Genomic DNA, 144179 nt, shown 5'->3' with positions numbered 1-144179 from the left:
CCACATAAAAAACACTAGCTAAGTCAGTACAAACAAAAATTTCATACGACTTGCTTATACTGCTCTATATATACACTGAAATGTAATGATAGTATTTATATTCCAATTGATTTATTTTATAATTATATGGTAAAAATGAGAAATGAAGCAGGTTTTCAGTGGTAGCGTGCTGTGTCGCTTTTGTACTGTACCCCTTACCCCTTTCGGGAGTCTGATTTGTCTTGCATACCCCAAGTTTCACCTCACTTAAAAACTACTTGCTTACAAAATCAGACATAAAAATACAAGTGTCACAACACACTAGTACTGGAAAACTGCTTACTGTCTCATTTTTACCATAATTATAAATCAATTTGAATATAAATATTGTACTTACACTTCAGTGTATAGTGTATACAGAGCAGTATAAACAACTCGTATGAAATTTTAGTTTGTTCTGACTTCGCTAGTGCTTTTTATGTGGCCTGTTGTAAAACTAGGCAAATATCTAGCTCAGCTGACATACCCCAGGAAGACCTCTGCGTACCGCCACGGTCTAGAACCAGTGGTCTGGAGGACCCAACTGACATCAGGGCCCCATTGTGCTAGGTATTGTACAAACAGTCCCTACTCTGGATAACCTACAGTCTAAATAGATGAGAGAGAGGGTGGAAGGGGAAACAGAGGCATGGGAAGGTAAAGTGACTAGCCTCAGGTCATGTGGCAGACCCAGGCGTGGAGCCTAGATCCAGCTGCGCCAAGGTGCCTTCCCCAGAGTGAAATTCACCTCCATTCAGAGAATGAGCACGAGGCCCTGCTCTTCTTCCACAATGCCTATGAAAAGGCAGTCCACAACAGATCATTAATATTAGTATTGACTATTTTTTAAATCAAACACTCTAGAACCTGCCTAAACAGCATGACTGCATTATGGCTTAAATTAAGGGGCAGAGATAGCAATGCTGCAGCTCTCCCAATCTCCACCATCTGAGACTCCAAAATAAGATGCCCCTCAAACCAGAGCATGCAGACATTCAAAATCTGATCATGTCCTCCTTGAGGTTTGGCTACACCCCTGGGCGGGGCCTGATTAAGGGACTGGCACAGTATGCACATGCCTATGGTCCTGGATCCCAGAGTCATGTGATCACATCAGAATGACAGCTATCATTTCAACCCCCCCTCCCCAAGCCCACCTGTTTCTAGTCCTCATGGTTGAGACGAAAAGCTTGAAAACATGAATTGAGTATAACCAAAGCAGCGATGTCTGCCTGAATCTGCAGACAGCCCCAGCAAAGGGAGGAACAGTACTCACTAGAACCAGGACCCCTGCTGCTCCCGAGATAGGGCAGGCTTGGTTGGGAGGCCTCCTATGCAAGGTGGGATTAGCCTTCCATTGGTAGTGCTCACATTCACCTCCAGGCTCTGTTTCTTCCTCCTACGGTGACACGTCATATGGGGAAGAAAAGGGGGGTAGTCCCAGCCCAATCTTGGCGCACCAAACAGATGCCACACACAGTAGATTATACACATTTTTGACACTCCCTCTCCTCTCTTACACACTGATCAGCAGTGAAATAGTTAAGGGTCATTAAATTCCTCATCAGTGGGCATCTGAGTTAGCCCCATTTCGATTAACAGGGCAGTTCACAGCTCTCAAAGCTATTGTTTCAGGCTCTCCGCAGATACAGGCAGGCTTCTCTGCATTGGTTACACTCGGGTCAAGCTTTCAACTTTTTCTCTGCAACCATAAGGGCTAGAGAGACTCCTTTTTTCCCCTTTCAGTAAAAATGTAGCCTCTGCAGAACTAGCCGCCAGCGTCAGGTTGCCAATCCAGCCCAGAACCACATGACCTTATTGCTGCAAACCCTGTCCTTCTTCCTCCATAGACTACCTGCTCTTTGGTATCACCACTCGTTGTGTCATGTTTAGAGTTAGATTGCAAGCTCTTTGTCTTTTGGCTTGTCCTGTAGAGAAGCTAGGACACTGTAAACATTTAAAAAATTGCAATAAGAGCTTATGGAGCTCTGAAACACCACATTAAGGACTGAAGTGAGGATGAAGTGCACGGGGCCACTGGTTCAAGTTTCACCCCCAGTGTGTAGCAGGAAGAAAGGGCTCAGTCTATGCCGCACATAGGGGCTAAGCCAAAGCCCACCGAAGTGAATGGAAAGACTCCATTGGAGTTAAGATTGAATAGGCTTTGAAGAAGGGTCACAGTGCTTGCACAGTACAGCAGCAGAGGAGATAGCAAAATGGGACAGTGAAAGGAAAAATGTGTCTATCATATGTGACTTTCACCACATGCAACATGCAGAGGGAGACAATTTAAGTTAAACTGGTGCCAACTCCTCCTCCCAGATTTTACGGGAATGCTTGTTGGGAGTTTCAGAGGATGTGTATTGTTAGCTCTCAGACCTCAGTAATAGGTGAGCAGGTGCTAAGCCTTCCAAAAAAGACTTCCTTCCTCCAATTGTTAGGCTGTTATAGACTTGAAAATCAGTGTTAACAAAAAGAAAGGAAAAACAAAATGAAGAGTTGAAAAAAATTTGGACTAAAACCCCCTTCCCCTCTGAGGCGTCATCTGTGCTGCGGATTTAACTCAGATGATTGGCAAGCAGGTTAGCCTGGCCCTGGTGTGGCCAGCCACCCTACAAAGCCCTACCCAAGTTACTGTGTCCTCACCGATGCTGCACTCACCTGTGTGTCTTCGGGGGTCGCAGCCCATGGTTCTTTGTGCCACAGTAACCCGAGCCACACTAAGTTGCTTTCCCAGTGAATTGGGGTATAGGAGAACTTGTCTGTCCTTCTGGGCACACAGGGGAACTGTGGAAAGGCATTGGAGGACTATTGGCACTGGAGTGCGTTTGCCTGTGACCTCACTGCAATGCGGGTTACCAGCCCAAGTGGGAAGCAGCACCTGCTTGGCTTTAGCCTGTCGCCCCTGCTGGGCCTGCTAGCCTGGGTATAAAGCACCCACACACTCAGGAGGGGTGTTTCTGGCTGGACAGAAGGGGGCTTGGGGCAACACCTGAGTTAACTCTGCAGTGAAGATAGACCCTCATTTGCTTCACTTTCGCCATGCCACTATCTCACTCACCATTGTGGGCTCCATCGACTGGAGCCCATTTTACTAGTGTGTTAAGTACAGGGGTACTGGTACCATTGTAAGCTGCAGTGTATGTGGGATGCACATGTCACTAATGCTAATACTGTGTTAGCCAGTTCTAAGCAAGACCTAGGCTAGCTGACACAGTATTAAAATCCCTAGCACCCAGCCTACAGTACAGCTTCAAATATCAGTAATACTGTGACAGCTGCACCCTGGCTACATATGGCTAAATGCCATTGCAGAATCTGCAAGTGTGGACAAGATCATAGAGTCTTCCAGGTTAGTACAGACCTGAATCTCTAGTGTATAAAATGAGTAGAAAGATCTTTCTGAAGAAAAAAGACCTGCAGGTCTTTATACATCACAAAAAAGACAAGACTAAATTCTCTCCTTTGCAGGTCACTTTTAAGGTGCAACATTACATCCTGTAAGATGACATATTGTTAAACAAGATGTGATATCACATTTTGTGCCCATCTCCTTTTTTAAAGGGAATTTTTTTATTTGCTATACTTCAGCAAAATGCCCTTGAAAGTACACAGATTTGCTATTCTGTCTGAAGGACAGAGACGAACAAACAAACAGAAATACACAGAAGAGGAGAGGAAGTGATGACTACTTACTAATGGAAGAAATCTTTAACATTTGAGCCTCAACCTGCAAACATTTATGCACGAGTACATCTATGCACATAAATAGTCCCAGTGACGTCAGGGGAACAACTCACTCACATATAGTAAAAGCTTTTGCAGCATTGAGCGTTGATGTCTCTGCTCTTTGTTGGCATGTGACTTTTGGAGATAGTTACTCCTGAGGGAATTCTGCACCACTGTGCATGCTCAGAATTTATGTCCCCCACAGATTTCTTTGCTTCCCCACAGAAAAATGAGTGTCTGACGGGGAAGCAAAGGGAAGCCACAAGAGCAGTTGTGTGACCCTTCTCAGCAGTATGTTTCGGGTGCCCAGGGAAGCTGGCAGAGAAGTAAATCACTGTGGGGCAGGGAGCAGGACTGGGGAAGACCCGGCTGGTGGCTCCTAGCCTGTGCCGGGCTTAGCTGTTAGTCCCGGCTGGGCAGGACGGGACTTACTCTTCCCTTGCATGGCATCCAGGGCCAGGTCAGACCCACCCCCAGATTTCTCCCCCAGCTGCAGGAAGCTCTGCAAATTCTCCCCCCACCCCCACTTCCTGTACCCATTTCTCCTCAGCTGCAGGGGGAGGGATCTCTGTACAGGGAGCTGCTCCTCCATCCACCCAACCCCTGTTCATCCAGACGTCCTCATACCCAGACCCTCCCACCAAGCCTCACCCTCCTGCACTCAGAACCCCTCCCAATGAGCCGCACTCCACCTGCACCACCCTGACAAGCCACCCGTACCCAGATCCCCACCGCACCAAGCCCCAACAAGTTGCAACTGGATCCCCACCCTACTGAGCCCCACTCCCCCAGAATCTGGACCCTCCCACTGAGCCCCCCACACCCAGACTCCCCAGCCTGATTCTACCCCCCAAACCCAGACCTGCCTGTTGAGCCTCAACCACCTTCAGCTGCAGAGTCCCATTACCATTGCACCCAGAACCCCCCCCGCACAAGTCTTTGTGCATCCAGATCCCCCCACACCCAGATCCTCCACTGAGCCACCTGCACCCAGATTGCCACATACAAAACCCTCTCAACCTACACCTGAATCACCCCACACTAAGCCCCTCCACACTTGGATCCTGCCTTGCTGAGCCTGCCTGCCCACACCTGGCACAGAGGGGCAGGACCCCTGGGTGTTTCTGGGGCAGGCCCGGTCCTTGCGCTGTGTCAGGGTTGGGTGCAGCCTCATCGCTGAGTCCGTGTCCCAGGGTGAGCTGCAGGGTGATTTCCCACCTCTTTGCAGCCAGTGTTAGCCAGATCCTCATATAGGAAACCCGTTACAAAGCAGGGAATTAGACCTGGGTCTCCCAAGATCTTAACCACTGAACCATCCTTCACATCAACTTCCTACCATTCACTGGAATTTTGTTGAAGCCTGCTCATCTGCAGCTAGCAGCGTGTGTATTTGGGGTGACATGCAGCGTTCACTAGAGGTCTGATCCTGCTCCCTCTGGAGTCGAGGGGCTCTCTGCCATTGACTTCAACTGAAGCAGAACTGGGCCCTATGCCCAGACAGTGGTGCTCCATGCCCCTTTGACAGATAGTCATGAAAATGCTGTGAAATCCAGAGTAATTAAGGCTCCAGCTGAGGCCCCCCTTGTTGACCAGCCCCTTGCTGGGTTCAGTCAAAGTGCATGTCTCACTCTAGCTACCTCCCAATGCTGTCACATGTCCTGTTTGTGCCCCAGTGCTTGCCATTTGCTCATCAACCAGCCTTGCTTTTCCAGGCAGGTTGTGGGCTCAGTGTGGCTGACTGAAGTTTTGGGCGGACTAGCCCCTGTTGTCACCAGCATCCACCAGTAAAACTGCACATCAGTTGCTTCTACGTTGTCAGACAAAGTGCACCCAGGATGTGGGGCCTGACATTTGGGCACGGCTCCTCTATCAGTCAGGTGTACATGTGTGAGTGCACATGCTCGTGGGGCCACGTTTACTTGCCTCTGCAGAAGTGTGCTCGACACAGGAGATGGCCCCATCCAGGCAGCCAGCCACATGCTTGCTGCCTGTGCAGGAGAATACACGTGGAGGTAAGGATTAATGGTCCATGGATGGCTAACAGCGTAAGAGATGGAACATCTGGATGGGGCACTGGCCTTTACCCCTTCTTAACACAGCATGGCTTGGGTGACACATCTCCTCTCTCCCCTTTGCACAGCCCTGCCTCCGAAGAGCAGTGATTTAGGCCATGACGGCACACATTATTCCTTAGAAGATGAAAGCACATAAGGACTTGTCTGCTCGGTACCTTTTTAACTATATCTGTTTGAAACCCGTGTAGTTAAAGCAATACTGGCCCCTGAACGTGGATGCTGCTAGAACAACAGAAAAAGGCACCTCTAACATATTGCTTAAATTTATGGGAGGAAGCTATACAGATATCAGACATCTTTACACCAGTATATCCATGTCCACATTAGCTGTTATACTGGTATAACAATATTGGTTAAAATAAAACAATCACCCCTCTCACAAAACTGTGTGTAGAGCAGGACTGAGAGAAGCCTTCAGAAGTAAGGTGAATGGTAGGAAGGAGTCCAGGGATGCAGTATCTGACGTATCTCTGTGCACCAAGCAAAGAACCCTACCTTCAAATCCATGCCTTTCACGGGCTGCATCTATACAAGGAAGCTTCACAGGTTTAACTGAAGTCAGATTGGAAACCAGTTTAGTTAACACCACAAACCCAGCAGCAAAGCCCCACCAGGACTCATTTATGTAAATACTAGAAAAGAAGATAGTTTTAGAAGGGACAGAAAACTTCATGCTTCAGCATCTAAGCCAATATTTACAGGGTTAGGAAGAGATACCTCCCTGCCCCCAAGGAGCAGATTATCCCACAGCTGGCTAACATAGGCCTTCTTGAGCCTTCCTCAGAAGCCTCTGGTGTCAGCTACTGTCAGACACAGGACACTGGGCTAGGTGAACCATGGGTCTGGCCATTCCTGTGTTCCTAGAACTAGCACTGTTGGTTCAGCTGGCACCTGCACCTTTAGCTGGGAATAAGCTATACTGGTATAAAGCACCTTTGTACCCACTATGACAGGTTTATATTGAATTAAGTGTCTCCACAGAGGATTATGCACTAGTTTAACTCAAGTTTTGTGTACACTAAAAAGGGTTTACGGCGATAACCTTATTGGTATCGCTACACCAGCAAACCCTCCGAGTGGAAACACAGCTTATATGGGCAAGAGTTCTTTAGTTAGTATAACTTGTACCAATTTTACAAAAGAAACAGGTCATGGCAGCATAACTGCATCAACACGCAAGCCTGTTGTGGTCTGCACGCTCTGCTTTGAGTGGCATCTTATTTTGGTGTCTCAGATGGGGGAGATTGGGAGAGCAGCAGTCTGAGATGGGATTCCTCCCCCACAACTGATATAGCTATTCCAACATAACTTTAAATGTAGACTATGCCTAAGCCCTGGTCTACGCTAGGAGTTGAGTTCGAATTTAGCAGCGTTAAATCAATTTAACCCTGCACCCGTCCACACGACGAAGCCCTTTTTTCGACTTAAAGGGCTCTTAAAATCGATTTCCTTACTCCACCCCCGACAAGGGGATTAGCGCTGAAATCGGCCTTGCTGGGTCGAATTTGGGGTACTGTGGACACAATCAGATGGTATTGGCCTCTGTGAGCTATCCCAGAGTACTCCATTGTGACCGCTCTGGATAGCACTCTCAACTCAGATGCACTGGCCAGGTAGACAGGAAAAGGCCCGCGAACTTTTGAATTTCAATTTCCTGTTTGGCCAGCGTGGCAAGCTGCAGGTAACCATGCAGAGCTCATCAGCAGAGGTAACCATGATGGAGTCCCAGAATCGCAAAAGAGCTCCAGCATGGACCAAACAGGAGGTACGGGATCTGATCGCTGTATGGGGAGAGGAATCCATGCTATCAGAAGTACGTTCCAGTTTTCGAAATGCCAAAACATTTGTCAAAATCTCCCAGGGCATGAAGGACAGAGGCCATAACAGGGACCCGAAGCAGTGCCGCATGAAACTTAAGGAGCTGAGGCAAGCCTACCAGAAAACCAGAGAGGCGAACGGAGCCCAAAACATGCCGCTTCTATGATGAGCTGCATGCCATTTTAGGGGGTTCAGCCACCACTACCCCAGCCGTGTTGTTTGACTCCTTCAATGGAGATGGAGGCAACACGGAAGCAAGTTTTGGGGACGAGGAAGATGATGATGATGAGGTTGTAGATAACTCACAGCAAGCAAGCGGAGAAACCGGTTTTCCCGACAGCTAGGAACTGTTTCTCACCCTGGACCTGGAGCCAGTACCCCCCGAACCCACCCAAGGCTGCCTCCCAGACCCGCCAGGTGGAGAAGGGACCTCTGGTGAGTGTACCTTTTAAAATACTATACATGGTTTAAAAGCAAGCATGTTTATGATTAATTTGCCCTGGCATTCGCGGCTCTCCTGGATGTACTCTCAAAGCCTTTGCAAAATGTTTCTGGGGAGGGCAGCCTTATTCCATCCACCACGGTAGGACACTTTACCTACCGTGGTGGATGGATTTAACTGGGACTTGGTCCTGCTTTGAGCAGGGGGTTGGACTAGATGACCTTCTGGGGTCCCTTCCAACCCTGATATTCTATGATTCTATGATTCTATGATTCTACCACGCCAGGCCAGTAGCACGTACTCGGGAATCATTGTAGAACAAAGCATTGCAGTGTATGTTTGCTGGCGTTCAAACAACATCGGTTCTTTATCTCCCTGTGTTATCCTCAGGAGAGTGATATTATTCATGGTCACCAGGTTGAAATAGGGTGCTTTTCTTAAGGGGACATTCAGAGGTGCCCGTTCCTGCTGGGCTGTTTGGTTGTGGCTGAACAGAAATGTTTCCCGCTGTTAGCCACGGGGAGGGGGGAGGGAGGAGGGGCTAGCCACGCGCTGTGGGGAGGCAAAATGCAACCTTGGAACGAAAGCACATGTGCTATGTATGTAATGTTAACAGCAAGGTTTACCGTGAAAGAGTGTACCCATTGTTCCATAAAATGCGTCTTTTTAAATACCACTGTCCCTTTTTTTTTCTCCACCAGCTGCATGTGTTTCAAGGATCACAGGATTTTCTCCTTCCCAGAGGCTAGCGAAGATTTGAAGGAAAGAAAAACGCACTCGTGATTAAATGTTCTCTGAGTTCATGCTGTCCTCCCACACTGACAGAGCACAGATGAATGCGTGGAGGCAGACAATGTCAGAGTGCAGGAAAGCACAAAATGACCGGGAGGAGAGGTGGCGGGCTGAAGAGAGTAAGTGGTGGGCTGAAGAGAGGGCTGAAGCTGAAAGGTGGCAGCAGCGTGATAAGAGGAGGCAGGATTCAATGCTGAGGCTGCTGGAGGATCAAACTAATATGCTCCAGTGTATGGTTGAGCTGCAGGAAAGGCAGCAGGAGCACAGACTGCTGCTACAGCCCGTGTAACCAACCGCCCTCCTCCCCAAGTTCCATAGCCTCCTCACCCAGACGCCCAAGAACGCGGTGGGGGGGCCTCCAGCCACCCAGCCACTCCACTCCACCCCAGAGGATTGGCCAAGCAACAGAAGGCTGGCATTCAATAAGTTTTAAAGTTTTAAAGTTTTAAAGTGCTGTGTGGCCTTGTCCTTCCCTCCTCCACCACCCCTCCTGGTGCTTCTCTCCTCCATCACCCCTCCTGGGCTACCTTGGTAGTTATCCCCCTATTTGTGTGATGAATTAATAAAGAATGCATGAATGTGAAGCAACAATGATTATATTGCCTCTGCAAGCGGTGATCGAAGGGAGGAGGGGAGGGTGGTTAGCTTACAGGGAAGTAGAGTGAACCAAGGGGTGGGGGGTTTCATCAAGGAGAAAAAAACAGAACTTTCACACCGTAGCCTGGCCAGTCATGAAACTGGTTTTCAAAGCTTCTCTGATGCGCACCGCGCCCTCCTGTGCTCTTCTAACCGCCCTGGTGTCTGGCTGTGCGTAACCAGCAGCCAGGCGATTTGCCTCAAGCTCCCACCCCGCCATAAACGTCTCCTCCTTACTCTCACAGATATTGTGGAGCGCACAGCAAGCAGTAATAACAGTGGGAATATTCGCAAAAAGAAAAGGAGTACTTGTGGCACCTTAGAGACTAACCAATTTATTTGAGCATAAGCTTTCGTGAGCTACAGCTCACTTCATCGGATGCAAATGTAGCTCACGAAAGCTTATGCTCAAATAAATTGGTTAGTCTCTAAGGTGCCACAAGTACTCCTTTTCTTTTTGCGAATACAGACTAACACGGCTGTTACTCTGAAACCTGTCATTATGCAAGTGCGAATATTGGTTTCGCTGAGGTCTAACTGAGTCAGTAAACTGCACCAGCGCACTTTTAAACGTCCAAATGCACATTCTACCACCTTTCTGCACTTGCTCAGCCTATAGTTGAACAGCTCCTGACTACTGTCCAGGCTGCCTGTGTATGGCTTCATGAGCCATGGCATTAAGGGGTAGGCTGGGTCCCCAAGGATAACCATAGGGATTTCAACATCCCCAACAGTTATTTTCTGGTCTGGGAATAAAGTCCCTTCCTGCAGCTTCTGAAACAGACCAGAGTTCCTGAAGATGCAAGCGTCATGTACCTTTCCCGGCCATCCCACGTTGATGTTGGTGAAACGTCCCTTGTGATCCACCTGTGCTTGCAGCACTATTGAAAAGTACCCCTTGTGGTTTATGTACTTGCTGGCTTGGTGCTCCGGTGCCAAGATAGGGAGATGGGTTCTGTCTATCGCCCCACCACAGTTAGGAAATCCCATTGCAGCAAAGCCATCCACTATGACCTGCACATTTCCCAGGGTCACTACCCTTGATATCAGCAGATCTTTGATTGCGTTGGCTACTTGCATCACAGCAGCCCCCACAGTAGATTTGCCCACTCCAAATTGATTCCCGACTGACAGGCTGTCTGGCATTACAAGCTTCCACAGGGCTATTGCCACTCGCTTCTCAACTGTGAAGGCTGCTCTCATCTTGGTATTCTTGCGCCTCAGGGCAGGGGAAAGCAAGTCACAAAGTTCCATGAAAGTGCCCTTATGCATGCAAAAGTTTCGCAGCCACTGGGAATCGTCCCAGACCTGCAACACTATGCGGTCCCACCAGTCTGTGCTTGTTTCCCGAGTCCAGAATTGGCGTTCCACCGCATGAACCTGCCCCATTAGCACCATGATGCCCACATTGCCAGGGCCCGTGCTTTGAGAGAAGTCTGTGTCCATGTCCTCATCACTCTCATCACCGCGCTGACGTCGCCTACTCGCCCGGTTTCGCTCTGCCAGGTTCTGGTGCTGCATATAGTGCTGGATAATGCGTGTGGTGTTTAATGTGCTCCTAATTGCCAAAGTGATCTGAGCGGGCTCCATGCTTGCCGTGGTATGGCGTCTGCACAGAAAAAAGGTGCGGAACGATTGTCTGCCATTGCCCTGATGGAGGGAGGGGCAACTGACAATATGGTTTACAAGGAATTAAAATCAACAAAGGGGGTGGCTTTGTGAGAAACTGAATGGCCCCCTCAAGGATACAGCTCAAAACCTCAAGGATATAACTCAAAACTGGGTTTAGCAGGCCGTTGATTTCACAGAGGGAGGGAGGAGAAAATGAATACAAAACAAATGTGGTCTATTTCTTGTTTTGAGCCACTTCATCTATCTTTATACATCTTGCTGGCAGCAGACTGTGCAGTACGACCGCTAGCCATCGTCATCTCCTGGGTGCTCGGCAGAAGACGGTGCAGTATGACTGCTGGCCATCATCTTCTGCTGGCTGCTGATTAAAAGACAGTGCACTGCCGGTCGGACTGAATCGCCATGAGACGAAACTTAAAAGGGAAATGACCTGGGTGAGTCACTCCCATGTTTGCCCAGGCGCCCCTGACCTCATCGAGGTCAGTTAAAAGAGCACCCAGGACTACGTCGATGACAGCTACCAGTCATACTGCACTGTCTGCTGCCAAAAGGCAATAAACTGTTGCTGTGTAGCAATGCAGTACCGCGTCTGCCAGCACCCAGGAGACATACGGTGACGGTTAGCTGAGCGGGCTCCATGCTTGCCGTGGTATAGCGCCTGCACAGGTAACTCAAGAAAAAAGGCCCAAAACGATTGTCTGCCCTTGCTTTCACGGAAGGAGGGAGGGAAGCGGGGCCTGACGATATGTACCCAGAACCACCTGCGACAATGTTTTAGCTCCATCAGGCACTGGAATTTCCACCCAGAATTCAAATGGGCGGTGGAGACTGCGGGAACTGTGGGATAGCTACCCACAGTGCAACGCTCTGGAAGTCAACGGTTGCCTTGGTACTGTGGACACACTCCACCGACTACATGCACTTAGAGCATTTGTGTGGGGACACACACAATCGACTGTATAAAAACGCTTTCTACAAAACTGACTTCTATAAATTTGACCTAATTTCATAGTATAGACATACCCTAAATCAGTTTACAATCAGACCTTCTGCGTCTGTAGCAGGCCTCAGAGCAGCTCTGGCTTTGGGAAGGGTTTAAAGACACTGTAATAAAATAAAAGCAATAGTAAGAATTTTTTTTATTATGGCTCATCATTTTTCATTTGTAGATCTCAAAACACTTCACCCTCTTAGTGTGTTTAGCCTCCCAGCAGGGTTGGGGAGCATTATCATTTTATAGACAGGGACCAGAGGCACAGATACACAAAGTGACTTTCTCAAGGTCATACAGAAGCCATGGTAGAGCAGGGAATTGAACCTGGGTCTCCCACATCCTAAGGCAGTTCCCTGTAGTGGAGTGAACTCTCAGCTGGCATGTAGCTGGGTGTGGTGTATCAGGCTTCCTTTGTCTAGCATCCCTTGTCAACAGCTGCTTTGGCCCTGCATTGGTCAACCTCTTCTCATGACTCAGCCCTCCAGCCAGATCACATTTTAATGTCATCCCTTACAGGCGAACACAACATCCAATGAAAAAATTCCATTGTACTTACATCTGGTCCTCAGCACCATGATCCATACAACCTTCTTTCAGGACTTTAAACTATCCTCATGTCCAGGGACTTCATGCTACCCTCCCAAGGGCTGGCAGGGGAACTCAGGCCCATCTTCTACACTGCATTCCAGTCCAGGAATTCTAGGATGAACAGCCAAGATCTTCTCCATCAGATACCTTGCCACTGCCTCCCTCAACTCCTACCGACTATTAGCCTTTCTTCAGGCCTTCTCCTCAGCCCCTCCCAAGGCTCTTCATAACAATCAACACCTCCCAGGGCTTCTCCCCAGAGATCTGGTTAGTGCCCTTGTGTCAGGGTCAGCCAGAGGAGCATGTTCTAATACAGTGTTTTTCTCTACCACCACTCCAGACTTTCTCAATCTATAGGAGGCTTCCAGTTCCCCACGTCACTCTACAACCAAACCAGTGTTTGCAGAGTTCCTCCATCTCTCCCTAGAGCCCCTTCTGTTCCAGACTTACTTTCTTTCTAGCAACACCCAGCTCCTCCCCAGCGGGGCTTCATCTTTAATTAGGCTTGGCCCACCCTCCAATTAACCAGGAGAGTTAATTGGGCTCTGAAGGCCACATTATCCCTTTCACCACCTGTGTGTGGGTAGACACCCCACCGCAGACCCAGGGTCAGTTTTAACCTCTAGCCAGTGGGGGACTGAATTTTGCCATTAGAATTTTGCCATCAAATCTACAAATGAGATTTTTGTTCAGAAGGTGAACAACAGAGCGGGTCCCAAACCCTCGTTTTCTCCAGAGGAAAGTCTTGAAGATAACGTTTTAATTCAAAAATTTTCACTGGAAAATTTCAAAATGAAGAACAAGTTTTCATTTCATATTGAAATTTTCATTTTGTTTTGGTCTTCAAAAATAAAATCGTGTTTGAAATGGCAAATTTTAACACACACCCCCTTTTTTTTTTTTTGGCCACTGAGTGCAATATATTGGAGAAAATCTGAGTGGGCAGAGCTACACAGTTTAATTTTTCCTTTTGCTCCTCTGTCATTTTTCCAAAATAGAAGAAATTTTGAAAATGTACAAAGTGAAAAAAGAAAGTCGTCCACCCTAGACAGCCTTCTTTTTATTGCACTGAGGGGCCAAAAAAAAAAAAAAAGAGGAAAAGAGAACAAACAAAAATTCAAAGTCTCAGAATTTTGAAAAAATGTTCAGTTTTCAAAAAACAAAGTGAACAAAAAAATTCAGTTTCACAGAAAACAAACGTGTTTCTTTCACTTCATTTAGAAACTTCCTTTGAAAAAAAATGATCAAAAACCATTTTCTACTGAAAAATTTCATTTTCAACAAACTCCACTGTTTGACAGGAAAAATATTTTGGTCAAAAAATTTCAGCCACCTGTAGTGAAACAAGTGAGAAGCTGATAGGCTGGAGTGTTTCAAGAGCAGTTGCTGATTCGCATGTGTTGTTTATTTATGTTATGTTTTTTCACAGTACCCTAAGTTTGTTAAATCTTCAGGTGCACTGAAAGGTCCAGCTCTCCTCTCTGCTTTGTAAAGAGGTGAGTAGTGAATCTGGCAGGGAAGAAGCATGTGGGGGGACTTTTGAAGGGATTCTGTTGGGGAAAGTTCAACTAAATTTGTTCTTATGTATGTTACTCCCAGGATCCAAGGGTAATTGACAGTCTGTTTACTTTAATAGTGTATCTTTAACCGATTGACAAGACCCATATGGAGTCTGGGCTGGACGTTTTTATTATGGAGTAGAACAAGCCTAAAAAAAATAATAATAATCATATACTTTTGGTCTAAGTGGTTTTTATTTTAGATTAAGGAAAATAGCAAAACAAGAATGAACAAAGGTAACGTTTCCATGAGAGAGAGCACCATGTGTGACTCCCATGTAATATAAGTTCCTGCCTAGACTAGACTATGACCAGCTAGAGTTGAGTTCAGGGCGTTAACCTTTTTCCTAATGCAGATGCAGAACAGGTGGAGGTCGAGTTTCGCTAGAGTGCATTAGCTAATCCCAACATAAACCTCATCATTTTTCCTTGTCAAGACAAATCCTGGGAGACCTAGGCCTGGTTTACACGAAGAATTTAGGTTGGGAGAACCCCTCCCATTGACACAGGTAGTGGTGCAGCTGCGCCACTGCAGCATTTGAAGTGTAGACAAGCCCTTAGGGTTTGATCCAGCATTGGAGTTATGCTATGGACTTCCAAGGGAACAGGCGGGAGCTCTTAAATGTAAAGCTCTTACATTTCAATCATATGCAAACAGAGGCACCGACTTCCTAAAGTGCTGGGGGGTGCTCGACCCCTGCTCCCCCCAGGTCCCGCCCCCACTCCACTCCTTCCCCTAACGCCCCACCCCTGCCCTGCCTCTACCTGCCCCCGCCTGCCCCGTGGGTGGAAGGCAGTGGGAGGGAGGGTGAGGAGCTGATTGGGGGGCTGCCAGTGGGGGCTCAGCACCTACGGTTTTTTTCCCCCATGGGTGCTCCAGCCCTGGGGCACCTGTGGAGCTGGCACCTATGCCTGGAAACACATTTTCTAAATGCATTCACAGAAGTAGCCACGTATGTGAGAGGGAACTGTCCAGTCTTCACTGCTTTTGAAGAAGGCAAATTCAGTCTTTTCCTACTAGTTTTGCGTCCCTTCCGAACTGTGTTTTCACAATAGTTGCTGCGGGTGGGAAAAGGAGCTGGGGGACAAAGAGGGAGCATATTTCTGTAGCACTTCTCTCTGTGTCCTGATCCAATGCCTACAGCAGTCAGTACAAGTCTGTCCACTAACCTTAATAGGAGTTGGTTCAGACCCCTAGTGTTTTTCCTCTTGGAGATAATTTACATCCAGATTTGTCTGTTTCCCCCCGACCCACATCCCCTATGTTATCCTCACCCCAAGTGCTGTTCTGAGGAAAGGATCTGGAGCATCCAGGGATTTCTCAGAGGTTTGTGTCTGCCCTTTATCAGCTGATGTCTGCAAGCTGTGAAAAAAAAAATCACTGTTTCTTAACTCCCTTCAAAGAGAGCCTTTTACTTTGTCGCTGAGAAGAATGGCACCTGACCTCCCATTCTGACCTTGTACAGTAAACAAGATCTGAAATGGAGCACACAGTGGTCTCAGCTATAGTCCCAAGCCAATATTCAGTGAGACAGAGAAGACGCAGACTCTCTTTTAAAGGGGATTGGATGGAACAACGCAATGAGAAAGAATGCCTTTGTTTAATCTGCAACGTCTACACCCTCCCTCTCGTACAATTCAGTGAGCGATGCTACACTGCGAATTCTTTTGCCACATTGAACGACGATCCTATTTAAAAGAGGTCGATTAAAAACAAATCCTTGGCATATTCAGAACACTGAAAAATTCAGTAATTAAGGAATTATGTATTTTCATAGGAAAAGAATTCAGCCTTTTTATTACAGTTTACAATGAACATTTTCCTAGTTGATTAAAATTACATCTTGAAATGAGTCGGTATTTTCGCTTATGTAAAAATGTAACATGTAGATTAAAGTTGGTCTCAGGGGGCCAAATCTGTGCTCTGTAGGTTCTTATTCTCCCCACCCCATCACCACAGTATCTGAGCCCCTTCGTGCAGTGCATTAATCAAGGCGACTAACACTGGGTGGTTTTGGTTTGGTTTTATTTAAATGTACATGCTCCTCCATGTTTGTTAGAGAAGGCCGGTCAAAGAAATGCACCTTGCACCAGGACTGGGAGGATTGTGATGATCCTGAGTTCCTGGGGGAATTCATTCCACAGACTGTAGCCCCGAGTAAGTGAACTATTTGTGCTACATTGCATCCTTCCAGCAAGAATATCTGATGATTTTAATCTAACTTCTCTGTGAGCATAACAGAGTCCACAATACAAAGGGCACAAAGGTGACTGAAAACTGTCTTTCCCCCAACCCATGCATGCCGTGCTCGCAAGCTGCAGCTCACTATGGGGGCTGGGGTATCCAGACATTTGTTAGAGAGCAGGTGATATAAAATTTGCTATTTCCAAAACATTCCACTCTCCTCTTTCCTTTTCAGACACAGAAAGGCTGATTCCGAGATCAGCAGAAGGAAAGTGGGAATTCCCAATGTCCTGCTGTTTCCTCCTCTAGTTGGCTGCCCTCCAAAGCTAAACCAAAATGATCTCTGCACAGGAGTAGACACCCTGCCATAGTGTGAGAACAGGAAGGAAAGAAACATAAGGAGGATACAATTTTCTCCCCTCTTTGCGGATGAGTTAAAGACAGTTATTATAAAACATGTCAGGAACGTGGAAATCAATTAATTAAAATTCACAGAACATGCCCAATTTTGGGGGCTCATCCATTTTATTTCCAGACCTGCATTTATGCCTTAAAGCAGCATAGTCTAATGGGACAAAGCACTGGCAGGAGAGTAGGATGCTACTCTCAGTTCTGTCCCTGACGAGTTGTGACTTTGGCTAGGATTTTGAATGGAATAGAAGGGCTTTAAGCTCCCATCTCCCAGATTTAATGTCGTTCTGTGTCTCCATTTATCCCACCTATAACTCTGGCCTGCTTCCCAGGGGCTCTCCCGTCTGTATTTTTACATGCCTGCGCGCGCGTGCATGTGTGTGTGTATTGTTGTGTCTGCCAGCTGGTGGCCAGACATTGGCATGGACTTGTCTAATTAGTAGTAAGGCTTGATTTATGAGGGTGAAATGCTCCCTTCCTGTGAAGAAGCCACACAGTGGGGGTGGGGAGGAGTGCTCTGGAAACTCTGCGAGGTAAAGCTGGTGGCATTTCAGAGGCTTTCTGCCTCCAGGATAAGAAAGGGCTTTGCAGACAGCATGTAGGGTGCAGCCTTCAAACTGTGTGGCACCTCAGCATCCATGAGGCAACCTGGGTGTGCGCCTGTGGACCTCTGCACGGACAGGCAGGCTTTCAATTCCATTTGTTAGCCCCTCCAGCAGCATGATTCATCAGGAGCCATATGGCTGCAGGCTCTTTCCCCATAGCCACAGGTTGGGAAGATGTGCAGACAGAGGGGGAATTCATGGAAGCGACTACGAGTGGGTTTCCGTGTTGAAATCTGCCAGCTCTGGAGGGAAGTACATCAGACAGAGAATTCAATTCCCTAATCTGCTTCCCCTCCCCCACCCCGCCCCCGCAAAAAGCCTTGCTGAGTCTCAGGCCCAGGCACCTCCATCCCTTGGAGAATCTAACTTCCATTGAAATCACCTCTTTGAGGGTCTGAGCCCCAGCACATGGTCTGTGCACAGAAGGGCATCTACAACGCTCTAGGGCCAGGGCCTGCTCTCGGATTTTTGCCGCCCCAAGCAAAAAAAAATTTTTGGCCGCCCCCGCTTTTTTTCCTGCACCCTGCCCCCAGCTCCGCCCTAACTCTGCCCCTTCCCAACCCCTTCCCCAAATCCCCAGCCCCGCCTCCCCCACTGGGTGTGCCACATTCCCCCCCCCATTGCTTCCTGTGGCTCCCCCCGCATCGCTCACCTCCGCTCCGCCTGCTCCCCTGAACACGCCGCTGCTCCGCGTCTCCCCCCTCCCTCTCCGGCGAGGGAGAGGCAGCGCGTTCAGGGGAGCAGCGGAGCAGAGGTGAGCGATGGGGGGGGGAGCGCAGGAAGTAACGGGGGGGGGTAGAGGAACCGCTCCCCGCCCTGCCCTGTTTCGCACGCGGCCAGCCTGGGAGGGAGAGGGGAGAAGTGGAGCAGCGGCGGTGCGCTCGGGAACAGGCAGAGGCGAGCTGGGGCGCCGGGGGCACATTTCTAGGGGTGGCATGGCTGGCGCCGGAATGCCACCCCTAGAAATGCACCACCCCAAACACCTGCTTGTTTTGCTGGTGCCCAGAGCTGGCCCTGTCTAGGGCAGAGGTTTGGAGCCCTTTGCCCCTTTTCATTGATCCTTGTCTGCCAGCCACATCCAGCAGTGCTTGGGAGCACAGCAAGCTCTCGGCAGACATAGGGCTTTGGTTTTTTAAGAGGGGGAATGGTCCCACTATTGTGGGGAACTTTCCTGGCTTACACACTACCCTGGTGGAATGGGCTAGTGAAAGGATCTGAGTCCTCACTCCCACTTCCTTTACCCAGAGGCCTGCCTGACCTCAAGGGCTCCCCTTCCACCCTCCTGTGTGGCAGAGGCTGGGCCCAGGATTCCTCAGGGGTTCGACCCCCAATCTTGTTGTGGCCACTTAGGGCAGGAGCTAGGGTGTCCCCACTCCGGGGTGCTCTCTCTGTTCTGGACGCTTCCCTGACCCCCTGATCATCGCATATAGTTCAAAGCAAATACAATTTATTAAACAGCAATCAATTTTAAAAACTAAGGAAAAAATGGGAAAGGTTAAAGGAAAACGCGTCTCCCCGCTCTGTGGCACGGGGACATCACAACCAGCGTCTCTGGAATGTCAGGGCTCAGGGCTGGGGGTTGAGGTGCAGGAGAGGTTACGGGCTCTGGGCTGGGGGTGCAGGCTCTGGGGTGGGGCTGGGGATGAGCGGTTTGAGATACAGGAGGAGGCTCCAGGCTGGGGGATGGGGCCGAGGGATTTGGAATGTGGGAGGGAGCTGCGGGTTGAGGCAGGGGGTTGGGGTGTGGGAGGGGTGAGGACTCTGGGCTGGGGATGAGGGCTTTGGGGTAGGGCAGGGGATGAGGGGTTGCGGGGTGCAGGAGGGGACTCCAGGCTGGGGGCGTGGGGCTGAAGGATTTGGAGTGTGGGAGGGGACTGTGGGTTGAGGCACGAGGTTGGGGTGTAGGAAGGGGTGTGGGCTCTGGGCTGGGGCTGGGGATGAGGGGTTTGGAGTGCAGCATGGGGTTATGGATACGGGGGGGCTTAGGGCTGGGACAGAGCGTTGGGGCTCGGGGTTGAGGTGCGGGCTTACCTCAGGCAGTTCCCAGTCAGTGGCACAGCGGGGGGGCTAAGATAGGCTGCCTGCGTGTCCTGGGGCACTGCACTGCGCTGAGCCCCGGAAGCAGCCAGCAGGTCCAGCTCCTAGGCAAGGGGGGGCACCAAGGGGCTCCACGGTGCACGCTGCTCTTGTCTGCTGGCACTGCCCCCCCAGCTCCCATTGGCCGGGAACCGGCTAATGGGAGTGCAGAGCCGGTGCTCGGGGCAGGGGCAGCGTGCGGAGCCCCGTGGCCCCCACACCTAGAAGCCGGACCTGCTGGCCGCTTCCAGGGCGCAGCACGGTGCCAGGACAGGTAGGGACTAGCTTGCCTTCAGTCCACAGCGCCGCCGACCGGACTTTTAATGGCCCGGTCGGTGGTGCTGACTGGAGCGGGCAGGGTCCCTTTTCAACTGGGTGATCCAGGCGAAAACCGGACACCTGATAACCCTACAGAGGACAGGACCCCCCCGGCCTCCTGACTCCCTCATTAGCCTGCCTGCCCTGTCAATCAGGCTGACCTGGAGCACTGTCGTCTTGCCATTGCTCCTGCGGACTGTCAGTTTCAGGGTCCTGATTTCCCATCAAGCCTTCCCCTTTCTTTTGGTAGTGGGAGCTAGCCAACCAAAACCCGCCCACTGAGTTTTAGTAAGAGGCCAACAGACCCCTTACATTCGTTTTTCTAGGCCGTGCTTTACAGTGTTTTAATGATTTTGATAGCGGCGACTGTATGTGATTGTCCATCATTTGTCCCGAGGGCTTGGACAGGCTGGCTTTATTAACAAGAGAGTAATTTTATAATGCAGCTGCACCCCACCCCAAGGCAATACTGCCTGTAATAGTGTGAGAGGCACTGGAAACCAGCGGCATGATGTCAGCCCACTGCTGTTCTCCCTCCTTCTCATGCAATTGTAAAAAATTCCATTTATTTTCTACCTATTTTTTAAAGGGAGCATGAAAACGCAATGTGTGATAAAAGTGGGAAAGGGAATACACCCAGAGATGTGTGAACTGACACATCAAGGACTGTGCTGCCTCTGTTGTGTGTGCTTCATCCCCAGTGCTATTAACAGGCCCAGAGTGACAGCTCCAGTGTACGTAGTCTTTGTACTCGATAAAACCCCACCACCACCCAACAGCCACAAAGCAGCGTTTGCTCCTAGACATGGGAAAGAAATTACTAAAAGAAAACACTTTTCAATGTTAAGTTTCCATAAAGTCACTATGAGCAATAGCGAGAAAGAAGTTACTCACCTTGCAGAGTAACGATGGTTCTTCAAGATGTGTGTCCCTGTGGGTGCTCCACTTTAGGTGTTGGTGCGTCCCTGTGCCAGAGATTGGAGATTTTAGGTAGCGGTGCTCGGTCGGGGTGCACGTGTGCAGCAGCTGTCTCACAGTGCCGTTAGCGCCTCATGTAGAGCGCGCACGACCCAACCCTTTCAGTTCCTTCTCTACCACGGAGCCTGGTAGCATGAACTCCAAAGTAGAGGGGAGGAGGGTGGGTAGTGGAGCACCCACAGGGACACACATCTTGAAGAACCATCATTACTGCACAAGGTGATTAACTTCTTCTTTGAGTAGTGTCCCGGGGGTGCGCCACTTTAGGTGTCTGTAGAGCAGTGCCCCACTGTGGATGGTAGGGGCTTCGGAGTTATACGTGAAGTGGTTGAGAGAACGGTAAGGCTAACTACATAGTTCGTCTGACAGTGCTTTGGGTGATGGCATAGTGTTTAGCAAAGGTGTGCTCTGATGCCCAGGTGGCAGCTCTACATATATCTATGAAAGGGAGATTGTTTAGGAAGGCTATTGATGTTGGCATAGCTCGTGTAGAATGGGATCTGATGCCGGAGGGAGGCTCTTATTGTGTAGGAAGGTCCAGCCATCAGTGCCCCTATTTCATGGACCCTTCTGGCTGACGTGATCGCCACCAAGAATGCGACCTTCACTGACGTATGTAGGAGAGAGCAGGAAGCTAATGGCTTGAAGTGTGGTCTGGTCAGGCATTTGAGTACATGATTCAAGTCCCATGGTGGTGTAGGTTGTCGAACTTCCGGATACATGTCCTATATACCCACTAGGAAATGTCTTGTGACTGGGTGAGCGAAGACTGATGTCTTCTCTACCTTATGGTGAAAGGCCAAAAAGGCCGCTAGATGTACTTTGACTGAGCTTATGGTTAAGCCAGATTCTTTCAGTTCTAGTAGCTCATCTAATATAGTTAGAGTATGGTAGAGGCACCGTGACTTCATCTGTTTGTTTTTGTTGGCACCATAGCGAGAATCTCTTCCACTTCTGGAGGTAAGTATTTCTAGTGGTAGATCATCTGCAGTTTAATAATACCTGTTTCACTCTTTCTGAACAGTCTAGTTCTCCATTCTGGAACCACATAGGAAGCATGCTTTGAGGAAGAGCTTCTCCGGATTCAGATGGAGTGTTCGGCCCCTGTTCTGTGAAAGAAGATCCATCTGCAAGGGAAGCATTTGTGGAGCACACACTGCTAGGCGTGACAGGTAAGGGAACCAAGTCTGTCTGGGCCAGGTGGGGACAATCAGAATGATGTGTGCTTTGTCGGCTGGTATCTTGTGAATGACTCGCAAGTTTAGGGGTATTGGCGGCAATGCATACAGGAGTGATGTGTCCCACGATATGAGGAAGGCATCCCCTAGTGATTTGGGTGTTAGGCCCGCTCTGGAGCAGAAGAGTGGGCACTTGCAGTTTGTTGCTGATGCAAATAGATCGATTGATGGGTAGCCCCATTTCTTGAATATCATTTTGAGGACACTGTCATGTACTTCCCATTCATGTTCCTCTGAGAAGTGTCCACTGTTGTGTTCTGGCACCCCAACAGGTAAGATGCTGTGATGTTTATGTTATTGCGGATGCACCAATTCCATAATTTCAGGGCTTCTGCGCATACATAGTGAGAGCACTCTTCTCCTTGTCGATTAATATAGAACATGCATGCCATGTTGTCGGTTAGTATGCAAATTGATTTGTTCTGTATGATTGGAAGGAAGTGACAGCCTGTGTTGTGTACTGCTTGGAGCTCTAGGAGGTTGATGTAAAGTTGAGTTTCCATCCCTGACCACTTGCCCTGTATGGTATGGTGATCCAAATGAGCACCCCAACCTATCAGGGATGCCTCTGTTGTGATAATGAGTGATGGAGGGTCCTGTTGAAAGGGGATCCCTGTGCAGACATTTTCTGGTTTTGTCCACCAGTGTAGTGACATGATGGCCTTTGGGGCAATGTCGCTCTTTTGCTTAAGCTGTGTTTGCTGGGCGTATACACAGTGCTCAGCCAGCCCTGAAGACAGCGCATATGGAGTCTTGCGTGCCTTATGACAAATGTCTTGGCTGCCATATGTCCCAGGAGCTGAAGGCAAGTGCTCACTGAGGTTTGTGGACTGGTGGTGACCATCGACATGAGTGTGTTCATTGTCACAAACCTGGGGTTTGGTAGTATTGCCTTGGCCTGTACAGAGCCAAGGTAGGCTCCAATGAACTCCAGGTGTTGTGTCGGGTTTGGAGTAGATTTCTTTGTATTTACCTGCAACCCTAACTTGTGGAATAGTCCTGTGGTTGTTTGTACCATGTGCGTTGCTTCTTCCTGGTTCGTACCTTTCAGTAGGCAGTCGTCTAAGTATGGGAAGATCATCACCCCTCTTCGTCGTAAGTTTGCTGCTATTACCGCAAGTGTTTTTGAAAAAAACTCAAGGGGCCAGTGGAGAGGCCAAGACGTCGTACTTGGTTTTGGTAGTGGTTGGGTCCTACCATGAATCTCAAGAATTGTCTGTGGACCGGATGTATCGTAATATGAAAATATGTATCTTGAAGGTCGAGGGCTGAAAATCAGTCCCCCCTGTCTAGCGCAGGGATGATTATGGCCATTTTGAATCTGTGGTTGCGTACGAATTTGTTGAGCTTTCAAAGATCTAAGATGGGTCTTCATCTACCGTTTTTCTTTTTGGTGAGGAAATAGTTTGAGGATTTGTTTTGATTTGGAACTCGTTCCATGGCACCCAGCTGTAGGAGGTGGGCCACTTCCTGTTGTAGGAGGTGCTCGTGAGAAGGGTCCCAGAAGAGGGATGGGGAAGGGTGGGTGGGATGGAGAGGAAGGGGATGGCATAACCCGACCTTATGATCTCCAGCACCCACTGGTCCATTGTTATAGCTGCCCAAGCGTGGTAGAATGGGCGTAAGCGGTGGCCAAAAGTTTGGGTAGGAGTGTCCGAGAGCTATAGTCTGGGGGAGGTTGTTCAGACCCTCGACCAAGACTTCAAAATTGAGGCTTGGTTGTTGATGGTTGAGAAGACAAGGCCTGATTTTGCGGGGCTCTATGTCTTTGAGAGCGTTGTTTATTCCGGTTAGGGTCAAAATGCCGCTGTTGTTGGCAGTGTAAAGATGTGTCTCTTGTTCTTTGATATGATGTGTATTGGTGTCGTTTATTAGGCAGGGTGTATATGCCTAAGGTATGTAATGTGGCCTTCAGCTGCAGTTCTTTCGGGATTCCCAACGCCTGCAGCCAGGATGCTCTCTGCATCACCGCTGCTGTGGCTGTTGTTCATGGAGCTGTGTCTGCCACATCCATTGAGGCCTGTAAAGCAGTGCGGGCTATTATCTTTCTCTCGTCCATGATGGCCTTGAGCTGGGGACGTTTCTCTTCTGGAAGATACTCTATGAGTTCCTGCAGTTTGCCATAGTTATAGAAAAGTTATAATTTGCCAAGAGGGCGGAATAGTTGGTAACCCTGAATTTGGAGTGTGGCTGAGGAGTATCTTTTATGACTGAAGAGGTCTAACCTTTTATGTTCCTTGCCTTGTGGTGTTGAGTGGACCTGGGGTTGCTTGCTGTGGTGATTGGCAGCTTCCACCACTAGGGAGTTGGGCTGTGGATGGGAGAAAAGAAAGTCCATCTCTTTAGCTGGGATGAAGTATTTTCTGTCAGCCCTTTTACTGGTAGGAGGTGCTGATGCAGGTCTCTGCCATATGGTCTCTGCAGGCTCCCTTATGGCTTCATTGATGGAAAGAGCAATCTTGGCTGAGGTAGATGTTTGGAGGATTTGAAGCAGCTTGTGCTGTTTCTCTTGCACCTCCTCTAGTGTGATCTCCTGGCTGGCCGCCTGTAGCGGGGTGGTCACCCACTCCAGCCCTGACAGAGTTAAAGCCAGCTCTGGGAGAGGGCTAGCGGCTGGGAGAAAAGCCCAGGCTGAGTAAGGGAGCAGCCGCACTGTGGCCAGCTCAATCAGTTGGCCCTTATAAGAGGGCAGTGGGCCAGGAGCAGGCAGTCTCTCTCTCTGACTGCAGAGAGGGAAGGACCTTGCTGCCTGGGAGCTAAATAGGAACCTGAGGTGGGGCAGCGCTGGGGGAAGGCAAGAGGCGCTGGGGAGCTCCCGCCTGGAAACCCCCGAGGCTGCAGGGCCTTGTGCAGGGCCTAAACAGGTTCTGGGGCTGCAAAGGGGCAGCCCGGGGTTGGGTAGAGGCAGTAGGTCTGACCCCCACCCCCCTTGCCTATGATGACTGGCTTATACAGACTGCAGTCGGCCGCAGTGAAAGGGGGCTAGGTGGTGACTGGCAGTAGCCCATAGGCTGAGGCAAGGTGGGATTAGGGGGGTTGGGGGTTCCCCAGGGAGGGGAGACCCAGAGACTGGGGGGGATACTGCTGAGGCAGAATCCCAGATAAAGGGGCACCGGTGCCAGCGACAGGCGAGACACCAGCCGGTAGGGGGCGCTCCGGAGGCTGGTGAGCTAATTCCCTGGACGACCCAGCAGGAGGCGCCGCAGGGGTGAGTCTCGCAACGCTACACCGCCACTCTTTTCAAGAGTTCTTGAAACTGCTTCAGGTCATCAGATGTCGTTGGAGTTTGTGGTATAACAGCTTCATCCGGTGAGGAGGATGAGTTGTGGGCAGGTGACGTGTCTTCCTGCTCAATCTCTGAAATCACCTCTTCCTCCTCTATCCCTCCCTTGGGAACTTCAGATGTTTCCCTGCTTGGTGAAAGTGGAGGTGATCTGACTTCCCGTCTGGCTGGGGTGAGAGATCGGGTGTAGTGGGCCCTATATGCAGCCCATGGATCCCAGGGAGGCCACTGCATTGGGAAGGGTAGTGGTGGACAGGGCCAGGGTTGCCCATACCATCGATACATCTGTCCAGAGTGGTGAGGCTTGGTACTGGCAGCCTCCCATGGAGGTCTCCTCTCTGTCGGTGAGGAGTGTTGAGAGGAGAAATGACTGCCCTGTGCATCCCCTTCCTCATCACTGTATATGCACTGAGGGGTGGGAGATGCAGGGGGCTGCTCCATTCTTTGGCCCGGAGATTGTTCGCTGCTGAGTAGCGGCGACTGCGGTACCGAGGAGACCGCTATGTCCCTCTGGCGCAAAAATTGTGCCAGTGCCTTTGTATTGCGGTCAGCTTTTGTGGCGGCAGTTGGTGCTGTTTGGGGTCTGACTGTCGGTGCCAACGAACGAGTCGGTGCCGGTGGTGGCGGCATGGGTGTCGGAAGTGCTTTCGGCGCTGGGTTCCGCACCGGGGTCATTGGTGCCGTGGAGGAGACCCAGCGTCTTGATTCCGAGTTGGTGCATCAGGCTCGGCAGAGGTCTGTGAGGGGACGGTGCAGGAGGTTCCCAGGGCCTCGTAGGTGCTCTCTCTGGATGAGCTCGCCACCGAGGGCAAAGACCTCGCTGGGGAACTCCTCTTTCTCTGAGTATCCCATTTCGGGAAGGTCGTGGCTCGCTTTGGAAGGCTGAGCATTGACATTGTTAGAAGTTTTGCTGCTCTGTGACTCAGTTGCTCTTTTCTTCTGAGGAGGCTGGATAGACTTTTCCATCAAAATTGTTTTAAGGCGGAGATCTGTCTCGCCGTGCCCTCGCCTTTAAATTGCTACAGTGAGCACATTTCTGGGGGATATGAGTTTCCCCCAGGCAATAGACAAAAGATGCGTGGCCGTCAGAGGCAAGAGTTGCATCCCTTAAAACTGGGTGAGCCCGGCATTACGTTTGTTAATTTTTCCCAACTGAAAAGGGAGACGAAAAAAAGATATAGAAATTGGTTAAAGGAAACTCTATTTCTACCACTAAGCTAAGGAACCAAAACCAAAAGGAAAAAAAAATTTTTTTTTAAAATAACTGGCTAAGGAAAGTCTAATTAAAACCACCGAAGAGCTCTAACACTAAAGCCAGGATGTAAACGATTTTCTTTTCTAAAGATTTTCGAGAGGCAGCATTCCCATTGGGCTCCATCTGCAGCCGAGGACGGCTGAGAAGGAACTGAGGGGGTCAGGTCGTGTGGGCGCTACATGAGGAGCCAACAGCACTGCGAGACGGCTGCTGCGCACACGTGCCCTGACCCAGCACTGCTACCTAAACTCTCCGCTCTCCGGTGCAGGGACGCACCAACACCTAAACTGGAGCACCCACAGGGACACTACTCGAAGAAGGAAAAGAGGTTTTGCAAACAATGAAAAATCCCTTGACAGTGTCATAATCTATCTGGGAAATCTCTCAAAAGTAAGACACAAACAAACCTTTAAAAAAAAGTGAATTAAGGCTATGACAGTCTCCTTAACTCTGCCTTCTCATTGCACAAGACACAGTTCAGGACAGATAGCTCGAGCCTTGATAGGCAGACACAAAGTCTAGCAGGACAATGAACTTACATGGTACGCATCATCACTGGGAAAATGCTTTCTGTACTTTACAGTAAATTACCATTATGGAATAAGCATGCTCTGTAGACAGATGTGATTGTACAGTTGTTAGAGGGTGGCCTCCTGTGCAAGGTGCAGCACAACAGGTGCACTTTCCTCAGTTTCCCTTCTCAGGGAACTCAAGGACTCTCTTGACTCAGTAATACCCCTCCTTGGGGCTGGTTTATTACCAAGACAGTCCAAAACAAGAGTCCCCAAACCTTTATCACCCCAGTGCAAGTAGTCACTAGAATCCCAAGACATCTCATCCCTCAATTCCCGACATACCACATGCCAGCACCTTCTGCCACACCCAGACTCTGTCAGTCCTCTTCTGTCCTTCTGCCAAGACAGCCGCCCGCAGCTCTTCCAGCTGGAGTGCAACCCCACTCTTCCCAGCCGGAACCCCCACAGCCTCTCCGCTGGGAGGTCATCGTCACCAGGCGAGCATCCCTCACCCCACCCCAGCCCTCTCACTATGCCCCGTCAGGTAAGCCACTCCGCAGCTCCCTGCCTTCAGCCCTCTCCCATCCCTCATCCAGCTTAGAGCCAGCAGACAACTCCCTCGGCTGCTTCTCCTGCCTTCAGCCCTGGCTTGGGAAAGTCAGCCAGCAGACCCCTCTGGCTTCTGTCCTTGCCTTCAGCCTTCCCCCAGAAAACACCATCTGTCTCTGGCAGCTCTCATCTGCCCCTTCTGACTGACCAGGCAGCTCTTCTCTGCCTTTTCCTGACTCACTCTGGCAGCCCCGACTCACCAAGTCTCTCCCTTCCTCTGCCCACACCTGGTGCCCTGATCCTTTATAGACCCAGGGGCCACCCTGCCCTCTTCACTGGCCAGAATGGGAGCACCTGATGTGGCCCAGGGGCACTGGACCTACTTCATTTACAGGGGCCAGCCACCCTGTGCCAGTGCTACACCAATTTTACTGTATTATAATAATCTAGAATCTGCATGAAAGTTCCAGCTATAACAACTGCCAGCCACCATTTCCTCTACACTGTGTTTTTTGGATGTGTGACCCTGTTCAGGTAAATATCCCTATTCAGGAAAGCACTTATGCTAAGCATGTGTTTAAGTGCTTTTTGAATAGGGGCCTCAAACTCGAAAGCTGTTTGGAACAGGGAAGCTATTCTGTGCTTCACATGTTTCATTGTATGACGCCACACACACATCCTGCACTGTATAAATGGTAGGAGTAAAAATGTAGGTCAAAATTTTCAAACCTGGTTGCCTAAAGTTAGACTCCAAAGCCCATATTTTAAAACCTAGATAAGCATCTTAATTTTCAAAGATGCTGAGTATCCATAGTCCCTGTTCACTTCGAGACTCTGGTAGGTGACTAACACTTTTGAAAATGAAACTTTATTTAGATGCCAAAATGTGGCTTTAGGAGCTTAATTTTAGACAAGTAGGTTAGAAAATCTTTGTTTCTGGGCCTTGTTCAGCACAATGTATTTGCTCAGAACAGCGATCCAGCCTTCTACTGGAGACAAATTTATACAAATACAATAAAGCTATATATGGGGCACCTACACGACTGTCTAGGAGGAAAGATCTCCTACATGCTGCTACCCGCCAATGCTCAGAGGCCGGTGAGTCTTTCCATTCATTCCACTGAGCACTGGAGAAGCCCTATTTTCTACATTGCTGATTGTGCAGAAGCAGGAGTAAGGGGGAGGATCTTCGTCCCAGGAGCATGAAGAGTAGGGGTGGACAATTAACTAGCCAACAACAACCTGTGGGGAGGGGGAGGGGGAATGGAAAAGGAGATCGGGGAGTAGGTTTCTCACCCACAATCTGAGCATTGCAATGGGATTCTGGATTTCACCTCCCACTTTTCCATCACTAACTGCCAGCTAGTCCCAGGCCATGTCCCTTGATATTAAGGAATATCACCCACTGTCAGCGAGACAACACCAAACATGTCTCAGGATTGTGCACGTAGACTGATTGGCACAACTCTCTCAAGTTAATACCTTCAAGCACCGAAGTCTTTTTGGCTACGTTTACCCCACACACCACTGGGATACATGTAGCTACATGCCACAGTGAAAAGCAGGCTGCGTCCACACTGCCGTGTGTAGCTACATGTGTCAGTGAAAGGCTCTGGCAGAGGGGAAGCAGTGGGAAAAGGCTTCGGGAGCTCCCTGCTGCTGGAGTCTTTCCCTGCTGTAGGGACAGGCTCCAGCAATGGGGAGCTACCAGAGCCTTTCCCTGCTGCCTCCCCCTGCCAGAGCCTTTCCCTGCTCCTAGAGCAGGAGTAGGCAAACTTTTTGTCCCGAGGGCCACATCTGGGTATGGAAATTGCATGCAGGGCCATGAATGTAGGGCTGGGGCAGGGGGGTTGGGGTGTGAAAAGAAGTGCGGGGTGTGGGAGGGGGTGTGGTGTGCAGGAAGGTGCTCAGGGCAAGGGGGTTGGAGTGCAGGAGGGGTGAAAGTGCAGCAGGGGGCTCAGGGCAGGGGGTTGGGGTGCAGGAGGGGGTGCAGAGTGCAGGAGGGGGCTCAGAGCAGGGGCTTGGGGTGCAGGGTACAGGATAGGTTCGGGGTGCGGGCTCAGGCCTGGCACCACTTACTTGGAGTGCTTCTGGGGTGGCAGTGGCGTGCAGCAGGGCAAAGGCAGGCTCCCTGCCTGCCCTGGCCCCGCGTCGCTCCCGGAAGCAGCTGGCACCACGTCCCTGCGGTCCCTGGGGGAGGAGGGGCAGAGGGCTCCATGCGCTGCCCTCGCCTGCGGGTACCTCCCCCGAAGCTCCCATTGGCCGCGGTTCCCCGGATCCAGCCCGAGGGCCATAGTCTGCCCACCCCTTCTCCTAGAGTCTTTCACTGCAACAGGGAAGGGCTCCAGCAGTGGAAGGCTGAGGGACACTACGTGACTAAAAATAGCAGCATAGACGGGGAGGAGGGGCTTAGGCGAGTAGAGAGCATGCGTGGTATGTACTCGCACACATATCCACCCCCTTCAGGCATGTCTTTAACTCCACTCACCTAAGCCATGCCAAAGGGTCTACACTGCTATTTATACCTGAGTTGGGAGGGGGTTTACACACCCATGGACACTACCTGCCGCTGAAAGAAGCATGCTCTGTAGATGTAGTCTTGGAGTATGAGAGGGTTATCAAGTGCTCAGGTCAGGTGACACGGAGCTACATCTCTTTCCCTACTAGTTGGCTTGGACTCCTCCAGTTTGTTCACATACTAACTGAAGGGAGACAAAACTAAGAGAGGAGACACAGGTGCACTGACTGTCAGTTCAGGTTGGGGCGTGGATGGCTCTGGGGGCTGATAATGAAACAGGCAGCCTTTCACCTCTAGGGCACTGAATCCAGTCCAGATTGGCGGACTTACCATCTGGCAGCTGTTCAGTGACCTGTGTGACATTAACATGTAGCCTCAGGCCCTGAGCCTGCGTCACTGAAGTAATGATAGCTTTGCTATAGGCTTCCACGGGCAGGAGGAGACCTTAGGTCCAGTTCTTAGTGGACCAGGATCCACATCCCAGTTTCCATCATCGTCTGTACGCTAGCTGACCGTTGCATTAGAAAGCCATCTAGGCAGGCAAAGGTTCATTTCATAGGTCTTTTAAGGGGTTGGAATCCACACCCAAAAAAAGGCCTATAAAACTTCTTTACATTGAACCATGTCAATAAATGACAAACTTGTCATAAAATAATCCCATGTAATTTAAGAAATGCTTTCTATCCCAGTCAACCTGTTTAACAGAATTAACAGCCAAATGGTTCAAATTAAACATATGCTCTGGTAACAGGAATACTCCTACCGTGCTGTACTGTACATCTCTGCAGTGAAATGTCATTACATGCCACTGGAAGGCATTGTCACAAATTTGCATTATTTTTATCTTCCCTATAAATTATAACAATACTTTCCGGCTCTAAAATTAAATATTTTTAATTACTACCCAGAATTTATGTTAATCTGTAGACAGGCCCTGATGTTTTAAAGATATTCCTCTCTGGTGAAAAGGGCAACTTGCGGTAATTTCACACTCGTATAAAACTCTCTCATTATGAGGTTTGGATAATTTTAATTAATAATAAACTATCACCATTTTTAAATAAATTTCATGAGGTCATTCTTTATAATCCTCCATATTTCCTTTCACTGTAAAGGACTATGCACTATAGCTGACTACTACAGGAATTAAAGTACTAAATAATAACAGCAATACAGTTTCAGAAGGGATATTAGCTGTTATAGATATTAGCTTCAGTGCCTAAAATGATCTCTATTAGAGACCAGGATGAGACCTAGTGTGGGGGGCAGATTATCCCGCACCTTCCCACTGCAGGATTCTTACACCTTCCTTTGAAGCAGCCAGTGCTGGCTACTGCCAGAAACAGGCTACTGGGTTAGATGAACCTTGGGGCTGAGCCAACCTGGCAATTCCTATAGTCCTGTGTACCGATGTCCTCCAACAACTGGGGCCTGCTTCCCATGAAAAGCAGCATCTGCAGCTGCTAATCTCTATCTCCTGGCACACCTGAACTCTAAGGGCAAAGGTCTGTGCGGGAAACAGAGCTTTCTTAGGGGACAGTCTGGGACTATGGAAAAAACTCCTCCAGGAACCAAGTATCATCCCAAACCTCATCATCTTCCACTCCAAGTGCCAGGCTAATTTCTTTCACCTTGCCATCTCCAACATTAATACACAGCAACACGTGTATATTAAAAATAATAACCATCATAGTGAAAAAGAGCCCCACCAAAACACATGACACTCCACTGCACACACATCCCATCCTGGAGAGGGATGTGAGAACACGTGTGACAGATATTAGTCGTATCACTTAATGCACTGCTGGAAGGCGCTTAGATATTCCCGTGATGGGTGCGGTGTAAGAACCTAAGCAGAATAGAACAGAATAAGCCAGATAGGCTTCGCAGTATCCTGATGCCCTTGCCAGCGACTGCATAATGCCTCTTTTGATTGTGAGTTCTTTGGGGCAGAGACTCTTTGTTACATGCCTATACAGCACCTGGAAACATGGGATCCTGCTCTCTGATTGGGGCCTCTGGTGCTACCTCAGTACAAATAATAAAGAGCTAGATTGTTACTTTAGGCACTTCTGTGTGCAAGGAGTGATGCGTAAGCGGCACCACCCCAGGAGCAGCTCCCGGAGGCAGTGTGACACATAGACACCTCTCTGAGTTACAGTCCCCCTGCTCGGGGGTGGGGTGTGGGGGCGATTGACGTCTCCAGCAACAAATTACTGTGCTCCTGCCCAGGCTGGCTCAGAGGCTGTAATTAGCAAGCGGGGAGTAGAGCCAAGGCATCTCCCCCAATCCCTGCACACTGTATCACTTATTCCTGCATGCCCGGGCCCAAGATCCGGGTAGTCCACGCAGGAGGATAAGGAGGGGCCTTACTGTCTCACATTGTCCTGCATAGAGGGCATAGTCCAAGTCACAAAGGTGACCCGATATGGCTGCCTGTAGCTTCCCCTTCCTAGCAGGGGAGTCACAGATGTTGCCTAGCCCATTTTCAATACATGGGAGTCAAAGGACTCCACTGAGCTTGTCAGAGCGCTCCGGGTCCTAACACCAGGGTGATTTCTTTGCTGATGGATGCCCATCATCTGAGGAAGAATTTTAAAGAGGCTGCAGCTCTGAACACTCCATCTGGGGGCTCAGCAAGGGGCTGTGGAGTCTCTGGAACTACTGAGCCTGAACCATCCCAAAAAACCATCCCAAAATATCCCTATAACCATCCCAAAAAACTGCAGCTGGAGCAAAAAGGCCCTACAGCAGGATTCCAGTCCTGGGGACCGATCTGCCCCCTTCATTCAACTCCCTGTAAATAGACCCCACTGCATGGAAGGGCTGGTGATCTTTGGTGGGCACTGGAAGAAGCAACGTTTCTTCTGGCTGGGGTAATCCAGAGTAGTCGGAGCACTCCTCTGCGGTTAGCACAGAGCAAGCTACGCTCTGGCTGTCACTGCGTTGGCAGTATCCCTCGTACGTACAGCTGGCAAAAAGTACTGGCAGGGCACATCAGGGAGCCCAGCTCACTTTAGGCCCTCGCTGATTATATGGCACAGCATGAGGGTGGCTGTCCAAGTCTCTGAAGCCAGCAGAACTTCGACACTTTGCAACCACAGAAGCCTGATTTTGGAAGAACAAATTAAGCCAGAGTTTGGGATCGTTGCCTAATATTTTGGAAGACAAAAAAGCTTCAGTATTTGCTTTCATGAGTAGGAAAAACAATAGTTTCTTATAGTTTATGAAGTTATTATTTGATTCAAATCAGTGGAGAATAAGTACTTCTCTCAGTTCTTTCTGGTCTCTGCATATCAGCAGGCCAGTAGATTCATAGATTCATAGATACTAAGGTCAGAAGGGACCATTATGATCGTCTAGTCTGACCTCCTGCACAACGCAGGCCACAGAATCTCACCCACCGACTCCTGCTTTTTTGACAAACCTCTCACCTATGTCTGAGATATTGAAGTCCTCAAATCGTGGTTTAAAGACTTCAAGGAGCTGAGAATCCTCCAGCAAGTCACCCGTGTCCCATGCTACAGAGGAAGGCGAAAAACCTCCAGGGCCTCTTCCAATCTGCCCTGGAGGAAAATTCCTTCCCGACCCCAAATATGGCGATCAGCTAAACCCTGAGCACATGGGCAAGATTCACCAGCCAGATACTACAGAAAATTCTTTCCTGGGTAACTCAGATCCCACCCCATCTAACATCTCATACTGATCTCTCTTCTCCCACCCTAGACCCTAGGATCCGTCTACATTGCAATCAGGACAGCACGTGTAGAGGTATTGGAGCTAGCTCGTTAAAGAGAGTGGTGTAGCCACAGTGGCCCAGCCTAGCTGCCGGAGTACCTCAGGTCCTGGGCAGGATCGTCATCAGGTGGTGAGACAGTCCCACTGCCTGCATCTCTGTCAGACCCATGGTGATATGGCAGCGTAGGGCTAGAAGCAGGCCATGTCTGCAACCGCTTGATGCTGACTCAGCCATCTCTGTGCCAGATCATTTCATCTGCAACGTTTAACGCTTTGCACCAGGGGCTGACAAAAACCAAGCACGCAAACCAGACAAACAAAATGCAACAAGAACGGCACCGTCAGCCTCGGTGGGAGGGAGGGAGGGAAAAGGCATTAACAGCAAAACGTTCCCATGGAGAGTGCAACACTGGAGTACACCCCATCCAGCTTCTATTTTCATACAGGAACAGTACATGGCTCCCCCATTTCAACAGGATTCCATTCCACCTAGTCATCACCCTCTGTGCAGGTATCTGTCTTACCTCTTCACTTACACCTTTGTCCATCTCGTTCTGATCTCTCCAAGGACCTCAAGCATCGAGCACACTTCTACAGTAACTGCCTGCTAATTTAAATACTTCATTCATGAGAATTCTTAATTGGCTTCTCTCAAGAAGAAATAAGCCCAATTTTATCGTTTTCCATCAGATCTAAGCCCCTTGATTCCATGTATTATCCTAGTTACTCTGGATTGTGCTCTCTGCAACTTGAGTGATATCATACAGCAACCAAAAGGGGACACTTTCTCCTTTTTGTTCTGCCAATGCCCTCCTTGCTGTCCTTCTCTTTCTTATTATAATTCTCTCCCAAAGCTCCCTGTAATTTTTCTGTTTTTACTCACAATTAACTTTAACAACCTATTACTTATTCCTACAAATATGGATACGTATCTTCCACATGATGTTCTGGATTGCTAGCGATTGCTCTCTGACCTTCCATTAACTCATTTGCTGTATGTGTACATATGGGTACAGGACACACTGTCCACCTTTTCCCTGCTGGCTCGGCTTCGCTGTAGCTGTTTCATAGCAGCTCTTTGTCCTCAGAATACCTTGTGTGCCTGACAGCATGACACAGCCTGCTATTTGGCCACATTTAGGATGGGAAAATATGGAATTGGTATACACTGAAGCAAAACTGTTCTTTTTAGATCAAGTCACCTTGTCTTTTTAAAAACAAAACAAACCACTGTCCCCGATGTGTATATGGCACAGATCCCGGTTTGGAGCATGGAAGTTTTGAGAGGACAGGTTTTGCATTGAACACAGGAGCAAGGAGACGAAACATTGAACAAAGCAATAGGGTTGAACAGATTCACTGGGATGCAACCTGGCAACAATATTTTTAAATGATGTTTTCTTTGTGTAATGCCCATTAATAGCTAGTAACAAATACCCAAACTTTACAGACAACTGGACACTCTATGGACTCTCAGACTGGCATCCAAATTTGATTTGTTGCTATACCAGTTTCACTTGGAACTCTTGCCACACTATCGTTTACTGCAAATGGACTTTTGGCCCATAATTCGAAGGACAATAGTGTGCTTATAATGCAATAATAATACAAAATGCTCCATGAATGCATTTCCTTTCAAGTGAACCACAAAGTACACCGTAACTCACAGAAAGAGTCTTCCCTGACAGACAGTGAATAACTGGTTTCTACACCTTAGCTAATAGCTTTCTCCTTTCCACATGTACATTGAAAAATTGCTAGGAGCTGTTTCCAAAGCTGCCTCCATAATATGCATGTGCATGAAGGAGACTCAGAGAGCACTGTGGTGCAGAGGGAACATGGGAATGTAGTGAAAGCATCTCTCTAATGGTCCTTTAGCCCATCGCCCACTACCACCCATCCATAAGGCAACTGGAAAGCTAGCTCTATGCTTCTTAGAGCTACATCTGCCCAATGCAATCATCTGGTTCCTCCTAGCTGGGCTTCTGACCAAGACAGCAAATGGGAAGGTTGCTGGCTACACTGACAGAGGACCTCCTGCTGCAGGTGAACAGGTGCAGAATGTCCATACGCGGGTTATGGGCCCGCCCACCAGATCTGATAGTTAGTATGCTACTATCCTGCCTCAGAGACACCGTAGGCTGAAATGGCTGCCTTCCCAGAAAGTAGGGATAGACAACTGCTTCTCTGCCTCCAGGGAGTTTTCAGGAGGATCTACTTCATTCCTTTTCCCCATCCGCGTTCTCACAAAGCTCTTTGTCAAGAACCAGACCCTCCAGGTCAGGGCAAGACATGTGGAGAGACCTATGGGAAGCATTCACTGACCACTACAGCCTTTCTCTGCCTGTTCTGTGAACAGGAGCGCAGAGTTCAGAAGTCATTGTTCTTCTGAAATCAGCAGTTACTCAGGATCTTCTAGTGTAGCAGCAAGCTTCATTCCTTGCTCTGTAAATATAAAACCTTTCATAAGCACCGAGGACCTGATCCAGCTTGCATTAAAGTAATTAAAAAGAATCCCATTGACTTTAATGGCAGCTGAATGAGGCCCAAAATTCACCCCTTCCCATTAAAATGGACATAAAGTACTGTGTCCTATGCAAGTGGTTAGAGTGAAGGGCACAGAGGAGATGCAATTTCAATGGGCAGCTCTGTGCAGCACCTTTTGGGACCGACTGGAGTGACTGCAAAGGGGCTTTCAGAAAAGCACCATAGATAACATTGCACTAATCAAGGCATGAGATCAACGTGTGGGCCAGGAATTGGCTGTATCCAAAGTAATACACACGAGGAGGTTAGAAAATGCAAGATACAACCACCTGAGAAATAAAGTTTCTGGTTAAAAACAACATCAAGGTTCTGGGGACAAATGAAATGATGAGAACCTTGCTGATGGGGAGAAATGCAGGAAGTGGAAAAGAGAAGAATCAGTGGGTGAAACCTGGGCCCCACTGAAGTCAATGGGAATTTTGCCACTGATTTCCGTGAAGCCAGGATTTCACGCACTGAATTTTCACTCTTGGCTCTGTCTAATTTAAATTAATTATCCAAATGAAAATATGAAACAGGTCAGGACACACAGTGAAAAGGAAGGAAAGGAGGAAAACAAGTGAGCGTGATCACTGTACAAGAGATAATTTAGGCGATGAGAAGAGACAACCTCACCCAATGAGAGAGGGCCAGAGAGACAAAGATTATTGTAGCAGTCTACCCTGAAAGATTGATCAAATAAGTCAGAAGACAGGCAAAGAAGTACAGGGTCTGAGAAAGCAGACATGCTGAGACAATGAAGAACAGAGTGATCCACAGTGTCAGAACAGCTGCTAACTCAACAAGGATCAGAACAGAAATGAGACATTTGGATTTAGCTACAAGCAAGTCATTAATAGCTCCAGTGAGGCTGCTTTAGTAGAATGACTAGAACAAAAGCTGGGTTGCAAGGATCAAGGAGAGAATGCTGAGTAGGGGAATGTGCGAATAAGCAGAGCTGTTCTTAGGTTTCAGAAAGGAATGGGAGGAGAACAATAGGGTTGTAATTGGCATAGAGGATGTAATCCAGAGGAGGGTTTTAAGGCTAGGAGAAAGGCCAGCTTTTTGAAAGAAGGAAGGGACAGAGCTGGAAACAAGGGAAGAAATGACAAATGTTGTGACAGAAGGGAGAAGAGCTGGTAGTAAGGAGGAATTCTGAACTAGTGTAAATCAGTATAGCTCTATTGCCTTCAATGGCGCTCTCGTGATTTACAAGAGTCATAAGCCTTAGGATATGGCCAGGACTATAAGGTGTGAGATGTCACCTGGCAGCAAGGGCATGAAAACAGAAAGAAGCAGCAGTAGGGAAGGTGGCAATGGTGGTTGAGGATGGTGAAAGAAGAGGAGGAGGAGGAGGAGGTTGGAGTTTGAGAATCAGAAACTTCCACTGAATGCATCCGATGAAGTGAGCTGTAGCTCACGAAAGCTTATGCTCAAATAAATGTGTTAGTCTCTAAGGTGCCACAAGTCCTCCTTATCTTTTTGTTGGCAAAGTTTCCATCAGGAGAAGTTGGATAGTCAGTGAGACAAAGGAGAGAATCAAGCATAGGGACTATCTTATATATGTGAGGAATAAACTTGGCAAGTCCGTCAATCGACCATCTATTATTTGACCATGGTCAAATATTGTCAAACATTCCAGTAAGAATGCCCTGATACAGATGGCAGCTTACCTTTCTGATTGCATCATGGTGCCACTTTTTCACTTTTTAGAATTTCATCTCAATGTGTTTCGCATTTTTCTGACTTAAATTACTTTCAGTTAAGTAACTTGTTTTTTTCTATAATTAGGCTTGAGTATCTAAGACTAAGCCCATTGGAGACCATAAACTGTTCCTCATTTGTCCTGTTGTTCCTGTTCTAATATATTAGTACTTTAAAACATTTGACCCTTTTTCACATTATTTCACAATATTGGACCAATGTTTGACCAACATTTTACCAATTGACCAATTATTTTTGTACAGGTCAAATGCCCAACTCTAATTATGAATGAGATAAAATGGACTTGATACAAACACTGCTTTGCTGCAAAGAGCACAGTGTGAACTGGGGAGAAGGCAAATACAAAGCCATAAAGGAAGTTATGCTGGATTCTTTGCCAGCTGTGCTCTGTTCCATGAAGATGGGTGCGCTGGATTTAAAGGGCCGTGTGGCATGGAGGGGGAGGAGGGGCAGCAGAAGGAAGAACATAGGCCAACACGCAGCTAGTGAGGCTGGCAGTGCCCAACCTGAGACCATGTTCGGGGGTGGGTGCTAGAGACCTTCTGAAAAACAGGCAGCTTTATGGTGTCTCGAGTTGGGCACTCAAAATCACTAGTGACTTCTGAGAACCTTGGCCTCCCTCCGATTTAAGATGAGCAATGGAAACAAGGGAAGAGGTCATGGCAGAATAAAAGGAAAGGGTAAAGGATTCTGGGATATTTCAAGTAACCACATATAATCAGGACCATAGTTTTAAGTCTCATCGAAGATGGCCCTTTTTACACAAAAAGAAAAGGAGTACTTGTGGCACCTTAGAGACTAACCAATTTATTTGAGCATAAGCTTTCGTGAGCTACAGCTCACTTCATCGGATGCATACTGTGGAAAGTGTAGAAGATCTTTTTATACACACAAAGCATGAAAAAATACCTCCCCCCACCCCATTCTTCTGCTGGTAATAGCTTATCTAAAGTGATCACTCTCCTTACAATGTGTATGATAATCAAGTTGGGCCATTTCCAGCACAAATCCAGGTTTTCTCACCCCACCCCACCCCCCCACACAAACCCACTCTCCTGCTGGTAATAGCTTATCTAAAGTGACCACTCTCCTTACAATGTGTATGATAATCAAGGTGGGCCATTTCCAGCACAAATCCAGGGTTTAACAAGAACGTCTGGGGGGGGTGGTAGGAAAAAACAAGGGGAAATAGGTTACCTTGCATAATGACTTAGCCACTCCCAGTCTCTATTCAAGCCTAAGTTAATTGTATCCAATTTGCAAATTAATTCCAATTCAACAGTTTCTCGCTGGAGTCTGGATTTGAAGTTTTTTTGTTGTAATATCGCAACTTTCATGTCTGTAATCGCGTGACCAGAGAGATTGAAGTGTTCTCCGACTGGTTTATGAATGTTATAATTCTTGACGTCTGATTTGTGTCCATTTATTCTTTTACGTAGAGACTGTCCAGTTTGACCAATGTACATGGCAGAGGGGCATTGCTGGCACATGATGGCATATATCACATTGGTGGATGTGCAGGTGAACGAGCCTCTGATAGTGTGGCTGATGTTATTAGGCCCTGTGATGGTGTCCCCTGAATAGATATGTGGGCACAGTTGGCAACGGGCTTTGTTGCAAGGATAGGTTCCTGGGTTAGTGGTTCTGTTGTGTGGTATGTGGTTGCTGGTGAGTATTTGCTTTAGGTTGGGGGGCTGTCTGTAGGCAAGGACTGGTCTGTCTCCCAAGATTTGTGAGAGTGTTGGGTCATCCTTCGGGATAGGTTGTAGATCCTTAATAATGCGTTGGAGGGGTTTTAGTTGGGGGCTGAAGGTGACGGCTACTGGCGTTCTGTTATTTTCTTTGTTAGGCCTGTCCTGTAGTAGGTGACTTCTGGGAACTCTTCTGGCTCTATCAATCTGTTTCTTCACTTCCGCAGGTGGGTATTGTAGTTGTAAGAATGCTTGATAGAGATCTTGTAGGTGTTTGTCTCTGTCTCAGGGGTTGGAGCAAATGAGGTTGTATCGCAGAGCTTGGCTGTAGACGATGGATCGTGTGGTGTGGTCAGGGTGAAAGCTGGAGGCATGTAGGAAGGAATAGCGGTCAGTTTTTTCCTACCCCCCCCCCCCCCAGACGTTCTTGTTAAACCCTGGATTTGTGCTGGAAATGGCCCACCTTGATTATCATACACATTGTAAGGAGAGTGGTCACTTTAGATAAGCTATTACCAGCAGGAGAGTGGGTTTGTGTGGGGGGTGGGGGGGTGAGAAAATCTGGATTGGTGCTGGAAATGGCCCAACTTGATTATCATACACATTGTAAGGAGAGTGATCACTTTAGATAAGCTATTACCAGCAGGAGAGTGGGGTGGGGGGAGGTATTTTTTCATGCTTTGTGTGTATAAAAAGATCTTCTACACTTTCCACAGTATGCATCCGATGAAGTGAGCTGTAGCTCACGAAAGCTTATGCTCAAATAAATTGGTTAGTCTCTAAGGTGCCACAAGTCCTCCTTTTCTTTTTGCGAATACAGACTAACACGGCTGCTACTCTGAAACCTTTTTACACAGTGCCATATTTAGCTTATCGCTTCAATGTTGACTTACAGGGAAGAATATGCCCACTGAACCAGCAGCAACACGTTCTGTGATAATACAAAACCCTAGATCTTATCAGCAGATCTCAAAGTGCTGGACAAAGGAGGTCAGCATCGTTATCCCCATTGTTACAGATGGGGAAATGGAGGCACAGAGTAGTGAAATAATTTGCTCTAGGTCACCCAGCAGGCCTGTGACAAAACCAGGAACAGAACTCAAGTCTCCTGAGCCTCAGTTCACTGCTCTAACCACTACGATATCCTGCCTGCCTGCAGCTCCTTGATGTCTCTAAGTGCAGTTCTCAAAGTTGTGCATACAGCACCTACCACAGTGGGTCCTAATCCCTGCAGTTTTAATGCAGTACACATAATGAATAAATAGTAATTTTTGCAACATGGACCACACGTGCATCACATCAGATAGACTATTCCCCATCGTACGCCAACCCCATAGCAGCTACAGCAATTGCTTTCATGGAAGAGTCACAACTGGAAAGTATTTAGAGTGTCCTTGGTTGCATTCTAACTGGAAACAAAAAGGAGAGCCAGCACCATGGGCCCAGCCAGCTCATCAGAGCCAACCACAGTGGTGAACAAACCGTTGCCCTGCTCTGTCTGACAACCGCGGATTGGACTGGAGCAGTTCTATCAGCTGCATGGGGGAGAGGAAGAGAGAGCTGCAGCAGGCATGCATGTGTATGACTTATTGTTGAATAGGTAAGGTGGGGCGGTTAAGCAGGTGGAAAAGCAACCTCCCTATCTCCTTTGAAAGTTAGCACCATGCTACAAAGCATCACAGATGTACAAGGGGCTGGAGTAGGGCTATGTTAGAGTCATAAGTTTGAATGTCCTTTTTTCGGGGCAGAAGGGGGCTAAAATCTCAACTATAGTGTTACATCACACACACACACACACACACACACTTTTGTTTGTACTAGGTTGTGCTGAACTGCAGTCTTACCCCATTCTGGGTTCCTCTTGACAGGAAGGTTAGGACACGTTGGAGGGCTGTTTACAAAAACCTAAAATGCCGTCTGCACAGTCTCCATGCTAAACACAAGACTTCCATTTCCAGCATTGTCCGTCAGGAGTTTTTAGCAGCACTAATGTCACAGAGGGAGAAATTCACCCCGTGCAGAGGGTCAGCATGAGGCTTATGCACTCTTTCAGTCCCACTTAAAACCCGCTTAGGCTTTCACCCTTTAAAAATAAGTCCGTTTAATTTTACACTCAGTTAAATGAATAATCTTTTAAAATGTGGAAGGAACAGTGGTGACAATGGGTTCCCTGTGCAATCCACCCCATCTTTAGTCTAAAAACGCAACATACAAAGATCACACATTCAAATGGTCTTCTTAGGAAAAGTACTCAGGGGAAATATTCTCCCTCTGTAAGACTCTGATTTCAGTCTTTTCAAAGATATTTGACTCTCTCTTGTCTTTATCATCTATCCTTCTATCAGTTAAACCCTTCGAGAGCAAAATGATCCTATCTGACTCCAGCAGGCTTGTGGTGGTGCCAGATTTAACTTTCTAATGTCACAGTTACGACTGCCAATTAAAAATGAATCAGTATTTATGCTATACATCACATTTGATTAGAGCTTGCCCTTTCCCATTACAAACATTACTACAATTGATGGTCCAAATATTGAAACAGTGCATCCCCTAATATTTTTAATATAGTGTGCGCCTGCTGGTAGGTCACATGATGTCTCAGTGTTCTGGGACACTATGACACACAATACAGCTGAATTTACCTCGGTAATCTCAGAATTATTATCACTATATAACACTACATTTAAGTGCATGTGCTTTTAGAATATTTATCATAACAGACACAAGGTGCCTCTTCACAAGAATATACGCCACTCCTGGATAAGGTTCACGGAGCGGTTCCAGGCAGCAAGAATCAGGACTATATGGTTGCCAGCTTTATAAATGGAGGGAAGGAGACGGGGAGCTTTCTCCCACTGGACTCCCGCGGTCAGGTTTTTAAAGAGGGGTAAAACAGGAGCACCCGCAGAAGCAGCGGGGTAGCCACTGCACCACTGTTCCCTCTAATTTTTTCCATCCGTGTGCAGAATGAATTTTATTTGCACCAATATCATAGAATCATAGAATATCAGGGTTGGAAGGGACCTCAGGAGGTCATCTAGTCCAACCCCCTGCTCAAAGCAGGACCAATCCCCAATCAAATCATCCCAGCCAGGGCTTTGTCAAGCCTGACCTTAAAAACTTCCAAGGAAGGAGATTCTACCACCTCTCTAGGTAACGCATTCCAGTGTTTCACCACCCTCCTAGTGAAAAAGTTTTTTCTAATATCCAACCTAAACCTCCCCCACTGCAACTTGAGACCATTACTCCTTGTCCTGTCCTCTTCTACCACTGAGAATATTCTAGAACCATCCTCTCTGGAACCACCTCTCAGGTAGTTGAAAGCAGCTATCAAATCCCCCCTCATTCTTCTCTTCTGCAGACTAAACAATCCCAGTTCCCTCAGCCTCTCCTCATAGGTCATGTGTTCCAGACCCCTAATCATTTTTGTTGCCCTTCGCTGGACTCTCTCCAATTTATCCACGTCCTTCTTGTAGTGTGGGGCCCAAAACTGGACACAGTACTCCAGATGAGGCCTCACCAATGTCGAATAGAGGGGAACGATCACGTCCCTCGATCTGCTCGCTATGCCCCTACTTATACATCCCAAAATGCCATTGGCCTTCTTGGCAACAAGGGCACACTGCTGACTCATATCCAGCTTCTCGTCCACTGTCACCCCTAGGTCCTTTTCCGCAGAACTGCTGCCGAGCCATTCGGTCCCTAGTCTGTAGCTGTGCATTGGGTTCTTCCGTCCTAAGTGCAGGACCCTGCACTTATCCTTATTGAACCTCATCAGGTTTCTTTTGGCCCAATCCTCCAATTTGTCTAGGTCCCTTTGTATCCTATCCCTGCCCTCCAGCGTATCTACCACTCCTCCCAGTTTAGTATCATCTGCAAATTTGCTGAGAGTGCAATCCACACCTTCCTCCAGATCATTTATGAAGATATTGAACAAAACCGGCCCCAGGACCGACCCCTGGGGCACTCCACTTGACACCGGCTGCCAACTAGACATGGAGACATTGATCACTACCCGTTGAGCCCGACAATCTAGCCAACTTTCTACCCACCTTATAGTGCATTCATCCAGCCCATACTTCTTTAACTTGCTGACAAGAATACTGTGGGAGACCGTGTCAAAAGCTTTGCTAAAGTCAAGAAACAACACGTCCACTGCTTTCCCTTCATCCACAGAATCAGTAATCTCATCATAGAAGGCGATTAGATTAGTCAGGCAGTTCCACCTCCACATCCACACATATCGAGGTATGTGTGGATGTGCACCACCAGTAGAAACAAAAATCCTAGGTATGATATATATTTTTTAAAAGTTACCATACGGATAATTACTCCAGCCAAGATAGGTTAGGCATTTTAGAACTCATTACTCAAAGAATGAAATTTAAGCATAAGAGAGAAATAAAATTATGAAATGCATAGACCAGTCAAAAAACCGAAATAAAAGCACTTTGAAAAAATAAAATTACAGAGTATATTATATGTGCATTGCAGGAAGTACGAAGAAGTAACAACAAGAACAACACAAGTATGTGTTGGTAAGTGAGTGTGTCAGAGACACAGACAGAGTGTGTGTGTGTGTGTGAGAGAGAGAGAGACAGAGACAGTGTGTGTATGTGTGTGAGACAGAGACAGTGTGTGTGTGTGTGTGACAAGACAATATATATGTGTATGTGTGAGAGAGACACACAGTGTGTGTGTATGTGTGTGAGACAGACAGTGTGTGTGTATGTGTGTGTGAGAGAGGCACAAAGACTGTATATGTATGTGTGTGTGAGATAGAGACTGTGTGTCTGTGTGTGTGACACAGCCAGTGTGTGTGTGAGAGAGACAGAGATAGATGTGTGTGTGTGTGTGTGTGTGTGACAGACAGACTGAGTGGTGGGTGTGAGAGAGAGAAACACACAGAGACAGTCTGTGTGTGTGTGTGTGTGTGTGTGTGTGTGAGAGAGAGAGAGAGAGAGACAGACAGTGCGTATGTGTGTGTGTGAGAGAGAGAGAGACAAAGACAGTGTGTGTGTGTGTGTGTGTGTGTGAAAGAGAGAGAGACAATGTGTGTGTGTGTGAGAGAGACAGAAACAGCATGGGTATATGTGTGAGATAGAGACAGTCTGTGTATGTGTCACAGATAGTGTGTGTATGTGTGAGACAGAGTGTGTGTGTGTATGTGTGAGAGAGAGAGAGACAGAGATAGAGTGTATGTGAGACAGGTGTGTGTGTGTATGATAGACCGAGACAGTGTGTGTGTGAGAGACAGAGACTGTGTGTGTGTATGTATGTGTGTGTGTGTGAGAGAGAGAGACACAGACACTATGTGTATGTGTGTGAGACAGACAGTGTGTGTTTGTGTGCATGTGAGAGGCACAGACTATGCGTGTGTATATGTGTGTGAGACAGAGACAGTGTGTGTGTGTGTAACACAGACAGTGTGTATGTGTGTGAGAGAGACAGAGATAGATGTATCTGTGTGTGTGTGTGTGAGAGAGAGAGAGAGACAGTGTGTGTGTGTGTGCATAGGCACTAGCTTCCTCCAGGCCCGGGAGGTGCTCAAACCCCTGCTCTGCTCCAGGTCTCGCCCCTACCTGGTCCCTTCCCCCAAGACCCAATCCCCATCCCACTGCTTCGCGCGCCCGCTCTTCCCCATGCCCTGCCCCCACCCCACCCCTTCTCCCAAGAATCCACCCCCACCCCGCCTCTTCCTGCCCAGTTCCACCCCCTCCCCAGAGCATGCCTCATCCCTGCTCCTCCCCCTTCCTCCCAGAGCCTCCTGCACGCCCTGACACAGCTGATTGCTGGGAGGCAGAAGGCGCGGGGAGGGAGGGGGAGTTGACCGGCAGGGCCACCAGCGGGTGGGAGGTGCTGGCAGGGAGTGGGGGAGCTGGCTGCCAGTGGGTACTAAGCACCCGCTGTTTTTTTTCTGTGGGTGCTCCAGGGCTGGAGCACCCACGGAGTCGGGGCGTATGCTAACATGTCTCACTTTTAGCAATCTCATGATTTTTACATCATTCTCATGAATACTGGGGGCCTGAGTCATGATTTGTGACTGCCCAGGGTTGACTGTGCTGCCCACACTATTCCAGTCGTGCTGGCAGGTTAGGAGCGTATTTTAACATGGGCTGCAGTGTGTGGATTCCCCAGGTCATGCGACCTCCCCATTCTGTTTGTTTATACTCATTAACTGCAGTAAAATAAAGACACGGTTAATTTGTTCTTTCAAGTATAATCATTTTTAGATGGTGCAGTGCACAAATTATCCGGTCTTAGTGTGCATGATCTCATCTAGTTCAGTTTCCATGCATGTATCTAGTAATGTTGTCTGCTATATGTCCTCTACATTTTGCTTATTTAATTTTTCAAATCTGGCTACGAGCTGATCCATCTCATGGGCCATATGTTCCTGTAATACTCCCACCTTCTCCTCCAGCTACGTATTACATGGCAGTGCCACTACATCTGTTTTTCTCTCTGTCCTTTTCTCCTGCCTCACACACTAATGTCTTGTAGTCTGACGAAATGCCCTTATTGCCAGGTTTTATGTTAAATTGTTCTTACTGGGCTTCTTTACACTCTGCTCCCAGCTTTATACTTCTGACCTGAATCAGACTCTGTCTATACTGCCCGGAAAGGTCTTTTATTACTTGGCCTGATGCTCCACACCACTGGTTCTGACAAGTTACAAATTCCTGCCATTTGCCCATCGAAAAATATACTAGCCAAGTCCATTCCCTCAGGCTGTTTTCTATGCCACTCTTTTTATTCCATAGGTAACATCAGACAGCTACAGCGGCACAGGAGCCAGCAAACAGAGCTGCAAACAGGGGAGTTTGAAAGGGGAGTTTGTCTTGTGGTGCTTGTTCTTTGCTGTGGGGGGTGGTGTTTTGTTGTGGTTTGTGTTTCCCAGATTAACAGGATTGAGGTGGGAAGGCTGTGACAGATACAGAGGCAGCAGTGGGAATGACCCATGTAGCAGAAGATACACTGAGGATGACTGGATGTGGAAGCTGCGGTATGTACATGATCCTGGAGGGGGCATCTGGTAAGAGTTTTGACTGTATGAAGTGCCCTCTGATAGAGCTGATGGAGGAAAAGATCCGAGGTTTGGAGATGCAGGTGGAAAGTCTGGCAGAGTTTAGGAAGGGGTTTGAGCAGATTATGGCGCAAAGACATGAGGTATCTGAAGGGAAAAGCTCAGACTTGCAGGTGGAATCAGGGCTGGGGAATTCTGAGGGGAGACTGGGTGAGGAAAGTGGTCAGTGGAAGCATGTGACTAAAAGAACCAGGCAGAGGAAAAGACGGGCTAGTGAAGGAGAAATAGAGCTCAGGAATAAGTTTGCAGAGTTGGAAAATGAGGAAGGGGCTCAGCAGGTAGTCACTGAAGGTGGAAGGGCAAGGAAGAAGAGAAGAGTGGTTCGTCCTATAGGAAAAGGGGAAGAGTTAATGGAGATTACACCAAATATGAGCCTCAGGAGGATACAGGATGGGTTAAAGAGGATTACAAGGGAGAATAGGCATGGAAAGAACTTGCAGCCAGAGGGAACAGGGGAAAGACTGGAGAATAGCACTGTCAATAGGAAAAGACAGGTCTATGTGACTGGGGACTCTTACTGAGAAGAATAGATAGGCCTGTAACCAGAGCTGATCCAGAGAATAGGAGGGTGTGCTGTCTTCCAGATGCTAAGATACGGGATGTAGACCTGAGGTTGAAAAGGATTCTAAAGGGAGCGGGAAAGAATCCCCTAATTATCCTTCATGTGGGAACAAATGATACGGCTAGATTCTCGCTGGAAAGTATTAAGGGAGACTATGCTAGGCTGGGGAAGACACTTAAGAAATTGAGGCTCAGGTGATCTTTAGTGGGATTCTGCCTGTACCTAGAGAAGAGCAACAAAGGTGTGACAAGATTATGACTATCTACAGATGGCTTAGGCAGTGGTGCTATAAGGAGGGCTTTGGGATGTATGATCACTGGGAGGCATTCATGGATAGAGGACAGTTCTCTCGGGATGGACTTCATCTGAGTAGGGAAGGAAATAGACTTCTAGGATGGAGGCTGGCACAACTGATTAAGAGAGCTTTAAACTAGGAATTAGGGGGAGATGGTTGGGAGATGTCCAGATAATCTCCATGCCAGAATTTAGCACTGAGAGGAAAGAAAATGCAGTAAGAGTGGATACAGCCGTGGGTAGGAGGAAGAGCAGTGTAGATACAAGTCTAATAGGTTATACTGGTAGTAAAATGACCGTGCCTAATAGGGTACAGAATGTGAGTGAGGCCAAACAGCAAAAATTAAGATGTTTGTACACTAATGCGAGGAGCCTAGGTAACAAAATGGAGGAACTAGAGCTACTGGTGCAGGAAGTGAAACCAGATATTATAGGGATAACAGAAACATGGTGGAATAGTAGTCATGACTGGACTACAGGTATTGAAGGGTATGTGCTGTGTAGGAAAGACTGAAATAAAGGTAAAGGTGGTGGAGTAGCACTGTATATCAATGATGAGATAGAATGTAAAGAAATAAGAAGCGATGAAATGGATATGACTGAGTCCGTCTGGGCAAAAATTAAATTGGGGAAGAAAACTATTAGAGACTCCCCTGGGATAGTGCTTGGGGTGTGCTACAGACCACCGGCATCTAATTCGGATATGGATAGAGCCCTTTTTAATGTTTTTAATAAAGTAAATACTAATGGAAACTGTGTGATCATGGGAGACTTTAACTTCCCAGATATAGACTGGAGGACGAGTGCTAGTAATAATAATAGGGCTCAGATTTTCCTAGATGCGATAGCTGATGGATTCCATCACCAAGTAGTTGCTGAACCAACAAGAGGGGATGCCATTTTAGATTTGGTTTTGGTGAGTAGTGAGGACCTCATAGAAGAAATGGTTGTAGGGGACAATCTTGGCTCAAGTGATCATGAGCTAATTCAGTTCAAACTGAACGGAAGGATTAATAAAAATAAATCTGCAGCTAGGGTTTTTGATTTCAAAAGGGCTGACTTTCAAAAATTAAGGAAATTAGTTAGGGAAGTGGATTGGACTGAAGAATTTATGGATCTAAAGGTAGAGGAGGCCTGGGATTATTTTAAATCAAAGCTGCAGAAGCTATTGGAAGCCTGCATCCCAAGTAAGGGGAAAAAATTCATAGGCAGGAGTTGTAGACCAAGCTGGATGAGCAAGCATCTCAGAGAGGTGATTAAGAAAAAGCAGAAAGCATCTAGGGAGTGGAAGAAGGGAGGGATCAGCAAGGAAAGCTACCTTATTGAGGTCAGAACATGTAGGGATAAAGTGAGACAGGCTAAAAGTCAAGTAGAGTTGGACCTTGCAAAGGGAATTAAAACCAATAGTAAAATGTTCTATAGTCATATAAATAAGAAGAAAACAAAGAAAGAAGAAGTGGGACCGCTAAACACTGAGGATGGAGTGGAGGTCAAGGATAATCTAGGCATGGCCCAATATCTGAACAAATACTTTGCCTCCGTCTTTAATAAGACTAAAGAGGATCTTAGGGCTAATGGTAGCATGACAAATGGGAATGAGGATATGGAGGTAGACATTACCATATTTGAGGTAGAAGCGAAACTCAAACAGCTTAATGGGACTAAATCGGGGGGCCCAGATAATCTTCATCCAAGAATATTAAAGGAATTGGCACAAGAAATTGCAAGCCCATTAGCAAGAATTTTTAATGAATCTGTAAACTCAGGGATTGTACCGTATGATTGGAGAATTGCTAACATAGTTCCTATTTTTAAGAAAGGAAAAAAAAGTGATCCGGGTAACTACAGGCCTGTTAGTTTGACATCTGTAGTATGCAAGGTCTTGGAAAAAATTTTGAAGGAGAAGGTAGTTAAGGACATTGAAGTCAATGGTAAATGAGACAAAATACAACATGGTTTTACAAAAGGTAGATCGTGCCAAACCAACCTGATCTCCTTCTTTGAGAAAGTAACAGATTTTTTAGACAAAGGAAACGCAGTGGATCTAATTTACCTAGATTTTAGTAAGGCATTTGATACTGTGCCACATGGGGAATTATTAGTTAAATTGGATAAGATGGGGATCAATAGGAAAATTGAAAGGTGGATAAGGAATTGGTTAAAGGGGAGACTACAACGGGTCCTACTGAAAGGTGAACTGTCAGGCTGGAGGGAGGTTACCAGTGGAGTTCCTCAAGGATCGGTTTTGGGACCAATCTTATTTAATCTTTTTATTACTGACCTTGGCACAAAAAGTGGGAGTATGCTAATAAAGTTTGCGGATGATACAAAGCTGGGAGGTATTGCCAATTTAGAGAAGGACAGGGATACCCTACAGGAGGATCTGGATGACCTTGTAAACTGGAGTAATAGTAATAGGATGAAATTTAATAATGAGACGTGTAAGGTCATGCATTTAGAGATTAATAACAAGAATTTTAGTTATAAGCTAGGGACGCATCAATTAGAAGTAACGGAGGAGGAAAAGGACCCTGGAGTATTGGTTGATCAAAGGATGACTATGAGCCGCCAATGTGATATGGCTGTGAAAAAAGCTAATGCGGTCTTGGGATGCATCAGGAGAGGTATTTCCAGTAGGGATAAGGAGGTTTTAGTACCATTATACAAGGCACTGGTGAGACCTCACCTGGAATACTGTGTGCAGTTCTGGTCTCCCATGTTTAAGAAGGATGAATTCAAACTGGAACAGGTACAGAGAAGGGCTACTAGGATGATCCGAGGAATGGAAAACTTGCCTTATGAAAGGAGACTCAGGGAGCTTGGCTTGTTTAGCCTAACTAAAAGAAGGTTGAGGGGAGATATGATTGCTCTCTATAAATATATCGGAGGGATAAATACCGGAGAGGGAGAGGAATTATTTAAGCTCAGTACCAGTGTGGACACAAGAACAAATGGATGTAAACTGACCACTAGGAAATTTAGACTAGAAATTAGACAAAGGTTTTTAACCATCAGAGGAGTGAAGTTTTGGAATAGCCTTCCAAGGGAAGCAGTGGGGGCAAAAGATCTATCTAGCTTTAAGATTAAACTCGATAAGTTTATGGAGGAGATGGTATGATGGGATAACATGGTTTTGGTAATTAAATATTCATGGTAAATAGGCCCAATGGCCTGTGATGGGCTATTAGATGGGGTGAGATCCGAGTTACCCAGGAAAGAATTTTCTGTAGTATCTGGCTGATGAATCTTGCCCATATGCTCAGGGTTTAGCTGATCGCCATATTTGGGGTCGGGAAGGAATTTTCCTCCAGGGCAGATTGGAAGAGGCCCTGGAGATTTTTCGCCTTCCTCTGTAGCATGGGGCACGGGTCACTTGCTGGAGGATTCTCTGCTCCTTGAAGTCTTTAAACTACGATTTGAGGACTTCAATAGCACAGATATAGGTGTGAGGGTTTTTTTGTAGGAGTGGTAGGTGAAATTCTGTGGCCTGCATTGTGCAAGAGGTCAGACTAGATGATCATAATGGTCCCTTCTGACCTAAATATCTATGAATCTATGAATCAGGGCTAGATATGTTTACAGGCCTCAAAGGTCCATGCCTGGAGCCCCAGCTGCTGGAGTAACGTGATGATATCAGATTCTCAGCTTTCAGTGAACAAAATGTTTCTAGCCCTTTGGGATGCCAAGAAATAATTGAAAAATGCCTGGCTGAGTCTGCAGAGAGCCTGAAACAATAGCCTGAAGAGGTGTAAACTGCCACATTCCACAGGCTGCCACCACAAGGAGGGTCAGGGCCCCGGCTGGAGCCACAGCCATGTGGGGTGTGCTGGATTGGATTCAGTTCTGGTTTAAATTCATCCCTGTGCAGAAGGCGGCCAAACCTTTCACACCATTCAGGTCCCACTTACATCCCTTAGGCCTCTAATTCGGTGGTTTAAGTGCTGCACAGGGGTGAATTTTCCTCCCTGTGACCAAACAGGGCAGCTTTCACAACTTGGCATCCCTTTTGCCCCTTGGAGTGGGAAGGGGTCCCCAGCCAGAGGAGCATGCTGCAATGAAACACATGTACTACAGTGACAACTTGTGACGACAGGAAAGGCGAAGCTGGAAGAGCAGCCACGGATCCACTGACCCAGAGCTGAATATTTTGAACCAGACTGAAACTAACAGCTGGCGTATTCACTGTTGCTTCACATCCTTTAACCTAGAAATAGGGGCCATTTAAAACATTCAGTCTTTTGAGCTAGGGGATCTGATATGTCCTGCTGTCCAGCTCTGGTCAAGCTCCCCTGGCTGGTTACGCTCCAGGCTACTGTGTTTGGGTCCCACACAGCTGGACCTGTGTGCTCTTAAGCTTCCCTGGACCTGGTAGGCTCCAGCTCTGTCTCTTTCTTTGGGCTCTCTGGCACACTTCCAGGCATGGACTGTCTATTACCCCTTCACAGTAGTAGGAACCTGAAGCCCAGCTACCCTCACTCTCCATCCCCAGACCAGTGCAGGACACACACCCCTTAAGTCCACCCAGTCGTGTAAGCACACCCTTGCCCGGAACACCAACTTTGTGGGTGCTTTGATTGACAAATGATGGCTCCAGGGACATGAGATAGTGGGAGCGTCTAACATACAGGCTTTGGAAAGGTGCCAAACAACAGTAACTCTTTACTTAGCACAAGAGCTACACAGATCCAGACAAAATAATAATCACCTATACACATTTCCTTGTCTCTGTTTCCTCACCATTCTGGAGCATTCTTTGGGGTTTGGGTAGAGTCCTTTAGGATATCCAGGATCCTCCTCTCCTGTTTGCAACAGAGCTTCTCCTCCAAATCATGGAATCTCTCTCTCCTGCACACAGCTTCCTTGTCTGGTCCCACAGTCAGAAAAGGTCTCCTCTGCTACAAAAGCATGTCCTTTTGTTCCTCTCTCTTTGCTCCAAGATTCCTTTGTGGCTCTCTGAATCTCTTTGAGTTTATAAATCCTAGCAAACACCTGGTTTCTTTGTTTCCCCTTTCTGGGGAAATTCCACTGCTCCAAGCTCCCTCCTTGCAGACAATCTAGGCTGAATTGGTTTCCCTAGGCTTCAGCCATCCCATTGTCTTAAAGTGCTCCTATTTGAATGGGAGCCACTCATGTTAACAACTCTCCAATGTTCCTAGTCTGGGAGAAAGGTGGCACCAGCCCTGATAGCACATGGCTGACTCCATACCACTGACGCATTCAGTGATATAGCAATTTCATAAAAATCCCTCAGAATTCATAAATTGTACACAGAGAGACAAGATGGGTGAGGTAATATCTAAAGCTCTCTGTGGCTCGAAAGCTGGTCTCGCTCACCAACAGAAGTTGGTCCAATAAAAGACATTACCTCCCCCACCTAATCTCTCTTTTATCCTGGACCAACACAACTACAACTACACTGCATACAACAAAGTACGATGTACACAGACAGTCTCCCCAAATCCTCACACCTGCTAATACACAGCCAGTGATCAAGCCAGTATTTCCCGAGCCAACACAAAAGCCCTCCCTGCTCTGCAGGAACAGGAGTACAAGTGGCAGAGTTCCCCAGGCTGTGGACCACTGATGGGGCTAGTTAGATCTCACTTTACACAGCGTTAGCCTCTTGCTGACCTGCTCTCTTTTTATCCTTCTTCCACTCTTGTTTTCATGCCTTCTTCCAGGCTGTCCCCAGGCTGTAACACAACACCCTCACATGAATCAATGGCAGTGGAGAACTGAACCCCCCAGTCTCCTGGATCTAAACGCATTGTCCTCTCCATAGCTTAGCCCTCTGCCTAAGTCGCATGAAAGTTCTCCCTCCTTCCGGGGTATCGCAAGTCCTCTGAGGCAAACTGTCCAGACAGTCCACTCCCCGCTGCCATGGCTAGTAGGGGAACCAGGCCCACCCTCTAGTCAGGGTTCCAATCCAGGGACCCTCCACCCAGCAGCTCCGGGCTTTTACTCTCCCAGTCCTCACTGCTCCTTCCTCCTCTGTCCTTGCAGCTTCCTGCTCTTCCCCCTCGTATCAGGGTGTGCAACTGCAGGTTTCCTCCCCCAGCCGGCCAACTTCCTCTCCTTTTAGATCCTGCCCACCTCCTCCCCGCAGCTGGACTTCATCTTCATTTAGACCTAGCACCCCCTAGGTTTCCTCCAAGAGCAGCCTAAGGTTAATGGGCCTAATTTACCCCTTCAGGCCTTGTGTGGGGTGGACATCCATCAGAGGGATGTCTGAAGCCAGACTCCTTCTGGGGGAACCCCAGCAGATATTGAGGTTCTAGCTAAATTCACGTGCACCACACAAAATTACATTGGCACGCGTTGTAAGTGCAGATCAAGGATATTATATGACTCTTAGAGAAACAGACCTTTCGCCATTTCAGTTCAGACTCTCAGGTAAAAGTCTGGACCTCAGGGACAGTGTGTAAGTTCGAGATAAACAGCGTGAGATCTGCCACCAGTGCCAGTAGTTGCTGTCCGCATGAATCAAGGACAATATACTTTATGTCACTTTCAGGTACATTTGCACAGGTCAGACATCTGAGGTATTTGTTGCTATTCTGTGGTGTACCAAGAAATGTATTTTTTATTTAAATAACCCAGAATGAGCTCTCACTTCCAAAATCACTTTGTTCCCTACTTTACCTGTTTTCTAAGGGGATCCTCTCCCAGCAAACACCATCCAGTGGCCTCATAGATTGGTTCAGGTTCTCCGGCATCTGCCCGTGTGTCGCTGTGGCTCTGTGGCTTGTAGCGCACACCTCATTCTAGCTGGCCTCAAACGAAAGATGAAAACAGGATCTGTGTCTTTAAAGGGACAAGTTGGAGGAGGAAGGGGTGATCCCATTGCAATACCCACTGTAGTTAAAAGGCGCCATTCTATTGACTTGAATTGGTGTTGGATCAGCCCTGAAAAGCACATTAGCTTCCATGGAATGGGAAAATGACCTTTTGGAAATTAGCCAGGAAAAATCCCAGATTTGCAGAGAATGGAAGAAAAACTGGGTTTAGTATTGAGCCAAGTAATTTCGACATAGAACTGTCCAACCACCAAAAGGTTAATTCCCACTCTTCTTTTGATGTCTTGAAATAGTCTGTCCAGGCCCTTTGGTCAGTGCTGATAGTGTTAGTAATGCTTAGGACATCTCAGTTTTAAAAAAACACACAGATGAACTGTTCAGAGATGTAATTAAATAACAATAACTAAGTACACAGCTCTGTCTGGCAAAGCGCTTTCCCCCAAGTACATTGTGTTCTTTCTTTTAGATTTAAAACTAGGTGTCTAGAATTTCCCTTGCTATCCACCCATCTGTCCTGCTAGCATTTCTGTGGCCTACCTGGCTACCTCAGGAGGAGGAGTGATCTCAAAGCAGGGATAACCTCACAGCTGGTCAACATTTTTTTCACTGAGAATTTTTTTTACTGAAATTAACATTTTCATTTTGGGTCAAAAATTTTCATGGTTTTCACTGAAAAAGCATTGTTTTTTGGTAAAAATTTTCAGTTTTCAGCACAACAAAATTTAGGTTTTTGAAAACTAAATATTGTTACTGAAAACTGATATTTTTGTGTGTTTGTTTAAAGGAAAACACCTTTTGAGAAACATTTTTTGGTTTTCAGATTCAGTTTTTTTCATTAAAAAAACTGAATCTCTCCTCCCCCCCCCCCCCCCCCCCCCCCAAAAAAATTTCATTTGAAAAAAAACTGGTATGTTTTGACTATCTCTGGATGGCCTCCTGGAAGACCTGAGTGAAAAGATGGGGACAACAGATTAATACCAAATGACCATGTCAGCTGGGTGGTCAAAGGAGCCGAACAGAGTTAGGCATCAAGCACTCGCTGAATTTCCAGGGGTCCCAATTCTCCATGTGTAAAATGGGGGTGATAATCTTTCTTTTTTTCAGAGGGGTAGTGGTGTTAGTGTGTAACAGCAAAAAGAATGAGGAGTCCTTGTGGCACCTTAGAGACTAACAAATTTATTTGGGCATAAGCTTTCATCTGATGAAGTGGATTATAGCCCACAAAAGCTTATGCCCAAATAAATTTGTTAGTCTCTAAGGTGCCACAAGTACTCCTCAATCTTTCCTTTGTCTGTCTTGTCTGTGTAGATGGCTAGCTCACTGGGACAGGGACTCGCTCACTCTGGGTATGTGATAGGCTGACCAGATGTCCTGATTTTATAGGGACAGTCCCGATTTTTGGGTCTTTTTCTCACATAGGCACCTACTACCCCCACCTCTTGTTCCAATTTTTGACACTTGCTATCTGGTCAGCCTAGTATGTGAGCATCTAGCACAGTGGGGCCTTCAGCTCGGTTGAGGCCTCTTTGTGTCACCTTAGTACAAATTATAATTAATATTAATATTAATATTCATTAATAGTCTCTCAGCATGCATTCCATTGCATAAGCCAGCAAACAGGACAGCTTATGGTTAATATGGGGAAACCACTGTGGACCGAGTGAGAAAGAAATGGGACAGTTTGCTAGTTTTTGTTGCTTCTTTGCTAATTGTATCAGCCACACCACACAAACTGAGAAGCCCCTACTGCTTTCCAACATGCGAGCCAAAGCACCAGGTATTTTTTACTGTTTGCAATCGTTCATTTTACTCCTGCCCATTTGCTCAGATTCAAATCTTAGAAAGCTTTTAGCTACTCCTGTGGAAAAAATAAAGATATTGTGATCAAAGAGGCCTTAGTTAGCTGACGATGTGCCAGTCACCAGGCAAATGGGCAGCTACAGCACAGTTGGCAAGGGGAACACTGCCTGCCCATGGCATGGGCTTCTCTGTTTTTGTTCTTTCCTGCACTTCAGAGCTCCGAGAGATTCTCTGCAGCAGAGAGATGCAGAGCAAATGAGGGGCTTGGTTGTTTAACCATGTTACCTTATTTTGAACTGTGCCCAATAAAATTATTTAAACAATTAGTTTATTATTATTATTATTATCATTATTTAAAAGTGTGATAAATATTTAATGTTATTATTATTACTAATGTGTATTGCAGTAGCACCTAGAATTCTCAGTCATGGACCTGGACGCACCACGCTAGGTGCTGTACAAACACAGGACAAAGAGACAGTCGCTGCCCAAAGAACATACAGTCTAAGTTATGATGATGCCTCCTGCAGTCCAAGTTATGGAAGCACCTAGGATAAGATAAAGAGGAAGCGGAAGGCATTTTTAATGTCAACCACAAGCTAAGAGGGACAGCTGTGCTCTAGAGGACGGAACAGAGTCAAGAGTCTCCGCCACTGCTGCTCTTTGTCACCTTCAGCAAATCCCTTCACTTCCATGTGGATCATTACCCCAAGTGTAGTATGGGGATAATAATACCATACCTTTGGGAAAGTGCTCTGAGATCTACAGATATAGATTGTTTGATACTCCAGTGAGAGCTAATCGTGATGCCAAAGAGTAAAGTTGCACAAGCATTTCCATTGTGACCCTGTTTTCAGTCACTCATAGTATTCACCTTCAGATAGGGTGACCAGACAGCAAGTGTGAAAAATTGGGCTGGGGGTAGGGGGGTAATAGGTGCCTATATAAGACAAAGCACCTAATATAGGGACTGTCCCTATAAAATCAGGACATCTGGTCACTCTACTTTCAACCTGAACTTTTCCAAACTTGGTCTCTAGACTCTACCCATAGGAGGCGTTTGGGAGTGGGAGGAGAATGGGGAAGAAAACCAACATTCTTTGTTTTAAAATAGTTGTGCCCTTTTGAGAAGAGCCCTAGTAGGTTTTTCTTGTTTTTTTTCTTTACCCACTCCCACCAAATATATCTCCTCCCTTTTCCTGTTGAACACAACAGAACAAACGAAGTCTGGACTTCCCCCCCCCCATTTCTTTCTTTATTCTTTTCATTTTTTCCTGGACCATTAGGGAATGTTTCCAAAGCAGAGGAAGTTCTCAAAAGTTACAGAATGGCAAAAGAAACAAAAAAGAGAAAACCCCAAGAACTCCTTCCCCCGCCTGGACATTGCTCATTCTGTTGTGTTGAGTGTAAAAATGGAAAAAGGGAGACGGGGAGGGGCTAAAAGGGGGGTGGGGAAATAACAAAAAAATGAAATACAAAATTTAAAAAAACCCACAGCAACATTTTTCATTTTGATTTTTTTAAAAAGTTCAGTTTTTCAATGAAAAATTGTTAAGTAAAAATATTTTGACTGGTTCTATTACTAATAAATCAAAAGAACTGGGCTCATCTCCTGACTGGGACGCTTAGTTACTACATGATGTTGAATACATCGTTCCAATTCTCTGTCCGACCATCTGCAAAGCGAGGATGTGAACATCGCCCAGTCCCTAAGCAGGAATATTTCCCTCCCCCCAACACATACTACTAATTAATAGGGGGCCCCCTTGAGTGGCTCAGGGCCTAATCGATTGCTTAGCCTGCTTATGCCTAGTGCCGGCTACGGACAGGGTAGAGTGCTATGTAAAGTACTGCTATTCATTATTAGAGCTCTTTCATTGTTTTCTTCCCCATGGCACAGAGCAAGCAATGGTAAGGCAACGTCCCTCCCCCGTCTTAGTTCTATTGCTTTCTACCCATCCTGGGGACGGGGGGGTTGAGCCGGTGGGAGAATCCCAGGAGATCAAAAGTAAAGTCCTAAGATGTAGCGTAGCTCACAATATAGATTCTCAGCTGGTGTAAATGGGTAGAGTTCCACTGAAGCCAGTGTAGCGACACGGAAGAGCTGAGGATCTGGCCCTTGGTTTGCTGTGTTAGGCCATACTGTGTTTTGTCCAGGCACTATCATGTTGTCTGTAGGGAGATAGTGCAGACGGGAACTACGTGGATCAGCTATGAGAATGTAAGAGGCTGTTTCTTGGGTAGACTACAATAGACGCTATCCCATACCCTAAAGGATCTACATCTGGTTTCAGCCAGCTGGCGAAAAAACTAAAGTGAGGCTACACAAAGTATCCGAACAAGATGATAAAAAGGAGCTTTCATCTGCCTTAATGTCGTCAATGAGATTCACTGAATGTGTTCCCTGATTGAATCTGCTGAGCAAGGATTTCAGCAGAGCAATTAAATACTCCCCTTATTGACAGTCATCTGGGAGGCCCCTGTTCATTGCTTATTCCAAGTATATGGAATCTCTTGTGCTTGTGATATGTGGAGCAGGGAGATTTGTTTTTGACAGGAGTATGCCATCCAAATAAAGTGGACCATATGCCCTGGTTTTAGGGGGGCAGTCCTGGTTTTTATATGGTGTCCCAGAAACTCTTTCAGGACATCTGAAATGCCCCATTGTTTCATTTCAATCAGTCAAAAGGTTTTTTGATAGCTACAAGATGTTTGTTCAAGACATGTTGCAGCACTGGGCAGAATTTGCTCTGTTTATCTGGAACAAACAGTGCAGCGGCAAGAACATTCGGTGTGATGGGCAGCTTGTAGTTTTAATATGAGTGAGCAAGTCCTGTGAAACCCAAGACACCCTCATACTCTTTGCCTTGACAAGGTGATGTATGAAAACTACAAACAGTTAACTCTTAATGAGGAGTTTCTCTTGTGTTAGTTAACACAAGGTAAGAACACAACTTGTTCCTAGTGAAAACACACCCATAGAGAAAAACCCTTTACTCTGCCCTGAACCGAGTTCCTAACATGGTGAACTGTTTCCCACCAGAATTTTACACTATTCTACCAGCTCTAGTGCCCACTGTTATTTGGGGAAAATGGCCGTGTCTCATCATCTCACCATGATAGCGAAGTATATCACATTCCCTACAGACAGCTCAGAGGTCCTTTCTGATCCCATTGGCAAAAAAGTTTGTGTCTTAAGAAGTTTTAAGAAACCATTGCAATGATGCTGAGCTCACCCATAGATGTAGCTTGTGTTACCAAATCCCTTGCAAAGAACACAGAGAGAGCTTGTGAATATCTCCTCTGCTAACTAATAAAAGGAAAAAGAAAAGGAGTACTTGTGGCACCTTAGAGACTAACAAATTTATTTGAGCATAAGCTTTCGTGAGCTACAGCTCACTTCATTGGATGCATTTCAATCAGAGATTTTCCACTGAATGCATCTGATGAAGTGAGCTGTAGCTCATGAAAGCTTATGCTCTAATAAATTTGTTAGTCTCTAAGGTGCCTTTTCTTTTTGCGGATACAGACTAACGCGGCTGCTACTCTGAAACCTAATATAAGGAAGGACCTATAGTGAACAATTTCAAATCACACTACCTTGGATGGTGTGAATGGGCTGAGTCAACAGAGTACTCAGACACTGATTTTGTGCCCAAATTTACTCCCTCCCCGGGGTTCAGCTTTCCTGGCAATCCACAAACAAAACCACAACATAAACCTCAGTCTAAGGTTTCTCCTGGAGCTTATCTTCTCCTAGGATTTCTCTGCAGGACCTTGCCTGTCCCAACTCCCTAATTCCATCTCCCAATTCTTACTTTGTTTGTATGAAAGGGGAATAAATGTGCTACAAAGAGCCAGACAAAGAGAAAGCTAGCAGCTTTATGCAGGTTTCTAACACTTGCTAACAAGTTGGGTCAACACAAGAACCCAGCACAGCCATGCTGTATGGGTTTGGGTGGATTACAAGTGTCAGAAAAAGCCTTATGGCAAATTCCTGTGCTCAGGGAGACCTGCCCTCAGGTGACCTGAGTTCCTGCATACCTCTTTACCTAGGGAGGTGGTGGAATCCCCTTCCTTGGAAGTTTCTAAGGTCAGGCTTGACAAAGCCCTGGCTGGGATGATTCAGTTGGGATTGGCCGGCAGGGGGTTGGACTAGATGGCCTCCACAGGTCCCTTCCAACCCTGATATTCTATGATTCTATGATTCTGCAGGCCAGCAGAACTCATTTGGAATCTTCTCTCTGTCCCTGGATTGGAGATGGTGCCGATAGAGCCATAGAAGAGGTTCTAGTGGGCAAAGTCAACATTCATTCCCGGCTTGAGCCCCACATCAGCAGCATGTTTATACAAATGCTCTCATTTATACCAGGCCATGTGCAGAAGAAATGTTCCCTGTTACAAGAGATGGCCCCAAACCAGAACACTAGATCCAAACCCCTTGGTACTGTGGGAAAATTGGGATCCACATCTGTATCCAAACTTGATGCCATGGGCCTATCTCTAATTTGTGAAGTTTTCCAATATTAGTGACACCCCAGAACGTTGCATTCTATGGTATCAACAGCAGATATGGAACCAAGCAAGGGCCTATAAAGAATCTTTAGAACGATTAGTTTATATGCATTGTTAGGGCCCTGAGCCTGGTTAATGGGAGCATTCTGTATGGACTTGGGTCAGTTTTCAATGCTCCATTGCAAGTCTGCCTTTAAATAGTGGTGTACATTCATGAAAGGGCAGAGAGCAAACAGCGAGAGCATGGAGTCCAGCACAAAATGGCCATTTGATTAGGAACAGAGGGACCGTCAATCACAGTGACCGAAAAATAGTTACAGAGGAGAAGAGGGCAGACTCTACTAATACATCATGAGTTATAGACTCAGTGGATATTATTACTATACTTTGCCCAAGTAACATAATTGATTGCCTAACTTTATCCTTCACAGGTGTGGGGGGTGGTTCTCTGTCAGTGCATAGTGAGGTAATCGCTGCTTTCTCAGGAAAAATAAATTTTTTTCAAATTGGTTTCACTTACAGACCCCATCATCACTTACTGCGTGGGTCTGAGGCCCAGAGAGAATTTACCAGGTGTCTGTAAAGTGAGAACACCCAGGACTGACAAGCACAGACTCCCAGTTTATGGGGAGGCCGGACTTTGCTTTTGGGTGGGAATATTTAGCGAGTAATAGTGGAATCCCCCACTCAGCCACTAAAATCAAAAGCCACCCACTGAGGCATCGTCTAAAGAGTGACATTGATGTTCTTGCTTGACGGATAGTAAATCTCATGGAACTACATGTGTTTTTCCATGGCACACTGAGTCACTTTGGTGAAAAGAGTCATTGAGCCATATAGATAGGCAGAGATTGCACACTCTGATGATGCAGAAAACCTCCCTAAACTTTCCTTTTTAACCTCTCCAGGAAGAGAAGCAACAGGAGTGCTGATGATGATCTGGCAAAGGTGTTTGCCTTGAAAGGAAATCTGTGTAGTTTTCTTTAGAGGCAAACCAAGAGTACCTATTGCAATGACTGGGATAAATTCTGGTGCCAGATACAGTCTATGTGTGCATCTCTCACAATAATGATAGGGGACAGAGGGTGTTCAAAAGTACCTAAGTCAGGTCAGCGCTTTAGAAACTCTGTTTCCACCATAAGAGTCTTGTGAATATCTAATATCCACACTTCCAGCACACACAGGGCCTGACTCAAAGTCCATTACCACCCATAAAGGTTCCCTGTAGAAGGCTGGACCCACTGCTCATGCACCCCCTTGTGGCTCCATGTGGCATCATCTAGCATCCCCTACCTCGTCTCATGACCCAGCCTCCAGCCAGGTCATGTTCAGTCCCTCCCCTGCCAGGGTAACCAAAAAGTCCAGCACACAATAGTCCCACAGCCTCCTGCCAAGACTTTGGCCTGAGTCCCAGGCCAACAGTCCTTTCACCCCTGGTCTCTGGGGTCTTTGCACCACATTTTCCAATGGCCAAGAGGGGAACCCAGGACCGCCCTCTCCTCTGGGTTCCAGCCCAGGGACCCTATAGTAAGCCGCTGAGGTTTGTCTACTCAGGCTCCCTCCTTCCTTCCTGGGCTTCTGTCCACAGGCCTTTTCCAAAGCCCATTCCTGGGCTCACTTTGTACCTGTGTTCCTCTCAGGCTCCCCCAAGGTATCAGGCTTCACCTTTCCTTCAGGGCCATGGCTTACAGGACTCCCCCCACCAGGAGTTCTCCAACAAATCCCAAACAGCAGTACAAACTGGAACCACTTCCATCCCTCCCGGGCTTGAACTTTAGTCCATCACAAGTCTCCCCTGCTACTCTGGATCCTCAGCTCCCGTCTACCCATGGGTGGCCTTCTCTCATTGGCCTCCTTCCCCACTGCTGTCCCCACCCACCCAGGCCAGTTGCAAGCTGTAGACACCTTCCTACAGCTCCTGCAGCTGAGATCTCTCAACTGGGCCCAGTCATGACCCAAGGCCACCTGCTCCCCAGCCGGTCAGGCTCAGCTGGGAGGGTGGCTGATCCTCAGAGGCCAGGCTGAGCCTGTGACACTCTTATTGATATCAAGGGCTTTCGATCAGGCCCCTCGTCATTAGTTCCTTGATAGTCAGCCCCATACATGGGTAACAAGCATGTGTGTGCATCCTTGAGTCCAAGCTCCTTGTCTCCACTGAACAAAGAACAAAGCTATCACCGAGGCAGTGCGAGGCGGAGCGATCCATTTTCAGATGGAACTGATGTATTCCTTAACGATGCACAGAGGGCCACATCCTCAGCTGTGTAGATTGGCATGAATTGCAGCGGAGTTGGGTTCATTCACACCAGCTGGGGATCTGGCTCATGCCCTCTGCATACTATGGTGATGGGCATACTGTAAATGCATGTGCATGGCTCTGTCTATCGATAGCATTGATATGAAATCTATCGGATGTGCACATGCGCATATTTGAGGGTAAAATATGTCTCTCTGGTGCGCAAGATGATGGGAAATACTTGTATCCACCAAGGCATGTATGGAAGTGAGCAGCAAGGCATACAATATTGTCTGGGACATAATCCTTAAAGGCCACATTCTAGCTCCCTTACTCAAAGTAACACCTGACTCTGTGAATAGCTACATTGATTTCAAAGAAACCGCATATGGAGCCAGGTGCTATTCAGTCTGAGTAAGGGTGCCAGAATTGGACTCGGAGAAGAGATGCCTTCTCTTGCAGTCCCACTCTGACTTTAATTTATATTATAATTTCACCTTGCCTGGGGTGTCTTTCTCTTCTAGCCAATGCAGCCCTGCCAGATCTCACTCCAAGGGCTTGGTTTTCTGGATGGATGAGGTCACAACAATGCCACATTTTCTCTATTCTCCGTTGCTTACCCCTGTGCCTTAGGGCAGTAATAAGAGTCACTGTCAAAACTAAGTTGACTAAGTTGTTGGTCTTTCTCCACTGAGGCCTCTCCAGGACACTTGGCTGTGCCCAGATGAATGGTGCCTAGCAAAGGACGTAGATTCCTCAGCGGATAACAAAGCGAAATGTCATTTCTGACTTTATCAGCACTTTTTATGCTTTAATTTGAAAATAGCTGGCAGAAAAAGAGTTTAAAAGCTTTTCCATGGGCTTTTGTGAAACCCCCTGATTTGCACCCATAAAAGCAGAATGGCTTGACAGACGACTGACTGATGGACTAGAAGAGCATATTGTTAATCATTGCAGAGCTTCATGCCACTCTTCCACCTTAGGCACTGTGTACAAGTTCACAAGAGGGGCTGTGTTGGAAAGCGTGTATGTGCGTGCTTGGGTGTGTGTATGTGTGTGTGTGTGTATTATGACTAAACACACATCGGTCCGTATTTAATGTCTGCTGATGTATCAAACAGCTACAAGGGAGATCTGGCTTCCTGTTTAATTTTGTGTCAGCTGCAGTTGGGAGAATCCTGGAGGCCATGCTCTCGTTCTCACCTGGTGATGGTAGGGGTGGGAAATGGAGCGTATACCGCATGCGTCACTCTCGTGTCTGGCTGAGGCAGAGTGGCTCTGCAGTCTCAGGGTTATCAAACTCCCGGATTTCACAAGTCTTTGTCCTGTGATGAAGCTGGGAAAAGGGACATATTTAAAAAAAAGGGCAATGAGCGTCCATTGCTTAGACTGCGACCCAGATTCCATGCAGCTCTTTAGGGCATGGAGAGCTCTCCCCCGCCCCCAATCTTTGGCATACGCCCTCTGTTTCAGAGTGGCTGAGAGTGCTGCTCATAAAACAGGAATGTTAATTTTGAAGCAGCAGTGGAATAGGAATTGCTTTACTCAGGTCCTCATTGCTCACCAAAAGCTACCCCCCTCCTGCCAGAACCCCAGACACTGGACTGGAGAAGAAATTCAGTTAGTAGAGACATATTACAAATACAAATGGGGAAGCGCAGATGCTCCTGACTCTCTGGACCATCAGGCAGACAAATGAACAGGCACATCTCTAGGGCTCATGCACACAGATGGCTTGTTCTGGCGATGCATGCAAGGTCAAAGGTGAAACCAGAATGGATTAGGATGGACACCCGATTTTTCACACAGGCAGAGTAGCACTATTGGGCATGAGGTTAATTGCTTGGTGTAGGAAAGCAAAGTCTAGATTTTTGCATCCACAATTTGATGTCAAGGAATAGTAGGAGTGGAATGGAAGCAGATCAGTCTGATGGTTTATAACGGGAGAGACAACTAAAGAGAGGTGCTCTGAATTGAATTGCTCTTTATTATTTGTATTGCAGCACCACCTAGGAGCCCCAGGCATAGACCAGGGCCCCACTGTGCTAGGCGCAGAACAGACACAGAACAAAGAGAGAGTCCCTGCCGCAAAGAGCTGCCAATTTCAGTGTAAGTCAAAAGACAACGGATAGATACAGACAGACGGAGGAGTGCAAGGAAACAATGAGACACTATTGTTTGTGGAGACAAGATAGACATGGGGGTGGCTGGGGAAGGGGTAGAACATCCTGCACAACGTGTCTGATGCAATTTGCAGGGAGGTTTTATGACAAAACAAAATGTGTGGGATTGCTTTTTGTCCTGGCCATGTAGGAAAAGGCATCAGAGACCCCGGTGGGGACGTGAGCTCTCAGCTGTCTCCCCAGCGTCTGTCCTGAGCAACTGATCAATTGCATGGACAGAAGCATGCCCAGGGAGGCCAAGAGCAGCTTGTGTAATGTTGTGCTGTTGGTTGTTGTTTTGCTTTTAAAAATACACCGATGGATTAAAAATGTCTTTGAAAATAAGAATACTGTTATATTAGAAAATACACCCGTGAGACCAAACCGTGCATAGCGGGGAGCTGACTGGTACCTGCTCAACTGCTGGACAAGCCAGGCACTACTAGGAGAGGGTAGGAAGCTGGTGAAATGGGGCTGCACTATTGAGAGGCAAAAAGCTCAGAGTAGGTTCCTGACCTGCCTTGAGCTCAATGTTCAACTCCTGCCACAGTGAATGTGATGAAGAAGCTGCCCTTTTTCACTGACACGAGGCAGAAAAGCCCCCCTCCCCCAGCAGTAGGGCATGCTGGGAGAGAGAGATAAAGGAAAGGCGGCTGTCTAATGCTCAGTAGCAGGGATGGGAGATAAACAGCGGGTGCTGAAAAAGGAGGCATCCCTGGAGAGAAGCCTGTCATCCCATGGAGCAGCTGGTACGCCAAGTAGCGATTAAGTCCCAGCATAAGCAACAATCATTCCACAATGCTGTGCTCCCCCAGAGCAGGCCTGACAGCAGCAACCCACAGTGGGCTGAACCACGGAGAGCTTTGGAACAAGACACAGGACAGCGAGATACAACATTCACTGAGACAGAGCAGACAGGGCATAGGAATGCTGCCCCAGTTCACAACAGGGTAACAGCCCCGGGAACCTATGTCACCCCTTGCACTGACCTTCAGGAGGTCTTGATTGTTCAGTCAAAATATTTAGAACACCTCTGAAGACAACGTAGGCTGCAAAATTAGATCCCAGCTGCTAGGAAATGCACAGGGCAAAGACAACCACATCAGAACATGGTGATGACCCTGCCTCCTTTCCAGTGTTTATCGTCCGTGCTAGACACAGATTGGTGGGGAGAATGGAGCAAAGGTGGGGGAAAGGCAGAGCCCACTCAAAAACAACAAGAGCATTGCGAGCTCTCCCATTCCTGTTTGCATTCAGTATGCTAGGCACTGAAGGATGTATAGTGACAGAGAGTCCCTGCCCCCAAGACCGTCCAATCTAACTAGATAAGACAAACTAAGGATGGGAGAACTGATGGGAAATGGTGGCATATCAACATATCTAAAGATCTCTAGAGTCTGCTTTTGTTTTCAAGAGGCGTCCTCTCGCTTTGTGCCGGCAGTTTTATGGGCACATATAAATACAGGCACCACTGATGTCCTTTATTCATTATTAGTATCCTTTATTTATTTGTATTGCAGTAGTGCCAGCATGGACCAGGACCCTATTGTGCTAGGGGCTGCACATAGAACAAAAAGATGACTGCCTTATCTATGGGCACACTTTGGTAATTAGAAAGCTACACTGCAGTAATTGCAGCTGCATGTCTTGGATGCTTCATTGTTGCAAATGGGAGGCCAGACCAAGGCCCCTTTCAAAAACTAGTCCATTGGATCAAATCAGTGAGAGCTCTCCCTCTCTCTCTCGCTGTCTCTCTCTCACACACACACACAACTCAGTGCATAATGCACCCATTCAAGTCTGCATTTTAAGGTGCAAGGGTGACACCATAGAGGGACCAAACCAGAAAGTGTCTCTGGGGAGCCGATAGCAAAAAATAATTTGCTTTTCAATCAGCTGGAGAGAGGCTTGCAAAGCTATTAAGAGTGACGGCCTTTGGCCTCCTTGCTCTATACACTCAGGTGACTTTTCCATTCTGGCCGGATGAAGGCATAGGCTCGATCAGCCCATGCTTAGGGACCCGACTCCTGCAGTTACACGATAACAACAGCATCTCAGCTTCCATTTAAAGATATTCTCTAGCCCTTGTGGGTGGTACGAAGAGCTTGGAAACATGACCCAAATGTAACTGATGCAGCAATGCAACACCTGCCTGAGTCTGCAGAGAGCCTGAGACAATCGCTCTGAGAGGGGTGACCTGTCCCATTCATCTTCATGCGTTGTTGGCGCTGAAATCTGCTGCTCTGGGGCTGCCACTACCACTCCCCCACAGCAGCGACTGCTGTCATAGCTCTGCAGGAGTGGTGTCTGGAGAGGCCCTACACACAGAGCTCTTGTTTGGACAAGTAGGAGCTGAGTCCTTTTTCGTCCAGGGTAGATCCCAGCTCGCCAGGGAGCACTAGTGTAGGGAGGGGGAAGGTCGAGTTTAAGCAAAGAGGCGTGGTGGCGGGTTTCCCAGCAGACAGTTTTCATCTGAGCAGTCTCTGCCACCACAAGGGTGGGTGGGGTTGGGGCCATGGCATGAGACGGGGCTACAATGCACTCAGCAGCACTGTAATTGGCCTGCCCTGCTGTCACCCTCACACTGAGTGCTGCTGTCAGGATCGAGGCCCTTCCAGCTGAGCCTGAGGACTAGCCAGGCCAGCCTCCAAGTAGATGAAGGTTGCTGTAGGACTGCCTGGTTTGCTGAAGAGAGCCAGCAGGCCTGCTCAATGCTTATTCCCCACCTATGATTGCTCGTGCTCCTGGCCTGCTCCAGCCTTTGTCCCCTTCCAGGTTCCTGACTCCGGATCTGACCTTGGCTGTAGTTCCTGGCTCCTGATTCTGGCTTCAGCCCTTGTTTCTGGTTCCTGTCTTTGGCGCCAACCCTTGGCCCCTGGCTCTGATTCCTGGCCCCCTCAGTCTGGTTCTCACCGCTGACCCAGACTGCTGGCTCCTGGGCCCTGACAGCTTGTGGGCTAGCTGGCCACCCTCCAGAGCTTGTTATGAGTTCCCCACCCAGTCCCAGGCCGTCTCTCCTCTACTGCCCACGAGCCCTGTGTCTCCTGATCCTTTACACCTCAGGTGTTTCTTTCAGCAGAAGGGCGTGGAGGAGGGCAGTGCTAGTGTGGCAAGGTTGTCACTAGCAACGGGCTCCTTGGCAAAGCTGTGCAATTGGAGCCAAGCTTACGGAGCCAAGCTCATGCCTTGTGTAACTCCGTTAAGTCAATGGAATTACACTAGGGATGGACTGGGCCCATGGTCACTCCCCACAACGCAAAGGGCTGGAGAAAATGCCTGACAGTGGGAGATTTACGGGGCTCCATCTGTTTAGTTGATCAAAACAAATATTAAGAGGTGAGTTGATTGCAATGCATGAGGCCTTCATGGGGAGAAAGTACCAGGTACTCCAGGACTCTTTAATCTAGCGGAGAAAGGCAGAGCAAGACCAATGGCTGGAAGCTGAAGCCAGACAAATTCCAGTTAGAAGTCAGGAACACATTTTTAACAGAGCGGGTGATGAAGCACTGGAACAAACCACCAAGGGAAGTGATGGATTCTCCATCTCTTGATGTCTTCAGATCAAGACTGGCTGCCTTTCTGGAAGAGATGCTTTAGTCAAACACAAGTTACTGGACTCAGTGCCGGAGGAACAGGGAGAAATTCCATGGCCCGTTTTGCACAGGAGATCAGACTAGGTGATCTAATCATCCCCTCTGGCCTTAGATTCTAGGAAGCTACGAAAATGGCCTAACTGTGCAGTGGAAATAAGTGGAAGAATCTGTGTGGCCAGAAAAGCAGTTCTGAGCACCAAATCCATCTGCTGAGCACCCACCCTTTAAAATCCTGGCCCCTTTACATGTCCTCAAGGCAGACCCCTAAATTATTTTAAATGAGAGGAAGAAAGAAGAAAAGTCATGTCTATTAGAACATGCAGGTGTTGAGCGTCTCTTTGGGAAGGCGGCAGTAAATCTGAGAACAAAATGCTCGCTGTGCGCCCAGGTAGGACTGTAAAGCTGTACGACAAAGAAACTTAAGGGATCTTCTCTTCCAACCACCCTGCACGTTGCAAAAGGAGAGGCTTTGGCCTAGTCGTGCGAGGCATAGTAGAGGACAGCTAAGTGGGTGTCGGGTTGAAGCATATGGAGCTATGTTGATATGTGCCATCCGGGGACTTGGCCCATTGTCTCCACCCCCTTTGGGGTTCTCAGAGCAAACCAGCAGAGGAACTCAGCAGAACAGTGTCCTTAGCCTGGCTTGAGCCGCCGTTAAATAGCCTGGGAGGAGGGCGAGCTTTATGCAGCACCATGCCCTCTCCAATGGGCTTCTGCCCGAGCAAAAGTTGCATGGCTTTCCTCGCAAATAGAGCCCATCTGCATGTGGGAAACCAGTCCATAAGATCTTAAATTTCCACCATAAATAACATCTTGTTCTTTTTTTTTTAAAGCAGCTTTTGCCTAAGAGCAGCCACATTTGCTGTTAATTGGGACAGAAGTATGTTCTGCCCATGGCAGCTCCCGATCTTTCTCACCCCCACTCCTCATTAAATATGGACTCGGCCGCACAGTGCTTTTCCTTGCAAAATACAGATTGCAAATGTGCACTGTGGCCACCTTAATGCTTTAGGCCCTAACGGTTTTTCATGCCTCCAGTGCAGAGAAGAATGTTAATCATGTGAGTGACTGCTGTTCTAGGTTTCATTTAGAAGATGTGACCTGATTTATGTGCCAAAGGCTGCTTATTCCGACATACCCTCCCCCTTCCCCCACCCTCCATCCAGGCAGAATAACACCAGATTCTGATTTACTAATGAGAAACTGGAAGTCATTGAACAACATTCCTCATATGACTTATTAATGAGTCTTCCAAGTGTCAGCAGCAGGACTGCATTTTAGCTGCTGGAATATTGTAGGAGCAAAGGAGTCCAGGGAACATAAAATAAAAAGCTTTATTTTATAATTTGGCACATTCCTGATGATTTTAGATGGAAGGCGATGTGGGTTTCAAAGATGTCATTTCTCTTTAACGCTCTGTGTTTGCATTTGGTTATATTTTCTTTAACAGCAAAGCATCACCACTTAAAAGCCCAGCAAAAAGTTTACAATAAATCTCCCATGCATGAGCCCTCTTTCAGTAAAACATGCCAATAGCACGATTAAAAGATTAATCTCCCCGTCTCCCCTGGCTTTACTGAGATCAGAGGGGGAAAATGTGTGTGACCCGAGGAAAGTGCCAGTATATTTTGAAATTAGAATTGAAAATTGTCACAAATAATTACAAGAAAATAACATTTTCAAATGAATGTATGTAGATCATGATTTAGAGCTGGGGTGGGCAAACTTTTTGGCCCAAGGGCCACAATTGGGTATGGAAATTGTATGGTGGGCCATGAATGCTCATGAAATTGGGGGTTGGGGTGCCGGAGAGGGTGAGGGCTCTGGCTGGGGGTGCGGGCTCTGGGGTGGGGTTGGGGATGAGGGGTTGGGGGTACAGGAGGTTGCTCCAGGCTGGGACCAAGGGGTTCAGAGGGTGGGAGGGGGAATCAGGGTTGGGGAGCGGGTTGGGGCGTGGGAGGCGGTCAGGAGTGCAGGCTCCAGGCAGCGCTTACCTCAAGCAGCTTCCAGAAGCAGCAGCATGTCCCCCCTCCGGCTCCTATGCGGACGTACAGCTAGGCAGCTCTGCGCGCTGCCCCGTCCGCAGGCACTGCCCCTGCAGCTCCCATCAGCCGTGGTTCCCGGCCAATGGGAGCTGTGGGGGTGGCACTTAGGGAGGGGGTAGCATGCAGAGCCCCCTGGCTGCCCCTACACGTAGGAACCAGAGGGGGGACATGCTACTGCTTCCAGGAGCCATGCGGAGTGGAGCAAGCCCCCAACCCTGCTCTCCGGCTGGAGCACTGGAGCGGGGCAAGCTCCGAACCCTGCTCCCCAACGGGAGCTGGAGGGCCTGATGAAAACATCTGGAGGGCCAGATGCGGCCCCCGGGCCGTAGTTTGCCCACCCCTGATTTAGAGCAAGTAAATTACTAATCCTTTAAACTGCCTTTACTTTACTTCCTGAAGCCTTTCTGCCAGTTCCAGTATAATGGATGTTAGATTATATATGCTCCTTGTTCAGTCTATCATATAGAAACTTTACATCTTTAAAACAGTGCCACTGACCACACGCCACAAACTGGACAGAGATACAAGCAAAGTCACTGTGGTTTACTTTGATATAGCTGGGGCTCTGCATTTTCATTATGGGATGTTTTCAAAAGGTGTTGTCTAGTTTCTAGGGAGGGATAGCTCAGTGGTTTGAGCTTTGACCTGCTAAACTCAGGCTTGTCAGTTCAATCCTTGAGGGGGCCATTTAGGGATCTGGGGCAAAAATTGGGGCTTGGTCCTGCTTTGAGCAGGGGGTTGGACTTAGATTACCTCCTGAGGTCCCTTCCAACCCTGGTATTCTATGATTGTAATAAATCCAATTTAGGGACTTTGATTTTCCACCCCTCTGCTCCTTGGATAGTCATTTATACCTGCTCACAGTAGGTGTAAAATGCTCCTGGTCTGCTCTGGTATCATTTTACTCCAACTTGCACAGATATAAATGACCACAGAAGGTGCGGGGCATTGGAGAATCAGGCCCTATGTGCTTAATCCCACGTTATACATTTGCAGTGACCAACATGTCAGCACACTGACCTTGCATATGCATGTATTAATCTGGAAAATCATCAAGGTGTTTAGGGCCAAATCTCTCTCATTTACATATGTAACTACGGAGCACTATCATTTGTGCACACAAATAATAGGATTTATATGCATGAGAATTTACTTGCAGTAGCAGCATGAATGTGTTTTCCACATGCAAAACCCATCCTTTAGGTGCACAAGTGATAGTACACAAAACTGCACACCCAAATGATTGGTGCATGCCAGCTGTACATGCAGAAATGGAGGCTCTAGCTCAACCACAAGATATGGGCTTGATGCAGGAATTACTAGGTGACATTCTCTGGGCTGCGTTGTGCAGGAGGTGAGACTTATTGATCATACTGCTCCCTTCTGGCCTTAAATCTGTGGCAAAAAATGGGCCAAAATCTCACTTCAGGAGCCAGTCAAGGATTCCCCTTGCATAAGAGACCATCTGGGTGATGAAAAGTCAGCCACCTGCTCCCAGCCTCCTCACCACTGAACTGATGCCACTGCAACTGTGAGGGTGTCCCTGCAGCCTGCTCATGACCCGAATGTAACCTTGCCCTGCCAAAGCCCCCAGGTGAGACCCAAGGTGTGACAAAATCCCCAGATGAGGGGGACACAAAATGATTCCTGCAGGGAATGTCATGTGATGCGGGAATCCTTCCTTTGATGTAAATAGCTCTCTCTCAAACCTCTACTCCATGATTCTGCATTGCTAGGGTAAGTAAGTCATTGTCAACATTAATTTGAGTGAAACTTTGGGATAAAAACACATGAAGTGAGGGACATATGCGATATATACCTAGCTCCCTGCTCTGTGTTCCTCTCGCTTACCCATTCCAGACCCAAAAACAAGTCCCTGGCCAGAATTTCTCACAATATCAGGGAACCTGAGGCTGTTAAAAGTGCCGTCCCCGGGAGTCCCCATCCCCTGTGTCCAGGTGTCACTTCATGGAGTTCTGATTTACAATTGTGCACATATGAGCGGAATCGGGCCTGCTGCAGATATCACTGATTAGAACGCTCTGTTTTTCAAATCAATGCGCTCCGGAATTTCTTCCTGTGAATCTTTTGAAGATCCCTTTCTCTCAGCCCCTCCAGTGACACTGCTCTGAAAATTGCTCCTTGCAACTCGAGTGCAATTCACTCTGCTACCAGTGGAGCAACTCGTTGTGCGTTATCTAGTGTGCAACTTAGTTACTGGACCATTGCGTCCGATGAAGTGAGCTGTAGCTCATGAAAGCTTATACTCAAATAAATTTGTTAGTCTCTAAGGTGCCACAAGTCCTCCTTTTCATTTGTTCCCTAGGGGTTCACCTAAAGAACTAGCCTGCAAAGCCTGCTGAGGCCATATCATGATTCCTGATGTGATCAGTGGGGTCAGGAAACAACATGGAAACATGAAAACCATACACTCTCAGAAGTCAGGATAGTAAATTTACCATCATTTCATTCTCAGGTGCCCTCCCTGCATTTGTTAGCACCTTGTTTTAACGCCTCGGCCCACCTTGATCCAGAGAAACGTGATATACCATGTTTTGGCAGGTCTAAAGTTAACATTTGAAGAGTAGCATTTGAATGATAGACGATCATCTCCCTCAACCCCAGGAGGTCTTCTGTGAGTTCTCTTTCACATTCCAGCTTCCTTGGTTTTGAATGTGGGAGACAGACGTTTTTTGTTCCATTTCTGGCTGTGATTTTATCGGCACTGTCCAATACTTTAACAAAACCTTCACTTCTTAGTGCAGCAGGTCATGTTACCTTGGCTTAGCCCCCAGCTCTAAAATTACAGCACCCTGTGTGACCCGAGGCTAGGATGGATACTAACAGACCCGTTTAGATGCCCTAAAGAATCGACAAGGACTTTCAAGTGCTTTACAGGAAGGATTTTGTGACTATTGTTCACTCCATTTGTACTGTTGTGTGGGCTGCAGTGAGAATATATATGCCTTGTGTAAATAGGAACAATGAAATAAAAACATATATATCAAGAGGAAAAGAAATAAGCCTACAATTTTCCTTCCACTCTCTGTTTTGTTGTATTTCATCTATTCTCTTGTGTTTCATTTGGCTTTTAGAGTCTAATTTATCTCCCTCAGACCGAGAAAGAAGAAAAAAAGAGTATAATGTAATCACAGGCAAGCAAATCAGGAAAATCAATAGGTACTGTGGGTTGGTGGGGAGGGAGAGGGGACTACGGAAGAAGGCAGGCACGCAAGAGATAAATTATGCACATTAAGGGTCAGATTCTGCCATCTTTGCTCATGTAGAGGCGTAATTTAGTCCTACTGGAATCAGCAGGGACTCGGGGGCCATGCAGTATGAAGAAGGGTATCAGAATTGGCCCCCCCAAAATAAGTTCCTGGTGAAGTTGCCAAAAGATTGACAGGCAAGGTTGTGTTGAGATGGGGTTTTAAGACCTGCCTTGCTCCTCACATCACTTTTTTCCAGGGGCAGAAGAAACTCCCAGGGACCTTGCACTAGTCTGAGGCTGAGGCAAGCTGGTGGGGAGGAAGATAGTGTCGCACCATGACAGTCACCCTTGTAGCTGCTGTCATAGCTCTCGTGCAGGGGCGTCACACTCCCGGATGTGGAGACTGAGGGACAAAGACACAAAGCCAGGTGGGATTTTCAAAAGGGCCTAACTGACTTAGGAGCACAGGTCCCATTCAAAGTCACTGGGCTTTCTGCTCCTAAACCCCTTGGAAAACCCCACCCCAAATGTTAGGAGAGCAAAGATTTTTACAACCCCTTCACAATGCTTTCTCTTTATATTAGGCTAAGTTTTGGGGAACAGGTTCTAATTGCTCTGTTTCTCTGCATTCAGAAAGCTGATTTCTTCCACAGCTTCCCTTGGCCCATTTATTCTTTTTCTGCTGAAAGAAAGAAAGAAAGAAAGAAAGAAAGAAAGAAAGAAAGCCCTTTTAACTCTTTAATTAAAATCTTCTATTTACTGGCATCTTGAGCTGAGCACTGCTGAAGACCCCAGAGTCCTAAGATCACCGGGAAACAAGCAGTTGGGGAGGATGAGTCAGGGGTTCGTGCAGAGTAAGTCACTTACTTTCAGTAAGTCACTTTCCCTTGGGAAGCAGCTCCAGCTATTCTCTTGAGGGTTTTTATTGTTGTTTTTCATGCTCCTTTCTTTCTCTGGCTCTTTCACTTTGATCTAGTCAGGGTCCCCAGGACTGGCCCATCCTAAACCCCTCTTTTTATAGAGTCTCATGTCGGCGGCACTCATCCCCTCTATTTAGCTCTGTAACTGGACACCATCTAGACTGTGGTAACTGTCTGGCTCTTTAGTCATCATCAGCTGCCTTTCGACCGGTTGCCAAGTCATTTACCGTAACTAGGGCTGGGACCATGGAGGGGATGGATTACTGCTGTCGTGGCCTTTGGCCTCTATTGAGGAATCCATCAGCAGTTACTGAATGCACTGTGTGGAGAGTACCTCCAACCAACCCTACATCAGGTCTGAAATCAGCAGAGTCGCCCCAGAGCGGGGAACCTGAAAGAGGAGGTCTTTAGCCAAAACAGAGAAGAAAGGCAGGGAATGGGGGCTAGAAACAGTTCAGTGCAGTACCGGAAGGGTCACTGGAACAAATGCTGGAACCTGAAGCTTACCAGCCACAGGAACACAGAACAATTCATCCATCCAGTCTGGCATCCTTCCTGCAGCTGTGGCCAGTAACTGATCTTTCGGAGGAAGGCAAACCCATCCCACAGTAATGCACATATCAATTATTACTATTAATAACAATATATCAATAATAATAATAATTGTAGATATTATCATATGATTTATTATCTATATTCTGGGAGCACCCTGAAGCCCAAATCAGGATCGGAGCGCCATTGCACTAGGTGCTGTATAAACGCATCAGAAGGTATCGTCCCTGGCTTACAATCTAATGCAAGATGCGGAACAATGAGAATGAGGGGGGAAGGGAAGGGAAGGGAAGATGGTGCCATGCATACACAGGCTAGCTATGTGCATAGCTTGGTGGCTCTGAATCTTGGGTGCACACCCAGAAGGGAAATGCCTTTCTTATCCCGTGTGGTGACCGGCTTGTCCCCTGCCACAAAAGCCCCAGCAATGTTCTAACTTCATGAGTGAACTTTATTATTAGGAGTGTTTCGAACAGGCCACTCCCAGTCATTGGGACTGAGTACCTGGTCACCAATAGGAGCAGAGATCTCACAGGCTGACCCAGACCAAGCCCACAAACCAGAATACCCTGACTGATCACAGGAGGAGCGGGGGCTGTAGGTATAAGGCTGGGGAAGAGGAACAGGAGGGGAAGACTTCTTGCACCCTGTCCTCCCTTGTGCAGCTGCAGTCCCCCGGTCAGGGTCTGTGACGTTGCCCCCCGTATACCTGATGCCCCCCGAGGAGGTGAACAGGCCCGAGACAGAGGCTTTTGTTAGCTCATGCTGCAGAGACTAGAGCCAGCAGACATTTTTCAGCCCAAACTGGGTTTTTTTGGATGAAAAATGCAGGTTTGGCAGCACTGAAACGCTTCACAAATTCATGTCAGTTTCACTGAATTGTTCCTACTGGGAAAAATAAAATTGGAAAAAGTCCACACTTTCAATAGGAAATGTTTGGATTTTTCCATTTGAAACCACTTGCCACTTGGAAATTTCCTTCAACTATCTTTAAACTTTTTTAACCCCCATCCCCAAAACAAACCCTTAAAAATGCTCAAAATCCATGGGAAATGTTTTGTTCAACACAAGGTGAAATTTCAACTTTTCAATTTGCTGAAAACTTTGAAAACTTTCATTTTGGGGTCAACCCAAAACTTGTTTTTGGGGGGTGTGGGGCATGGGATTTTGGGGAATTGCCAGTGAACAGGACAGTTCGTTATTTGCCCAGCTCTAGCAGAGATCTTGGAGGTTCCCAGTTCAATGCCTGGTGCGGGCCAAGATTGTGGCTGTCAAAAGCAAAACTGCAACTGTCTATGTGACACTCCACGGCTATGCTTTATTGCTGCTTTGCTCGGCTTGGCGGTGAGCACCAACGCCCTTTTGTCCTTCACTGGTTGTTGTTAGATTTACAATTCCCCTCGGGACACTGGACTTAACAGCGGCAGAGTAAGTAGGAAACACATCATGCTTCTAAGGCAGTGCTGGCTGCTGCTTCAGGGCCTCTGGGGATAGGTCCTGTGAAGTCACAGGGGCAACTATTTGCTTTTTCCTCGGGAGGCTCCCTGAGGCTGGGTCTGATTCCTGAGGGCACAGGGCAGAAGAGCAGTGAAGGGGGCTGGCTGGTGCTGAGATGTGGCCTGCAGATGAAATCCCTTTGCCGCGTGCTCTCTTATTGTTATTTATTCTTTGCTAATGGAGTTTCAGAGCACACCGCTCGCTCAAGCCAGACAAGAAAGGCAGCCCTAAGAGTCTGCATGAGCTTTGTACCTGTGTTACCTCTACCGGGCCAACAATACATCACCCCCACATTTAACCTCCTCCCCTCCAAACCCTGTCACAAGCACGTCTCTCTGAAACCTCTGAAAACCTAGCAGGAGAGTGAGCCTCCCTCATTCCCCCCTGCCACTGAAAAACCAATAGCCCATGCCTGGGGAGTAGAAAGGGCTGCACTGTGCTATGTGCTATAATCCAATATGAACCATAAGCCAATAGCGTCTCACGTGCAGCCCAGGTTGCAATGAGCCTAGTCTCATGCTGCAGAGTGTCAAGCTAACAGGAAAGAAATGTCGCCCGTGTCCTGAGGCGGAGACTGATGGGAAGTTGCCCATCTCGCCATCAGAGATGTGACCTAGGGATCAGCTCCAGCACGGAGCGGATTCTGAAGCAAAGGCGCCGCCTCACTCGGGACTTGATCCAAAGGCAGTGGGAGAACTCCCTTGGGACAGAGAGGCCACTGTGCTCCTTGGCTGAGCCCGGACGGCCTGGTTTGGAAGTGGCAGGTGCGTGGTAGCTGCTGGGACTGTACTGGAGCTATTTCACAAGTCGTTAATGAGCGCAGTGGGGCACTGCTGCCCTGACCGTGGGGGAAGCGGGGGTCAGAGGGAGGAGAACGCAACCAGGTTCTTCTCCCAGGGCTTGCCCCAGATCATTGTATGGATCCATCCAGCTGATGTGCAGGGACTAGGGCTCTTGTCAGAGACCCACAGCCGTGTCCCAGTTCTGTCAACCTGGCTCCAAAAGGCTCCCCTGACAGGTCCCAGCCCTGGGATTTTCTACTTCTGAGGAAGGGTGACAGGGCTGGAAGCAGGGGAACCCACAGGGCTGGCAAGGGATGCAGGGAGCCCCCAGTGGCTCCGCTTCCCTGAAGATCTCTGGTCCCACAGGGCACCTTTGCTGGGCCCCTGTGAGTGTGAAAGGGGCTGTCCCCACTGCCCAGGCAGGGGTGGTTTGTGTGCGGAGCTCTCCTCTGCACAGTGACTCCCGTGGCATGCTCCAGTCCCATGTCGGGAGGCACCGGACCTTGATTTGATTTGACTCAAGCTTAGCTCTGGTGCCTGCGAATACTATTCCATAATACTCTCCCCAAGCTGCTTTCCTACCAGGCCTTGGGTTGGTCACGGCCTACAGCTAGGTGGTAAAGTCTAGTGGGGCTGATTCTAAGTCCCTCTGCTCCCGCGCTGGGGGTGTAAAGACACTGTTGCAATCCTGTATTTTGGGGCTGGGCTGGGGCCTACCTGACCCCTGGCATAAGTTAGAGCAGCCTCAGGACCGCTCCGCTTTACCCTCTGCTACCCTTGGCTCCCTCGGAAGCAGAGAAGAGCTAGAGCAGTGCACTCCAGCCATCCCTGACATGCCACAGAGAATTCCATATGCCAACGTGGGAGCAGGGCACCCTTATTACTAGCCCTACACTGGGTCGGGGGACCCCCTGCACTGGGGAAGTTCTCAGGAGCTACTTCCATACACTTTAAGGCCCCTTTATGTTGCCAGAATGGTGCAAGGAGGCCTAAGTACAACTGACAATAAGGCTCAGGGTTTCTATTCACCATTCTCAGCCCCCAAAGAGAAGAAAACCCTCAGCATTCCAAAACTTTGTGCAGGAGAAGAAGGGGAGAAGGCCACTGTCTCTTGGCAGGAAACATGTCTCAGGCTGATCTAATTTCAGAGACAATGCTCGCTACAGAGAACGTGAAGACTGCAAAGCCAAGCATCCCAAAATGAAGAAATGCCAAGGCTGCATGCCACCTCAACCCCATGCCTGATCATTAGGCTGCCTTTAATGACATGCTTGCAGGCTACAATTTGCACAGGAGCCATCTCATTCGTTGCATAGGTTTAAATGCACAGTGCAGGTGGCCAAGGAATGAGGTTAACAGGACTTCTGAGTCCCTGATCTGTGTCTGAATTGGCAACATGGAACTCAATGCAGCCCTCAAAGCAAAACTACTGCACTTTTACACAAAACTGGTTGTCAAATCTCTTAACTTGGCTAAATGCAAACTCATTTTCACAAGCGCACAAGGCACCTGGCCGATCCAGGAGCTATTCCCTTGCCAAATTTCACTCTCTAGCCTCACCCATTCCAGCACCGGAGCTGGTCCAAAAATATCGCAATGATTTTATTAGCGTGGAAAGGTTTTGTTGTTGTTTTGTAACTCCATATTATCACGAAGATGGATGAAGCATTTTTACTCAAATTTCTGACAAAATTCACTCCCAAGCAGAGACCAGGCCTTGAAAATTTCAGCCCAAAGCCTGAAAATTTCTGAAAGTTGTGAGCAACTGAAAACATTTGGAAATGCGTCAGAACCCTCAATTGTTGCGGCTAGTGCTCCAGCTCTGACTCTGATTAAAGCAGAAACTGAAAACAGATCACACATCTGCTCACGGAAAGTTTCTTGTTCCTGGGAACCAAGACAGAAAAGAAAAATGTTTTGGTTTTCATCAAGAATTTTTATCAAACGTTTTCAGGTTTTTGTTGAAAAAAACCCAAAAATATTTTGGTTTTTGGCAAATGAAATTTTTTTAGTTTCTGACAGATTTTTTTTTTATTTTTAGTTGCTGAAGCCCAATTACATTTTTTAAAAAAATTATTTTCATTTTTCAACAAAACACCTCAAATTTAGTCAAAAACCAGACATTTCCCACAGAAACATTCATGATGTCAAAAAAGCCATTTTTGTCATTAAAGTATTTTAAATGAAACATTTTGACCAGCTCTAATCTAATTCTAATAGCTTTTCTAGAATTACTGGAAAGGAAAAGGTTGCGTATCGTGTTGGTTTAAGTGATGTCCATTTCTTTGGTGCCTGTTCGAAACAGACTTTGAAGAAACTCAACACGCACTGAATCCTAGCAGCTGAAAGTCACCTGGTACATCAGTCAAACATAGCATCATTTAGTGGCTACTGATTACTGTGAAGACATCATAGAGAAGTAGACACCTGGTCATGTCCAACACCTGAGGTGTGTGTATTAAGTATGTTGCACCACATTTTGCTTGCACATTTACACTTGCCTCTGGAAATTTCCACTACATACATCCGACGAAGTGGGTATTCACCCACGAATACACTCCAATACGTCTGTTAGTCTATAAGGTGCCACAGGACTCTTTGCCGCTTTTACAGATCCAGACTAACACGGCTACCCCTCTGATACTTGACACTTTTTGTTAAGATGCATCCCCCTTCCCCCAAAACATTCTGCCCAATATTGGCCCAAAACACAAGAAAATTAAGACTCCATGACCATTCCAAGACCATTTCTTATCCTAATGATCCTATGGTTTCTTTTGTGATTTCATATCATGTGCCACAAAGGCCAATGTAATTGCAATAAAGAATCAAATATCCCTTAGAGACATGCACTTTGGAGCTGGAATGTTTTACCTGTTATAGGTGAAATCCACTCCACCCACATAAAGCCAGAGCTTTGGAGTGTGCATGGGCAGATTCAGTTTTCCCATCTCAGAGCCAGGCTCCCAGGTTGTTCTTCCAGACCAACAGCGTGGAAGAACAGGCCCCATAGTTTGGGGGTGTTCTATGTCAATTTGTGTTTGGAAATTCCTTGTTACTGGTAGCACAGACCCTAAGATTATACTCTGACAAGTGTTAACATAGACATAGACATAATTACCATATTGTTTTGTAGAGCCCACTCAAAGAGCAATGATAGAGTCAGCCATGAAGCCTACCTGCCCAAAGACCTGCCTGATGATACATTTATTATCAGGAGGGTTTTTCATTTGAAGCTTTCCCTGCTGTCTGCTGCGAGTCTGAGGATATTAGATTGTCACTTAATTGAGAGCATTCCAAAAATATTCTCTTGCTCCTTAGACTACAGCTCTCCAAGCTAATAAACTCAGTTTCAGGGAGAGGAGTGGCTTGTTTATATTGGGCCTCTCCGCAGGCAGCCGCTTATGTGTTACATCTTGAAATTCCTCAAGTGAAGCTGTTGCACAAACCTTATTAAACTAGTCTCAGTGTGTCTTCAGATTTCATGTATGACACTTTGCCATTACCAGTTATTGATTCTGGCTTCAACATGCATAATGTGGTGTAATCCTGGGACATTTGCAGCCTTATATGGGTTTGAATGTTACGGCAGGATTACCTGTAGCTGAAGAAAGAAAATGAGGCATTATTCGTTTACATTTTCGAAGGGGAGCCGTTTCTAGAAGAGGCTAAAATGCATCAAACTAGCAACAATGAGATTTCCAGTGCACTGGGGATTTGGCAGAGATGTCCAAAAGGGGATTCTGCTCACTCTGGTGTGGCGCTATTGGTTTTCTGGGGGAAAGCTATTTACGAACAGATATAGCAAATGTTAACACATAAGGCCAGAATTTTAAAGGCATTCAGGCTCCTAACTCCCATGGGAATTAAATACCTTTAAAAATCTGTCCCTTAATGCTCTTTGTAGGTGTTTTATAAAGGTATGTTGTAACAGCCATGTCTCTCTCAGGAGGCCAGTATGGCCAATGTACAGTGCATGAAGATCTGCATCTGCTGTCTTCCCTAACATGTTGTTGTTTCATTTATACAGGGGACCTCCCTGCCATAAGAGGTCATTGGCAGGGTTCCAGAAAGGATCCAAAATTTGCCTGGACACTGGGACCATCCAGAATTATGATAGTAGGGGTTTAAAATATAAGGTTTGGGAAGGATCTTGGCTGGGCTTTGCAATCCAGCCTAAAGAGTTAGGTGCCCAATTCCCATTGACTTGACCTCCATTAGACCCCTTTCAAAATCCCAACCACAAACCCCCATGTTTTAGGGCCCAAGACAACCTGTAGTATTGAGGGTTTGGAAGAAGCTTCTCTGGTAGGCAGATTAACCCATCACTGGCTTCAGCAGGATTTCTCACACCTTCCTGTGAAGCATCTGGTGTTGCCACGGTTAGCTAGAGCATATTGGACTAGGTGGACTCCAGGTTTGATCCCATCTGGCAGTGCCTATGTTCCTAGTGCCAAATGTATGCCAAGAGCTGCACATTACGTAGGTCATGGCACATGGTCCTTTGTGTCCAATGATGGAGTCAGACTGAATGAGGCCTTGTGTGCGCTCTGGTGACTCGGAGTTAAGTGGATGCATTATCAAGGCCATGTGTTTTCCTTCATGAGATAATGTGGATTGAAGGTGCTGGGGATGGAACTGGAAGAACGTGTCTGTGGCAGAGGTGCTGGGAATCAGCAACTGACCCAACACTCTGGCCACTGTTTAACCAGGTAGGCCCCTGAGGAAGGCCTGAATAAGGAGAGGAGTTCCTGTCACTGGATCAGGTTGGGATAATGAGTAGCTAATGAGCTAGTTAGCCCATTAACAAGGGGATTGGATAAAAGAGCACAGGAAGGAGGGGCAAGGGAGGAAGCAGGAGAGAGAGAGAGTAGGTGGGCCTGATAAAGGCAGCTCTCTGTGCAGAGAGACTTTCCCCACCCACACCCCTTGGGAGAAGGGGTAGTTAAGCTGAAGGACTGTGTGAATGGTACGGCTGCATGCAACACGGTGGTACCTTCAAAAGGAAGGTCACTGAGTAGTCTGTGTGAGAGCGAAGACAATGGGAGCAGAGAGCGCCACGACATATCCGTTAACTTTGTCTCGCTCTCTCCCAAGTACCTGTCCAGAGCTCCAGGCACAGAGTTCATTTTAAAATACGCATACAAAAATATATAGTGGAATAACACCCACAGAACTCCCTGCCCGGCCCAGCCGCAATACACTTCTCCTCCTTCTGCTCCCACTAACATTCCCCTGAAGTCCCTCACACACCACAGACACGCTGTTAGGGATTGGCGTGAAAATGTATCAGCAAGGAACTGGGAGACCCAAGCCACTGAATCCTAGGGCTGAGGCAGCTCTGCCGACTGAGGCCAAACCCCAGCTCGCACTGCGAATCTGCAGCTAGCAGCAGAAAGGCCTGTAAAAGGCCTACCAGAAGAGTATGTAGTTTGGGCCTGGGGATGATTATGAACCTGTGCCAAATTCTCTGCTGGAGTCACTTCCTCCTAACACAGGTGTGACAAGGCAATGGCATTGTGCACCGTCACCGGCTGCCCAATCCGGTGCTGTGCTAGTGCCACATCTTACAAAGGGTGCTTTTGCTTGCCTGATTATTTCACAGTGCCCGGTAGCACGCTAGGCACATCGCCGTACAAAGATACAGCTCAGCGTCTACGCCCCAAAGATTTTCTCATCTAAATGACACCAGACACAGCAGAGGGGTGGGGGAAAGAGGAGTGTCTGATTTGCCTTCTCGTGACCACTTGTTATTTTTTATAACTCCTTGTAACAGGCTCACAGCCTTTGCCTGAAACACCCGCCCTCCCCGTCCCCACATCCTGCTGATCTTACTGGGAATGGGTTAAATGGATTGTACTGATGAAGGTTGCTCATTAATCCGCCTGTATATAAGAGAGGTGGGAGTGGCTCTGTGCGGACAGAGGATCTAGGGTGTGGGCTGACAAGTCCTTTGGTAGGAGCTCTCGGAGCAGTCAAGTCAGAGGAGAAAGTTGGAGCTGATCTTTATATCTTCTTGGTGTTTTCCTTGTTGATAAAGCCAGCCCCCTGGAAGTGAATGACCTTGGAGCCTACACAACTGGGCTGTGTTTGTAGAGCCTCCTGGTAGATGCTCTTGCTCACACGTGGTATCACGGGTGCATTTTTTTTATTGGTTGAAGACCTGTTCCAGTTTCAACTATCACCTTCCTGGCCTGTCATGTGTCTCTTCTGTAAATGAACCCTATGGTGTCATATGCCTTTTTGCCTCAACACACCTATGTCTTTCTCAGCATTAATGGTTTCCAAGTGGATGGCATTCACAATCAATATTTGTGTTTCAGCTTTATTCTCCCCCTCCTGGTGTTTTAATTTCCTCTCTGTAATGTCTAACCTATCTTTTCTCCTTCCTATTTAGAATGTAAGCTCCTTGTGGAAGGGGTTGTCTCTTACGATGTGTTTATACAGTGCCTAGCACCATGGGTCTTGATTGGGAGTCTGCATCACCGTATTACTACTAATACTATTGCCTATCTACAAGGGGATGGAAGGAGATTATATGCAGAATAATTACAACAGCAACTCTGATACTGAGTCTGCCTTCATTAATATTTAAGGATCGGATTATGCGAGCTTTACTCACACTGAGCAGTACCATGTGGAGTAAGATGCTACTCAACACAAGTAAGGGTGGCAGGATCTGGCTTCAATTCAACAAGCATTGCAGAAGAAGTAAATAAAAGCACAAAATATTTCATAGCTCACATGCTGCTATAAAAAGCAATCTACAGCACCAGGAGCACCTCTCCCCATTAAATATTGATCACTGGACAAATTCCCTACTTGACATTCAAATGTGAAAGCTTATATGCTAGAGGAATAATCAACTGGAAACATTTGTGACTACGTGGTGTCCTGGGAAGACCAAGGTGGACGAGAACAACTTATATTTCCAAATTGCATGCCCTGTAATTTTATAGCTATGGAACTTGGAGTCTGATCTTGCCAGCCTCACTCTGTGCAATGAACAACCCATAGGCAGAGTGCTGAAGTCCACTGAGCACAACAAAATGCAGGATCAGCGCCTTACCCTCTATCCATACAGAATATCTATCTACACACACCCGTCTACCTACATTATCTAATCTAAATTTATATCAGGCATTTCCTTCATTTATTTCTTCTTCTTCTTCTTGGTGCTTGTAATATGCAAGAAAAAATCTTGTCTTTGCACTCTGTAAAATCCGGGGAGGTTTTATAAGCTTAAGAGAACTAAAGCCATCATCCTCTGGATTCTGTGCTATGGGTGGATCTCTAGCCCTCTGGGTGAATGCGGGCCATCCAAAGGAGTGGTTCAGAGGAGAACACGCCCAGGATTCCCTTTAGATCTGCAGAACAACTGCAAAGAAATATAACCTGACACCTAGCCACCAGCTCTAGCCAGGGAGAGAGGGGGTGGAGCCCAGCCTCACCCACTACCTGTTCTCTCCCTGCCCACTTTCTCACAGGGGGCAGATTGTCCTGAAAGCCGAGGCTGTGTTCTACACCAATCTTGGAGCCAAAATCCAGATAGACCAAGCAAGCTAGGGGGTGCCTTTACTTAGTTGTAGAAGACCAGGGTACAGTCTACCCTTAATAATCAAATTCCCAGATACTTTATCTTGAGAAAGAGATTTAATTTTAGGATTAGTTCCTGATGGACCCTTAGACTCTCCAACTGGATTTCATTTGACATTTATCCTTTTAAAAACATGTTTTTGAAGCTATATGGATAATGATCTTTGCTCAGTGCCATCGCCCCTTTCATCATAATTATCTTTCACACTCAATTAACTTGGTTTGATATAGTATTAAACATTCTCACCCTGATGATTCCTCCATGGAAGCTACATTAAATTCTATTGTTTATTGGTGTTTATCTGATTTCCTCTATTTCCTCTATTTCCTCAGTGCCTTTTATGTATGCTATTGTTAATTAAGTCAGTTACAAAAGATTGCAAAACAAAGCAAAGGCTGTAAATTTAATACATATATGTATGAGGGAATTAGGCAGAGATGGTTTGGATAACATGAGAGCTCAACCCAGACTTCATCCCTAAACCAACCTGAACCTGCCTCTGTTTCTAGTGGTGGGGGGGAAAAGAGCTCAGCTTGTTATGGGTGAGAGTAATTTTGGCTCTCTCAGTTGTGCTAGGGCCTGGGATGAGAAGCAGTTTTGCCTGGTGGAGAGATCACTAAACTGGAAGCCGAAGATGCTGGTTCTGTTCCCGGCTCTGCACTGGCCTGCTGGGTGACTTTGGGCAAGTCACTTCCCCCCACCCCCAGTTTCCCCATCTATAAAATGGAGATAATGATACTGATCTTTGTAAAGCCTTTGCATTCTGCTGCTGAAAAGGGCTATGTCAGAGCTAGGCATTAATGTTAACAAACACTGAGTTAAATTAATGGAAGAACCTTTGTTGACTACAATGGGCTCACGTTACAAGGCAACATACCAATGTACGGGTGAAGGAGAAACATCTTGCCCTAAAAATAATGGGATCTGGAGGGCTGGGATTTTGAAAAGTGCCCAAGGAAGGTAGGTACCAGGCCACACCCGGACATACAGCTTAGTATGACACTAAGCATTGATTGGGGGAAACCAGAATGATCCTAGAAAACCCTCAGAAATATCCCAGCCCTGTACATGGGACAAATGAGCCTATATTCAGAATATTGTGTATATATTCTGCTCACAAAAGGGAAAAATATTACCTAAAAAGTCAGGGAAGCTGCAGCAAAGAGCCCTCACCGTGTGTCAGGCAGTCAAGGATCTGAGCTATTTCTAAAAGTTATTGAAACCATGTCTGCATTCTTCACCAAGGGGGAGATTATTGAAATACGTAAGATCCTGAAAGGAACAGAGAATGGGCTGTGCATGCCACAAGTCTATTTAAGCTTCTGTCAGTTACAAGCACTTAAGCTATAGTATGTCAGGGTCAGTCTGCAGAGGAATTTAGGTGAAATTTCCTTAAGTGCAGAGTAGGTATTATATGGAATAAAAGGCCTGGCCACCTAAGCAGATTTTAAGACGATTTACATGTACCGTTCCTGGAGGAACAAGTGCCAGTTCAAAAAAGCACATGGATCTAAATGGAGTTCCTGCCTTGCTGTAGAAATAAAATATCTATGGATGCCAACAATTTCTTATTTGTCACAACAATCAACATATATAGAGAAACATACGGATTGGACGATTTTGCAATTATTTAGCACTTTTCACCCATGGCAATCCCAACATGCTTACAAGTTACCCCAAAAGCCAGCAAAAAGTAGATCTGGGTGCATTTTTTTGGCAAATGGTAAATTCCCCAAAAAATGCATTTTGGGGGGCACTGAAACTATTTGTGAATTTGGGTCAAATTTGGCAGAGTTTTGGCTGATAACAAAACATTTTTGTTTCCCCGCAAAAAAAAAAAGTCAAAATGGTTTGTTTTGATCACTTTGAATTAAAATGTTTGACTTTTCATTTTGAAACAATGTTTTGTTTAGAAATTCAGCAATATTTATTTAAAAGATTCATTTTGTGTCAACTGAAAAATTTAATTCAACCCCAAATGATTTTTTTTGGTTTTTCATTTCTGTGAGAAAAATTGAAAAAGTCCCATTTTTGTTTGAACTGAACTGAAATTTATTTGTTTTGGTTTTTTAGTTCAGCTCCTAATGGAGAAAATCATTTATTTGCCCAGTTCTAATAAAAAGCCTTAAGCTATTTGCGGTTATCAGGCAGGTAGAACGCATAGCTTCTATGTAAGGCTACGTCCGCACTATGAGCTAGGGGTGTGATTCCCAGGCTCATGTACTCATAACTCATGCTAGCTCTCAATGAGTATAGTTAGCATGAGTATAAGCCCTGGTGTACACTACAGACAGGGCTGGATTTAGGGGCAGGCGACCCAGGTGACTGCCTAGGGTGCCAGGCTTTGGGGGCGCTGGGCTCAGGGTGCTGTAAGGTATCCAAAAATTTAACAAATGGAGGGGGGCGCGCTGAAGATGCTCTTCAGCGGGGGCACCATTTGGTTTAGGGCTAGAGTTAAACTGACACAAGGCAGCTTACGACAACCTAACCATGTGAGCATCTACACTAAAATTTCACTCTCGCCAATGTAACTCGCCTGCTGTGCCGACTTCATAACTCCAACTCCGTGATGTAGTTAGGTCGATGCAGTATCAATGTAGACACCGGATTGCTTACATTGACTATTGCTGGCTTTCAGAAGCCATCCCAGAATGCCCCACACTGACGATGGAGGCACGGCCTAGCCATGCTGAAAAACCCACCTCAGACTGATGGGTATGTACCCCCTCTAAGCCATGCCTTTGCTGCTGCTACCCCTGCTACTGTGATTACATGGCTATTTATACTCACACTAGTTCCAGGGCAACTACCATGAACATGTGTACAGGAGCGCAGGAATCACACCCTTCGCTTGTAGTGTAGTGGACAAAAGTCAAGATATGCTTCTACGGGCACAAAGCTCTAAAGATTTAGAGCAGGTTGCACAGCGGAGCCAAGAGGCCAGTGAAGAAGCTTGGCAACATGTGACCTCCAGAAGAAGAAGGGGGAATGTCCAGGTATCAGCAACGCAGACACAGGTAAGTAACCGTTTTCATGTTCTCTCCACAGGTACCATTGCGGAGAGTGGACCAGATGATACGTCTGGGGGGAGAAAGCAGAAGGAGACTCCACTGGTTGGAAGGCATGAGATGCGCTGTCCTGAGGTTGAGGGTTCCACGACCACCACTCCCAAGAGAAGGAGGCGGGTGGTGGTGGTCGGGGACTCTCTCCTCAGGGGGACTGAGTCATCTATCTGCTGCCCTGACCCGGAAAACAGAGAAGTCTGCTGCTTGCCAGGGGCTAAGATTCGCGATGTGACGGAGAGACTGCCAAGACTCATCAAGTCCTCAGATCGCTACCCCTTCCTGCTTCTCCACGTGGGCACCAATGATACTGCCAAGAATGACCTTGAGCGGATCACTGCGGACTACATGGCTCTGGGAAGAAGGATAAAGGAGTTTGAGGTGCAAGTGGTGTTCTCATCCATCCTCCCCGTGGAAGGAAAAGGCCGGGGTAGGGACCGTCGAATCGTGGAAGTCAACGAATGGCTACGCAGGTGGTGTCGGAGAGAAGGCTTTGGATTCTTTGACCATGGGATGGTGTTCCAAGAAGGAGGAGTGCTGGGCAGAGATGGGCTCCACCTAACGAAGAAAGGGAAGAGCATCTTTGCGAGCAGGCTGGCTAACCTAGTGAGGAGGGCTTTAAACTAGGTTCACTGGGGGAAGGAGACCAAAGCCCTGAGGTAAGTGGGCAAGCGGGATACCGGTAGGAAGCACAAGCAGGAACGTCTGTGAGGGGAGGGCTCCTACCTCATACTGAGAATGAGGGGTGATCAGCAGGTTATCTCAAGTGCCTATATACAAATGCACAAAGCCTTGGAAACAAAGCAGGGTGAACTGGAGGTCCTGGTGATGTCAAGGAATTATGACGTGATTGGAATAACAGAGACTTGGTGGGATAACTCACATGACTGGAGTACTGTCATGGATGGTTATAAACTGTTCAGGAAGGACAGGCAGGGCAGAAAAGGTGGGGGAGTAGCACTGTATGTAAGGGAGCAGTATGACTGCTCAGAGCTCCGGTATGAAACTGCAGAAAAACCTGGGTGTCTCTGGATTAAGTTTAGAAGTGTGAGCAACAAGAGTGATGTAGTGGTGGGAGTCTGCTATAGACCACCGGACCAGGGGGATGAGGTGGACGAGGCTTTCTTCCGGCAACTCGCAGAAGCTACTAGATCGCACGCCCTGGTTCTCATGGGCGACTTTAATCATCCTGATATCTGCTGGGAGAGCACTACAGCGGTGCATAGACAATCCAGGAAGTTTTTGGAAAATGTAGGGGCCAATTTCCTGGTGCAAGTGCTGGAGGAGCCAACTAGGGGGGGAGCTTTTCTTGACCTGCTGCTCACAAACCGGGAAGAATTAGTAGGGGAAGCAAAAGTGGATGGGAATCTGGGAGGCAGTGACCATGAGTTGGTCGAGTTCAGGATCCTGACACAGGGAAGAAAGGTAAGCAGCAGAATACGGACCCTGGACTTCAGGAAAGCAGACTTCGACTCCCTCAGGGAACTGATGGGTAGGATCCCCTGGGGGAATAACATGAGGGGGAAAGGAGTCCAGGAGAGCTGGCTGTATTTCAAGGAATCCCTATTGAGGTTACAGGGACAAACCATCCCGATGTGTCGAAAGAATAGTAAATATGGCAGGCGACCAGCTTGGCTTAACGGTGAAATCCTTGCGGATCTTAAACATAAAAAAGAAGCTTACAAGAAGTGGAAGATTGGACAGATGACCAGGGAAGAGTATAAAAATACTGCTCGGGCATGTAGGAATGAAATCAGGAGGGCCAAATCACACCTGGAGCTGCAGCTAGCAAGAGATGTTAAGAGTAACAAGAAGGGTTTCTTCAAGTATGTTGGCAACAAGAAGAAAGCCAAGGAAAGTGTGGGCACCTTACTGAATGAGGGAGGCGACCTAGTGACAGAGGATGTGGAAAAAGCTAATGTACTCAATGCTTTCTTTGCCTCTGTCTTCACGAACAAGGTCAGCTCCCAGACTGCTGCGCTGGGCAACACAGCATGGGGAGTAGGTGGCCAGCCTTCTGTGGAGAAAGAGGTGGTTAGGGACTATTTAGAAAAGCTGGACATGCACAAGTCCATGGGGCCGGATGCGTTGCATCCGAGAGTGCTAAAGAAATTGGCGGCTGTGATTGCAGAGCCATTGGCCATTATCTTTGAAAACTCGTGGCGAACGGGGGAAGTCCCGGCTGACTGGAAAAAGGCTAATATAGTGCCAATCTTTAAAAAAGGGAAGAAGGAGGATCCTGGGAACTACAGGCCAGTCAGCCTCACCTCAGTCCCCGGAAAAATCATGGAGCAGGTCCTCAAGGAATCTATCCTGAAGCACTTACACGAGAGGAAAGTGATCAGGAACAGTCAGCATGGATTCACCAAGGGAAGGTCATGCCTGACTAATCTAATCGCCTTCTATGATGAGATTACTGGTTCTGTGGATGAAGGGAAAGCAGTGGATGTATTGTTTCTTGACTTTAGCAAAGCTTTTGACACGGTCTCCCACAGTATTCTTGTCAGCAAGTTAAAGAAGAATGGGCTGGATGAATGCACTATAAGGTGGGTAGAAAGTTGGCTAGATTGTCGGGCTCAACGGGTAGTGATCAATGGTTCCATGTCTAGTTGGCAGCCGGTATCAAGTGGAGTGCCCCAAGGGTCGGTCCTGGGGCCAGTTTTGTTCAATATCGTCATAAATGATCTGGAGGATGGTGTGGATTGCACTCTCAGCAAATTTGCGGATGATACTAAACTAGGAGGAGTGGTAGATACGGTGGCAAGTAGGGATAGGATACAGAGGGACCTAGACAAATTGGAGGATTGAGCCAAAAGAAATCTGATGAGGTTCAACAAGGATAAGTGCAGGGTCCTGCACTTAGGACGGAAGAATCCAATGCAGCGCTACAGACTAGGGACCGAATGGCTAGGCAGCAGTTCTGCGGAAAAGGACCTAGGGGTGACAGTGGACGAGAAGCTGGATATGAGTCAGCAGTGTGCCCTTGTTGCCAAGAAGGCCAATGGCATTTTGGGATGTATAAGTAGGGGCATAGCCAGCAGATCGAGGGACGTGATCGTTCCCCTCTATTCGACATTGGTGAGGCCTCATCTGGAGTACTGTGTCCAGTTTTGGGCCCCACACTACCAGAAGGATGTGGATAAATTGGAGAGAGTCCGGCGAAGGGCAATAAAAATGATTAGGGGTCTGGAACACATGACTTATGAGGAGAGGCTGAGGGATCTGGGATTGTTTAGTCTGCAGAAGAGAAGAATGAGGGGGGATTTGATAGCTGCTTTCAACTACCTGAGAGGTGGTTCCAAAGAGGATGGTTCTAGACTATTCTCAGTGGTAGAAGATGACAGGACAAGGAGTAATGGTCTCAAGTTGCAGTGGGGGAGGTTTAGGTTGGATATTAGGAAAAACTTTTTCACTAGGACGGTGGTGAAACACTGGAATGCGTTACCTAGGAAGGTGGTAGAATCTCCTTCCTTAGAAGTTTTTAAGGTCAGGTTTGACAAAGCCCTGGCTGGGATGATTTAATTGGGGATTGGTCCTGCTTTGAGCAGGGGGTTGGACTAGATGACCTCCTGAGGTCCCTTCCAACCCTGATATTCTATGATTCTTTAAGATGTAGCGGGAAAATAAACTTGGAGGGTGATTTGAGGTATCGCTGCATGGTGACAGGTGACAAATGTTGACTTCTTAATGATGAACTTTCCATTGCACTCTACGGAATGGAAGGATCACTTCAACTGAAATGTGGCCTGCAGTGGAATTTGGCAGCTGTTTAATTATGCACATCAGCCTAGCCAAACAACCTAGGGCAGGAAGTGCAGGGCTATCTCATCCCATCGATACTGTGGGGGGGAATTCACACAGGCAGAATGTAATCCATTCCAACTGGAATTTGGTCCAAACATCAGATTTCAAGCCCTTACTCTGGAGGAAACATTGCAACGGAGTCCTTAATAGACTATGTAAGAATTCTAACTCTGTTTGTTTCTCTCCTCCTGAAGTAAATAACACAGGAGAAACAGGTAAATAATAGAATGTTGGATTTTTTTTACAATATAAAATTACTGGTTTATTCTGTTTTGACATGTTTCTGCAGGAAAGGGTCTCAGAAATCAGAGCTCTGCTCAGCAATCAGTTGTGTCATTTATAAAGACATCGGAGCTACAGCCAAAGCAAGATAGGACAGTGTAGGCAGTAATTGAAATTTGAAAACACACTAGGAAAATACATTAGAATTTAATATGTGCAAACAGAACTAATGTTGAGCTAAAGTAGTTGCAGATACCACGGATATTCAGGGACAAGGGCCAGCAAATTTTACACATATTAGAGCATAAACATGATTAAAACAAAGTGCAGCTGAGCATACAAATAAGATCTTGCTAATTTGTTAGAGTCACTGGACTGGCCACAGCTCATCCAGCAGTGGAGATGATCTAAACACAATTTAACTTCAAATGTGACAGAAGGCTACTCGGAAACGAGCAAGATTTACAAGCATGTGCAAATAGAAAAGTCATCCGTAGAAAATTAAAGGTGGACATTAAAAAGTGAAATCCAAGTAATGGGATTTGCTGAGTGCAGGCACTTACTCTTACGATCATCAAAATTAGCATACAGGAAAATAAATCACATTGAAAAGAGATGGGCAAAAGATGAGGTCAAATTACATCAGGGATCGAGTGTGAGATTTAGCCTTATCTTGGCATTTTCCATTAAAAACCAAGGGCCAGATTCAGATCCCCCTACTCACACTGGATAGCCCTGTGACACTGTATGGAATATGAGAGACACTTTATGATACTGTTGATATCAATATTATAAAATTGCAATGAATTGTGCCAGATATGCCGTGTGAGGTATCTGCAAAAATGTTATGATTTGCCAAGTATGATGATCTTGTTAATATGTTTGTATCACCTTTGTATTGTGAGTTATAGTTATGTATGGTATATCTGTATTTCCAAACTTGTGCTGTGTTTCTGTCCTCCAGACAGATTGGCATCAACACTGCCTAGCCTGTTCGATGTCTCATCGGGGCCATCAGCGGTACAATGAAGCCATTGAAATGCCAGGGACTACGTCTTATGAGTCAGCAAGACATGTAGGGGCATGCCAATGGACAGAACTCTAAGGCTTTTCCATGCCATGTGCTGTGCAGCTTGTGTTTGGGACACAGGAAGTACAAGCCACATGGAAAAAGACTATAAAAGGCAGCTGCATCATCGCCATTTTGTCCTCAATCCTGCTTCTTACCTCCGGAATAACTTTTCTACAAACCAAAGCTCTGAACAAAGGACTGAATGACTCCTCCAAGCTGTGGATGTGGTCCAGAGGGACTTTCAAGCCAGCAGACTCATTAATACTGCTAAGAACCTGATATATATGGACTTTGAAGTCTTTGTATGCATGTCATTGCTTTACCATTTAACAACTCTCTTCTTGTTCTTTTTTCTTCTTTATAATAAACCTTTAGTTTTAGACACTGTCATAAATATAAAGGGAAGGGTAAACACCTTTAAAATCCCTCCTGGCCAGAGGAAAAACCCTTTCACCTGTAAAGGGTTAAGAAGCTAGAATAACCTCGCTGGCACCTGACCAAAATGACCAATGAGGAGACAAGATATTTTCAAAGCTGGAGGGGGGAGAAACAAAGGCTCTCTCTGTGTGATGCTTTTGCCGGGAACAGAAAAGGAATGGAGACTTAGAACTTAGTAAGTAATCTAGCTAGATATGCATTAGATTCTGTTTTGTTTAAATGGCTGATAAAATAGCTGTGCTGAATGGAATGTGTATTCCTGTTTTTGTGTCTTTTTGTAACTTAAGATTTTGCCTAGAGGGATTCTCTATGTTTTGAATCTAACTACCCTGTAAGGTATTTACCATCCTGATTTCACAGAGGTGATTCTTTTACTTTTTTTCTTCAATTAAAATTCTTCTTTTAAGAACTGAATGCTTTTTCATTGGTCTTAAGATCCAAGGGTTTGGGTCTGTGTTCACCTATGCAAATTGGTGAGCATTTTTATCAAGCCTTCCCCAGGAAAGGGGGTGTAGGGTTTGGGGAGGATTTGGGGGAGGGGGGGACGTTTCCAAGCAGGCTCTTTCCCGGTTATATATCTGTTAGTTGCTTGGTAGTGGCAGCAATAAAGTCCAAGGGAAAAAGTTTGTACCTTGGGGAAGTTTTAACCTAAGCTGGTAAAAATAAGCTTAGGGGGTTTTCATGCAGGTCCCCACATCTGTATCCTAGAGTTCAGAGTGAGGAAGGAACCTTGATAGACACTAAAGGATTGACTGGCAGCATGGTATTTTGGGTGGTATTTCCAACCTAATACTGACCTGGCAATATGGCTGGCCCTTTGGGGTCAGAAGAACATTTTGTATAGTGAACAGAGTTTTAAAATAACTTCTCACTGTACTGGACCTATGTGCTGACTGAGAGCCAGAGAACTGGAATGCAATAAGGGGGCTGTGTGATTCCTTTATTTTTGCTTCTTGATAACCAGGGTGGGGATCAGAAGCACAGTTTGAGACTGTTTGGGGAGTTTAACTTCAGTGTTACCCACCAGTCTTGGGAGTATCGGCTCTCCCTTTTGCAGACTTCCCTGACCTTGGCATTTCCAATGAGAGCTGCCCCAGGCACACCAGGTCACAAGCCGCTCTCTCTGGATCAGTCCCATTGACTTTGAGGGGATTATTTGCAGAGGAAGGTGCTATTCAAGATGAGTCAGAGGATCAGAACCTGACCTTGTTATTCTAATTATTACTTATGTGACTGTAGGTGTGATTTTCAAAAGCTCCTATGTGATTTAGGAGCACAAGTCTCTGACTTTTGGTGGGACTTGTGCTCCTAATCCCATAGAGGCATTTGAAAATCCCAAGTGATGAGCCACCAACACCACCGACTAGGTCTCCTTGTGAAACTTATCACCACACTTCTTCGCCTTGTCATGTCAACAGCGGCTCTTGTTCTTTGTCTCCAAGAGTTCTTGCCAAGTGTTTCTTCCAAGCGAACACTAGCCTTCTTCATGTCTGCCTTTGGTACCTTGAACCAAATTTTTCTAGGTCGCCCTTGTGGTCTTTATCCTCTGACTACTTGGTCTTGTACTCTCTGGCCAACATATCCCATATCTTGTCATCTCACTTGACCCAGCCATCTTAGTCAAAACTAATCACCAATCAACAATCACTAATAACTGGAAAATACCATTTAAGACTCTGATCCTGACGACAGCTGGTTTGGAATTTTTCAACAAATCATTTTTTCGTCTAAATGTGCTGATTCATTGAAACTAAAACTGTTTGCAAAACAGGTTTGGTTTCAATGAATTTCCAAACTCGAAAAAAGAGAGACAGAAAGTTTCAAAATTGTCAAAATATGTCTTTGAAATGGTTTTGACATTTTGAAAACTTAAATTTTGCTTTTCCTGTTCAAAATGAGTTTGTTTCAAACTTTAAGCCAATTAGATTAAAATTAGATTAAAAAAGAAAAGAGGTGAAAATCAAAATGAATGTTTCAATTGGTCTGAAACAAACAGATAAATCTTTTTTTAGTTTGCAAAGTTTTCAAGATTTCAACTTTTTTCTCCAATTCAACGTAGAAAAAGATTTCAAACTTTTGAAAACATTCAGGGGAAAACCATCTCCTGCCCAGTTTGGGTCCTGATATGGGGTCACACAGATGGCACCCTCACCAGCCTGGACCCCCACCGAAAACGTGCAACTGCATGAGTCCGTCCTTGCAGATCCAATTGTAATGGAAATAAGGCAAGGAAGAGGGATAAGAAAACCAGTGCCTGTCTTGAACCTTAGTTTCATTTTTAAGGATTTAACTTGGGAGGCTCATAAGGTTCCAATCTCAAAATTCTAATGAGGTTGGATTAATGATGTGTGACATTATCTTTCGCTGCTATAATTTCTGTCAGGTGTCTAGATGTTACTGCCAGATCCTTTACTCAGTGGCTTGCAATGTGTGGCCTCTATAATATTCATAGATATCCTGACAGCCAGTGTAACTTTGGCATTGCTGCTACAATCTGGTCAGTCCCTTAAGATGCACTTCCTGAAATCACTGCCCTTTGGAATCAGCAAGGCTGCAAGTGAAGGAAACAAAACTCTGGACTGCCTGACATATTTTTCCAGCTCACTCAGCTAACAAGGGGGGAAAGGAGCATTCTGGATGCTTTGCTATTCCTCTAGTCCTAAACTGACAGGATAAGACCATAAGTAAAACAAAAGGCAAAGAAAAAGGTATTTGTAATATAACTAATGAGCAAAGATACAATATTCAAAGACTGCAAAGCAACAGCGTAGGAAGGTTAAAGCGCCAAGGCTGGAAAAAGATAAAAGGAAGATCACGAAGGAAAACAAAGATCAGCTTTGGAAAAAGGAGGGTTGTACTGAAATCACAAAATATGGAGCTAGCTTTCAAGCTTGTGCATGTTCAGAACAGGAGGTTTTTATAATAACAGGGGACTGATGCAAACTAGATCCAGATCTAAGTTTGGATTCTGGCTTGCCCAATCTTCCTCCAAATAGCTTGGAGATTTTGGTTCAAGCCCAACTCTAGTGGAAATAAACCAATTCCCCAGAGAGAGAATGGGAACAAGGGGAGCAGGGCTGGGGCAGGAGTGTGAGAAATGGAGACAAGACGGTCCAGAGAGAAAATAAAAGGGGACTGAGTAAAAGGAGACCAAGACAGCAGCAGGTGGGAGAAGGTGGTTGGGGTTTGCTCTCCAGGAGCAGGGCTTGGGATGGGCTGAAGAGTTGCCAGTTCTCATGATTTTCTCATGAGTCATATGATGTTGGGTGTTCTTCTGACAGCCCCAGTTCCTGGAGTCCTGTGGGTGAGAGTCCTGCCTGGAGAACACCGCCAGTGCAGGGGAAGCCCCCGCTGCAGCCCTCATGTCAGGGGAGTTCTGGGGTGGATGGTGGGAGTGCTAGAGTAGGAAAATGTATTCTGCGCTCTGGCTATCACCAGCTGCTGCAAACCCCAGAAGGAAGGATGTTGTCAGGGCTAGCCTAGCCTTTCCCAGAGGCCAACCTAGGCCCCAGCAGGTGCAAACCACCTCCCGTCAGTCACCGAGCCAGCATGTGCTGTTATTCCTGGATAGAACGCTGTGCTATAAAATGACGTCAGACAGACCCTTCTCTTCGATCCAGACGTGTCCTTCTGGATCCAGTCCAGGCTGCCCTCTCGGATTCCTCAGCCAATGCTGAGGCCAAGTGCCCAGCTCTCCTGCCCTCACGTGCCTCAAGGCTGAGGAATGTCTCTCTAATTAGCTCATGGGGTTGTGATACTTTGCTTCCATGTGGCACTTGGCGCACAGAGGTCTGCGTATCAGTATGCTGCTTAAGAGCCATGTCTGGAGATTTCTCTTTGGTCCAACCTTCTGTGTGTCCCCCTTCTGCTAGGGAGATATCTCTGGTCAGGAGCAGGGTTCTATTACAATCGGCACCTTTGGAGAAGAGGTAATTACTTATCTGTAACTGTTGTCCTCGAAAGATACAAGTTGTCCAAGTATTACACCTTCCCTATAGATTTGGAGATACGTGTTTACATTCATTAACACTCTCGCTAACTAACTGACAGCTAGGGACGCTACTAGCTGCTAGACTCCTGGGGAGGAGTGAAGCATATACTGTTGTTGTGGACGGAAGGGACAACAGTTGGCCTCCAAACTCTGATGTCATGGGAGTTCCTGCCAAGCACGCACTGAGAGAACAGACTACAGAGTACAGATTTATTACAACTTACCCGTTCAGGGAACACCCGTTACAGGTAACAATACCTTCCTCCTCCTAAATTTGAGATCTCATGTTATTCCCTTAGACTTTGTAGCTAATCTATACTCTTATATTAGAAGTATGCAATAAGCTACCTTCCTAAATGGTGAGCACTTCAGCAGAGCCTCTTCAGGTACCTGCATCTAAATGGGTCTCCAGGCGTGACTGGTGCTATGGTAATAGAAATATCACTGGTCACATCCTCAGGTAGAGCAGCGACACAGCTCTGTTGATTCCAATGGAGCTCTGCCAATTTACACAAGCAGGGGATCTGGCCCTAAAATTTTAAGAAGTGGATGTGAAACTAAAAATATCATTTAGTACTTTGTATATTTATTTATTTTGCATAGATCTTCACTAACCAATGGGATTGCACTCTGAGCTCAGGAAGCAATGAAACACCCCAAATCTGAATACACACCCTATGAGACACTCTGGTGTGAAACCTGGCAATTCAAACACCAACACAGTCACTTGATATCCCTTCTTTTATCTTCTACTGTAGTTCTGGGGCAGATTATTATATTCAGTAATATGGATCTGGGCTAAAAAAGCCATTCCAGTGGCAAACTCCAACTGGAGCTACTCTCTTCTCTCTCATGCCTCTCTATTCCATGGTGGAGGATAGGGCCTTCACCACTACTTTCCATCTTTGCCAGTCTCCTGCGGCCGTCTTATAGAATCATAGAATATTAGGGTTAGAAGGGACCTCAGGAGGTCATCTAGTCCAACCCCCTGCTTAAAGCAGGACCTAATCCCCAACTAAATCATCCCAGCCAGGGCTTTGTCAAGCTTGACCTTAAAAACCTCTAAGGAAGGAGGTTCCACCACCTCCCTAGATAACGCATTCCAGTGCTTCACCACCCTCCTAGTGAAAAAGTTTTTCCTAATATCCAACCTAAACCTCCCCCACTGCAACCATTACTGCTTGTTCTATCATCTGGTACCACTGAGAACAGTCTAGATCCATCCTCTTTGGAACCCCCCTTCATGTAGTTGAAAGCTTCTATCAAACCCCCCCTCACTCTTCTCTTCTGCAGACTAAATAATCCCAGTTTCTTCAGCCTCTCCTCATAAGTCATGTGCTCCAGCCCCCTAATCATTTTTGTTGCCCTCCGCTGGACTCTTTCCAATTTTTCCACATCCTTTTTGTCGTTTGGACAATGCCTCACCAATGCCGAATAGAGGGGAATGATCAGATCCCTTGATCTGCTGGCAATGCTCCTACTTGTACAGCCCAAAATACCGTTAGCCTCCTTGGCAACAAGGGCACACTGTTGACTCATATCCAGCTTCTCGTCCACTGTCACCCCTAGGTTCTTGTCCGCAGAACTGCTGCCTAGCCACTCGGTCCCTAGTCTGTAGCAGTGCATGGGATTCTTCCTTCCTAAGTGCAGGACTCTGCACTTGTCCTTGTTGAACCTCATCAGATTTCTTTTGGACTAATCCTCTAATTTGTCTAGGTCCCTCTGTATCCTATCCCTACCCTCCAGCGTATCTACCACTCCTCTAAATTTAGTGTCATCTGCAGACTTGCTGAGGTTGCAATCTACGCCATCCTCCAGATCATTAATGAAGATATTGAAGAAAACCAGCCTCAGGACCGACCCTTGGAGCACTCCACTTGATACCGGCTGCCAACTAGACATGGAGCCATTGATCACTACCCGTCGAGCCCGATGATCTAGCCAGCTTTCTATCCACCTTATATTCCATTCATCCAGCCCATACTTCCTTAACTTGCTGGCAAGAATACTGTGGGAGACCATATCAAAAGCTTTGCTAAAGTCAAGGAATAACATGTCCATTGCTTTCCCCTCATCCACAGAGCCAGTTATCTCATCACAGAAGGCAATTAGGTTAGTCGGGCATGACTTGCCCTTGGTGAATCCATGCTGACCGTTCCTGATCAGTCTTAGCTTCTTCCCATGTTGTTTTCATAGAATCATAGAATCATAGAATATCAGGGTTGGAAGGGACCTCAGGAGGTCATCTAGTCCAACCCCCTGCTCAAAGTAGGACCAATCCCCAACTAAATCATCCCAGCCAGGGCTTTGTCAAGCCTGACCTTAAAAATATCTAAGGAAGGAGATTCAAAGTTTTGATAGCTTTCAGTTCTGTTTCTGTTCCTGTCATTGTAAGGAGAGTGATCACTTTAGATAAGCTATTACCAACAGGAGAGTGGGTTTGTTTTGGGGGGGGGGGTATGGGGTGGGGGGGGAAGAAAACCTGGATTTGTGCTGGAAATGGCCCACCTTGATTATCATACACATTGTAAGCAGAGTGATCACTTTACATAAGCTATTACCAGCAGGAGAGTGGGGTAGGGGGAGAGAAAACCTTTTGTAGTGATAAACACCCATTTTTTCATGATTTGTGTGTATAAAAACAAACATCTGCTGTATTTTCCACAGTATGCATCCGATGAAGTGAGCTGTAGCTCACGAAAGCTTATGCTCAAATAAATTGGTTAGTCTCTAAGGTGCCACAAGTACTCCTTTTCTTTGCGAATACAGACTAACACAGCTGTTACTCTGAAACCTGTTTCTGTTGTGTGTTTCCACAATATTCTTGGTTGACCTTGTCGCTGGTTGCCCTGGGGGTTCTAGTCTAATATCTGTCTTATTACATCGTTCAGATATTTCTTCCATGTATGCCTTAGCCATCACCGTTTTCATTCTGTAATTTCCTGTCCTACTGGTTTTTGTTTCGTCCTCCTCCGGTGTTTTTCATTTGTGATTTTTTTCTGGCCATCTCATATTGAGGATTTGTCTAAGGCAGCTGTTGATGAAAACCTGGAGGTTAGATAGTAAGGCCTTAATACGTCTCCAAGTTTCAGCACTATTTAGTAAGAGCGACTTTACAAGGATGTTACAATGGCGTTGCTATGCTTTTTGTATATTGTTTTTGCATGTAGGTTTTGCATCCAGTTATAAATTCTACTGTAGAAAAGAAAATAATGCTAAAAAGATACAAGAAGGTCTGGCAAAAATATACGCACATAGTTATTTCCTCCTCCCATGCAAGTTATTGTTGAAAGGGAAGTACCACCCTGAACGTTGAGGAAATTCACTAGCTGCTAGCACCCTACACCTGGCTTGTCTCTAGTCTTACACACAGAACTATTTCAGAGGCTTAAAGCTGCATGGTGGAGATTTTTAAAATGGCAAATCCATCACACGTCCTAAGTCATGGACGGCAATGCAGGCAATTGGATGAAACTCAAGTATTTTCCTGCTGCGATGGCTGGGTGCAGATTCTCTCATCATACAACTAGTAAGCATACTGTTGGAATTAATCTAGGGCTTGAGCCAAAGCCAAATGAACTCACTGGAACATTTCCTATTCAGTTTGATGGGCTTTGGACCAAACCCCTTCTGGCCATGGCGGAAATTCAGTGGGATCCAATGTATCAGGCACCTTATTCCAAGCTCTGCTGCTGGATAAGTCACTTCCCTACTCTGTTTCTGTCTTGTCTATTTCGATCTCAAAGTCTTTGGGGGCAGAGACTAGCTCAGATCATGTGTGTGTACAACATGTAGCGCAATCTTGTTTGGGGTCTCGAGCTTTGTAACTGGTGAGGTTTTCTCACTGTAGGTGGGCGGCAGGTAGAGTGAAGACGAGACCTTCAGCATTAACTGAATGTCCTTCATTTCTATCTTTTATGTTTACTATAAAAACTTTCTATACTGTATTCTCTATCTTAAATCCATCTCAAAGATTTTGACCTGGGAATTAACAATTTTGAAAGGGATAGCACAAATGTTCTGAGGTTCCCCCCCCCACAACTATAATAGCCTGTTAACATTGTTTTAAAAGCAACATGTTATCTTTCTTACCTGTGTCTTAAAAAGATTGTAATTTGGGAGTATAAGCCTATGACGGGGACAGTAAAAACGAATCAGTCCCTCCTTTTCACACTGGCCCATATTACGAGAACATTGATTCATTCAATGAAGTTAATGGTACGTAAATTTCAATTAAATAACAGAAAATACTCCTTTACACTGTGAGTAGTCAGCTTCTGAATTCATTAGGTCATAGAGTTAAATACTGTAGATGGATAATGAGTGGATAATTTTAAGATTCCGATTAACTAAAGATGGGATTGAACCAAAAGTCATCATCGCCAGACACTGGAGGGTGTTGGAATCTGAACCTGGGTCTGGATCCCAATTTTACAGCTGTTCCATAGCTCTCTAATGGGATGAACTAAACTTCCAGGTCTGAACGTTCCTGCACTCGGAGATTTGAAATCTAAATACACACACCGCCGCTTGGGGCCCACCCCTAAAACCACAGCTAAAATCCTCAGTTGGTGTGACCTGAAGTACCTCTGTTGAAGGCCAGTTTTTTAAGGGCCTGATGCTGCGAGTCTCCTGCAACTCCCATTGGAGATGAGGTGCTCAGCATGTTGCAGGACCCAGCCCTTCATTTATAAGGATAAGCTTATTAATGTCTACAGAGTGAAGTGCTTTGGCAGTGGCTTCACTGTTCTCTGGATGGGGAGGCCCACCAGTTCCAACTGAGCTAGTCATGGCAACGCTGCTGCATCCTTGGTGGTCTTCTCTCTTTCCTTGTTAGAGTGAGTGACAGCTCACCGCAGGCAGAGCAAAAGCGCTGTTTTCAGCCACCCCCTTTTGGCTCATCTCAGTCTTTGAAGTTGCTCCTCTCCCACCTGGAGAAATACTTCAGAAGGTAAGTTCTAGTCCTCAGGGCTGTGGAGAAAAGCTTCTGAACATGAGCTGAGTGAACCCCGGCAGCTCAAAACCAACAGGCAAAGAAAAAGAAACCAACATGTTCTTTAAAAAAACCCAAACTCATGACTTTAAAGCCACTCTCATGATTTGGGGAGGCTGACTCACGACGATTAAACACTTGGGGCTGGGCAATACGGTGACTCTGATCTGCAGCCAGCTGTGGCACAAGAAGTGTGATAATATTTTAACTTATACAAATTCTGGAGGGACATACTCGCTTTTTCCTCAGTCCTTTGTTAGGCAAATTCCTATTGGTCTCAATGGGTGTTTGCCTGAGTAAAAACAAAGGGCAGACTGAGATCCTTACTCACGTTAAATACTATCTTACAAGACAACTGAGGCTGAATGGCTAAGAATTGTGCACACCACGTCGTTTTTGTTATCCTGTATTCCCCCACCCACCTGCTGGTTTGTGTGCTCTCCCTCTTATGCCTGTTTTAGAGTATAGGTTTTCAGCTCAGGGACTGGCATTTACTCTATGTGTCTGTACAGCCCCTAGCACATCAGGGGCTTGATGAGGTTGGCCTGTCTGTGCAACCACAATAGATATGTTAAATTAATAGCTAATAATGAATAATTGTAATAATAATAATACCACAAGTAGTACACGAGTAACTTCTCACCAGTGTGGGGAGTAAGAGTGGCACAGTCTGTCACTAAATAATGTTTTATAGAAATAAGTTATAATCTGGGGTAAAATTTTCAAAAGCACCTGTATGACCAAGGAGCCTAAGTCCCATTTTCAAAAGTGATTTTAGGGCTTGTCTACATGGTGGGGTAGTGTGCAGCAGCTGTGGTGCAAATTCTAGTGCACATCAGCATGTCGTGCACCAACTATCCACGTGGACACTGCTGGCACGCACTGAAAGATTCCCGGTTCGGGTTGACATAGTCCCAGCAGTCCCTCCATCAACATGCACTAGGGAACTTTAGCGTGTGCCAGCAGGGTTCATACAGACAACTGATGTGCAACATGCTGGGGAGGATTAGAATTTACACCCCATCTGCTGTGCACTAATGCACCGTGTAGATAAACCCATAGACACTTCAGAGCCTAACTCCTGTTGACTTTCAATGGGACTTAGGGATAGGCTTTTAAAGGTATTGGGGTGCATAAAGATGCAGATAGGTGCCTCGTGGGATTTTCAGGAGAACCCAGACACTAATTCTATTATTGAATTCTATTGATTTCAATAGGTGCTTTTGATAATCCCACTAGATGTCTATCTGCATCCTTTGGCACCTAAATACCCTTAAAAAGTCTGGCCCTTAAGAGCCCAAGTGCTAGGCCCAGCTCCTCAAAGGTCCTCACTGAATCCAATGGGTGGTAGGTGCCTAAATATCTTTGAGAATCTGGGCCTAAGTCATGTTTGAAAATGGGTCTAAGGTGCTTTTGGAAATTTTACCACGGGCCCTTTCAGTTGAATGTTAATAGCAGGGATCTTACTCTTGTAGCCCTCACAGAGAAAAACAAGGTAGCTTCCCACTCCTGGAACTCGCAGGCAACAGGCAGGTACAACTGAGCCCTGTCTTCATTTGCTTCTCACATATAGTTTTGGTGACAGAGGCGATCAGGAGATCACCGCTGGACTCTGACCACACATGCATGGATTAGAATGTAGCTCAGGGTCCCAGAGCCACCAAGATCATTAGACAATAGCAGCCTGCACTCCCATCCTTCCCTCAGTCATGGGGTCTTTTGATACAAAGATATGCAGGACCGATTAGGCACCAAGACTGTATTCCCCTCTCTCAGGCCACTCTAAGCTCAGAGCTACTTAACTTTTAATTGGGGCCAGAGTATGCATAAAACAGTGACTTTCGCACTTCCATGTTTTTAGGGTCCACCCTGACACAACAGCATATGGCTGCACCGTAGTCTAAAGGATGCTATCTACATGGTTGGACTGTTACTGAGATGACATACAACAGATAAAATGAACAAACGTAGACCCACAAAAACACTGTTTTAAGTAAAGCCGGCATGGTAGTGGAATGGAATCTGTAACGAAGCAGCAGGAAGGCTTTGCAATGCTTCACATCATCATCATCACATCATCATCTGTTTGTATTACAGTAGCAGCAAGAGACCCCAACCAAGATGGGCCCCTATTGGTCTGGAGGTGGCATACAGAAGCAGTCAAAGAGAGCTCACAAACAGTCAAGCGGGGGGAGGGGGGCACGAGGTGGGAAGTGCCTACCTCAGTCATACAGCAGATTGATACCAAAGCTGGGAATAGACCCCAGGTCTCGACTCCCACTCCAGTGCCCTACCCACTAGATCACATAGCCATCATTCACCAGCCACACTCAGTGTTCTGGGTTTTACATGCTGTGATACAGAGACCCCATGGTGCCAACTGGCAAGGGGCTGACTGTTCATTACAAGCAATTCCTATACACCCAGGACACTGTGTTCATGGTGTTTATCCACGAAGGACAGCCTGTGAGGGGTCTGCTGAAAGCTTGTAACTCATCGATACTTATAATCATGGTTACATGAGCGTACGGGTAATACTGAAGGAATAATGTAGCTAGATTGAAAATGATGCCCGTATGGTCTGGGAGTGAAAGTGAGTCACCAGGGAATCAGGGGCTGGGAACCTGGAAGGGACTTGGGGGTTGGGGTGAATTTATTGTCAACCTGCAGGTCAAAGGCCAGGTTGATACAGACCAGAGGCGGTCGCTTGAGTGCCTTGCAGGCTGGTTGTGTTAAGAGCTAACAACCAGCTGGCACAGACAAGATGCCCTCACTCTAAGAGGCAGGTGGCAACAAGATGACTCACAGCCCTGGCTGTCCCAAGAAGCGTCAGACGTGCTCTGCTCTACGGCTGGAAGATTTCTTACTCCCTCCCCATCCTCCAGACAGCCTTGGACAAATTACAGAATTTGAAGATTGAAAAGGAAGCGATTACTGGAGGGGTTTTGTTTTTGTTTGAACTATTTATGAGTTCTAAATATTTTTCTTCTCTCTCTGTGGGCCAATCTAGTGCAACATGAATATAGTTAAATGCTTACATGCCCTATAAACTATGCTTTAACTAGCTCTAACAAAAGACATTAATAACATTAATTAACATGGTTAATGTTTGTAAGCTGCTGTGGAAAATGTAAAGCACTATATATGTACAATCACGCACACAAAAACTACATTTAAAACATTATTAACGATGCAAAGTCAAACACTCAAAAGTTAGGAAAAGCCAGAATTAAGGATGCCTGTATGACCTTAAGTTGCCCCTCCGTGCGTATGCACTACGATGCAGTCTTTAATTACATGATCAAATGCTCTGTTCTCCACAGGACCTTGTCCATTCAGTACTTAGATGGACCTGGTTTGGGGATAAATCAGGGTTTTCTCTTTCTCTACAATAATCTGAATGATAAATATGAAGGTGTGTGTAACATTCTATGTGTGCCTTCATAAAATCATCTTTCTCTGGTTAAAAAAAAATCTTGTGATATCCTTTAAATATTTGGGGTGAAATCTTGGTTCTATTGAAATCAATGGAAGTTTTGCTATTTATGTCAATGAAGCCAGGTTGTCGCTGTTGGAGCATAGCACAGGACAGCTCCAGTGTGGTTACCATGTGGGTCATCACACGGATTAGTGTGCGTAGCATTCTACATTTGCTCACAATTACTAGTGCACAGATCTTTCTCTATGGGCCTAACTCTAATGAAGCCAATGGAGCGATGCCAGCAGTGAGTTTGTCCTGTTCTATATTTATTTCTATTCATGGCTTGCCACATGTTATAACTACTCAGCATCAATTTCATAAGGAAATTGAAGGGGCTCCCCTTTTTCACCACAGGATACTAGTAACTATGCTGGGCTTCAGTGGCCCATTGATTTTTGGTGGGAGCTACTCATATGGGAAACACAGGTCCCTTGATAATTAAATGTTATTGTGTGAGAAACTGAAGCAAAAGTATAGAGTGAGGGATAGCTCAGTGGTTTGAGCATTGGCCTGCTAAACCCAGGCTTGTGAGTTCAATCCTTGAGGGGGCCATTTGGGATCTGGGGCAAAAATTGGGGATTAGTCCTGGGGGTTGGACTAGATGACCTCCTGTCCCTTCCAACGCTGGTATTCTATGATACTATTCATTCAGAGGAACCAGATTAGATACACAAACAAAATGGAATTTGGGAGAGCCAGTTTCTATTTTTCACTTTCTTGTGGACTTGCTGTCTAGGGCTGTGCAAGTCCCTGGCAGAGCAGCTTAGGGCATAGGACACTGGAGTGAATTCTGAAGTGATGGGTTCTAGTCCCAGCTTAGCAAGTGGTCACACAGCAAGTCAAGTTGCCTCAGGTTCCCCATCAGTAAAAACTGGGTAATGCTATTGATTGCCTTTGCAAATCGCTTTGAGATCTGCTGAAGCAAAGTGCTCTATAAGAGCTTGGTATATTAGTAACCTCTTGCTGGCACAATTCCTTCATCTGTAAAATGGGGATAATCAAACTCACAGTTTCTACCTCATATGAGTGTTATGAAGCTTAGTTGATTAATGTCTGTATGTGACAGCTGCAAAATTCAAGGCTCACAACTGCTTGTGGTTTATGGTAAATGTATCTTATCAGCAAAGACAAAACTGGGATAAACCACAGGCTTACGTGTACAGTATTCTCAGTAAGCTGAAGATTTGCCTCAAGCCACAGATAGTTGTGGTTTACCTTTGTTATAGAGCAGCTTTCCTCTTAAGGTTATGTGGCCAAAAATAATCTGTGTAATGGACCTGTAGGTAAATGCAATGCCACAGAACACAGCACAATGAACTATGAGTAATGGGAGATGGTGGTCAGGAAGGTGTTTGCGTTGAACCTACTTCTGTAGGATACATCATGTGCTCCGTAGGTCCAATTATACATGGCTAATCCAACCATGGTTTATTCCATTTACAGCACATGCTAAACACTTGGCATATTATGGGCCTGATTTTTAAACAATCAGTGAGCCTAGGTAGGCAGATCAGGCATTTCTCCAGTACATGCAAATGGCTAACTATGATCATTTGCAGACACACTTTCCCATTGTGCTTGCTCAAGCATAATAATTGCACACACAAATTAGGCATGCAATAACGTACCCCGCTTGTTTAAAACTCGGGCCCAATAGGTACTGGCCTGTGGCTTCCTGGGAATTTGGAATCAAAATGAAAATAAAATTGGAGTTTAAAAAATTCTACTTACTTTTATTAGTGTACCCGTAATGTAGAAGTAGTTGTGCTCTATTCTCACCATTTTGTTATGTGCCAGCAGCGTGCACAGTGCTCCGCAATACAGCGACAACCCAGGGCCAGACTTTTAAAAGGCAGTTATTAGTGGGAATTAGGCACCTAAATGCCTTTAAAAATCTGCCCCCCCCAGTGCCTGCCCAGAGGATCTTACAGTCACAGTCTAGACTGACTTTGCAGATCCAGATCAGCCATTATTGTTTCTAGTAACTTGCAGGTTAGAGCTTCGCTGGCTGAAGGCCCAGGGTAGGAATCTTTAACCAATGTTAACCCTATGCCTGGCTTCCTGTTCCCATACACAATTTCCCCTAAATCTGCTTTGACACAAATCAGATCACATTAAAGCCCATTACTCTCTTTCCTTGTACAATAAAACCTGCCACAGCCCCACGGGTTGAAGGAGGCTCTGACTACGTCACTCCTTTGCTTTGCTTGATGAAAGCAGCACTAGAAGCCGATATCTGGTTTATGCACAAGCTGGGGAGGATGGTGGGAGCTGCTCTTTGAGCTTCTGCATCACTGACCTCTACCCTGACCCAGAAAATACCCCTTTTAGCAATGACACATGATTCAGTTTCCAGGCTCGGTCAGTCCTGAGGCAAAGCACTCAATAGAGTTATTATGTAGATGGATTCCCATTTATTTGCTATGAACTACAGTCCATTGGGAGTGAGCTGTCTCGAGGCCTAGAGTTGTCCTTAAAATAAGCTCTAGTGGATTTTATTCAGTGCCTACAGGACCATTTAAAGGTCATGCTGGCTTTTGGTGCAAGGGTGAACCTGACATGAGTAATCACAGACCAGCCTTTTATGCACCAGCAAAGCCATACAAATAACGGACTTTGGGTTTGTTGGCGACATGGAATTAAACAAATTGGTTTGGGTCAAACAAAAATGTTTTATTCAACCCTAAGTGATTTTAAAGGTGTTTTTATTTTTTTAATGAAATTTAAATAACATTTTAAAATGAAAAGTCAAAATGCTTCATTTAGAAAATGTCAGAATAACAGGTTTCAATATTTTTTAAGTTTGGAGGTTTTTTTGGACCAAGACAATTTGGCAAATTTGACATGAATTTGTGAAATGTTTCAGTCAATCCAAATCTGCATTTTTCAGTCACAGAAAAGTTTTGGCCCAAATATTTCACCCACCTCTATTCACCACTCTCCTTTTCAGACTCCCACTGGACTTTCCACATTGGTATAACTAGCTATCTTTTTGGAAAGGCCTTAATTAAAATGTTGCAGAAGCAAAGGCAGGGCGGGAAAATGCAATCAAAACCAAGCTCTATAGTGTGTTACTGATTTAAAATGGAAAGAATCAGCCCTTGTCTACCAGTAATACTGGTATAGTGAAACTGATACAGTTATGCTGGTTATAACTCCCAATGTAAACACTCTTATTCTGGAATAAAAGTGGCTAATTTTGGTTTAGTTTAAACCTCTTTCAAAGTGACATAAGCAAAACCAAAAAAAAAAAAAAAAAAAAGTCACTCTTACACCAAAAGAAGAGTGTCTACCCAATGAGTTATACCAGTAGAATTATAGCTGTTTAAATTCACACCTTACCTTATACTGGTATAACTTCTCCATATAGACAAGCCCTCAGACATTGCAGAGGAATTTGGTTGATTTTGCACCCTCCCCCCCTTACTATAGAAAGGTGCTGATGAAAACGCACATCTTCTCCCTCTGCCCTCACCCCCATCCTCTGGCAAGGGGGAATGGAGGATCTCACCCAAAAGTATGTTGAGCGGGACCTCTTCTTTGAGCACAAACTGTGCACATTGGTCAGACTGAAGGGGAAAAGAAAGTGTATCAGTTTATTCAAACTCTCCCCATGACTCCAGAATAACTGGATGGTTGTGCTGAAATGATCAGCACAGCAATAGCTAACAGTGTTCATTTTTCGGTGTTGTCAACTCTCATTATTTTATTTTGAGCCTCGTGATATTTGTTGGCTTTTTCCTCAGAGCACACGCTCCTGGAGTCTTGTGATTGCATGAGAATCTCAGATTTCTTTGGGTGGGAAAAAAGTAAGTTTCTCACCCTCGTGGTTACAGAAAAAGCTTGAAATGTAACACCTGCCCTGAAGGCTCAAAACCCATAAAAAGAATCCAACATTTGTTATTTTTTAAAATGGCATGATTCTTAAGCAAATCAAATGATTTTGGGTGGCCTTACTCATGATTTTTAAATGCTAGGGGTTGGTGATAATATTTCCATGATCATTATGTTTCAGAGTAAACAGGTGCCTGAATTCCGTGTGTCTAACATCTCTCAGACCTATCTTCCCTGTTCATTTATGCAGAGGGTTCAGTAAGGCAACACTACGTTATTTCACACTTGGAAGGCTAGAAACTTCATTAAAAAACCCTGAATCCCTAAATCTACAAAACCAGAAGGCTTGTACTCTCTGGGTTAATGCTGGGGTGGTGTCCTGGCAGACAGGGCCTCAGTCTCACCTGCAACGGGGAAAGCTGTTGCCGAATATGAAAGTCATTGAATTGTGGGACTGAGGAAGAGACATGCTTGTATGTCCATTTCCCCCCTCTCTCCCCTTTGAAATGCGGATGTGTCTTTGTTTTGGGAATACTGTGACTAAACCAGCTCTCAATTCCTATTACCCTCGCTACTGAGTTTGAATAAATCTTTAACCCCGAGTATTTATACTTAAAATGCAATTTCCTCGTCAGCCTCTTAGTTTTATTTTTAAGAAAGTTCTGTTAAAGCACCACTGTTTTTCATCATAAGTCAGGCCCATCTAAGTCTCATCGCAGAAACCCTCCAGACAAAGATATCTTTGTTTTCTGTGAAGAAAACATGGAGGATTCAATTATATAGTAAGTATGTGAAATAAATCAAGATCCTAAGGAGGTAATTTGGGGGTCGGTTTGAACTAAACCTCATGGAAATATGTCATTTGAGCCAAAGGGAAAACGCATAGCTTGGGCTGCGTACTGGTATTATGTCATAGTAATTTTCCCTCATTTAAAATGGAAATTTCAGGCTGGCTTGTGTTCATGGGTTCAGGTTTTATATGTGCCTCTGAAGTCATGTTGTCAGCTATTAAAATATATTTTTAGAGATGAAAAACATCCATTTTGTTGGTGTTTTTAATTACCCCATCCCGTTGTGTGGACTTTGCCATTTCTGGCCATGATCAACGTCACAACTGTGCCTCCTCGCTTCTCTGTGATTTCCAGAGCCCTTAATTATGAGTGATCTGCTTCCTTTCCATGTCCAGAGACAGACCTCCCATTGTTTCCCCTTTCTTGCCCTGTAAATCATTGACAGGGGAAATGTTTGAGTATTAAACAAAGGAACAAAACTGTTATTTTCAGAAAAGGCATTTTCCCACACTTCGTTAGGTCTCGTTCCTCACATTGTGCCTCTCTTTGGATTGTCACTTAGCTAATTTTCACTCGGCTGCTCAGTGAGGGGATGGGAGAGCCAGTGGTAAGAAAATTAGCTCTTTTATTATTGCCAATAGTCCAAGGTAGCCAGCAGTCAGCCACAGCCTTTTCTGCTTGAGAATGAAACATAGTCAATTCAGTGCCACATCTCGCCTTCTCCATTGCTGCAGAACCCTGCCTCACAGGCAGAAAACAGGCACAATCCTTCTACAGTCATCAACAGATTTGTATTCATTTAATGAGCAGGGGATGGGTGATTTCTCTTAAAGGGGATTGCCCCTAATAGTGATTCAAAGGGTTTGCTTTGTATTGAGTATACCAGGAGCCAAATGCTAATCTCAGTTGCACAGGTATAAATCTGGAGTAAGTCTGCAAAGTATAATGGAGTTACACAGGTTTACACTCATGCAACTGCAATAAGAACCCAGCTCCAATACTATAATGATGCAGTGGATGAGACAGTCAGCAGCATGGTGTCTCTGTTTATGAGGATGTTTGTCCAGACAGGATGGGTCAACCCATTTGATATACCTTGGTGTGGCAACACTCTTCACCTGATTCCTTCCCCCTGTGCAAATTCACAGGCTAAGGTTTTCAGAACTGGACAGCAAAATTCCACCCACCAAACACCAATTTGTACATGCAAACAGACCCTTGTGTATACAAATGGGCAGTTAGGTGCTCAATTACCCATTTTGCACATGCAAATACCTGTTTGCACACACAGAGAGAGAGTTTACAGCTGCAGTTTAGGTGGCCAGTTTTGCAAATCTGCACAATATTGTGAAGAGTCTGAAATATCCTTGTTTTACAGCTCTGCCCAGCCAAATGCAGCTAAAGAAAGTTAGCGCGTAGATGCTCAATAAAATTCCCATGGTAATTTTCAGAGTGGCGAGTCTGGTGTTTGAATTTAACAAGAGCTTTGTCTGAAATTTGAGTTTTGTTTATTGCTCACGCTGAAACAAAGACATTCAAAATTGTTCAACAAACGCCTTACAGCATGGGACGTACAGTAACTTACTTTACCCATGACTTACTTAGCTCCAACAAACTTGGTGCAGCATATAAAAACATAAATTTTTATACATACCCTGCAGGGGGAGCACCCACAAAGGACCGTGAAAGACAGTAATAAAATAAAGACAAATGGAAGGCTTTAAGGTGGGATTTAAAGAGAGGAAATGACTTACTACAGGAATCTGCAAGATGAGCCTGCATATGTAAAGAAATGACCCTCAACAATATCGAGAGAACGGTGGGTGGGTTGAAAGCCAGTGCTTCAGTTGCAAGACCACATCTTTTCTCTTCTAGAAACCAGCTGCCGCATTCACTGTCCATCCTGGGCACTGAATGAGGCAGAGGGTCCTGTTGAATAAACAGTATGTGATCAAATAATTGAAGACTGTAGCATAGTGCAAGAGCACAAATGGGCCAAGTTCAAGGTGCACGGGCAACTTCGGAGTGCTTCACTTTGCAGCCTTAATGTTCTTTTAATCCTTTTTTTTTTTTAAAAAAAGCAGCAAACTAGAAAAACAGAAATTGCATCATATAGAACCACAGTGACCACCTATATAGGGCATCAACAGGGTTGGGACCAAGGACCTTTTGATTCACAGCACAGACCTCTATCATTTGAGCTAAGAGTAAAAGGTAGTAGTAGAAGGTTATTATCCTCTTTGTGGACCAGCCACTAGAGGGCAATGTAACATATACTTTGACAGTGGAAGACTGCTGGGAATCAGGAATCCTGGGTTCTACTATTGGCTGTGGAGGGGAGTGGGTTATAGAATCTAGTGGCACAGCTAAGCACATACATTTACCACATTCATGCTGAAAGGGAGCTTGGCTGAGTGAATGAGACTCTCCATTACCTTATTTGTAATAATGATAGTTGCCTATCTCCTAAAGTACAGGTGTGCGGCCTTGCTCAGTAATAAGAGCTGTGAAGTGTATAGAATTAACACCAGCCATCGGAGGACCTGAGACGAGAATTCATGGTCTCTTCCTGGCTCTTAATCCCAAGCACGTTCCCCAGGCCAAGGGTGTGATTGTGCCCCCAGATCTGGAGTTCTGCTCTTGTGCCTTTCCTGCCGGGAGCTCAGCAAAGGTGAGGAACATACTTAGTGCAGTTGGCAGTTTGGTGGCCCTTTGGGGCTGGAGCATGCTCAGTGCGGATAGCAAGGCCAAACATTTTAGCAGCAAGCATCTAACCAGCTCAACAGAGCACATGCAAAGGGAAAAAAGTTCAGAGGCTTATCATTCAGCCAAATAGAAAATAATTTTCACAGGGACAGCAAAAGGCACCTCTCTGAACTCAGTGCAGCACCCCCTAAAAAATTTCAGGTATTCGCTTCAAAGCATGGAGGGGCTAATGCTTCTCAATTAAATGGTTGTAAGAATTCTTTTAACATGAGAAAAACAATGTATTTTCCCCTGGCCTCCTTGGAAAAGGCTGACCCATTTTTGTAGAAATTAAAAAAAAAAAATCATTCTGAGGCAGACACCCGGCATGGAAAATTTCGGCCCAAATGGTTAAATGTGGCAAAGTTACAACAGGCGTCACTGTCAGTGCTGCCTAGTATATTCTGGCCTTGCGCAGTTTGGAAAGTTGGGATGCAGGAAGAACATAAAAGAGGGAATTTGCAATAAGCAAGGCAGGCAAGGAGAGAGATTTCACAGGGTCAGGGTAAGTGCAAATTCTGGCACTGTTCCCAAGGTTGCGATAAGCTAAGCAGACACACAGGCATGGGAGGAAATAGGAGATTAATGATTATGGTAAATATTAATGAACAAACAATTCTATCAGCAACATTCTTAAAGATAACCACTTATTTCTTTAAGTTTATTGCACAGCCAATGGCATTTTCAGAAGGAGAAAGAAAGCCGTATGCTGCCGCCATTCAACTGTGTTGGAAAATATTCAGCCTTTGATTTATCTTACTGTAAACCAGTTACCTTAAAGACAGCACCAAGGGGTGGGGTGCATTGGGTCAGTCAGAACCAGGCCTATATATTTTGAGGCAAAGGGTAGGAGATGCTCAGAGAAAGGAGGTGAGTGTGTGATGGTAGTCTCCCCACCCAAGACAAACCATCTCTCCTCCAAGACTTCCCTTACTGCCCAACTTGTAAGCGGGCTGAGGGTTATGTCTTACACAGCCCACAAAATTCAATCACAGCTTCCCTTAGTTCAGTATCAGGCAGGAATCAAGGTGACTGACAGCCGCTCATCATCACTGGTTGCACTCTGCCATGGTTTGGCCTGCGGGAGACCTGGAGGATTCTGGACACAGGCAGATGGAGACAATGGAAATATTCAGCCCACAAAGTTCCATCTTTGTCAAGGGAACCGAGGACACTATTAAGAAGCTGGGCTGTGTCCTGATGTAGTTTCTGGGCACAAAGGAGTGTTCCTGTTCCTTTAACTCAGATGTGACAGCTCAAACAGATAGGTCTGATTTTCAAAGATGGTGGCAGGCAAGTAGGTGTGCATATGCAAATCAAGCACATGGGCATACATGGATCTAACAGGCAATCTGCATGTGCAGCTACCCTGATTACTGCTGCAAATCAGTGTATCTTTGTGCTCAACATAGGCTCACACCTGGCAGATAAAAGATGCACTAATCTTTTAGGGTGGGATTTTCAAAAGCATGCAGTGTTAGCCCACTTGTGCTCCTGCTGAAGTCAAGCTGCAATGCATATGTCTAAGGTGGCCATGCAAATGGGTGAAAGGCTAGGGCCTCAGGCTCCAGTGCTCCGCGCCATGGGAACAGAACATGAAAACAACTGAGCCCCTGATGAACATCAAAGTCAGGCTGAATTTTAAAAGCGAAGAATAATAAAGATGGGCCTGGTGTCCAAGTAGCTTCCACACTTTCTATAAAATCAAGAGACCTTCCTGTTTATTTTTAAGTAAGAAAAAAGGTCTAAGCTTTGGAGAAGGATCCCAGGTTAAGAGGACAGGAAACCCCAAAGTAAGCCCCATCTTTACTGCAGGCCCTAGCAAATCCTCTAGCATGCAGGCTGGTCGAATGCAGATGGTTGTGATTCTCTCTGTACGTGCTTTCTGTTTCTGTCAACAAATAGAAGTTGTTAGCAGAACAGAGCAGCATTCACACTCACATAGTGGCTCCTTAGAACATATTCTACATCTGCGTGAGGTTTTCTATTTATACCTTTCTAAAAATCTTCCATTAAGTTTGGCTTTAAAGTTGAGCAGCTTGAAGAGGTATTAACACAGCTGTGACATCACACTCTCACACTAACTGCAGGACAAATCTTAAACTCCTGATCCAGTGTTTCCTTGGTCCTAAGGCAAAGGTCCCACTGGAGTAAGAACAGATGATCTGATTCTCCACTGCCCTGCACTTTGTGTCATCAATTACACCCATATGCGACATTCTCGCAGACCATCATGGTAGAACTCCACACCCACAAGGCCTTTGCTTTGCACAGGTGTAAGTGACACTTCATTGATAAAGCACAAATATGAATGGTCAGATACTGGCCTCTAGAAAGGAGCCCAGAGGTCAAAGTCATTGTAATCGATATGGTTTCTATGGGACATATCCTGATTCCAGCTCTCTCTCACACACACACACACACTTACAGTGGAGAGGCACACATGGCCAACCAGTTTTCCATCAGGAGATAGCATGGCTCTGTTGGAAGAGATGCAGACTACTGGACTTTTCACTGTACCACCACAGATCCTGGAACTGGGGTGCTCCTGCACCCCTGGCTTGAAGTAGTATTAACAACCCAAATACATGGTTTCCACCTTCAGCACCCCCACTATAAAAATTGTTCCAGCATCCCGGTGTAGCACAGAGATAACCTAAATTGCTGAACCAAATTCTCCAAAAGACAGATTGATGTGCACCATAAAATTCCACAGACCAGCTGATCAGCCATGCCTGGGAGTGGAGCTCTTATAAAATCAATCTGCTCGTTTTAGGTTCCTCAATGGGAGTTGTTGGATGCACAGCACTTTGGAAAACCTGGTCTCCCACCTACCTCAGCTACCTACGTGGCCCCCATCAGCACTACATCTGAGAATCTCACTATCACTGTATTTGGGCATGTGCACGATGTTCAACCTCACAGCATCCTGGGAAGGCAGGTCAGGGTTATTATCTCCATTTTACAGCTGAGGAACTGAGCCACAGAGACACTAAGTGCCCTTGCCAGCATCACACTGGAAGTCTATGGCAAAGCAGGAAACTGATCCCAGGTCTTCTGAGTCCCAGGCTACCACGCTAGCCACTGGGGCATCCTTTGCATGTCCTCCACATATGGGTTGAATCCTGGCTTCAACCTATGCATATATCCAAAACACTGCAAATGGCTGCCCCAATCCCAGCTTCCTTAAATCCGCAGTCCCTCTGCCACATCCCCTCCTGTGTGTGCGGGGAGAGAGGACAGAGCTGCAGATTGCCAGGCCTCCCAGCATTGCCAAATCTTGCAATACTGGGTGTTTTTCTTAAAGCCCCAACTCCTGGAATCAAGACATGACTGCATCTCAGCTTTCTTTAATGAACAAAAATGTTAGTGTCTAGCCTCCATGGGTGGCTGCCCAAGCGAAACCCTTCTTTCAGGCTAAAAGGAAGGAGCAATTAAGCTCCTTTATACAGTGCCTCAAGCTTGCTACAGAGCTGCCCATCTATAGAACCACAGTTACACGAACTCTATTGCATGGAAGAGAGATGTGGGCACTGAGGAAGGCTGAAGAACACTGGATTCTTGTGATCTCCATCAGCTGCTCCATAGCATATGGCAGGGCAAGATCAGAAATCAGGATATTCGAATCAAAACCCAGCAGCTGTCCCCAACAGCACTGGTTCAGTTTCAGCAGCTTTCTTGGTGTGCACGTATTATTAGAATGAAAGATTAACGAATCCTGAAGCATGTGGTCCAAGGATGAACCAGTGATCACACAGGCACCAAAAGCGCCGGTGGCATGACAAGACTGCCAGTGATGGACATAAATTGAATATACAGTCAGACCACTGAGACCACCTTGCCTGAGACTGATTTTCCAAGGAGGCCACACCCTTTGGAGTTGCCATGATGATGATGGGGTAGTGCCTTTTTGGGGCAATGACTTTGTCTTTAGAAGATTTTGAGTGCATCTATCACCCATTATTGATTATTGTTGTTCAGTTTAGTATTTATATTGCAGTAATGTCCATATAGGCACCAACTGGGATCAAGCCCCCACTGGGTTAAAAGCACTATACAAATATAGAGGAAGACAAGGTGCTTTCCCCAAAGAGCCTGCAATCTGAGCAGTGTTATGCTGGAAAATGTTAATGGCTGCTGTCAAGAAAGTCTTGATCTATAGACAATCACAGACCTGGTTAAAAACATGGTATGTGCTAATCATCCTTCTTTCAGGCTAAACAGCTGGAGCTATTAAGCCCCTTTACGTAGTGAGATAGCTGGAAATAGAAGCCAACATCCAAAGCATTTGGGTTCATGGCAAGATGCGATTAGATGCTAATGCTGAGGGGTTTCCTAATTGCAAACACAGAGACTAGGATTGTTTGGCTATCCACATATGCACTTGTGTGCATGTGCGAGAGAGAAGAAGAAAGCCAAAAGAAAACCAGGAAAAAGCCAGCCGACAGGGAGGGAAGCAGTGGTGAGTGTGGCCCTGAGAGGGATTAGAGACAGAGCTCCTTGGGCCACAGGACTGACTGGAGGGGCAGGGCTGGAAATTGTGAGCAAGGAAACTATCTGCTGTTTGTTATTCCTGCATTCAGGCAAACACATCCTTCAGTAATAAACAGTATTGCACCCCAAAATACACAATTTCTCCTCTTAATGGAAACAAACCTACAAGGCCCCAAATATTGGCCAAAAGGGACAATGCTGGCAAGCAACACACAAAAAAGTTAGGGACAAAGGAATAAATAAGTACAATTTATAAAGTATCAGCTGTCCCCATCTGCCCCTTGATCAAGCCGTCATTAACTGGCCGATCACTTATCACCTTGTGGCATGGTTACAGTGCCGCTGTTGTATCATTGTGCTCCTTATTCAAACAGTCAAATAGTTGAGAATGAAGACACAGCAGGATCCTGATTTGACAGGGGAATGGAGACATGGGGAGAGGGGGTCATGTTACCAGTTAAAGAGGAATTTACAGGAAGGAGGTTGGTGCAAACTTTTTTAAAGGGTGCAACAGGGACCAACGTTGAAATTCCCTCTTCTGTGCAAAGGTGCAAGGACTATGTGGGGCGTAGGACTCGTGCTAACACTCTACCCCTGGGATCAATTTCATCCCGATAGAAACAGTCAATAACAAATTAACATCCCCTTCCCTGCAAATATGTAAACTTCAAAGGATCACATAACCTGGGGCGCTATGACATCCCACTATGTTAATGTAAATTTGCCGCACTGGCTAGAAAACGTCTGGGCTTCTTGTGTCATTATAACTAATCCTTTCTGTCAATACACAGCTGCTGATTTCCTGATGCCATTCAGAAATCACAGGGCAGCTGCTATCCCTCCAGTGCTTTATGTTAAGATAGGTTTCTTGGCACAAGCCGGGAGTCGATACAGTGGTTCATTTCCTGCAGGTGTGCAGCTCTCTGCAGGTGCCAGAGGCAGAGCAAGTGTTGGGATCTCATTCAACAGTGAGCACCAGAAAAGTAGAGAATGCCCTGAAAACCCTTCCCCTGAAAGGTTTTGCTTTCCACGTGATGACTAAACAATGGAGCAGGCGCTTTCCCTAAGTTCCATATGTAGCTTAGCAGAAGCCTTACATTGTGACTTAAGTATCATTGCATGACCCTGCACGGAGACACGCTGCAATTAAAACACTCACTCTCGTGCACAGTTCCCAGCTCAGATCTCTCGCACAATGATCTGAAACTCAGAGAAAGAAAGAGCACGTAGTGTGACAGGCTCCATCCGACGCCTCTGAAAGAGTGGCTCGTGACTGAGCTGAGACAAAGCAGTCCGGTTATTAGAGACCCAAACTCCCAATAGCTAATGTTCCCCCTTTAACTCTCTTTCTATAGGCTCTGCCTATTGGTGAATCCCGAAGGTTGGTAAAATGAAGCTTGATTATTTTCCAGGAAACAGTGTCCCGGAAGTATCAGTCTTCAAATGGCTTGTGGGGATGATATGAAGGTCAGATCCGAAACAGCAGCATACGGTGAACTGTGATGACCCACGCCTTCCGCCTGAAACCCTTCATTGTTGGGGTGTGTATAGACCATCATGCCTAGGGGGCTCTATAATCAGACAAGAGAGTGAAGTGGAAAGGGCGCAACTTACAGAAGTACCTCTGGAGAGCTGAGCATCACACAGTGTATGCAGAACTCTACGGAGTGCTTAGGCAGACGTGACTGCAAATAGTCTGTGTAATAGGATAAAATGACCAATAAGGCCCATTTTACATAAAAGGGCAAACAAGAAGTCATTTAGTTCTGCCAGAAAACATTTGGAGCTCTGAAAGTTAGCAGCTAATTCTTCCTGCTGCAAAACTTTGCAACCTTTCTTACTCTTTTAAGAATCTATCAATATTATAATCCCTCAAAACCCTGCTTTGCTGGAATGCCTACAAAAAACTGTGACAACAGTTTAGAAGGCTGCTATGCAGAGATCACCGCCCATCATGCTGACCAGTATTGTCTCGTTGTTCTCCTTGTACTCCCCCCATCACCTGTCTATAGTCATCTCCTGACTTATATTTAGGTTGTAAACCTCTTGGGGCATGAATGATCTTTTTGTTCTGTGTCTGCACAGCATCTACAACTGGGGTCCTGGCCCATGGCGGGGCTCCCAGGTGTTACAGTAATACAAATACTAGAATATACTCTATGCAGCAGTCCATCTACGGGGCCAGTCTAAGAATGGGTATCAAGTTACCAGAGTAACAATGCAAATGAGACAATAAACTATAGTATGGGAATCCCTGGGCTAATATCAGTTAACCCTATGAGCAAGCCCAATGTGAATTCGATGTTCCCACAGGCCTGAGCGGACTGAGCTGAGTGTTCATGCAACTAACAACATTTCGTGATTTCCCTCAGGCAACCTGCCCTCGACATGTTGACTAAACATTACACACAATGGTGTAAACCATCTTTGGTAGAACTCATTCTAGGCTGGAACCTAGGTAAATCCAGATTTTAAAAAGATATCTATTAATATGTGGAATAATTCTAGTTTCTTTAAAAAAAAACTCAAAGAGATGCCACTCTACTAAAAGCCTCTCCTAATTCGTGTAGGGACAAGACGTTCCTACACACATTTGGCAAGAGACCAATTGGGCTGAAGAAACCCTATAAAATTCATCTGGAAGGCCATCTGTCACAAAAGCGGTAGTGCAACGTGGCCTTGCAAATCTGCTTTCGACACGTCGGCCCCCACACAGAGAGGTGCGTTCTCAGAACCCTTTGATTTGAAAAATGAACAGAGAAAGTCCAAGGCTCATGCTGATGTTTTATCTGCTAGCTAATCTGAGCGGTGAGGCCTTAGTGATGTGCGACATTATAGAGTATCTGAGCCACTGATTGAATGGGACTACAAATAGGAATCAATAGTTACATCCTGGAAGAGTTTAGCTAAAGCTTCCCCATTCCTGGAAAAAGTTACTTTCTTTGCCATATCAGCCTACCACTCCCAAGTCAGTTTACTTTGTCTCTCACCTGACAAAGACTAACAACATTAACTCTTTTAAACCAGTGTGCCAATGTGGCTCATTCTAACTGTGGCCTTGCAATTTGTTTATATCCAGGATGTGGGAATATTTTACACTCTGCTGGGGAAGAACCAATCAATTGCTGGGCATGCTTGTCTTGGGGCTATGCGGTAACTCGACAATCTGTCCAGAGCAGGGGTGGTGCACAGCTAAACTGCTCTAGGAGCAGGCTGGAGAACATATGGTGACTCAGTCATAATTCCTCCACCGCTAGCCCCATGCTGGGTGGGTGTGTGTAAATTACTTCACCACTCCTTGTGGAGCTTCCTCTTGCCATGCCAGCTCTACTCCGACAGGCTAGTAAAGGGGTGCAGCTCGGGTTACCAATTTTGGTTGGACGTATTCCTGCTGGTTTCATCACATGACATAATCTTTCATTAAAAACTAACCTTTAATTCCTGTAGACTCCAGGACAATCCTGGTGGGTGGCAACCCTAGGTACAGCCAGGGCTCCTCCCATTCATTACTCCTCTCCACCCTAACCTCACCCACTTGCTCATTGCAAGGGGGGGGGCAGTTTCAGATGAGTAGCCCTGGCTCTCCCTCCCCTCTGCAGCTAATCACAACCTGAGCAGTGGAGTAGGGAAAGCTGTCTCCTTAGCAATAACATATGTAGCAGGCAAGCAGACTTATAGGAGAGAAATCTGTACTGAGCATGCACAGAAGCCTGTGTTACATGCTGTGATTGTCTCGTGAGCCCCATCCCCCCTTTATATGCCTGAGTTCCTAGTGGCCCAGCAAATGAAGTCCCTCCTGAAACTTGACCTTCTTTTCCCAGTTCCACTCACCATACTGCAGGAGGGACTTTCTTCCCCCAGACTCCCCTGCCTGGCTGAATACAGGCTATTTCAATGTAACTCTTCATGAGATACAGTGCCTAATACTGGTGTATGGGTTCCTAGGAAAATAGTCACCGCCAACACTTCAGAACTGCCAGCTGCACTGACAGCACCTTCACTATAAAGGACAGACGAAGTGAGGAAGAAATATTTTTCCTTTTATAGTTCTGTCTGCTGTCATGTGCCACTGGGCAGAGATTTCATTTCTGCATCACAAGCTGCAGATTCACGCAACTCTATTCCCTAGTGCGAAGTCAAGGAGGTGAGCACATTTACCAGAAGAAAGTCATTTCATGAAACTTGGGTGCATAGTGCACACTAGGAGATTGTGGGTCTTTGTCCTCCCCTAGTGGCTGGTGCCCAGAAAAGGTTAAACAGGTGCCAACTAAAAAACTCACTCCTCTAATATAGGTGGAAGAGGCTTATGCTTTCAGCACTGAAGGGCCAGGGATTGAGCCATGCTGTTGACACAAGTTGTGTTGATTTTACACAGACAAGAATGCAGTCATTTTTTTGCATCTCATTCTAGACGGCTCCTTGGGATATTTCACTTCAGCGATGCCTGAGGCCATACCATTAAAAAGCAGGCACAGATTCATTTTTTTTGGTTTACTATACAATCAAACTGGGCTGAATCTCAGACCATATCTCTTTACGCAGGGCTGTCAATTGCAGTTAGCGCATGTGATTAACGCAAAATAAATTAACTAGATTAAAAAAATAGTCACGATTAATTGCAGTTTTAATCACACTGGTAAACAATAATAGAATAGCAATTTAAATTTATTATAAATATATTTGTGGATGTTTTTCTACATTTTCAAATATATTGATTTCAATTACAACACAGAATACAAAGTGTACAGTGCTCACTTTATTTTTAATTAACAATATTTTCACTGTAAAAAAGATAAAATAGAATTTTCAATTCACCTCAGACAAGTACTGTAGTGCACTCTGTCATGAAAGTGAAACTGAAAAAAAAATTCTATATTTGTTTTACGTAGTTGCACTCAAAAACAAAACAACGTAAAACTTTGGAGCCTACAGGTCTACTCAGTCCTACTTCTTATTCAGCCAATTGCTAAGACAAAGAAGTTTGTTTACATTTACAGGAGATAATGCTGCCCGCTTCTTATTTACAATGTCACCTAAAAGTGAGAACAGGCGTTCGCATGGCACTGTTGTAGCTGGTGTTGCAAGATATTTACATGCCAGATATGCTAAACATTCGTATGCCCCTTGATACTTCGACTTATAGGCTCTAAAGTTTTACATTGCACTCAAAACCAAAACAGTTATGTATAAAAAAACAATTCAATATTTGTAATTTGCACTTTCACAGTAAAAAGATTGCACTACAGTACTTGGAGGTGAATTGAAAAATGCTATTTCTGTTGTTTATCTTTTTTTCAGTGCAAATATTTGTAATCAAAATATAAAGCAGTGCAACTAAAAGTGTGATTGCCACTTTTTTTAAATCTCACAATTAATTGCAATTTTTTTTTAATCGTTGGCCAGCTCTATCTTTAACACAAAGTAAAAGAGAAATACAAATGTTTGGGTGTGAAAGAGGAAGACAGATGCAGAGCAGTTACACATGAAGTATTTGCAATCAAATTCAAAACTACTTGAAAACTGGATTTTTGGAAGTTTAATTACAGACTCATAAATGAGCCCATTTAGTACAACATTTTTTGCTAAGATATGAACATTTTCCATCCCAGAAAAAATGATTAATAGATTTGAAGGCCAGAGGACCACTGTGATAATCCTACATAACACAGCCCATAACAACATAACTGGGAGGTCACCCAGTGATTCCTGCAGGAAGAGGGGGAATTATTGTTCAGAAGGGTGTAAGTCCACAAGGGTGTCAGACCCAATGATTTGGTGTTGAAGGGGGGGCCAACTCCAGTCAGGCCAGCGGGGCCGTGTGTGGGGTGGCAAATTCCACACCTGCCTGAGGCTTTCAGTTTGGGGGGGGGAACACCATCTCTGCCCCCCCCAAAACTACACCCATGATTGAGCCTGGCACATTTTGGAGCAAAGATCCATCAAAATCATGCAGAAAGTTTCATTTTCAATGGTTTTGATGCCAAAATTAAAAGGGTAGGGGCAGAAAATTTAGCCCATGGAGGAGAACAGGCACCCGAAGTCCAATGCCTATGAGGCAATGCGGTAGCACTTCCAAATAGAAGTGCTCAGTTTTCAGCCAACAATTTTTGGCTTTCACATTTTTTTTTTTTTGCCAAAAATTTCTATGGAAAAATTTTGGCAAACTATTTTTTTAAAATAAAGTTTTTCAGTTTTCTAACCAGCTCTAGTCACATTGCATTATTGCAAACTGCAGCACTGATTCCAAACTTACATACATGTGAAGGGCTAGATCCCAGTATTCTTACTCCCACTGAGCAGCACCTTATTCCAGAAAAAGTCCAGTTGATTTGATTAGCACTCGTGGAGTAGATTGCTATGAAATCTGACTATGGGTAGCAGACTCTGGCCCAAAATGCATAAGGAAAAACCCACTTCCTTTTTGTATTTATCAATCTTCCTTCATGTTACAGCAGCGTGGAACTGATTGTGATGTAACAGACTCTGGATGGTGGGTGGCAATGCCGACTGTACTAGGTTGATTAGAAAAAAGAGAGCATCTGTTTCCATACAAATACAGCCTCTCAGGAATGAACACTGACAGGAAAGGAAGTAGGGAAAGGACATGGCATTTGAATGAGGTTTGGTAAAATATAATCATTGGCCTGATTGTCCCCATGGCTTTCTTATTGTACTCAGATATTCCTGGGCACAGATCAGAGAAGTATTTTAAATTTCTCCCACATCTCAAGAAAGAAAATGGGATGGGATGTGGCACAGTATCCCTGAGAGTTCATATCGTTATTGAGGACAGGCCTGAAAGCTGCTCCGTCTGCTAGGGCAAACAGGAAATATAATGAGGAACTCTCAGGGTCTCCATGCACAGCCCAGTAACAGGAGATATTTATAAACCTTTATTAGTCATGTTGTTAGACTGGTGCAAAGCCGTCTAGCTCAGCTCCCGCCATGTCTGAGCCTGCATGAGCACCATGGCAAATTTATAAGCCAAGTCAGTTTTGCAATATTGCTCTGTTTTGACAGGCTCATCTAAAGTGTAACACACACATATTTTGACAGCTAAAAGTGACAACACCTTGGATCACACAGTTGTAACCCAGGCTTCCTTCAAGTAATTGTTACTTAATATAGTCGTCCTTTTAATCCATCTTCCTGGGGTGAGGTGGGGGAAGTATATAAAAGAGACTCTATCAAGAAATCCCAAACACCGTTTTCCTTTCTTCCTCTCTCCAGTGTTGGGTACAGAACACCAAACACAATCCAGGGGAGTTCTTTGCTGAGTTAAAAATCATAGCAGATTATTTCCCATTAGTTTGGCAAAGACCTTTGACTGCAATCATTGTGACAAGTCAGACTGTACTGCACCAGGGGACTGTGGACAGGAGCAGTCAAAAAGCCAGCCTCAACCTTCTGATATTTCATGTTCTGGATCAAGATGCCATTGTTTGTTTTAATCCAACAACACACCGGAGCTCCTGTTTTCACATTCCAAAACTCCTCATTAATGTAATACTCTAAAGTCCCAGCTGCTAATACGGAATAACAAAAGGTTTCTATTTTACAGGGGAATTACCCTAGGGAAGGGAAATGAGTAGTTGAGCATTATTATCCTGTATGTACAGTAGAGTTCAATTGTAGCTGTTCCCATGTAGGCAGATTATTCAGCTCCACAACTCAAATCTAAGATTCCGGAAGCCATTTCCTATTGGGGCTGATGCATTTGCTTCTAAGGTCTGATCCTGCACCGTTAAAGTCAATGGGAGTTTCACTGCTTTTCAGCAGGAGCAAGACTGGATCTATAATGATCACTGAAAATAAGAATAGAAAATATTTCATTGTCTGTGATGTTTGCAAAGGAAGTAAAGGATGCCATAGTCGTCTGAGCCTCACTCTACACAGGCAAAGAAAGTGACAGCCTCTGGCCACACCAGTTGATGCCAGTTACTTTGTAACCTGCCATGGGACTGAAATGCTCGACAGAACTCACTTTGTCCTTTGCAGTGTTGTTGTAGCCATGTCGGTCCCAGGATATTAGAGAGAGACAAAGTGGGTGAGGTGATATCTTTTATTGGACCCACTTCTGTTGGCAAGCGAGACAAGCTTTCCAGCTTACACAGAGCTCCTCTTTGCTTGTCTCTTTCACCAACAGAATCCCCCTGTCTCTCGCATTTTATCCAGGCAGGTTACAGATTTTGATTCTGTGCATAAATCTGATTTAGGGTGTACCCCTGGGATTGTCAATGTCAGTGGCCTTGCACAAGTTCTGCATGAGGGTCGAGACTGGCTCCTTGTGTTTAATATAACATTACAGAAATAAACACAGGGTAAACCAGGACAGAAAAAGGGTGACCAGATGTCCTGATTTTATAGAAACAGTCCCTATATTAGGGACTTTGTCTTATATAGGCACCTATTACCTCCACCCCGTCCCGATTTTTCACACTTGCTTCTGGTCACCTTAGACAGAACAGATCCCTAAGGATGAAATCACAGGCCAGATCCTGCCGTTTTTAACTCTTAGTCAGTACTCTCTAACACTCAAGCAGATCTCTCACTTAATCAATGGGAGTTTGGGCTGGGTAAGGACTGTAGGGATTTGGTCTGATGTGCCCTTTATCCATACAGATAATGACAATCTCATGCATGAGAAGAACATTTCTCATAAAGAATTCTCAAACGGTTAATGTCCATCATGGGGAATTCCCCTTCCTTTTTCCTTCTCCCTACATTTCTTAGAAATTGGCTTGAAATTCCAAACCCCAGCCCTAAAGAAGCCTCAGGGTGGTCAAATTCCACATCAGAATTTTCAGGCCAGGACCCCTGTCTGGTATCTAAATTCCCTCTCAATTTGGGTTCTTTTTTCTAAAGGAGGCTAAGAAAAGAGCCACAGTGCACAGCTCAGAAGTGGGCAGAGTTTATCTGCCCCAGGAGGGAATCCTGTTGCTACGTTCACGGCACAGACACACACACAGAGACACAGAAGTTAGATAAAAATACAAAGGCACACACAGACACAGAAGTTAGATAAAAATACAAAGAACTCTTGATGGAAGATTGCAGTGTAACACTACTTTAGGGCTTAGAATCCAGAACCCTAACACACAGGAACCCAAAGGCAGGCGGGCAGACACAAACCAGCTGCTCCTGGAAGAGAGTGCCACAGCTCAGCCCAACCTATTGGTAGGCTGGCTGTTTGCAGCCTGCCTGCTGCTAGGCCCAGATTGCATGCTTCCCCGCCCCCCTAGCCTGCAAGCAAACCCCTTATTCTTAAAGCGACACCTTTTCATTTTAACACAGTTTTCATACACCACACCTATCGTTCATATTAAACGCTGCCAGCTCAGATTGTTCAAAGAGGGCCAAGGGGCTTTCAGTGTGAGCTGGCTGCCTTATCGCTTTTGGCTTCTTTGGCAATCCCAGCCTGAATCCTTTGAAAGGCAAATACTTGGAGGAAAGCTCTGCCAGCCCGAGTCTCACATTGCAGAATAGGGCAGCACTGCTTTGTGTTCCCAGACTGCTTCCGAGGTTTGGGCGTACAGATCTTTTCCAAGGTGCTTTAGGCCTTATCTACACAGTTGTAAACCTTCTGCCAGGTGTTGCTGGCAGCAAAAAGGGGCTGGGTTCCATTTTCTAGGTGTTCCGTCTGAAAAGGGAAAGAACACCAGCTTGAGCCCCCATCCAGAAACCTTGGTAGTCAATACCTCTCCATGGGCGAGCAAAGAATCCAGGGGTTTAAACACAGAGAAGTTAATGAGAGGAGACAACAGAATAAGCTTGGGAAAGTCAGCAAGTAATAAGTCAACAAACTCTATGAGGTAAAACTTCCCCCAGATGTCTTGATAATAGCCCCAACCTCAGTCCTCCTTTGGCAGCTGTAGTGGCTGATGCATTCTAACTACTTCCCTCCTCCCTGGCGCCCTACTTACAGTTTATTGTCCTGGGCTGCAAAAGTCCAAGGATTCTGGCAGGTCAGTCTCCCATTCCCCTGAGGGAACTACTGCCCGGCCTGTTCCTGAGTCCAGCCTCCTGTGCCCCTTGGGGAACTACTGCCCGGGCTGTTCGTGGGGCTCCACCACCTGACCCAGCTGATTTCAGCTTTGATTACTGGGTAGTGAGAGTCTCTCAGGCAGGCTGCTGCTCTCCGTGGGTCTGTCTACACTGCTATTAAACACCTGCCGCTGGCCCATGCCAGCTGACTCAGGCTCGCAGGGCTCGGGTTGCAGGGCTGTTTAATTGCAGTGTAGACATTTGGGCTCAGGCTGGACCTTGGGCTCCAACTCTGCGAGGTGGGAGAGTCCCAGAGCTTGGGCTTCAGACAGAGTCTGAACACTTACACCACAATTAAACAGCCTCTCAGCCCAAGCCTGACGAGCCCAAGTCAGCTAGCATTGGCCAGCCACAGGTGTCTAACTGCAGTGTAGACAAACCCCAAGGCTTCAGCCAAATCCCCCTCAGGACCTCCACCTGCCTCAGCTCCCCTGACCACCTAAAGCTGTCAACTGTCTCGAAGCTGAGTCTGTTCTGAGTCTTCTGAGAAAGATCAGACACCTATAGAACATGTTAACGATCCCCACTAAACAGCCATTCCCCACAGAAAGGAGGAAATGCCTTTTCTGTTCACCATAGGCTCCCTTACCCAACTTTGCCCGACTGCCCAGTCAGGGTGACCCCTGACTTCAGGCACAGTTGGTGCAGTTCTCTTGTCCTTTTATTTCCCAACAGGGATAATAGCATTTTATTGCCCTCAAACCTTAACTGTATTTTAACAAAAATTCCCCCAACTGGCACATAACGGAAATGCAAATAAGTGCTGCCCCATGCAGTCATTTCCTGTTGCTCACCAACAGGGGCCAGCAGAGAGCTCCTGCCCCTAGGGAGCCCTGCTCTTCTTCCTGTCCACCAATAGATGTCATTAGTGAGCTCTCTACTCTTTAGGGCTGTGGTTTTCAACCTTTTTTTATTTGCAGACCCCTAAAAAATTTCGAATGGAGATGCAGATCCCTTTTGAAACCTTAAACATAGTTTTTGGACCCCCCTGGGATCTGCAGACCACAGGCTGAAAACCACAGCTTTAGGGCTACAGGCCACAAGGCTTACTTGCATAGTAAAATTTAACCAGTAAACCAAATATAGTTATACAGATGTGTGGATATGCTTATTCCAGTATTAGAGTGTCTTTTTTTGGTTTAGCTTAAATCCCTTCCCAAGTGATATCAGCTAACCTGGAATAGCAGTGTTCACATAGGTGTGGCGGGGGCGGGGGTCATACAGGTATCTCTGGAGTGGTTTAAATTCACATCTTAGGTTACGCCAGAAAAACTTTCCCATGCAGACAAGACCTTAGTCATCCCTTCTACCTCTGCATGACTCCTCTGGAATCTCCTTTTGCCTCTGGTACTCTACTCAGTAATCAAACACCTTTCTTTCGGCTAAGAGGTAGCTCTGGTGCAAGGGGCTGTGATGCCCCTGAAATCCTTTAAGCTATTGTCAGTGTTACTGGTTTGAAATCAGTGGAATTGTTCCCATTTTCACCATAGCTTCATTTGGTCCCTGAGTGTCCTGCATGTAGGGCAGCAAGAGAGCACTGATGTGGCAAATATGGTATGCATTTCAGGTTTGGTTGAGTCACTGCGAAATGTTCATCAAAGTGTAGGTGAACCACAACCACCTCATAAAAAGGTCCCCGGGGGCTGGTTCCATGCTATGTGCCACAGCCTGCTCTGCACTGGAGGGTGGGCAGGGCGGGAGGGCACATGAGCAGCACCCAGGCAGAGCCTCCATCTAGCACTGAGAGGGGACCCTGCTTCTACAATGGCCAGTGCACCACGGCCTGAAGGAGGTGCTCTGTGCCAGCAAGAGGGCATGGTCCTGATGCCCTGCTTCTAGACAGAGCTGAGATGAGTTTCCATTGAGGTGGGACACAGCTTCCCCTTAACTTAGTGAAACCATGGCATGCCCCCTCGGCCCCTCAGCAGTTCCAGAGCCACCGACATGTGAATGGCAGTCGTGTTCCCCCGCTGGGTGGGTGTCCTGCCTAGGGCGTTGGGACACCGGTGAGCCGAGAGATGGGAGTTTTACTTTTAAAACTATGATGTTTGATGTATGATGTTCCAGTGGTGAAACACTGGAATGCGTTACCTAGGGAGGTGGTAGAATCTCCTTCCTTAGAAGTTTTTAAGGTCAGGCTTGACAAAGCCCTGGCTGGGATGATTTAATTGGGGATTGGTCCTGCTTTGAGCAGGGGGTTGGACTAGATGACCTCCTGAGGTCCCTTCCAACCCTGATATTCTATGATTCTATGATGTTTATTAAAACAGGACGAAGCCACCACCAAGACCTCCAGGTCCCACAAGGCCCTCTCTTTGGATGCGGTGGGGGGAACAGCCTCTATGCTGGCTCCTCAGAGACAGCAGATGGGGGAGGAGCAGTTTTCCACCCCAAAAAACGATGGCTCCAAGGAGCTCTGGTCTTGTGGTTAAGGCGGTGGACCGGGATGCTGGCAACCGAGACTCCGTTCCTCCTGGTGCCACAGCAGCCTTCCTGTGCAATTGTGGACAGGCCCCTTGATCTCTTTGTTCCCAAGCTGTAAAAGGAGGATAACAATCCTTCCTGTCTGCTGTGTCCACTTGCGGCAGACGCTGTCCATTCCTGTGCGTTTGTGCAGTGCGGCCTGTATGGCACTGGCCCCCCTCTCCCCAGAAGACATCACAGGTACAGTGAGAGAAGAGGGTCAGGAGAGATGTTGTTTATGGGGGGAACAGTGGCACCCCCACTCCTGTCCCCAGGGATGAAAGAAAGGGAGTCAAGATCTTCACACAAGAGTGGCTCCAGGAGAGGGGCTGGTACATATGGAGGGGCTTCGGGTCAAACAGTGAAACTCGGAACTTCTATTCGAAGCTTGCCAAGTTTTGAACTCCTAAGGCCAGATCCTCAGGTGGAATAAATGAGCTCTAGTGATCCCAGTGGAGCTGTGTTGATTTGCACCAGCTGAGGTTCTGGTCCCTAGGATTTTGTGCCTACCATGTACAGTAAATGCCAAGCTTTTGTGAAGTTGGCCAGTGTATGCTAACTCAGTTGGTCTTGTTCCCTAAATACCAACGTCCTTTTTCCTTAGTAAATCATCTAACCTTATGGACTCCCTCCCCTCCCCATCCCTGCCTGTTGTTCTCGTGCATCATCCAACAGGGAAAGATTTGGATAAGCCTTATATAACCAAGCCTTTCTAAAGGAAAGAAAAAAAGGACTTCCTCTTAGCTCGTGCCACCGAAGCTCCTGATTCCCCACGGTGAAATAGAAGCATGACACGCCCCAGATGTAGTCGTAGCTCCAAGGCTATCAGATGAAGATTTATACCAAAAACAGATGAGCACCACTAGCCCGGAACATCTAAGCATGGTCCACGTGAGGTTTACAGACCTATCCTCACAACTCTGATATGAAAAACTGCCCTCAAGCGCCGGGTGACTGAAAGCAAATTGGTTCCAGGAGGATTAGATGAGACAAAGTGACCCTGCCTCATTCCTCCTCTCTGTTTCCCTTCCAAGCAGTTCACGTGAGCTAACTAGCTGCTAGGACACAGCCAGAGAAGAAGCGTCACAAAAGGGCAGGGAAGATACCAAGATACAAATGTCTGTACTAGAAAAATACATTCCATGGCTTGACATCTGGCTAAGGCTGCTGCCAAGCTCACCTCGTGACTGCCCATAGCTGTTGGTTTCAGTGCTGGAGGCTGGCAGTGAAGAAAAGCAACGGGGAGGATTGCATGTCAGGCTGCAGTCAGAGAGACGACACAGGACAAAATGTGCAGGATGATGTCGTCTGTATGCTGTTGCCAATAAGTAGCCCTTGGAAATGGAACGTCATTTTGCAAGTTCCAATTACAAGGAAATCGCCCCTTTCCCACTTCCCACAATGTAATTCTGAATATGGAAACCTGCAATTACTTTATACTGGGGTAGCCCAGCACACGTCTGTGAGACAAGAGGTGCCTTTCACTGTAAGATCTTGGGGGAAAGAACCTCAAGGTTCCACTTCCATTGTACAAAAGACCTGGCATGCAGGAAGGATTTATCAGGTGCTACCAGGATGGGCACATGATATACGAGGTAGATTGAAGTGTTCAGCAATTGTATTTGTCACACTAGAGCAGCGTGACAAGTCCAACGTCCTGAAGTCCAACGTCCTGTGGTCAACCTGATTTTTCAGTGGAAAATGACAGCCTCTTTTACTCCCACTAAATAATGCACCAGACAATTGTGTAGCACTGTTCTTCGGGGGTTTGATGTGGAGCGAGAATTCTTCTTTTAGCAGGCGTTAAGCTATGGACTGTATTTTCGAGCACAGTCATGTGTCTTGGTATCTTTACTGTCCTTTTATAAGGCCTGTCATAGGCCGTGCCTTGAGAGCGCCCCCTGGGGGTGCAGCTATGCACTTACTCTGTCCCCAACACCTTCTGTGTTACTACAGAGTTGGTTTGCTGTGGGAGCGTGTTCCTCAGGCTACGAGTCTCGGGTCAATTCCCTCTATGTCTTCTGAGGTCTATTGGTAATCTACATGGAAAGGACAACAGTCCTGTTGCCCTTAAGCAGTCTGTGTTCACCCCGCTACTCTTGTGCGGCTTACGGAGTACTGACCTCTGAGCAAGGGGTGAGTCCAGGGGAGCATCCCTGACCCGAAGAGGAAAGAAATGAAGTAAAGATGGTCACTCTCCTGCGTGATAGTCCAGGTGGCAGAGGGTCTGCAGCAGCTTTAGTTGTCAGCCATCGCCACGCTGTGGGCTGTAGCAGGGCTGCGCTCTACCTTTACTTCCCTCTGAGTGCTGCTCCTCCCCGGGTTTGGAGCCTTCCTTATGAGGAGCCGCACTTCTGCAGGCAGAACAAGCCCACCAGTGCTGGTTTGAGCTGACTGCACCCACAGGAGCTTGTTAACCCCTTCCTGGCTGGGATGGGAGCTTGTCTCATCCCACTGCCCGCAACCAGCACCCTGGGACTGTCAGGTTTCTATGCAGGAGATGCCAGTTTGATTTACAAGGGACCTGATTCTGGCCTCCTCCCCCCCGCAAAGGGGGGCAAGTAACTTCTGCGAAGGGGGGTATCTACACTGAAGCTGGAGGTGTAATTTCCAGCGCAGGTAGATGTATGTGCTAGCTTTGCTTGAGCTAGCATGCTAAAAACAGCGGCATGGGCTAGCCCCCCTCGTACTTACTGAGGGTCCCAGGCAGGGTTGTACTGAGTGGGGCTAGACTCTCCCGCGGCCTGCACTGCAGTAGCTATGCGCTAGTTTGAGCGTTCTCGCTTGATCAGAGCTAGGTTGTGTGTGTATGTGAAGCTGAGCGGGAAATTACACCTCAAGCGCCAGTGTAGATGTAGCCACAGAGCTGATAAAAAAAATAATTTGCCATTAACATTCTTTTTTCAGACCAAGAACACGCCGCAGCCAAGTCGAACATTTTTGGCCAAAGATTTTTGAAAAAATTTGTTGTGGTGGGAAAAAAAACAAACCCAACCGTCACTTCCTCCTCGCACTTTACTGCCCTCCTCAATTTTTCCAGTGGAAAACAGTTTAGAAGTGTTCCTCCCTCGCCCCAAAACAAAAAAGCAAATCTGTTAAGAAAATTTTCCACAAAAATAATCCCCAGAAAATTTTGAACAAAACATACAATTTTTATTTCTTTTCTGACCAGCTCTTCTCCCACTCAAATCAAGGGCCATTGCTCAGACACTGTGCTGGGAGGGTCTATTCTAAGGACATTAGTGATGACACTAAGCAGGTCATTTTGATTGTGATATCATAACCTGGACAAGAAACCACAGGGTTAAGAAAAACCCTTACATAGTCTATGTCCCTTGTTTAATAAAATGCTCTTGCAGTTGTGCTGAAGACTTCAGCCCATATCCTCAAAGTTATTTAGGAGTCAGGCACCTAAATACCTTTGAAGATATAGGTCTGAGGGCCTAATTCTACCATGCTTACTCATGCGAGTGATTCTTACTCATGCAAATAGCTCCAGTGAAATAAATGGGACTGCTCCACATGCCTTGAGGTTGCAGAGTCTGCACATAGTTAAAGATCATCATTTACAGGACAAGATCTAGTTTTCAGGACTTTACAACTTGTTTTGTGCTCGAAGCTAGCAGACAAGTCTGAAGCTGGGATCAAGGTATTATTTTTCAAATAGACATTTGCTCGGTTAAAGTCTGTGAAATGTCTGTGCATCACAACAGCAGCGTTTATGTGTTGTAACACGGTCAAGCAGCATCTCTGATTTTGAAATACAATTTTGTGTAGCTGTCACCTTCTATTCTCTCAGCTCCTCCCCCACCACATGCCGTACTGATGTAGGCAGCTGACTTTCCCACTTCTGCTCAATGTGATCCCTCGCCCTCAGCCTGGGTGACTTCAACTTCCTCATTGATGTCCCATCAGCTTCTTACCCTCACTTCCCTCCTTTAGCTTCAGTCCTGGATTATTCTCCTACTCATCACAATGGCCATTCACCCAACACTGGGTAAAATCCTGATCCCATTTGAGCCAATGGGAATTTTGCCATTCACTTCAACGAGGCCAGGATTTCACCCATTGCCTTCAGAAAACACTGCTCCTCCTCTAATCTGCCAGTCTCTGAGTTCCTGACCTCTGCCCACTGCCACCGCCTGCATTGCCCAGCTGCTCTCTCCTCCTCAGCTCCTTCACTTGACATTTGGGTTTATTTTCCCCCCAGAAAAGGGGCAAAGCAGTAGAAAAGGAAGAGAAAGAGAAAAAACCCAAAATCGGAATAGCAAAATATTTTGGGGTTTTGAAAACCAAAGCAGAATGGACATTTCAATTCAAAATGAAGCTAAAATGAGAACAGCTTTACTTCTTTGCAGGCTCCCAGCCCTGCAGCCTTCACCCGTCCTTACATTCTTCAAAGGCAGACATGATCTATTGTGATCTCCCTCCTCCTCCTTTTCCCATAATGAGCGTGGTTTCTCACCTATCCTTCTCTAACTCCTCCACCTGCCCCATTGACCCCAGCCCCTCCCTCGCACCCACCCACTGCCTGACTCAGATCTAGTTGCAAGACCCACCTCTTTGCTAAAGTCCTCCCTGATAAAGTCACCAAGATCAAAAACCCTACAAGGGCAGCAGGACTTAAAAGAATAATGAGCAGTGGAGGAAGAGAGTAGCAGAGAAAAGAAGATGGAGTATTAGAGAGAGACTCCTCCCCCCCCTCCCCCACCAAAAAAATCCCCCAAACTTGGAACCATGGAAAGCTGAGGATATGCTGAATGCTAAATAAGCTGATCTGGATAGTGCAGGGGTCCTGTGATGACAAGCAGCCCAGAAATGCAATAGACACAGAGAAAGAGGTACAGAGTATTTCTTTGCAGGTCACTCTGACTGCTTATTAGATGCTTCTGGAGGGGGTTGGGGGGGGGGGGGATTTTCTCAGCACCAAGTTAAAGAGGTCCCTGAACTGCCTGAAGTTCTTTCTATCAATTCTGACTTTACTTGTCCATTGAAGTTCAGAACTGACATGTAACATTTATTTCTTTCTAAATTACAGAATCTTAATTTAGTCTCAAGCATTTGCGAACGCACCCTTTATTATAACACTAGATGCCTGCAGGCAAGCCATTCTCCAGGGTGGGCATGCTAAATAATTCTACGTTCTGCATGCTGAGGCACAGACCCATAGACGTGGGTCTGATTACCTGTGGTTGGACAATAACTCTTCTAAAAGCACAAAGGGGAAATTTACATCATTACCACTACAGGACAAAAAGACATTAAACAATTAACACCTTATTCCTCTGTGCTCTTACACAAACTACAATCAGAGAGAAGCTAAGAGGATATTTCATATTGCAAACTAGATCATTTGAGATGTTTCCACTGTAGTAGTGGCATGGGGCCCTGTCTTTGCTTACAAACAGGGTGCATGATTGTCGAAGGGAAAATGACTTACCTGTAAATCTGCTCTTGGATGATTTCATCTCCTGGAATACTTACTCTTTGATTCTCTCCCTCTCTCTTTTTGTTTTTATTGGTTCATGTTACTTTATAGTGATTTGATTCTTGCTTCCTTCCGGAGCTGAGCTGCATTGAATTTGGAAACAGCCCAGTCTCTCCAGGCAGGCTAGCACTTTGGGAGCTACTTTGGCTGGCTTTGTCGTACACGAACAGGCTCCCGCTCTGCCTTCCCCTCTTCCGTTTTTTGACTTTGTGGGGACAGCAGAGAGAAATGGACCAGTACTGTGCCCCTTCTTTTTTCCCACCATGCATTTCTCAGGGGGAGGGAGGGAGAAAAGAGAACCCACGGTTTCCTGATGACATGTTGGTAGGATGGAGGGCCACGAAGAGCGAAAGGCACCAGCACAGCGAATAAGTGAATGTGAGCATGAATTGCCCCATGGACAAATTTCCAATGTTAGGCTGTGGGCAGCAGTGATGGCCACCATCTCGGCTGACACGGGTTTGAACTGGGAGCCTGAATCACTACTGCATGAGCTAAAGAGCCGAGCTCTCGTTCTAGCAGCTGTAACACACTCACCTCCACAGTGAATCGGGCACAGAAGGGGACATGTGACGCACAGCGAGCCGTGGGGTTATGCTAACCCACATCCGCTTGGCTGATCCTGCGTTTTTGTGAACATTCTCCTTTCCTGCCCAAGCAGAAGCCAGACCCTTCGATTGGTAATAATTACACTGGCCTGGGCCGTCTAGCCCCAGAAGCTCATGATAGCTTTAAAGGCCAAAGGAGAAGCACTGTCTTCCAGCAGCACAGCTGTACTGCAGCCTACTTCCCAGGCTGCGGCTTCCTGGGGCCAAACCCTGCTCGTCTTACTTAGGGTTTGGCTCTTAGCTACTGCTCTGCTGCTTAACCTCGGTAATGCTGCTGCGCCTTCAGAGGCAACAATTCCACGGAGGGTGACAAGAGGAGGGGTGAGAGAGGCTCTGGGCATGTAGCACTTCAATACAAACACACGTGGGAAGTTTTCTGCACACCTCCAGAGTAACTTTCTAATCATGAGTGATATTCAGTACAGAGCAGGAGGCTGGGCCCTCTACTAATCTGCAGCAGTGTATAGGGGCCGTAACAGGGCTACAAAGGACTGGGCGTGAATTCCCCCAAAGCAGATGCTGCATGGAGCCAGTGTAAGCACCCCACGTCACTACTCTCAGCAGAGGCAGTGCGCCAATCTGAGGCGGGGCGCCAGAGAGGGCATGGTCATAGTGTTCAGCATTATGGCCATTTTGGGTTGTAGAACACTGCAGGTAGCTTTGGGGGGCCACCATAAATTAGATCAATCCCCAGGATGCTGTGATTTATGTTGGGACTGAACTGGCCCCTGGCACCACAGAATCTGGGTGTTGCAAAGGTGGCGTAAAGCTTATGTACTGCAAAATCTAGGAGTTGGGTATAAATGGAGTGGGCTGCAAGCTACCTGAATCTCATACTGGTCCTTTCTCAGATGTCTAGAAGTATGAAAGGGAGAACATATGTGCTTCCTTTTATACTGTACTTTAGAAGCAATGTGCGTTGTGATCACGAAACCAATTTGCTCAGATGTTGAGAAGATAAGGGAAGAATTCTACAGCAGAGAAATGGATTACAGCTTTACCAGAAGCAGCAACTTGTGACTGATTAATCTACTGGCTACAAAACGGCTCAGACATCTGAAGATAATCCAAGTCCCTTTTGGAAACTATTAAATCTTGAAGATAACTAATTAATGTCATGTCGCATAAGCATGGGCCCTACTTCTTCAACCTTCCTTACACAGAAGGTGCAATAAATAGAATTAAGCCATACAAAACAGGCATAAAGGATTTATCGTTGTAATATAAAGTATTCAATACAAATATATTTATATTATATTTCTTCCCTTCATCATTAGATCCTGTTCTGTGAAACCGTATCTTCTCTTTTACTTGTGTATTAGAGATAATAAAAGCCAAAACCAAAACAAAAGAGACAGTGCTGGCCAGATGTTCAAAAGAGCCCAGCAACCAAGCAGCTCCCATTGTTCTCAACTGGATTGTGGGAGGGACGGGGCGGGGATCCTCCATTGTTCCCCATGGGAGCTGCTTGGTTCAGAGTTAGGTGCCTAAACTGGAGTTGAGCTCTTTTGAAAATCTGGATACTTATTTAACTGACAGGTTTCAGAGTAGCAGCCATGTTAGTCTGTATTCGCAAAAAGAAAAGGAGGACTCGTGGCACCTTAGAGACTAACAAATTTATTTGAGCCTAAGCTTTCGTGAGCTACAGCTCACTTCATTGGATGCATTCAGTGGAAAATACAGTGTGGAGATTTATATACACAGAGAACATGAAACAATGGGTGTTACCATACACACTGTCAGGAGAGTGATCACTTAAGATACACACTGCAGGAGAGCCGGGGGGGGGGGGAGGGGGGAGAGGAACCTTTTGTAGTGATAATCAAGGTGGGCCATTTCCAGCAGTTGACAAGAACGTCTGAGGAAATTATGGTGCAATTCCTCAAGGGCTTCTTTTCTATGGGTCCAGATGATGAAGATGTCATCAATGTAGCACCCGCATCTATGGGTACCTGCATGGCCCCACAGTATGCCAACATTTTTATGGCTGACTTAGAACAACACTTCCTCAGCTCTGGGTCCCCTAATGCCCCTACTCTACTTGCGCTATATTGATGACATCTTCATCATCTGGACCCATGGAAAAGAAGCCCTTGAGAAATTCCACCATAATTTCAACAATTTCCATCCCACCATCAACCTCAGCCTGGACCAGTCCACACAAGAGATCCACTTCCTGGACATTGCGGTGCTAATAAGCGATGGTCACATAAATACCACCCTATATCAGAAACCTACTGACCGCTATGCCTACCTACATGCCTCCAGCTTTCATCCGCACCACACGATCCATTGTCTACAGCCAAGCTCTGCGATAAAACCACATTTGCTCCAACCCCTCAGACAGAGACAAACACCTACAAGATCTCTATCAAGCGTTCTTACAACTACAATATCCACCTGCTGAAGTGAAGAAACAGATTGACAGAGCCAGAAGAGTACCCAGAAGTCACCTACTACAGGACAGGCCCAACAAAGAAAATAACAGAGCACCACTAGCCATCACCTTCAGCCCCCAACTAAAACCTCTCCAACGCATCATCAAGGATCTACAACCTATCCTGAAGGTTGACCCATCACTCTCACAGATCTTGGGAGACAGGCCAGTCCTTGCTTACAGACAGCCCCCCAACCTGAAGCAAATACTCACCAGCAACCACACACCACACAACAGAACCACTAACCCAGGAACCTATCCTTGCAACAAAGCCCGTTGCCAACTGTGTCCACATATCTATTCAGGGGACACCATCATAGGGCCTAATCACATCAGCCACACTATCAGAGGCTCGTTCACCTGCACATCCACCAATGTGATACATGCCATCATGTGCCAGCAATGCCCCTCTGCCATGTACATTGGTCAAACTGGACAGTCTCTACGTAAAAGAATAAATGGACACAAATCAGATGTCAAGAATTAGAACATTCATAAACCAGTTGGAGAACACTTCAATCTCTCTGGTCACTCGATTACAGACCTAAAGGTTGCAATTCTTCAACAAAAAAACTTCAAAAACAGACTCGAACGAGAGACTGCTGAATTGGAATTAATTTGCAAACTGGATACAATTAACTTAGGCTTGAATAGAGACTGGGAGTGGATGGGTCATTACACAAAGTAAAACTATTTCCCCATGTTTATTCCCCCCCTCCACCCCCCACTGTTCCTCAGACATTCTTGTCAACTGCTGGAAATGGCCCACCTTGATTATCACTACAAAAGGTTTCCCCCCCTCCTGCAGGTAATAGCTCACCTTAAGTGATCACTCTCCTGACAGTGTGTATGGTAACACCCATTGTTTCATGTTCTCTGTGTATATAAATCTCCCCACTGTATTTTCCACTGAATGCATCCGATGAAGTGAGCTGTAGCTCACGAAAGCTTAGGCTCAAATAAATTTGTTAGTCTCTAAGGTGCCACAAGTCCTCCTTTTCTTTTTATTTAACTGAGAAGATCTGAAGCTGAAATATAACTCATGTTATAAGAGCTAGAAGAAAGAAGAATGGGCCGAACTGGGAACTCTTGGGTGTTCAGCTGCTTTGAAAATCTAGCCCTGAAACATTCAATAAACAACCCCACATTCCTAAAGCTCATAGGTCCCAGAAAGGGCCACAGCATGCTGTCTACAGCAGGAAGCATTGCCAGACTAGATGAGCAGACCCTCTGCTTTTCCTGGGTACAAAAGGGCTGTACACTGATAGCAGAGCTATACCGCAAATGAGGAGTGCTGGAAAGAAATGTTGGGGTTTTCTTTTCTTTTTTTGCACTGGTTTTGAAGAGGCTCTTAGCTCTGCTTCTTACAACACAGGATCCACTTCAGCTTCAGATCTTTCACTTAGCTAATAGTTGTCCTCCAGGTGAAAAGCAGGCCAACTGCGACAGAAACATAACACACAGCCCCACAGTCAACACAACAGCATCACCTGCTCCTCATGGCACACAGAAAATGGATTGCAAAACTGTTTGCTCTACTTTAGATTTTCTGCTGAGGTTGTGCAGGATGCCAGGTTTCCAGTTTTCTCAGGCAAGCCAGTGTACAAAACATACTGCAATGAATGGAAACCTGAGCATGCAGGAGCCGGGTTCAGAATTTTCCCATGGTTTTTGTTGCTAGGGAAACTCATTCTGCTTTCTGTGTGTGTAGAGCTCAGCTACTTTATTTTAAAGTGAGACTCTAATGTGGTGCGGCTTGGGGAATAATAAAGAGAGTAAACACTAAAATAATTTAATGTAACATTATTAAATCAAATAATGCAGTTCATTTCCTGGTTTGGGATTATTTAGGGAAGGTGAGCAGCTTCTTAGGCTGCTCCTTGGATAGTCCCAGGAGCATTCTTGATGTCCAAACTCACACCTTCCTCTTCATCTCATTTCAGAGCTAGGTTTCCCTCTGTGTTACCAAGTCCTGGCATCAGCCTACTGACTGTGGCTGGTAGCACTTACACAAAATGCTGACCCATACTTAAATTGCTATCTCTTGGAGACAGGGACCATCTTTTTTCCCCTGTGTTTGTACAGCGCCTAGCACAACTGGGGTCCTGGTCCCTGGCTGGATTCCTAGGCACTCCTGCATTACAAATAGTAATAACAATAAATGCAGCTAGGAGGCAATTTTGTAAGAACAAAAGAAAGAAATCACCTCATTTCAAATTTCTTTCTCTTGTAGTTGTAGTTGTGCGTCGCAGACCGGGTTCATGTCTCTGATCATAAAGACCCATTGTGTATTGTGACGGGGCAAGGCCAGATGGCTATAGAAAAGTTGTGGGAGACAGATATATTAGCTCCAGGCTAAACAAATCCCTAGTACCAGGTTAAGTGAAATGGAAGCTGCTCCAGGTCAATTAAGACACCTGGGGCCAATTAAGAACTTTCCAGAAGGCAGGAAGAAGGCTAGGTTGATTGGGACACCAGAAGCCAATCAGGGGCTGGCTGAAACTAGTTAAAAGCCTCCCAGTTAGTCAGGTGGGTGTGCATGTCAGGAGTTGTGGGAGGAAGTTGTGCTGTTGGAGAGGCTGAGTAGTACACACCATATCAGGCACAAGGAAAGAAGCCCTGAGGTAAGGGTAAAGTGGAGCTTGAGGAAGTGAGGGCTGCTGTGGGGGAAGTAGCCCAGGGAATTGTACATGTCATGTTTCTAAAAGGTCAGCTACCATAGCTGATACTATTAGGGTCCCTGGGCTGGAGCCCGGATTAGAGGGTGGGCCCGGGCTCCCCCTCCCCCCGGCTTTGCCCCCTGATTAATCACTGAGACTGGGAGACAACAGAGACTGTGCAAGGAAGGATAACTTCTCCTCACCTCCCTTGCTGGCTTATGATGAAAATGGCTCAGTAGGCTGTGACCCTTGTCTCTAGAGAAAGAAGGGTTACGTGGAGGGTCACAGTGAGCCTCTGAGGCTAGCGAAATCTGCCAGGAAACTTGGGACCCATGGAGGCAGGGACAGAGCTCTGTCACAGTATATGTGTTCTTAGGTAGATTCAAGATGATATTTAGGACTAGCAATAGGGATAAGTCATAGAGTTTGGATCTGGAGTCGGATCTGAATCACAGCTTTCCAAAGATTTGAGGTGACTTTACATAATGGGTATAAATTTTCCTAGCATCTCAGTGAAGCTATGCCAATTTACACCAGCTGAGGATCTGCCCCAAGGAGTTTCTGTTTGAGCCAATTTATGGGGACAGGTCTGAACCATTCAGCTTGGATCCAGATCTAAATTTGGATCCAAACCTCCAGAAAGGTTGAGGGAATGGGAAGTGGATCTGTATCTGCTTAGGAAAGGAAATACAGATACAGGGATAAATTCTACCTGTCTGTAGGTCCATTGGCTTCAGTCGGGCTGCACCAGCACAAGTGAAGGAAGAATTTGGACCATGATTGGCATTTAAAAAATCATTTAACTGTCTGGGAGGTTTTTTTAAAATCTCATCTTAAATGCACCTTGGCAAACTAGATTCACTCTGACCTTTTAAAGGGCCAAATTCTGTCCTTGGATGAGTGCATGTGGCTGCCATTCAAGTCAATAGGAGGTGCAATTACAATCCAAGAGAAGAATTCAGTCCAAAGACTTTTTTGATGTATTATTGCTTCTGTATTTCTTGAGGTTACTTGTCATTTTCCAGTTTTGATGCTGTCTATCTTCCTCTTATGGGAAACTCCTACTTCAGCTCATAGGGAATGGTAACTTCTCTGTGCAGTTTTCAATCTAAGCAATACAGTTCTATAGCAGGGATTCTCTATTAAATTCTAGAGGGTGATTTAGAAATTTCATAGCAAATATATTAAATCCTAGAGGTTGAGTAATTTCTATAGAATATATTGGTGTAATTGATGGTAGATTCTATCAGACTTTTTCATAAGGTTACTAAGTGGATGATCCTTTTTCATTTTTTAAAGTGAGATTTGGTCTGATTCTTTTCTGAGAATCAGACATTTATTCATAGGTAACTGCTTTTAAAATGATAAAAATGAATAAAAACAACCCGTTATTTCAATGAGACTAAGGATCTCTCTGCACTACAGTCAGAGGCGTGATTGCAGCTGGGGGAGGCCTACCTTTGCTAGCTTTAATTTAGCTAGCACAGCTAAAAATAGCAGTGAAGATGCAGTGGCCTGGACCCTGGTGTGGGCTGGGGATGCTAGCACATACCCAGGGTGCTGGGTGTGCTTGAATACCTGCGCTCATGATGAAGCGCATGCCTTTACTGCTATTTTTAGCTGTGCTAGCTAGATTAAAGTTTGCACGAGTATGTCTACATGAGCTGCAATCAACCCTCCCACTGTGGTGTAGACAACCCTAAGCCAATAAATAATCAGGGCACCTTGCTGATTTTGGGCCCGATCCATTGATGTGATGGGGGGCCTTTCCATGGACAGTCCAGTTGCCCGTGAGCTACTGTCAATCCCCTTGTGGGTCTTGACAGCTACAGACAGCTTTCTTCAATGGCTCCTACCAAACCTAACTTTGCCCCCTAAAATGTGCAAAAATATATGCAAAGTTGAAAACAACATAGTACTAGCCCTGTTCCTAATCCAGAGATCTATTTCCAGTGTGCTAGAGCACTTACGCACCCAACAGTGCTCAGTACAAAACACAGCGTTCAGT

Source organism: Chelonia mydas, chromosome 5 (genome assembly GCF_015237465.2).
Source record: "Chelonia mydas isolate rCheMyd1 chromosome 5, rCheMyd1.pri.v2, whole genome shotgun sequence".
NCBI lineage: Eukaryota > Metazoa > Chordata > Testudines > Cheloniidae > Chelonia > Chelonia mydas.
Note: the sequence above shows the minus strand (reverse complement) of the source record.